The sequence below is a fragment of the Canis lupus genome, chromosome 14, assembly GCF_048164855.1.
Source record: "Canis lupus baileyi chromosome 14, mCanLup2.hap1, whole genome shotgun sequence".
In the NCBI taxonomy this organism is placed as follows: Eukaryota; Metazoa; Chordata; class Mammalia; order Carnivora; family Canidae; genus Canis; species Canis lupus.
In genome coordinates this window covers 22,583,513-22,727,691 of record NC_132851.1, presented here as the reverse complement: position 1 = coordinate 22,727,691, position 144,179 = coordinate 22,583,513, and the positions used below count along the sequence as shown (strand labels likewise).

The window sequence follows — 144,179 nt, the reverse complement described above, 5'->3', positions numbered from 1 at the left end:
TGAACGTCCTTTTAATTTTTTTTGCTTTTTAATATTATTCTTATTCCTCTAAGCTAGTCCCTCCACTTGTAGTTTTGATAGCATTGTTATTGCCAGTTAGATTTTACTCAGGAAAACAGAACCTAGGCAGAGTCGTTCAGTAGAAAGATTTTAATTTAGGGAAGGAGCTACCAAAGAATGGAAAGAGCTAAAATGTCCAATGGGATATTGAGGCAATCCAGAGATTGGCAATGAGAAACCCACTCTGGCTCTAGGGCTAGGTGGAGAGAGGAATGGGTTGATGTTATCAAAGAACAACAGATCAGACTCTCTTAGTTCTCTTCATGAAGGGGAAACAACTCCTTTTAGAGAAGCTGATCAAAGATGAAGATAAAACAATTAAATATTTACTTTGGTCCTTGAATCTCCCACTGGTACTACACACAGGGGAATCAGCTCAGAAGCCAGTTGTGAAGGGATATAGGGAAAGATTCTTTGCTCTCAGATTCATTCTCTACTCTTCTTCAAACAAGTAAATGATTAGGGTACCCCCACCCCCAGCATGCTTTATTGACCTCTCAAAAGTCCATGTCATGGTTAGTTCTTTAAAACATAAATAAAATTATTTTTATAATTGTGGGTAAATTGGGGCACCTGGGTGGCTTAGTCAATTAAGCATCTACCTTTGGTTCAGATTCATGATCCTGGGGTCCTGGGATACAGCCCCACATAGAGCTCCCTGCTCAGCATGGAGTCTGCTTCTCCCTCTGCCCTTATCCCACTTGTGCTCTCTCGTGTGCTCTCACTCTCTCTCTCAAATAAATAAATAAAATCTTTTTAAAAATTATGGGTAAATGTGGACACACTTGCTCAGTTTCAGTATATGAGTTCCACGAACAATATTTTTTTTTCTATGAGGTCACCCTAATGTCTCTCGACCACCACTGAGCTAATGCTTAATCTTGCCTCTGAGATTTAAACTTTTTATATTCTCCTTATTAGAACTTTTTTTTGGGGTGAGAGGGCTTGACACTGAAAGTACATGTAAAATATTTGAATCCCTTTCTATTAGCAAATAAATGTCTGAATATATAAAGAATAAACAATCACTTAAATCAGAGTAAAAGAATCTGAAAAATGCAACACAGTATGTAGTGAAAATGTTATCTTATTCCTCTATTTATAGTGCTTTAACTGTTGCTTCTGTTCATATTGTTTTCCCTTTCTGGAACACCATCATATATCACTTGAGATGCTTCTTTTCTCTACATTTCTCTTTCTTTATCTATGGTTTAGTTATGTTCTATTGATGCGTCTTCTATGTCTAGTCTGCATATTAACGCATCAAATCAGCTTCCAATATTAGATATTGGAATTTCACTCTGACATTTCCATTTGATTATATGTAAAAAAAAAAAAAAGAATTTCAACAGAAAAATGGGAATCCTTGTGAAATAAAGTCCAACTTTTCCTCTATTTTCTTGCTATATTAATCAGTCATTTTATATAAGTTCCAATTATCTGTTAATATTCTCCCTAATTTTATATAGGCCATCATCTTTTCTTCTACTTTTGAACATAATAATCATAGTTATTTTAAGTTCAATAACTGGGGTGCCTGGGTGCTTAGCTGGTTAAGCATCTGCCTTCAGCTCAGGTCAGGATGCCAGGATGCCCCAGGGATGGAGTTCTGCAATGGGCTCCCATGCCCTGCAGCTTTGATGAGAACCTCTCCCTCTCCCCTGTCCCTCTCCCTCTCCTTTCCCCTCTCCTCCTACCCCTGCTTGTGTTCTCTCTCTCACATTCTTTCTCTCAAATTAATAAAGTTCAATAACTGGATATAATGCAGATTTGTTTCTATTGTCTTGTTTTAATGTGGGGTTTTTTTGTTATTACTGTTGATTTTTATTAGGTATCTTGTCCTAGCTTTTTGGCTTGTCTAGTAATTTTTTAATTAATACAAATTATTTATAAAAAGATGGAGGAGCTCTTTGTATTACTTTGTTCCAATCTTCTAAGCTAGTTGAACAGTGGTTGCCCACTTTAACACTTCAAGGACTGTGTGATTCAAGATTCAGTTGAATCGGTGGTAAGGCATAGAATTGTTTTTAGTCCTTTGGTTCTTCAGGGTTTTCATTTGGAAGCCTCTGTATTCTTTATGATTGTTCACTTCTGGAAGATTGAAAACTCAAGTATTTTTCTTTCTAGTTGAAAGCTCCCACAGCAACTTCTTGCAAGATACATCTATGAAAGCAGGGGAAACAAAAACAAAAATGAACTATTGGGACTTCATCAAGATAAGAAGCTTCTGCACAGCAAAAGAAACAGTCAACAAAACTAAAAGACAACCCACAGAATGGGAGAAGATATTTGCAAATGACATATCAGATAAAGGGCTAGCATCCAAGATCTGTAAAGAACTTATCAAATTCAACACCCAAGAAACAAACAGTCCTGTCATGATGTGGGCAGAAGACATGAACATACATTTCTCCAAAAAAGACCTATACACATGGCCAACAAGCACAGAAAAAAATGCTCCACATTACTTGCCATCAGGGAAATACAAATCAAAACCACAATGAGATGCCACCTCACACCAGTGAGAATGGCTAAAATTAATAAGACAAGAAACAACAAGTGTTGGAGAGGATGTGGAGAAAGGGGAACTCTCTTGCACTGTGGGAATGTGCTTTGGTTTTTAATTAGCCATCTTGGGCACTCAAAAATTCAGCAAATGCTGATGAAAAGGGCTATATGATTGAGTCACCCTCTACCAAATCTTCCTGAAAAGTTCTGCTAATTTCCTTGTCCTCTTTGAGTATAAAATCTTCACTCTATTCAGCTTGTGTCCAGATTTATTAAATGCCTACAGAAAACAGCTAGAGAAATTAGCTCAGCAATTAACATTTCTCTCTTTTGAAATCATATTCCTTCCCCTGTATCAACAGCTCTTTTTGCTGGCAATGAGGTGTATTATTTTATCTGTCTTTTCTAGTTGTTGGCAAGATATTGACCTGCTTCTAGTTATTTCGTCCAAAACAGAAATAGAAAAACAGATTCCTTTTAACGTTGCATTTTCTGATAATTTGTTCCTGGCATATTGCTATCAGGTTGAGTTTTGTTGTTATTTGATATTATATTAACAGAGATTTTTCTGTGAAAAGATCTTGAGTTTTTTTTTCTATAGTCATCATTATCATATGGTTTTTCTTTTTAGTGTGATTTGTATTGACTGATTTTCTAAATAAAACAATCTTATAACCTTGGAAAAATCTTCATTGTTCAAAACACATAACACTTTTTAAAAAAAAGATTTTATCTACTTATTTAATTTATTTATTCATAAGAGACACAGAGAGAGGCTGAGACATAGGCAGAGGGAGAAGCAGGCTCCCTGCAGGGAGCCTGATGCAGGACTGGATCCCAGGACCCCAGGATGGCTACTTGAGCCAAAGGCAGATGCTCAACCACTGAGCCACCCAGGTGTCCCAACACATAACACTCTTTAACACTAGGTTTGTTTCTTAACATTTGATTTTTTATATATTCTAATTCTTTAGTGATTTCCCACTTTTTCATTTTTGGTCTTCCTTTTAACTATTTATTATGTATCACATTTATTATAATAGTTTCCAAGTTCTGGTGAGCTAACTTCAAAGTCTGAATCAAACCTAATTTAGTTTATGATATTTGGATTTCTCTTCATTTTCAGTGATGTGGGCCTATGTTTTTCAACATGCTTAGTAGATTTTAAAAAGTAAGGGCATTGTGCATAAGAATTGAACAGGCTCTCTGGACTTTGTGCATAACAATTGAATAGGCTTTATATACTGCCATCTTGAGAGGGTTTACACTTCCCTCTGCTGGACAGGTAGAGTGGTGACTGTTTACTATTAATGCAGGCAGGACCTGAGATGAATACAGTCTGCACTGCAGTTTTTTTATTTTTTTAAGCTTTCATTTATTTATTCATGAGAGACAGAGACAGAGACAGAGACAGAGACAGGGACAGAGACACAGGCAGAGGAGAGGGAGCCCATGCAGGGAGCCCGACATGGGACTTGATCCCAGGTCTCCAGGATCACACCCTGGGCTGAAGGTAGCGCTAAACTGCTGAGCCACTGGGGCTGCCCATGCCCTGCAGCTTTGATGATTCTCAGTGTACCTCTGATACATGCTGATGATTTACTGTTTTTATCGAGAGCAGCATGTATTCTGCATCACATCTCTTCCTGTGTGTCCTAATTTCTAATTTGGTTTCCAGAGACAGGTATACTCTACAAGTGCTTTTTTGATTTGCTTTTAGCTTCCCATGTCATGTGTCAAATGTCCTGGGGCTGAGGGGTGGGGTGGGGAATATGTATGATTAACATATTCCTGGTAAATATTAGGGCACTTTTCCTCTGGGTTCTTCCATATACCCAGAATTGGCAACTATCTGTAGATTTCCATCCAGAAGATGCAGAAGTTGACTCCCTTTCTGAAATCTTTTGTACTCTCAGGTCAAGGCTCTCTTTTCTCATCTTGTCAGTAGTTCTCTGCTTTCCCTAAGTACATTATGATCATATTTTTATACAACTTTTCTATTTCTTAGGTGTATTTGTTATTAGCTATGCCATACTTCTAGGAATTTACTTTGAGAAATGAATATACATCTTCACATTTTGAAACAGATTAATAAACACATCCATCCAATTTTAGTAGAAGAATTTATTTAAAATAGGGAGATAATGTCTTCAACTCTCGATTTTATGAAAAAAGTTTGATTTCACCTTGATTTCCTTCAGGAATGGTCACTGGGTTTAGAAAGGTTAGGATGACAGTGTTAAAAGGAACAACAACAAAAACAGCAATTAGGATGTTGGTTCATTGTCTTCCAACTTGCACAGTTCAGATGAGAAGTCTGTTTTCATACTGACCTTTGTCCTTATGTCAGTAATGAAGCTTTTTCTCTTGCTTCTTTTAAGATTTATTACTTAATAGTAGTATTCAACACTTGTTTTTGATGCATCTTTCTAGTTTTCTTGGAAGCCAAATGGAATAAATGCCATGAACTTCCTGGATATGGGGGTTTATAGATTTAGAAAACTTTTGTCATTGTTTTTTTCAATTCCCACCCCCACCCCCATCTTCCACTCTGTCTTTGGGCTCTAAATATCTATAGGTTAGAACCCTTGATTTTCCCACATGTCAGACTCTCTATTACAGGAAGAGTCTTATATTAGGTCATCTCAACACAAGGTTTTCCATATTCAAAAGTTACATTTGTACAATATACCTTTGTACATATACCTTTCAGTATACAGTGGTAAGTCCACGCATGCCTTATTATTGCTCTCTTAAGGCAGAGTTAGTCATATCTAACTACCCTTCCACAACACTCTGACATACAGATCTAGTACGTGTGTGGATATGAAGTTTGGTCTAATTCAGGACATTATCAGGTCATTGGGATAATCCTAATTGAAAAAGTTACCTCATGATATATAAAATAACTCTGGGCCAATTGTGGAAAGATAAATGAAAAAAATATTTCTTTTTATCAATTTCCGTTCAATCTCTTGAGTTTGTAAAATAATACCAAACTTCTTTCTGTTATTAAAGAGCAAATAGAGTACTTATCTAAATAAAAAGGTTTTATTCAGGTCATGGTGTACCTTTTGTAGAATCTTATAAATACTAGTTGTGTGCTATGGGATGTATTAAAATATAGGTTTGTAGATGTCAGTTATCAATCCGTGGTTTACAACTACCATCATGTCCATTTCAATGGTAGTCAGTTGTCATTTAGTATTATGGCATGTTCAAATCAGAGCAAAATTTTCCAATAAGCATAAATGTGAGAAAATATATGGTGGAAAATCTGAGAGAAACTTCAACTAAATGTTACTAGGGAGACATAGTTAGGACATTGATATTCTTTTCTCAGAAGGGCAAGCTATTCTGATATATAAAACGTAGAGGAGATGTACTACCTATGAATGTCTATGTGTATGTATGCCCTGTGCTCTGAGTTATTCTTGTCACTTATTATGGTATACAAAGTAAAAGAGGTTTCAAATCCTTTCCTAGTAAGATAAATTAATGAGAACGGCAACTGTCATTGGCAATATTTGTTTTGTTTAATGATGATGTGACACCATTGTAATTTTTGCTTTTGTAATGTTTTCCAGGGAGGGAAACAAGTCTCATGATAGAGCTACTATTTTTTTTTTCTCCCACACTTCAATATGTAGGTTCTCTGCAGCATCTTTTCTGCCATTAAGTTGAGCAAACTTCTTGCTTTTTTTTTCAATTCTTTCTCTATTTTGCCAGCTATAATCAGCCAGTGTGCAGATTCTGAAAAACACTTATATGAAGAGTGACAGACATGTCATCAGAGGCCAGTCCCATTCCCATATTTGAACAACTATCCTGTTTATGGCATTATTTAACTCTTATAAATTTATCCATACTACTTTATTATTTGAAAGTGTTTTTTCACAAAGCAACCTCTGATAGTAAAGTACATAGAATAGAATAAGAAACAGGAAATAAAAACCCTGAAAATCTATAGGTTTTCAAAAAGGACATTTAAACATGATAAATGATAGTTGGAAGTGCAAAGTTGCCTCTTTCCAATTTTGTTCTCTTCCTTACTGCAAATTATCTTTCTAGCCTTTAGCATGGAGAATAATGTTCATTCACAAGCCAATGTAGACTTTAAAAGGGATTGCTTATTCGTCACTTTTTAATCACTTGTTTAGAATGGGAGATGTGCCTGTTAGCAAAGTAACCACTTTGGTAAAGAATATGAAAACATAAGCTTGATGCCAGTTTAATAAATTAAACTGGTGAGGGGGGCAGCCCCGGTGGCTCAGCGGTTTAGCGCCACCTTCAGCCAAGGGCGTGATCCTGGAGACCTGGGATCGAGTCCCACGTCGGCTCCCTGCATGGAGCCTGCTTCTCCCTCTGCCTGTGTCTCTGCCCCGCCCCGTGTCTCTTATGAGTAAATAAAAATAAAATATTAAAAAAATAAACTGGTGAGCATAATTACTTAAAATAGTAGATATAAGGATACATCTTCAAATTTCTCTGAATCCAAATCCTAGTACTTAAGTATTAGTTAAGTCTTTTCACTTCATCTATTCATTAAGAATAGAATTCAGTGGAGTAAGCTTATAAGTTTGACAGATCAAAAATGGCTGCAGATTTCTGGGCACACCTGTTGAGAAATGAAGACTGTATCTCCTTCCCCTGAATCTGCATAGAATCTGATGGATTTGTCTAACATAATATGGAGGATGTTAGCTGTGTCAGTTTCTGAACCCAGACCTTATTAGACTGTCATGTTTTGCTTCCTGTCTCAGAATGCTCACCTTGGGGGAAGCCAACTGCCACGTAAGAAGTCTGAATAACTTGAGACTGTAACGCTGTGAGGAAGCCCAAGCCAGCTATCTGGAGAAGCCTTGAGATACTCAATCAGCCCCCACCCATTCCAGCTATCCCACCCCAGGGAGATATATAAATGAAAGGGCCTACACATAATGGTAGGAAAAAAATTATTATACTCTCCCACTTCTGTAGTTTGACTCAGCTGGGGCAATTCTTGCTTGGGGCCTCTAACATGATGCGGTTAGATGATGGCTGGGCTGCTATTAGGTTTTGGAGAGTTTGTTGGAAAGTAATAGCCAGAACATATGGCAAATCTTTAGCTATTATGTCCCATAAATTAACAAAACCATAAAAATAAAATTTAATATGCCACAGAAATAAGAAGGCAATATAAGGCACAGAGATGACTAATAGTAGAATGTGTCATTCTTGAAAGATACAAGCCAATGTAGACTTTAAAATCTGCCACTGCTCATAGACAAGAAAAGAACTGTCATGATTGTGGGCTGGGCTTTTGCTGGAATCCATTCTACACCTGAGAGGAGGAAAAAGAGTTTTAATAGGCAATAAAATGAAGAACATTTAAAATATTTCCTAAACTAGAGGTAGAGAACTAAAATTAATGAAGTATAATGTTATTGCCAAGTATTGTGCCCAGTGATATTGCCATAATGAATCTTAATATACAGTAAACTTGGCAAGTTGGAGCAAGTAATGAGCAAGTTCCCAGCAATCCAATAATCAGGGAAGAACATAGCTATATTGGTTTATGGCCAAATCTAGAGAATAACAAATTGATTTAATAAACATTAAGAAATATCATACACCAGTAGACAAATACAGAAATCTTATCTAGACCTCTTATATATGACCCTACAGTATCTGGCTCTTGCCTCAATTGTTGCATTAATTGTTGGAATTTGATGGGATTGATGGACTTGTTCTAAGAATAGCTCATATTTCTCATGAAAACTTAAAATACTTGCCATCAGAAATTATATTGGAAAAACAACATTCAGTACAATTCCTGGAAAATTTTAAGCACTGAATAATCATCTTTTGGCCTGAAATACTTAGAAAACAGACTTCAACTTAGATTTTCAAAATGGGATTATGGTTTTACTATAATTTTTCATGTTTCTTGACTTTTCTTATAAAGGGGGTTTAGTTAACTCAATTCTCTGTATTTGAATATTTTGTCAACTATTACAATTTTGCAATGCTGGAGGCATCTGGGTGAGACTTTCCTCTTTTATTTCTGTCCTGTTTGAAAGTATTCCAAGATGATGGAAATCAAGGCACATGAAATATATGCCATGATATATGAGTATCAGTAAATCATAAGGAAATAAGGAATACTTTGTTTTATATTACTATTCATACTAGAGTTCATGTGTATTTCCTATTTTTCTGTTAGACATCATGTTTGTGCATTTATAGGTGAGCATAAGCTCTCAAGTAAGGACAGAGCAAGTTTGTGCCAAATCAAGGACTTTCATCTGTTTGAAAATATATGATCCCATAGGCTATAGGCTAAATCACTGTTTTCTATGTTAGAAAAAGGAACATACTTTATGGGTGATAGATGCTCAGAGTTCCATTTTCTTATGTTACTTATTATTTGGGAATGATGTCTTATTATTGAGTGCATTGAGCAGATTTACTATAGAACTATGCCCTTAGAAAAGTTTTGTTATTACTTGTTTCCATGGTATTTGTATCACACCTTAGTCACAGTGGTGGAGGTGAAAATTCTTTGAACCTAAATCCAACCATTGAGGCACGATTGTCTCCAGCTCACTAGTATTTGTGGCTAATACATTGCAGTCTAAGAGTTGCCACTATGTCTGGTGGAATGGATGGCATTACTCTGGTTTGTAGTTTGGCCCATGGAAATGGAGAACCCTCAGGAGACCTTCAGTTGTTAAATTCATAGAATTGTTGGTGACAAACGTGGCATTGTGAAGGAGATGAGTGTAGCAATGGTGGCAGGGATGGCTGCTGAAAAATTCTCCACAAAGTTGTGGGTATTCATCAGAGTATTTATCAACAAGATCAAAATGCCTAAAAGAATCTTAAGTCTTTCAGTATCTCCCATGTGTTTTAAAAGTTCAGCAAAGATCATGATGCTTGAATCATGAGAACAGATGAAAGATAACTTTACCTGAAAGAGATCTCTGCTTTATAAACACATAGCTCTAATGTCAGTTTTTTCTTTCAATTAACCAGAGTTTGAAATATTTACTTCTCACATTAGAAGAAGAAACTTACAAAAGTTAAATATATCAACTTTGTCTAAAATGATACTAAAAAACACTATTGGAACAATGGATGTAGATTATTCCATTTCACATAGAAACTTTGAAACTCAAGACATCTAGGAATGGAAAAAATGAATTCTAACAAGTGGCAATTGTAATGTCAATACCCAAATTCTTTTTGAAGATTATATGTATCATTAAGTCACTTTTTTCATGTATTTATTCAATAATTCTGGTAAATAATCACTAAAGATGACTGCCATTTATTTCTTCCATCTCTGTACTTCCATCAGAAGATAGAGTTAAATTTTCCTTCCCTTGAATGAGGCTCAACTTTAATGACTTGCCTGGCTAATAGAATGTGACACAAATTATTTTATGGTACTTTCAAAGCTAGATAACTAAAAGTCTTGCAGTTTTCACCTGAGTCTCCTGGAAAACTTGTCTGTGGGTAGCTGGAAAACCACATACAAAACAAAGTTCTACTACCCTGTAACCTCCGAACTCTAAGTATATGTAAGCAGGTCATTGTAGAGAGATGCCTGGCCAACTCAAAGCTGTTTTAGTCATATGTATGTAAAGAAGTTATTCCTATGATTCCTACCCCACTTCCATATAAATGCAACCACATGAAAAATCTCAAATGAAAATTATCTTCTAGGGATGCCTGAGTGGCTCAGTGGTTGAGTGTCTGCCTTTAGTTCAGGGCATGATACACATAAACTTCTCTTTCTAAGCCAGAGATAATTTAAGAGATTCTTCTTGACTGTTATCTATGTTTTTGGATCAGTAGATTCAGTGTCATGTGCCCACACTAATACCTCATTTGCCATCAGGTGGGTTCTTTTGGCCTAAGCAGGATCCCATGTATAAACCAGACACTCTTACCTTCAGATCTATAACTAGAGCACTTGGACAGAAGAGATATATCTGTACTCTTGTGTTGCTTTTTGTGGAAGGGGTTCAATGTAATCCATCTATCGGAACTATTGGACAGAAGGCTTCAGTCTCTCACTGGCTGTTGGTTGGAAGCTATACCCAGATTTTGCCATGTGACCTTCCCAACATGGCACCTTGCTTTATCAAAGCCAGTCAAGTGTAAAAAAACAAAAACACAAAATAGTCTGTTAGCAAGTCAGAAGTCAATCCTTTAAGGAAGTGGCATTTCATCACTACGGCAGTAAACTATTGGTTAAAAGTATGTTTCTCATGACAGTTGATAGGATATCTGGCCTTATAAATTTATTTTAAAAAAGAAAATAAATTTATTCTACTGTGACTTCATTTTTTTTCTTTTAAAGATTTTATGTATTTGAGAGAGGGAGAGGGAGATAGAGAATATGCACACATGCACTTGAGCAGGGAGAGGGGCAGAGGGAGAAGGAGAGGCAGAGAATCTCAAGCAGACTTTGCGCTGAGCATGGAACCCATCATGGGGCTCCATCTCATGACACCGAGATTACGACTTGAGCCAAAACCAAGAGTCTGACACTCAACGGACTGAGCCACCCAGGTGTTCCAGTGACTAATTCTTTGATGCTTTTGATCCTTATTTCACATTCCAACTAAGCATATTTGGAAACTGTTTCATTACTTAATGTGAGCTTTTTTTTTTCCCTGAACTTCCAAAAATAATCTTAGTAATTATTCCTGAATCATGGAAGAGTAGTAGCTGCATGTTAACCAATTTTTCCTTAACTAGATTGATATTTTTGTATTGCGATATTATTGACATATAACATTATATTAGTTATATACATACACATATTGCAAAATGGTCACCACAATAAGTCTAATCAACATCCATCACCACACACAGTTAAAAAATTTCCTTCTTGTGATGTGAACCTTCCAGATCCACTTTTTTTTTAGCAATTTCAAATATACCATAGTATCATTAACTATAGTCATCATGCTGTACATTACATCCCCAGGACTGACTGACTGACTGACTGATTTATTTATTTATTTATTTATTTATTTATTTATTTATTTATTAAAAAGAGAGAGAGAGAGAAAGGCACAGACACAGGCAGAGGGAGAAGCAGGCTCCCTACAGGGAGCCCGACATGGGACTCGATCCCGGGTCTCCAGGATCACGCACTGGGCTAAAGGCGGTGCTAAACTGCTGAGCCACCCGGGCTGCCCGACTTATTTATTTTATAACTGGAAGTTTCATCTTTTGACCACCTTCACCCATTTCATCCAGCCCTGCATCTAGAAACTGCCAATTCGAGTTTTAAAATTTATTTTTAAATTTTAGATTTTAAGTTTTTAGGTTCCATATATAAATGAGATCATATAGTAGTTTTATTTCTCTTCTTGGCTTATTTCATTTAGCACAGTGGGTTCAAGGTCTACCATGGTATTGCAACCATATTAGTGTTCTAGTCCTCTTGATTCATGATCTCAAAACTTTTTGTCCAGGCAGGCCCACCTGTTCCTTCAGATCTGTTTCATCCAAGGTTTGCAATTCTTTTAGTGAAAGTTGTGCTTTCCTTTTTCAGTAGGTTCAACACTTTGGCATTTCAGTATGATAAGGCTGAGTGCTATTGGTTTGATGGAATGGAGTTGAACAGATATTAAGCATTGTTTTTCTTGACAACTTCTTTTGCATAGTATTCAAGTAATGGTGGGGAGGGTGTTGCTATAATCTAATAAAGGTGAATGGGTATATAGTGTGACTCTAGTTTTTTATGTTTGCTGACAGGTTTGAATTCCACACTCTTTCTTTCTGGTACATATCTTGGCCAGCTGATAAGAATGGCCAAGTTCTCCTCGATGGTGCTGGTGGAAAGTTCAAACCATTCTCAGGAAGCTTCATCCTAGCCCCACACTATAACTGTTGTGAATCCCCAAACCAGTCTCTTTTCTCTTCTTTCCAAAGCCATTTTTGGACTTCCTTTGGAACTGCCCTGCTTTTGCCAGAAAAATCTCAGTAGATGAATAGTCAACCTTCTGATATCTTCTTGATATGTAAGTGATGTCATGAGTCTTTCTATCCAAACTAAATTTTGGTTGAAGGTCCATATAACTCTGCATTATGGTTGTCACAGTGGGCTATATTTGCAGACTCAGAAGCTGTCATTCTGGGTATTCAAGCAAATTCACACATCTAATCACGTTCCAAGTCTCATGATCCCACTTCTCCATTAGGACACTAATTTTGTTATAAGAGACTTGACCAAGTTTGCAAATCAGCTTTCTTTAAATGTTTGCAAATTTCATCACTCTTAAGTTAAATTCTGTACCTAGTCTTAGCTGTGTATGCCCTCAGGGTATAAAATGATAAAAGTCCCTTATTTACTTTTTTTGATAAAGTTCTTTTAAATACTAGATGGCAATTGTCTGATGTTTCACACTTTACCCTTAAGTATCTGACCAACATTCATTAATCATTTTCTCTACTCAAAACATCAAAATCTTTTGATAATCATCTATTCCATAGACTTTATAGTCAAATCAGCATATTTTCCATTGGTATCACCACAGTTGAGAATTTTAACAATTTTAAGGCTAGAGTATGCTAAGGGCTGTTGATATTCCCCCTCCTACCAGTGATTGGCTCCTCATTTCCATCTCACCAGTGAGTGATCCAAACACACAGAATCTCATCATTAGGGTCTGCTGCTTGGGATCATTCTTGGTCTCAATCATTTTAGATGGCCTCTCCTAAAAGCATATTCTGAGCCATGAACTCATATAGAAATGATTATTTAGAAAACTTCTCTCAGAAAAAAATAGCAAGGCATTGAGAAGCATGATGGCGAAAGAAGCCAAGCAAGGGTTTAATTTCAGGTGAAATCTCAGATTCTATTCCAAATGGAGCTACAGATTGTAAAGACTTTATTTTTTTCAATTTTACAAAGGATTTGAGAGACAGTGCTCAAAAGGGCAGGGGCAAGTTGAGGAGGGGCAGAGGAAAAGGGAGAAGCACTTTGGGATCACAACCTGTGCCATAGGCAGACACTTAACCCACTGAGCCAACCAGCTGCCACCCCCTTTATATTTTTTTTAAAGATTTTATTTATTTGTTCATAAGAGACACAGAGAGACAGGCAGAGACATAGGCAGAAGGAGAAGCAGGCTCCCCACAGGGAGCCCAACGCAGAACTCAGTCCCCAGACCAGGGATCACGCCCTGAGCTGAAGGCACTAAGCCACTCCGGCATCCCATCATCTATCATAATGTAGGCATACAGTAAATGTTATTTATATTTTCTAGAAAAGAATTATAATAAAAATAAAATGTAGTTTTGAAAACTAACAAAATCCAGCCAAGTAAAACTACCAAAAGTCTTTTGGAATAAAAATGTAGCTATCAAAGAAGTTCAGCAAAGTGAAAGTTTGTTGCTCCACAACCTCAAGTACAGGTTGTACAGCCACTCTGGAAATCAGTGTGGAGATTCCTCCAAAAGTTAAGAATAGAGCTACCCGTGCAGCCTGGGTGGCTCAGCTGTTTAGTGCCGTCTTCAGCCCAGGGCCTGATCCTGGAGTCCAGGGATCGAGTCCCACATGGAGCTTGCTTCTCCCTCTGCCTGTGTCTCTGCCTCTCTCTCTCCCTCTCTTTCTTTCTCTCTCTCTCTCTCAATCTGTGTGTCCCTCATGAATAGATAAATAAAATCTTAAGAAAAATAATAGAGCTACCCTGTGACCCAGCAATTGCCCTACTAGGTATTTACCCAAAGGACACAAATGTTGTGATCCAAAGGGGCACCTGTACTACAATGTTTATAGTAGCAATGTCTACAATAGTCAGACTATGGAAAGAGCCCAGATGTTCATTAACCAATGATTGGATAAAGAAAATGTGGTATATATACACAATGGAATATTATTCAGCCATCAAAAAGAATGAAGTCTTACTGTTTACAATGATGTGGATGGCACTAGAGGGTATTATGCTAAGCAAAATAAGTCAGTCAGAGGAAGAAAATTATATGGTTTCACTCACATGTGGAATATAAGAAATGGCGCAGAGAATCATAGTGGATGGGAGGGAAAAATAAAATAAGACAAAGTCAGAGGGAGACAAACCATAAGAGACTCTTAACTATAGGAAACAAACTGAGGATTCCTGGGGGGAAGATGGGTGGGGGAATGGGGTAACTTGGTGATAGACATTAAGAAGGACATGTGATGTAATGAGTACTGGGTGTTCTATGCAACTGATGAATAACTGAACTCTACATCTGAAACTAATGATATATGTTAATTAATTGAATTTAAATAAAGTAAGAAAAAAAATCCAGACCAAATTTTTATGGTTTTTTGCATGCAAGATAAGAAAGTCTCAATTCTTTTTAGATGCTCTATCACCTTGCATGAAAGCTTTAGAGAAAAATGTCAAGTAAAAGATGTAGGAGTTAGCAATCATTAGCAGATCAAATCCAGAATTTATAGATGGCTGCCAATGAAAGCCTCTCCATTTTAATATAAGTTATCCATGCAAGGATGAGGAGTGTCACTACTGGAGTCAGTTTTCTACTAATATCTATCAATTGAAATCATTCAACAGAACACTATTTCACAAACATTTCTTCTTACAAGGTGATTGCTAATTAGTAAAGTGAAGATTATTGATAGAGATATTACAACTAAAATACCTGTGGTAGTCTTACTTGTATGTGACCCTTTTAACGGCTTTCTCTTTGAATACCCTTCAAATGGTATTTATTATTTATTTATTAGAAAATTACATCTTCACTGTGCTTTTTTAGCACATTTATAGGTATGGCCTTAAACTGACTAGCATAGTCATAAGTAACACATTAATTATACTAAATAATATAGTTATATTTTAAGTAGGCTACATTTATATCTATTCTCTCTATATGTATTTTTGAATATATTTTTTTTCACATTTAAAATCACATGCACATAGAAAAATCTGAGTCATATAAAATGTTATAAAGTAAAACAGTCTCCCTCTTATGCTGTCTCTAAATTGTCTTCTGCATTTTGGTTATATGTTGGTAGTTTGCATAAATTATCAGAGAAATTTGAATGTATACTTAATACATAATATATATATTATTTTGTATGTAGTGAAAAAACAAATATTAGCACAATGTAATGCTTCTGCACTGTGCCTATCATATTTGATATGAAATAGAAATTTAAAATTTAGTGTTTTTTAATGTGTATGTATCTTTTATAATTTTGTAAGTAAACTGTTGGAAATGTAGTCTGAATTTGTAGCTTCCTATGCTCTATTTTTCTTTTCAGTTAATACCTATTCACTTCCTACTTTGAGTGATACAAGCATGAAAACACTTCCAACTCCTCCTTGTACTTGAACTTCATCAAAGATTTCTGATTCCTTACATAGTATTGTTTTCTATGGATTATAATGGGCGTATCACAGAAGGGAAATGGGCATACTGAAAATTCTGTCTACTCAGAATTGTTTCTGACTAAAGCCTAAATCCCATCTCTATGTATAGAAGTAAATAAAAGCTCAGCTCAGTTAACATTAAATATAATACTTGGCATTATGAGTTAATGCCCTAAACTTCATGCTTTAGCGGGTGTGTATTATTATCATAGATATGGAAGATAGTACTTTCCAAAGTTATCTAACTAGTAAATGGCAGAGCCCGGATTCAAAGGCTGGCAGGCTCTGGGAAAAAGCATTAACCAGATATAGATGTTGGTATCTGTCCCCATTCACTCAAGTCTCTGCTCAAATATTATTTTGTATAAGAGACATTCTAGATCTGATTCCCATTGTCCCTTAATGCTCTCTAACTTCTTAAGACTTATATTTATCACAAACTGTATTACTATCAAACACACCAAATTTATGTATTTATCCACTACATCTTTTAGAATTTGAGTTGTTCAAAAGCTAGGACCTCAACTGTGTTATTGTCAACCATTTCCAGAAAGCCTAGAATAGGATCTGGCTAATTGTATGACTTATTTATGAGCATTGAATTAACTTCATAGAATGGCATACATACTGCTTGGCTGTTACCAAAATTAATGAGTGTTGACATGATTGTGGGCCGGAATTTATTTGGTTGTTGAACCTCTTTCTTTTTATTTAAGTACTAGAATGGACTATACTTCAATAGAAGGATGGAAACATTTATTGCATCTAGTTGTACAATTAGGTTGTACATAAGTAAGACTAAATTTACAGATTATAACAATTCTTGAAAACTGGTTTCGGAGATATTGGTGTAAGAAATCTTAAACTGGGAAGGTTGGGGCATCATAGATGCTCAACATTTCAAGGAGCAAATATAGAGCATCTGAGGCTCTAGCCAAATCTAGGGGAAAACAAGTGAGTACTAGTATATTCCAAAGAGACGACTGTAATAATTTCTATCATTGTTCAGTTTGGGAGTCTTCTCAGAGCTTCTGGGTTGCTGAGGTCTCTTTGCCACGTGCTTCTGAGTAACTTGTCTTTGTCTGTTGGAGTAGCTATAACAAAACACCATAGACTATTATAATACCATGAACTAATGTATTTATTTTATGCACTTCTGGAGGGTGAAAGCCCAAGAACAAGGTGCCAGCATGGTGAGTTGAGGACCCTCTTCTGGATTGAGACTATTTGTTGCAGGCTCATAAGGCAGAAGAGACTAGGCTTTCTGGAACTTCTTTTATAAGGACACTAATTCCATATGTAAGCTTTCTGCCCTCATGACTTAATCACCTCTCAAAGACTTTGCCTCCTAATATTACCTTGGGTGTTAGGTTTCAACATATGAATTTTGGAGGACACAATCATTCAGACCATAGCATTTGTCCACAGAGAAATGTAATGAAATGCATTATTTTATATAGAAATATTCTAATAAATGTGTATTTATTTCACATTTGTGAATCTATATATAGCCATGAACTTTATTATTCATCTTCCTATTTTCAGCATCTAATATCCCAATATCATGTATATCAAGAATATTGAAAAATATTTGCTGTACTAATTTACTGAAGAAAAATTCTTTAGTCTTACGTTATTGGAGATACAATTCTCAGCTTCATTCTATCCTGTTTTGATTCATCTTATATGTACCTGCACAATGCCTTCCCACTTTACATACATTTTTTTGTATAATCCTGTATACATTACACTCCGAATGCACTTACAACCTTCTCCTCCCCTAGGCTCAAAACTTCTCCCTCCTCTGTTCATTGTTATTTCCTGTATCCTCCCTCTAGTAATCCCAAAGCTCAGTGTAGTATATGGAGATTTCTAAGTCTCTCCTTTGTACAATTTGCACATTCAATCTGAGCTCTGTTATTTCATACACTGCCTATCTTTGTGCTTGCCTGAGCACATCACCATTCAAACACAGCTTACTTCATGCCGCACAGAAATGAGTAATTTTCTATTGTACATTTTCACCACTGAATTAAGTTCAATCCCCTTAGCCTAACATTCAAAATTTGTCAATACCTTGGCTTTTCAAAGTGAGCTTCTATCAAAAACTCATGCACTTCTGGTTCTAATTAAATCATTCTTTTTTTTCTACCTTGAGTGTACCAGCTTCTTTACTTTTATCAAAACTTGTCCTGCTGCTTAAGATTAAGTATACCCTTGACTTCTCTTATCTCTCATGTCCTTTGGAAAACTTTCCACATGAGTCTACTGCTTCTTCCTATGAAAAATATATTTGTCTCCACTTCCACTACTGACTTGATACAATCTACATTCTCACCTATTGGCAGATATGGAAACATTCTATTTTATTAATGTTTTTGTGCTTCCTTATTTTCCAATGGCAACTAACACAGTTAGGTATTTAGAAAATACCTCTTTTGTGTATTTTCTTTTCTGAACGTGAGTCTCACATGCCAGAAAAGTAGCCCAATATGAGTAACCAAACATCACCATTGATGTGAAAATGACTTTAGAATATAATTTGAGCAACTGAGAATCACATACTAAGTCATGCTATAAAGAAATAATAGTAAACAACGGTTACAGAACAGTTAACATATTAAAAATAGATCTTAAAAACTCAGCAATTAGGGAAGGGAGGGAAATATATTTGAATAAGAGTGGTTTTATTTAAATATTTTATTTATTTATTCACAAGAGACACACACAGAGAGGCAGAGACATAGGCAAAGGGAGAAGAAGCCTTCCCTCAGGGAACCTGATCCGGGGTTCGGTCCTAGGACCCAGGGATCACTACCTGAGCCAAAAGCAGATGCCCAACCACTGAGCCACCCAGGTACCCCTGGTTTTATTGTTTTAAAAATTATTCATAACATTTCCAAATTTTTATTATCTTCGATATTGCCAAATTTTGCATTCCTCAGAAAGAATCTGGCATAGAAGGTAGATACCATTTCTGCCCTCAGGTTGCTTAGCATTTGGCAGGGATGATGTGATACACAAGCACTGGGAAGCAGGTCCCAGGAGTGATTATGCTGTATTCTTGGCACATAGTACCAGGGAAAATAAACAGGATTTAAATTTTTTCCCTTTTTGGTAGACCCTGTTGTTTAGTCTGACAAGAGAGAGATGATTGGTGAGGAAATTGGGAAAAGTATTGATTATTGGCTGGGGGAAAGGATTATTGCCAGAGAGAGCAGCTTTTACATAGATGGAGAGGCAGGGAGGATAATGAAATTTTCAAGCAACGGGGAAAGAAAAAAGAATGTTGCAGCATGTAAAGAATAAGCTTGGAATATAAAAGCCAGATCATTCTGGGAATTTTAGAACTAGTTCCAGACTTTGGACTTTATTCAAATTGGTGTGAAAAACTCTGAAGAGTTCAAGTTCACATTTCCTATATGGAATTATCAGATACAACACAGTGAAATAAACTGGACTGCTAACAATGGATGATGGAGAACAGTTAGAAGACATTATTTAAGGTGAGGGAGTTGGAATATTTGACTATATGTAACACAATGGAGAACAAACATTTGTGGTTATCCATTTATTACAGTGCTAAATTACAGAATAATTTGAACCATATTGAGTTTTTAAAAAAGGAAAGCAACATTTATTATATTTTAAAAATACAAACTGCCTGCCAAGTTTTTGATGAATAGAGAATATAAAGTACCCAGCACTGAGCAGGAGATAACTTGAGAACCAAGATAAAAGAAAAAGATCGCATAAAAAAAACATTTTGAAGACATTCAAGTCCTAAATTGTGATGTGGAATAGGTATTTTAATATGCTTTTCTCCTTTATTTTTTTATTTTGGTTCTCTAATATTTAATATTATTGTCATGTATAACGTGTATGGGTGTAAATATGTGGCTATATGAATAGATGAATGCATGAACAGATAAATGAATTAATAATAAATGGACTGAAAATTAAATACAGTGTTATAGGTGCTCAATTCAAACAAGATGTTCTAAAAGGATATTTAAATAAGAGCTTCCTGGTTCTGGTTTAGTTAAACCTGTTTGTATGAAATGCAAACCTATTGTATTAAACTTAAAATAACACATTTTAACTGGAATATTAAATAGCTAGTATGTATCCAGATGAAGGAAATAATGGTGATCCAAAAAACTTCTAATTTGGATGACTAGAAGTGTTTTACTTTTTTTTTTTAAAGCATTACTCGTATTTATTCTTTCACTTTTCTTCAAATATAACATTTTATGGGAAGGTTTCTCCACTTCCCCTTAAAATATAAAAAGCATTGCTTCTGACTTAACAATACACACTGGATAATCTGCTAAGTCACAACTTTTCTTGAATTCATCAGAGAGTGGAGGTCAGAGTGAAAACAATGGACCTCAAATCAAAGCAAAGATAGGCACTGTTAAAAAAAAAAAAAAAAAAAAAAAAAAAAAAAAAGATAGGCACTGTTAAAGAGGATTGGACAGGAGGATTTGCTTATCTGGAGTGGTCATTGGTTTCTGGGGAGGGGGGGAATTCTAAAAAGTAGGAAGAATTGAGCTGCATTTTTAAACAAAACACTATAGTGGCTGATTGTGGACCACTGTGGCAGTTTAGACACCCTGAGCCTTAAAGGATTTTTCATAGACCTCACTAACTTCCCACAAGAAAAATTGAGGAAAGTTCAGAGAAAAGAAAGCCTCCCTTTGAGGTAGGCCTGGTGGAAGGTCTGGGACCCTTGTGTCTCCTATATCATCCTGAAGCAGCTCATCCTCTCACTCTCTGGAAAGGATGAAGAACCATTGCAACTGACAGAAGGGAAGCTGATAGAAGGAAAACCTTCTATGCCTAGATCAAGGGAAGGAATATATCCAGGGCCCAGATCATTTATGGAGAGGATCCCTGGGAAGACCTTGCATGGAGATCCAGTGTTTGAACCACTGATTCATTGCTTCTAAACTCCAAATCTGTCCTACCTTGTCCTAAGTGACACTCAAACATTTTGTTTCCTTGAAAGAACACTGGAGGAAGATGAGTCCTCTCTTCCTGATTCTGAATTTTTTGCTGCTTTTTGTACCAGTCAGGGGCTGGTATATTGGTATGATAGTGCCTTCTAGAGCTCACCGGGTGAGTTTCAGTGGCATTTTGAAATGTCTTCACTAAGAGGTTCCCCCATGGCCATCTTTTTCGATCCTTCTTGGGAGCCCCAGACAGCTCCCCAGAGAGTTTCATAGTACCCTCCCCTTAGCTGGCATCTTCCCAGTGACTTCCTGGTGAGTCCAGCTGGTACCCAGGCAGGTTCCCTGTAAGTTCAACAACATACCTGACAGCTTGACAGCTTCCTGGTGAATTTTCCGCCTGCCCACCTCAGTCTGTTGATAAGCTTTTTGGGAAAAAAAAATCACTGCCTTCCAGTTCTGGTCCACGGTTCTCTGTTCACCATCCTCCTATCACCAGTGTTCCAGAGGGAGGTTTCTGTCCTGCCAGCTGGTAGTCTTTAACCCACCTACTCAGTTCACAGGCTGTGGACCATAAGCAATTCAGCAGATATAGTGCTGGAGCCCTGTATCCTCCAACGAAATCTGAATCCCAGGCTTAAGGATTATCTCCTTCAAAATCTGTCTTCCTGGGGTACTTTCTCTCAGCTGTAGATGGTTCTTTAGGATTTTCTTTTATTCCCTTTTAGTAGTCATTGCCTTGGAAATAGTTCATTATTCTTCAATATTTTTGTGTGGTTTCCATCTCTGATGAAACTTACATAATACAGAATTTGTACCATAAGTGGTCTCAAGAGCTAGATTCACAAAGATGATGTTTGGGTTGATTTTATCCTCCTTTTAGGATTAGGCTCAAGGGATAGACTGGACCATTTATTAATTTCTTACCTCTCAGCTCCAAATTCAGCCAATTATGATAATGGAACTTTAAAAAAAAAGTTTAAACAGCAGAGGGCATTGGAGGGACACTCGGGGAAAGCAGAGCTTTTCATCTTGGTTCTAAAGTGCTTTGTTTCTTTCTGCTGCTGGGAAGCTGGACTAGTGTTCTGACATCCAGGAGAGTGAATTCTCAGTGAATTTCAGTGGCAGCTCTCATAGTTGATTGTCCAAGGTGTTCAGCAGCATCACTTACAGAGATACCCAGTAAGATCTGAAGTCCCAACTGGCTAGTTCAGAATTTCCTACTCCACACAATGGAGAGTGCTACATGTCTCACCTGACTTCCCTGAGGCAAATCCAATGGTTCTCCCCAAGAACAATATCTGGGCAAGTTCCAGGGGTTATCCATCTAATTTCTTCACAAGTTTAGAAGCCACCCATATGGGCAGATTCTCATTGAATTCCATGGGTGGCCCAGCTGGCTTCCCCATGTTCAGTGGTGTCTCACATGGTCAGTTACTCAGTTCTTCAGGTTCCATAGCCAGCTTTCCAGACAGTTGCATATACTTCCCTTTCTTCTCAGCTGTTTCTCAGTGGCTTTCTTTTGAATCTGGTTTGTACCCTGGCTAGCTTTCCAGCAAGTTCAAAAGCATCCCCATGACAGATTCACAGCATATTTTTTCAACACCTTAGAAAGTGATTTCCTGCCCACAATGTGGCCTTCTGGAACTCCAAGGGGGAATTTCTTACATGCTATTCTAAACTCATACTGCTTTGCACATCAATCTAATCCCACAAGCACCTATGCCAACTGTGGAAAATCTCTTGACCAGGAGGAATTCAGGAGCCTTCTCCACTATCCAATGGGCTGCAATTATAGCCTTTTCAACAATGACTGAAGTCCAGCCTCGGGAAGAGCCCAGGCTTCCATATTTGTTTCACACTTGGTTACTCCCCAACAACTCAATGATATTCTTTGAGGTCTCTTTCATTTCCTAGCAATATGTAACTCCTTGCTCATAGTTAATCACTCCTTATATTAAAAATCCCCATTTCAAATACTCTAAGCTCTCTTTCTACTGACTGGACTTGACTAACACATTTAAAAGGAGAGTGCCTACGGACACCTGGATAGCTCAGTTAGTTGAGCTTCTATCTCTTGACCCAAACTCAGGTCTTGATCTCGGGGTCATGAGTTCAAGTCCCATGTTGGGTTCCATGCTGGGTGTGGAGTCTACTTAAAAGAAAAATACCTGGCTAAGATTGATGTTGAATCAAGAAACCTAGCATGCCCTTCCCATCCCACTACTTCAGTTAGCATGTATCCAATAACAAAAAACAGCAGATGTACACAAATTAATAATGTTGGAATAAGGAATACAAAATAATCTTTTCTCCATTTAATTGCTCTTAATTATGACTCAAAAAATTGGAAAATCCGTCTGTTTATAGTATATGTCAAAGTAAAATGTAATACAAAATTCATATGATGGATAGGAGGAATGCATTTGGAATATGTTTAAAGTCCTTAGATTACAGCTACAGTGCCCTATATTATTTGAATATAGACCACAGCTAATTAAATACATATATTGTAGATTCAACATCTATTGAAGGGGACATGTTATTATAAAACAGTTCTAACTAGCAAGCTGATTATAGACATAAAATGAGACAATGGAAGGATATTCAATCCAAAAGAAGAAAAAAGTAAATGAAACAAAGAACAGATTAAATGAATAGAAAACAGCTGAGAAGATTTTAACTCAATCATATCAATAATCATATTAAATCTCAATGATCTAAATCAGGGGTCAGCAAACTGCAGACTGAGGCCAAATCCAACCATGCCCATTTGTTCACATATTAATTATAGCTGATTTTATACAGCACTGACAGAAGTGATTTGTTATGACAGAGACCTAATGGCCTGAGAACATGAAAATAGGTATGATCTGGCATTTTCTTTGAGAGAGAGTTCATGAGGGAGAGAGGCGGGGGGAGAGAGAGAGAGAATCTTAAGCAGGCTCCACATCTAGAGTCTGATGTGGCCTTGATCTCATGACCCTGAGATCATGACCTGAACCAAAATTAAGAGTCCAGTGCTTAAGCAACTGAGCCACGCAGCTACCCTTATGATCCGGCCTTTTACAGAAAAGTTTATCAACCTCTGATCTAAGCATATCAATAAAAAAAAGATAGTAAATTTGATAAAAAACAAATCCCAAGAACCAACTGCATGCTACATACAGAAAAAACACTTTAAATTTGAAAATATATATGTTAAAAGTAAAAGAATTGAAAAGATTCTAGAAAAACACAATAAAAATTTTAAAAAGAATTATTAGTGGTGGTGTTTCCATCAGAAAAAGTATTCCAGAATAAGGATATTATCAGGGATAAAGAAGGCTAAATAACGTCATAATATAATAATAAAACAGTTGACAGCTATGTAGCTAATAAAATAACTTCAAAATGTATGAATACTATTAGAACTTAAATAAAGAAAAGAATTAAATAAATCCATAGTTACAGGTGAATATTTCAATGTTTCAAGGTTAGCAGATATAGAAAATAAGTAAATATATAGAAAGCACAAACATCACTATCAGCCAGTTTGACTAAATATATGTATAATATATGCATACATATACACATATGTTATTTTTGACTGTTCATGGCAGAACAAAGAATATCCGAGGCCATAAAAATTGTCTCAATGAGTTAAAAGAACTGAAACAATACAAAGTATATTCTCTGACCAGAGTGAAAGTAAACTAGAAATCATGAGCTCAGAGATATGTGGAAAATGGCCAAATACCTGGGATTTTTTACTCTACACTTAAAAATAAACTGTGGATCAAATAGCTAATCACAGAAAGATACAAAGATCTTTTAAATTGAAGCAAAAGTGAAATGCAACATATCGAATTTATGGAATAATGCTAAAGTGGTGTTTTGAAAATTTTATAGCTTCAAAGTTATCAAATTAGTGATTTAAGCTTGCATTTTAAGAAACTAAGAGAAGAACAAAAATACATCCAAAAGAAGCAGAAAAAAATAGAATTAAGATCAATGCCCCCAAATAAATTGATTTTCAATATACTATCAATGAATAGTTGAAAATTACAGTATTAAGAACATAAGAATCATTTGTTTTAGAGAGAGTGCATGTGTGCAAGTGAGGGGAAGCGTAGAGGGAGAGAATCTCAAGTACTCACTCTCCCCACTGAATGTGGATCCTGACTGGGGCCTGATCTCATGACCCATGGGTCCATGCCCTGAGCCAAAACCAAGAGTCAGATGTTTAATTGACTGAGCCACCTATGGACCCCATGAATGTTTAAATTTCATTAAATGAGTGCATTACCTGAACTGTGAAAAACTGAAATATTAGATAAATATAAGAAGCCCCCACTAAATGGAGAAATGTACCACACTCATGGATCAGAGGAGTCAATTTATGTTTACTGTCCAAAATTCTTGCAGGTATTGAAAACTTCATGGATATGACAATCTAAATGAAGGGAAACAGGCCAAAAGATAAATAACTGATAGATGATAGATAATATACACATATATACTTTCAGATAATAAGTGTTTTGGGGAAAATACATAATGTTTTTCTGAAGAAATACCATATATATATCATTAAATACTTTTAAGAAATATTTTTATTTCTTTATTCAAGAGAGGGAGGGAGCAGAGGAAGAGAGACAAGCAGACTCCATGTTGAACTCAGAGCCCTACACAGGGTCCATCTCACCACCCTGAGATCAGGACTGAAGCCAATACTGAGAGTCAGATGCTTAAAAGCCTGAGCTACCCAGGTGCCTCTCGTTTTGCAATTTTTGTGACTTATGTAAGAATTGTGACCAGCTTGAAATGCCACTAAGGTAGGATGCTCTATAATCCTTTGTGAAACCCCTTATTCATGGGTGTACTAATTCTTATCAAAGGAGTTACAGAATAAATATATTTCCTGGAATAGAATTGGTCAATGTACTCTTCAATTTGATGTATACTTCCACAAATTTCTAAAGGAGTAAACAGAAATTCCTTATAGTTGTAAGGATGTGTCAACTTGTCAAAACCTATCTTAATATTTCACCTTTATTTTGCAATGACTTAAGGGAAAAAAGTTAAATATCTTTTAATCTGTGCTTATGGGAGTTTCTTAGAGATTCTTTTATAAGGAATGGAGCAAAACACAAATATATAAGATTTAATCATTTCTATGAAATGATATACATGAAAGATAGTTTATCTAGAGGTATACAGTGTGTGTGTGTGTGTGTGTGTGTGTGTGTGTGTGTGTGTTTACAGGGTCTTGGTACACAGATCAGAGAGATGGAAAAAGGAAGTGTGATGTGCCATTTATCCTGTCCTTGTCTTCTGGACAGGTTTTGAGTTTTTCATGAAAGAAAAGTTTGAGGTTCAAAGCACAAGCAAAAGTGAATCATGGGCTTGGTGCAAGGCCACTCTTCTCCATTCTACCACAATCTCCCATGCAATTATTGGGGCCCAGAAGATGAGGGTGGGGCCAGGGTGGGTAACAGCTAAGAACTTTTGGTTCCAATTAGCAAGCAGCATAAATACCTATGGCTCCCAGGTGAACTGTGCTTTAATGAATGACAGTGACAGGCTACCAGCCTAGAGTGAGCTTTAATCAACAGATATAAACTGCTCTAACCAGGATTACTTAAGGATTGAGTAATTGTGTGATTAGTCATTTAATATTATTCTTCTTTCAGTGTTCCATAAAGTAGACACCATGCTTGTCTTTTCATTTATTCTCAGAAATCAGCATAGAGCCTAGCCCATTGGTTAAGTGAGTGAACAGATGCTCTTCCTGAGTTTAGAGTTGGAGTTCCCAAGAAAGTAGTAGATATGTTCTCTATATAAAGATATTGACCCAGTGGTGGTGGAAAGATTGAGTTTGTAGAGATAATCTCAGAGTTACATGTAAAAAGGGAGAAAATCTGAGTATAAGCACAGATGAGCTTCAAACTTCTCATGTCAAATTTGCAAGTTTGGAGATGACATTGTTTGGCTGCAACTTCCAAGCATGGGGTCTGCCTTCCAGAGACTGCTGTTCAGTTCATCTGCCAAAGGGGATTCCTAAAGTGGTTTCTTCCACTTCTGTTATTACACAGGATTTCCCCTTCTTCTTTATGTACCTCCTTTGACTACTTCAGTTCCGGAAGCTTTATAGGAGCACTGTGGCTGTCTTTCAGCAACTCCAGTGATAACATTAGATTTTACCCTTCATTTCTAAGTTTCTTGACATTTATCTTCCCTCTGTTGGTCCTTTCAACCCCTGCTATCTTTCTTAGATGCCTGCTAATCTCTTCTGATAGTTACCATCCTGACAGACACCACAGCTCTACACACAGACTCTTATCTGCCCCAGTTCCTCCACCCCCATCTTTCACTACTGCATGTCTTAAAAAACCGTATGTTCCAGAATGTCAGAAGTTCTGTCAAATGTTATGAAATCTCATGAATAACATAATTGAATCCTTGTTGCCCATGTCCCTTTCCTCTTTAGATTTCCTTACATCCTTATCCCAGGTGTTCCTGTGGTTCATGGCCTCTTTTTATAGGAATAATTTACAGAATTTAAGCAATACTTTATACAAATGATCATGACTTGTTAATACCTATTATAAAAGACATTAACCTGGGCACTTTGAGTGCATTTCTGTAATTGTGAACAGTAGTCTGGCAAGGTAGGAATTACTATCCCATTTTCTAGATAAGGAACAACCAGACACTCTGAATTCCTTTTGACAGAGTTCACATCCTACACATCTCAGAAGACGAAATGTCCTTTCTGAGAGCACTTGGAAAGAAATGGTGATATTTCCTCATTCTCTGTGCCTCTCAGAAATATGGGAGTAACTGAACTCTCTACCCTTTTCACAAGGAGAGAATCAATAATTCCACAACACTACATTTAGGTAACCTGGAAGATACAGAAAGGGACTTATCAAACTAACTAGTAGATAAGGCAAAAATATACAATGGGAAAAAGACAATCTCTTCAGGAAATGGTGTTGGGAAAACTAGATAGCTACATGCAAAAGGATGAAACTGGGACACTTTTTTGGGACACTTTTTTACACCATACACAAAAATAGACTCAAAATGGGTTAACAACCTAAACATTTGTGACACACGAAATCACAAAATTCCTAGAAGAAAAGATAGAAAGTAATTTCTTTGACATCAGTCACAGAAACACTTTTCTGGATCTGTTTTCTTTGGCAAGGGAAACAAAGCAAAATTAAACTATTGGGACTATGCCAAAAAAAAAAAAAATCTGCACATCAAAGGAAACCAAATCAGCAAAATAAAAAGGCAAACTTTAAATAGAGAAAATATTTGCAATTGATATATATGACAAAGGGTTAATATACAAAATATATAAATAAATTCTACAACACAACACCAGAAAAAAAAATCCAGTTTTAAAAAATGAGCAGAGGACCTGAATTTTTTTTTAAGATTTTATTTATTTATTCATGAGAGACACACAGAGAGAGGCGGAGAAACAGGCAGAGGGAGAAGCAGGCTTCATGCAGGGAGCCTGATGTGGGGCTCGATCCCAGGTCTCCAGGATCACACCGTGGGTCGAAGATGGTGCTAAACCGCTGAGCCACCCAGGCTGCCTTTTTCCAAAGAAATCATATAGATGGGCAAAAAACACATGAAAAGATACTCAACATCACTAAATATCCCAGGGAAACAAACCAAAACAACAATGAGATATCACCTTATGCCTGTCAGAATAGCTAAAATCAAAACCACATGAAATAACAATTGTTGGTGAGAACATGGAGAAAAGGAACTCTTGAGCACTGTTAGTGGGAATGCAAATTAGTGAAGCCATAATGGGAAACAGTATGGAGTTTCCTAAAAAATTAAAAATAAGAATTAGCATATGATCCAGTAATACCACTACTGGGTATTTACAAAAACACTAAGTTGAAAGGATATATACACTCCTATGTTTTTTGCAGCATTATTTATAGTAGCCAAGATATGGAAGCAACTTAATAGATGAATGGATAAAGATTTGTGTGTGTGTGTGTGTGTTTGTGTGTATGTGTGTGTATATATATTTGGAATATTACTCGGTCATAAAAAGAATGGAATCTTGCCATTTACAATAATATGGTTGGATCTAGAGGATATAATGCTAAGTTAAATAAGTCAGAGAACAGTAAGTATTATATGGTTTTACTGATATGTGGTATTTAAGAAACAGAACAAATGAACAAAGAAAAAAAGGGACACATGGGTGACTCAGCAATTGGGCGTCTGTCTTTGGGTTGGGGCATGGTCCCAGAGTCCTGGTATCGAGTCCTGCATTGGGCTCCCGGCATGGAGCCTGCCTCTCCCTCTGTCTAGGTCTCTGCCTCTCTCTCTGTGTCTCTCATGAATAAATAAGTAAAATCTTAAAAAAGAGAGACAGAGAGAGAGAGAAGAGAGACCAAAAACACTGGCTTGTAAGTACAGAGAACAGACTGATGGTCACCAGAGGGGAGGTGGCTGGCAGCTGGGGGAGATAGGTGATGGGGATTAACGGTACACTTATCCTGATGAACACTGAAGAATGAATACAATTGTTGAATCATATTGCATACCTGAAAACTAATATAACACTGTATGTTAATTATACTTGAAGAGAAAACACCTGGTAGATAAGTCCCTAAATTTCCCTAGTTAACTGCAAAGTTGACTTTGGTCATGACTGAGAATACAATTGAGCTTGATGTCAGTGCTGTTGTCATCAGGAAGTAAAAGCAGCATTGAGTTTATATTAGTGCCATGCCTTTGAAACTATCCTGCAGCTTTGTCCATGTTCTAGCTGTAGCTGCCCTTCTTAAAAATGTTCTTTCTAATGCCACCTGATAGAAATTTCTAAATGGAAATGTATTATCTTTATGTAAAACTTTTTCTGTGGCTCTTACTTATCTTGGTTAAGCTCAAACTTTTTACCGTGACATATAAAATGCTTCAGAATTTGTATCCCACTAGGTCTCCACACAATTAATACTCCTTTCTTCATATCCTACCTTCTGCATTCCAACCATACGAGTCAGATTTAGTTGTCTCTATACCTTGTATGTTTGTGTGCAATGTTCTTTTTATGGCTTCTCTCCTATTTTTGAGTGCAGGAGCAACAGCAACTGTAACTAATGGAATTGTATCTTATCCTTCATGTGTTGGGGGGAGATAGGAGTTGAGAACCTCTGCATGTGATTTTCTACATAATTATGGTGCTACGAAATTCTACAGCAATTAAGTGTTTACCTGACTATCTCTCTTTGCTAGGTTAAAGCTTTCTTTATTATACATGCTTGTATCTCAGTGCCTGGCACATGGTTGATTATAAGTTAGTAATTGAAAGTGTGAGTGTTGGAATGCTTTCCAGAAAGATGCCTTGCACAATATACTTCTTTCTTTTTTAAGATATTCATCTTCAAGATTAATGAAAGCCCCAGTGTTTGAGTTTTTGTTTCCTTAAAGAAAGAACACTGTAGAAATACAAAATGGTCTTTATTAATACAGTGCTGCCAACTCAGTCTTGCTTCTATTAACTTGATTAATTTAACACTATTTTAAATGTCCCAACACAAACAGAGATATGAAAGAATAGAAGAACCAACCTGGTATGATTATATTCAGAAATAGCAAACCCAGGACATTTTTGAGAAATTAATGAATTTAATGGCATTTAGAACTTGATTTGTGAACAGTTGGGAAGAAAAATCTCTTGGGATCACTACAAGTATTACTTAGGGTTCTGTTTTTAGCAATTCATAAAATGCAGCTCCAAAAGAAAATCTCAAAGGGCACATTCTCAACCAAAGTTTGCAAATTGCACTGTCGTCTTTAAGGACTCCTCTTACTTGAGTAGGGAAGACTTTACCATGGGGATTTCTAGTTTCCAGTCATGCGCTCACCACCTCAGCCCTTCCATCTATATTAATGCCAAATCTGCTTGATGGTGACTGACATATTCTCTCTTTGAAATAGGTCATAGAAAAAAAGGCATTTCTTTTTTTTTTTTTTTAAAGATTTAATGTATTTATTCATGAGAGACACACACAGAGAGAGAGAGAGGCAGAGACACAGGCAGAGGGAGAAGCAGGCTCCATGCAGGGAGCCTGACATGGGACTCGATCCCGGGTCTCCAGGATCACGCCCTGGGCTGAAGGTGGCATTAAACTGCCCAAAAAAGGCATTTCTTAAAACAAGAGTTGTTCTAAAGCCACAGATGGGTCTATGGCACCCACAATCCTACCTCTGTTTTACAAACAGTACTTGGCAGCCTGTGTTAGTTGAGGATTGGGTAGTGTCAAGAAATCTTGAAGGGTCTCTATGGGCCTTCATGAAGACAGCCAGCATTGTCATCTGGTTGTTTCTATGAGGGGGAGGATAAACCAAAAATTTTGAATTCAATATTTGAATGAATTAAGAAATGAATAGCAAATGTTACAGTGAGACCAATTCCATCCCCAATTAGCCCATCAGGACTTTGTGTTTCCTAGTAGCAGAATTTATTGTGTCCTTAAATTTGAGCTTTACTTAAAATAGTTATTACAGCTTAATGGAGTAGAGTGTGGATTCTTTCTATTTTTTTAAGGTTTAATCTATTTATTCATGAGACACAGAGAGAGAGAGAGAGAGAGAGAGAGAGAGGCAGAGACACAGGCAGAGGGAGAAGCCGGTTCCATGCAGGGAGCCTGACATGGGACTAGATCCCGGGTCTCCAGGATCAGGCCCTGGGCTGAAGGCGGCGCTAAACCACTGAGCCACCTGGGCTGTCCTGGATTCTTTTTATTTTTTATTTTTTATTTTTATTTTTTTCCTGGATTCTTTTTAAAAAGGTAATAGGCTATTCAGTTATTTATAAGATTTTGAAAGATAATACCTTTTAGGGCCTCAATAATATAGGCAATATTTACTAAAAACCTACATATCAGGTAAAGTAAGAAAAACAGTAAATAGAAGTACGAATATCTTTTTTGACTGTACTTAAGGACCTCAAAGTTAAGCAAAGAGTGACATGGAGAGGCCCATTTGTAAACCAACAATTATATTTGAAAAGTACATAGTGTGTATGTAAGAAATACCAACCCCTATGTATACTAGACTATGTGTAAAGGCTATCACATAGTATGTACCTCTTTTTGACTGGCATCTTTCATTCAGGATAATTTTTTTGTGACTTATCCATTAGTACTATGTGCCATTAGTTCTATTTGTTATTGCAAGTATATTCCATTTTATAATTTTTTTCACAGTTCACTTATTCATTCACCTATTGAAGGTTGTTTCTAGTTTTGAGGTAATACAAATAAAGCTATAATAAATGTTCACATGTAGGTCTTTGGACATTCTTTTTCTCTCTTTTTAAAAATACTTTATTGGGCAGCCCAGGTGGCTCAGTGGTTTAGTGCTGCCTTCAGCCCAGGGCCTGATCCTGGAGACCCGGGATCAAGTACCACGTCGGGTTCTCTGCATGGAGCCTGCTTCTCTCTCTGCCTCTCTTTCTCTCTCTCTCTCTCCCCTTCTCTCTCTCTCTGTGTGTGTCTTATGAATAATTGAAATCTTAAAAAAACTTTATTTATATGAGAGAGATTGATGGAGCCTGAATGAGGTAGAGGGATAGAGGGAGAGGGAGAAGCAGACTCTCCGCTGAACAGGGAGCCTAATGCAGGACTCCATCCCAAGACCCCAACACCATGACCTGATCTGAAGGCAGACACTTAACTGATTGAGCCACCCAGGTGCCCCTCTCCTTTGTCTTCAGTAAATATCAGGAGCGGAATAGCTGGATTATATGGTAGGTGTATATTTGACATTTAAGAAACTACCAAGTTGTAAAACAAACAAACAAACAAAAAGTGAAAAAGAAACTACCAAATTGTTTTACAACAATGTTTGTAAAACATATATATATATATATATATATATATATATATATATATATATGTTATACATATGATTGTGTGTGTGTCTCTCTCTCTCTCTCTCTCTCTCTATATATATATATATATACATATACATAATGTATATACCTCTATCTATATATAAGTTTATGTACTCATGAGTATGTATACTTTTGTATACAGGCATTGAAAGAGAGCTTTTAAGAAATTGGCTCATGCTGTTATGGGCCCTGGCAAATCTGAAATCTGTAGGGTAGGTCAGCAGGCTGAAAACACACACACTACTGTTACCCTTCATTAAGGAGACAGTCTATAATCATATTCAGTATTTGCTTCCAGTTTAAAGTAAAGGATTTTGAAGTGATCTTCATGCCTTTGTTAGATCAAATGTGGCTCTGTTATTCTGTACCCTACAATTAAACATACAGCCACTGAAAAACCTTTCAAATTATAGAGGTCCAGGTAGAACCCCATTAAATCTCCAAGAACAGGAGCACCTGGGTGGCTCAGTGGTTGAGCATCTGCCTTTGGCTCAGGTTGTGATCTGGGGCTTTGCAGTGAGTCCCACATCAGGCTCCCCACAAGGAGCCTGCTTCTCCCTCTGCCTATGTCTCTGCCTCTCCCTGTGTGTCTCTCATGAATAAATAAATAAAATCTTAAAAAATAAATCTCCAAGAACAGATGTGTACACATGTACAATATGCACACACCTACAAACAATAAATAATAGGTAGTAAGTAAATAAGTAAACTGGTGTGTAGAAGATTTCACTTGCTTCTTGCTTAGGGTAAGGAATAATCTCTCTGATAATAGAATGAGTTCCTTGATTTGACAATCTGGCAGCATAGGGAAATGCTTCCTAGGATAACAGTATTTTTTCTCTGGCCACCAATGGCAAAACTCAGGGTATTTTAAATGAACATAATAAGGGACATGATGCCATTCATTTTAATTTTCTAGATTATGCAGTAAAAAAAAAAACCTCAGGTTTTTGTATAACATTGTTTGGAGTTTCTCAGGTAGAAATGTAGCACTGTATCAGGCAGCTAGTCAATTTTGTTATAATAAACAGCATGGAATAGAAATGAATGATAGAAATGTTGTAAATCCATAATTGTTGAATCTGGATCATGCACTTGTTTCTTTTTCTATGTGATAGTCTTCTATCATTATCCTTTCTTGAAGCCCTCAGAGAAATGACATCCTTGCATCCTTGTCTTTTCTATCTAGAGACTATGTAAAGTAATAGGCATGTGTGATGAAGCTTGGCTCCGTGTACCCCATCATATGGTGCTTCCATAAAATGGAAGCAATTATTACCTCTGCCATTGGAGTCAAGATCAGGAGATTATGGAGGAGTGGAGTAAGAAGAAACAACATCATACATTTTTATAAACACTCCTGGGTCCAAAAATCAGTCCATGCTCTACTTGTTGACTAATTGCTCATTGCAAAATGTTTTGTTTTCTTTGTTTTACTCTGCTAATAGAGGTATAAAATCTTACCTCTTTCTGTCTTAGTGGTGCCTTATAAAAACATTTAGAAGATAATGGACCTTTATCTGATTAACATGAGGGATGCTTCATCAATAAACAAGGACTGAAGTTTTGAGGTGGGCTTCTTCCCTTACCCAGTGAAAACTCCTTATTCTGGGTAAGTGGTGGAAATTAAATTGCCAGCAAAACTTGGAGGAAAGAACTCAATCATAATTTCTGTGAATTTGGGCCTATAGAGCAGTAGACACCTGTAGGGAAAAGGCTGAAGAAGCAAAAGTTGTAATGTAACCCATTGGATGGATGTTTTAAAAATCATTCACTTCCTTATTTTTAATTATTTGACTGCTTTGCATTGTTCACCACCATAATGAATGCTTTCATGCATATGTTTAAATACATATTTCAGACCACAGCTTTAAGTACTCCTTTGGAATAGATTCCTAAGCATGGATTTATAGTGCCGAAGTATATAAACATTTTTATGTTGAAATAGTAAAATTGATAAAGACCATAAATAGCATACACATACACAATTATATATGCATATATATTTGATACAGTATCATATATGTTATGTATTATATATATATATATAGTATTGGTTTTATTTGCATTTTATTGATAGATGATGATTGGATATCCATACCATCTTATGAATTTTGTGTGTTTGTGCATGTGTGTGCATGTGATCTATTTATATTCTTTACCAGTTTTACTTTTTTGGCGTTAAAATGTTCTCAATACTTTCTCAATATTCTCAAGCACTTTGCCAGTGTGGATCAAGAGCTCAAAATGTTATTTTTCATTCCAATTTGTAAGCTTTATTAAAAGGTAAAAGATATCTGCCTTTCATTGAACTTTTAATTATGTCGTAGGGAAATAAAAGATTGTTAAGTATGTGATTCCTACCCACATTTCCAAACTCCCGTCACGCTAACCTGAACTGCATGTACTTCTTGTAATGTATCACATATTTTCTCTCATTTCAAGTAGAAGAGAGAGGAAAAAGAAAAATACACTAAAATTTTTATAACAGTTATTTTTGGGTAGTGGATTTTAGATACATTAATTTTCCTCTTTATACTTTTTTCTCCTTTTCACAATGTTAATTTAATAATCAATAAAAGTCAAACTGACAAAAAAGTACTAAGGGTTCATAGAGGTGAAACTGGTGACTGGGCCTAGTCCAGCTGGGGCAGAAAGGCACAACAGGCTCCTCTGTATTGATGGGCTTCCAGGGGGTTGAGAAATGGTAGAAAAGATTGTGTATTTCTCTGCACCATTTGTTGAAGTCCTTGTAAGGGCCTCTTTCAGGAAAAAATCACATGTTGCAAAGGACCTACCTAGAATCCCAAGAATAACAGTCCAGCTGACTGCACATGAAGCCAACCGCACCTCATGGCTGAGAGGTGGAAGCCAAACATTATAAAGATGCTAGATGCTTACTGAAGCAGTTGCAAATCTAAAATGATAACATTTTAGTGGCTTTGGACAGTATAACAATTCTGACTAGAAGAGTCTATTTTGTGGTCAATATCCTTCCCTTTTAGGTTGGCTTTATCTTTATCCATTAAGAAAAACATAACAGAGCTCTGCTTTCTCCATGACACTCAAGTTTTTATAGGCAGTGATCTGGAAAAGCAGAGTCTGGGTTGGGTCCCAATAGCTCCCATGTGCTACTGCCTGATATTTACCAAGAAGTCCCTTGGGGTAGAGTAAATGGCGTGTTGTACCTCAGTCACTAATGTCTGAAACAGAGGACTGGTGAGCAAGCCTATAAAAAACTGAGTCACTGGGATGGGGTTCAATAAAGCAGGGCTAGGATTTCTGTTCTGGAAAAAGGAGAAAATAATCTTTCACTGTATTTAAAAGTAAAGATTTAATTTGACCATGCAGAGAACATTTTCTTTTTTTTTTTTTTTCACTATTTTGATGAGAGTGATAATACTGTGTGTGTTTAACTTGGATGCTGCAGTGGGCATCATGCAGAGCTTCTCAGCCTGAGCACTGTCTAGATATTATCTGATAACAAGGAGAGATTTAGAGACTTAGAGATAGGTCATGCCTGATTAAAATGTGTAATAAATTATGAGAGAGAAAAATTAATAAGGAAAAAAAGTGACCAAGAGATATGCTAAATGGAGCATAGTCTCCTAGCATTTTATTCAATTAGTTCCCTTAGAAACTCATGGCTGACTCAGGACACAAAAATTTAAATAGGGTAAGGAGGACTTGAAAAGAACTCAAAGAAAAATGACAAAATTATTAAAAATATGTAAAGCACCAAAAAAAAAAAGGGCTAAAGACTCTATTTCAGATTTCAGATTGCCTGCTAGTTGCTGTGCCTCTCTGGGTGTCCACTTTCTCACCTGTGAAGGAAAGAGTTAAGATGAATGATAAGATTTCCTTGTGTGTGGAAATCCACCTCATTCCAGAGAAAGACCTTTCCCTTCTCTTTTTTCAACTGTCAAAACTTTCATCTATCCTTTTTAGCTCAACACTAAGAATTTCCATTAAATATTGATTCTTTTTTGATTCTCTCTCTCCTCTCCCCTCCTTCCTCTCACATTTTATGTCTCTCAGATTTTCAATCTCTACTAGCTTTCTTCCTAGGAAATAAACATGCTCTCAATCTAAAAATATAATAATTAAGGAAAAGAAACTCCATTGAAACTTTATGTCTCTCTCCTCCTATTATATTATCTTTTTTTTTTTTTTTTGACTTTCAAGCTAGACACCATGAAAGTTTGACTTGCATTAGCTATGTTAACTCACTTCTCACAGGATAGCCATGATCTGGGAAGGCAGAATGGAGCACTTTTGAGGCAAAATTATTTCTAGCTCAATTTGGTATAAGGAGAGAACTAAGTTAATCAGAAGAGGCAGCCCGGGTGGCCCAGCAGTTTAGCGCTGCCTTCAGCCCAGGGTGTGGTTCCGAAGACCTGGGATTGAGTCCCATGTTGGGCTCCCTGCATGGAGCCTGCTTCTCCCTCTCCCTGTGTCTCTGCCTCTCTCTCTGTCTCTGTGTGTGTCTCTCATGCATAAATAAATTAAATCTTTAAAAAAAAAAAAAGAAAATTTCTCCAAATCTTCTCTCCAATATAAAATTTGGATATTATAGTAGTATTAGCCAAATATTATTATGTAATAGTATTAGTATTATTACTATTAGTATAGTAGTATTATCCAAATATTATTATGTAAGTCTGTGTCAGAGTATAGTGTGTATCATATATGTATGCATTATATACATAATTTATTGTTAGATATCAAATACATTATAATTATGCATATATGTATTACATATACATATATGTATGATGTTATATGATATATGTATTATGTGTATATATGTGTATATATATGATATATGTATTACATACTTATATGATATGTGTATTATATAAGTCTGCCAGAATGCAGTACAAACTAGCAAGATAAATCTGTCACAGTTCTCTAAGCTACAAATCAAATGCCACCACATCTTTGTATATTTAACTCAGTTTTTTCACTTAAACTTCATTCAGTCTGCAGCTCTCCTTATATATGCTTGGTCTATGTAATAATCATCTTATCTTCATTCTTCAAAAAAAATAGCTTTTTGTTTTTATGGTTCCATGCCCTACTTGATATTGACCAAGATACCTAATAATCACTTAATTGGCTAAACTAGTAGGTCCCTTTCAGTTCTCATTTTGTTTGGTTTCCCCATAGCATCCAGAATTTCTCAAAATTTCTTTTCTTTCAATTTACATGACCACAATTTTTTCCTACTTTGAATCTTCTTACTCTTGCCTTAGTTTGCTCTTTAGAGAATTTAGTTCTTTTATTTAATGTGTTCTTGATAATCTTCTCTTTTCACTCAATAGATGAGCTCATTAGCTCTACAGTTTTACTTCCAGTTATAAACATATACAAACACACGTACATATCTGTATATACTTATGTATATACATATATATTATATACAAGGCATATTTCCATACATATGACATATTACACATTTCTAAAGTGTTGTGTATAACTTCTTGGTCTTCTTAAATAACTGTCCATGAGCTTCCTGTTAGCTGGCAGCTTCAATTTTTCAGACAAGGTCCAAACCCTAAGGAGTCATGGAGCAACACAGATAGAATTAATTTGGAACTCTGGATGACTAAGCAGTGTTGCTTGACCACCATGGGTCCATCGCAATTTTGGACAGTTAGCATGAGTGATAAATAGAACCTCCATCTTTCCTGAGGAATTATTTAATATCTTTTTGTTGATAGCATCATATGCACATTGTATACTCTGCTCTCACTAGTTTAATGTCTCCCTGTAGAATATCACTAGACTACTAACTAAATTAGTACAACTCTAAAACAGTGAAATGGCTGGTTTTGGTAATGTAGGAGTGTGTGTGTGGAATTAAAGGTTTTTGGAATGGGATAAACCAAGACCCATCTAGACATACCTGGTAGTCACTGAAAAAACCACAACTACAGTTTGCTTGAGAGAAAGATCAACCCTGCTCAATTCACTGGATTTATCTGTTGAGAGCCTTTGGAATATCTTGGGATCTGCTGCAGAAGGAAAGAGTCTTTTTCAATTAGACATAATACATCCTGTTAACTTAGAGGGTTCACAGACCACTGACTTGCACTCCTAATCTTCTTCCCCTCTATTGGCATAACATAAGAAACCTTTTTGCAATTTCCAATATTGGAAGGATCTACTGGCTAGGATCTGCCTTTTCCTTATCAAGAGTAGGTGAGAAGCAAGAATAAAAATAAGTAATACAAGTAAGTGTGTGATATACACACTTACCTAAAAATCTATCTCTTCAAAGAGTATGATCACGTTTAGTACTCAGAGCTAACGTGCTAATAGTCTGAGACTATTCTTGTGGCCAGACTACTAACCAATACACCAAAGTGTATCCGAGAACTTTGTAATCAACATAGCCAAGTTGGAATTCCTTTCCTTGTGATATCAAACCATATTATAAGCCATCTTTGACCTCCTGAATTTCTTATCAGTCTGCATATGGCAGCATGAAAGCTATTGCATTAGCTCATCCCCGATGACTATTGCAATAGTGCATTAGGATCTGCCTAAAATCTTGCCTCAGCCCACTCCAGTCATCTACCATTGTTCCAAAAAGATTTCTTTTCCATCATTAAAGTGGTCTATTAGTTATCTCCCCCCCCAACCCCTTGCACATTTACTTATGATTCTTCCTAATTGGGTTACTGCCTTCCCTGTAGTCTGTGGTCTCACAGCATCATCCCTCGCACTCAGCCTTTCATCATACCGACTGTGTCTTATGTACTTCCTTTAACCTTGATGCACTTTCCTCTTGAGTTCACTTTTCCAACTTCATTGCAAAAATCATGTCAAAAGCTGCCTCTTTTTTAACACCATCCCACCCCTTTTAATTCTCATGTCACCAGCAAGAGTGGAATTAACCAATACCATTCTTTTTGTTCTTTCTGTATTCTATATACATATAACCTACAATATTGAATTTGCACCGTCTTAACAAAATGCATCTCATCACCCAAAATAATACTTGGCACATGATAGTTAGCAAATATTTGCTGAATGCGTAAGTGAGTTAATGAGGAAAGCGATGAAATTACTACTTTAGCAAATATGTCCTTAGAGGGATACTGATTTGAGTTGTAAAATTTTAAAGTCATGGCCTTTTATTTTATGATTAAAATGAATATTCTGACACTGATTTATTGAGATGTACATTGCCCATAGGATTATTTAGCCAAACAACTAGTTCACTTAATTCACCGAGTTTATCCAAACTTATATTTTAATCTACTTTTAAAGTCTACAGCAATTCAGCTGGGGTAAATTGGCAAGGCTAAAGTAAAAGTTCTGGAGCTTTGATTTGGGGATATAGGCATCTTTATACCCCCTCCTGCTGCTAGCCTCCCTTCCTTTTGCCCTGCTCTGCCCCAAAGCTTCTCTGGGGTTGGTGGGGTGGTGTTTTGCATTGAATCTCCTGCCTGTCTTTCTGCCAGCAGAGGGGCCTCTTGCTCTGCACCAGTTTTTAAGATTCAGTATCAGGGAGCTGGCAAAGATCAGTGAATGTTTCCTGATTAGCTGTCATGATATTAAAATAAAAACTAAGGCTTAATGACTCTTTGGGAAAATCTTCAAATGCAGTTAAAAACAACTAGATTAATATTAAGCATTACAAACTGTCTAAATAAAGTGAACAAGTTTTTATTTGTACATAAATATGAAAATATGGAAAAATTTTCAATCAAAAAAATTTGTAAAGAATCCCTAAAAAGAACTGAAGTGTTAGAAAAATTGGAAACAACTTTGAAAAGATTGAAGGAATCCATAAAGAATGGAATCACATATCAAATGAGGTTTAAGTTATCATTACAAAAAATGGAATTTAAGAGAAAAACTAAGTCATCCAATAATCTTCAGGTTTGAAAAGTTGAACAAACATCCCTTTAAAAATGTTTCTTACAAGTTGATACTGACTGAATAGATTCAAGAACACTCTTTTCAGAATAAGATTTTATATCTATGAGGATGTTAATCATCATCAAAGAAGATTTTGGTAGATTGATTAATTTGTCAAGTTAAATTTTCAAAAAAAATGATGCTTTGATGAATTAATTTGTGGAGGGTTGACCTTTTCCCAGTATGAGACAACTAGAGCCCACCTGCGACAGGATGAGCATACTGATGGCCAAGCTGGTGAATAATGTCTCCCTTACAAATCTTCCTCTTTTTCTACTACAATGCATTTTCTGTGTTGCTCCTCATAGCCACAAAATATAAAAAAAGATAACTTTTATTTATTTATTTAGATTTTATTTATTTGAAAGAGAGAGAGATATCACAAGCAGGGGGAAGGAGTAGAGGGAGAAGCAGACTCCGTGCTCTGCAGGGAGCCCAACACAGGGGCTGGATCCCAGGATCCCAAGATCAGGTCCTAAGCTGAAGGCAGACTCTTAACCAACTAAGCCACCTACATGCCCCAAAAGAAAATAATTTTCAGGTAAAAGGAATAATTTCTAAGTCATTGACACAGAAGAGACCTAAAATAAGGTGAAGTTGAGCAAAACAACAAAACAAACAACTCACAGATCATCTGTCAAATTTACTTTATAGACTAAAAATAAATTGATAAATTTTAATTCGTATTTCAAAAGGGTGACTTTCCCAAGGCTAGGCAAACACTAAATTTCTATTATTAATTTTCTCTCACTTCATCTCTTTCATTTTCTGCCTCTACTTTATCTAGGATATCAGTGTTTTCTTAGACTTGATTTGAGTGGTAGACCTTCAGTACTTAGCCTAAAGTCCATAGCGATTCTACTAATGACAAATTGGTTCTGGGTTCTTCATTTACTCTATTCCAATGAAGTTTTGGATCTTACCACACAAAACTGCTCCTCTCCCATCCTATTCTGTATTCACATTAAGTTTTCCTCACCTTGATATCAGGCCTAGGTATGCAGCAATGATACTTACATTCATTTGATCATTATGTACCAACTATTTGGTGAGGGCATGAAGTGTCCTACCAGGCAATGAGTCATATAGACTTCCCAAAAGAATCAGCAGGCAAAGGGCATCCTGAAGCCACATGAAAGCCTTGGTTTTCAAACCACAGGAATTTTCACCATATCTTAGAGCTGAATGATCTCTCTAGTTTCCAGTATTGGGCAACTATTCTTTGTGGAATCTCTAAAGGGCAGACTGATCTCTGAATCATGGCTGACAAAGGTTGATGCTTAAAATTAATTTTCAGCATAAGAAAAATTAGTCCAGGAAACACTCCAATCAAAGGGAGCTGAGTTCTGATAGCAAGTAATTCTGTGTGTTTTCGAATGTTGTTGAAATAATGATGGAGAAATGGAAATCCATGAAAAGTGCTGTATGCTGATTCTGCCCTGACTTCTTCCTTACCTAGATATTTAAAGAAACCAAAGCTTTGTCTAGTTTTTAGTATCAGTTTCTGCAGTACTTCCTGCCACTTACAGACACTGATAAAGTGCATGGGAACTTGATTTGTTCTGTGTCTCTCGTGATATTGGTGTGCTAAAGGAAGTAGCACATATGCCAGCAGTGTAGGCCAGGTACAAGAGCCCAAATTAGCTGTGGAGTTGACTAGCTGAAGGATTCTGAACTTCTTTGGATAGAGGAGTTAGTATAACATCTTCCTTTACATTTTCTGAAATTTAAACTGAGAAAATAGAAGTGACTGTTTCAAAGAGGAAAGGAAATGTTTTGTTTTTGCCTCACTATTGTGTATTAAACACTGAGCTGATCCCTTTTGACATTTGTCTAATATTAACATCATACTAGAAAGATAGGGTTTTCTTCATTTAAAAGAAAAAATAGAAAATTAGGAAGTTTAAATGACTTGTCAGAGGTCACATGGCTTACAAGAGGCAGAGCTGGGATTCAGATTTGGAATTTCCATCTATCCGAGCTTTCATATCACACAAAAGGCTAAACAAAATGAACATGCCTTTTTATCAGTCTATCATGTGCTTTAGAGAATTTGCTAACCTTTTATTCAAAGGGTATCACTTTTAACAGTTAATAAAACTATAACATTTTCCATAATTCTTTATTTCAAATATTTATATTAATGAAGTCAATGTTGTAAGATGATGGTTTTTAGTACATGCAAAATAGGGTTATACTAATAAAATGCCACTTTTACCTTGATTTTGGGCTTTTGTATATTATATTTAAAGGCTACTACCATAGGCTGAAAAAAAGAAGAAAAAAATGAAGGAAGGGGAGAAAAGGAAAGAAGAAAGAAAAAGTAATAAAGTCTTCCAAACTTTTTAGAATTTCTAGACAGACTTTGCTACTGTGTGACTGTATAATTAAGAATTAGGATTTGATTTCCTGATTCTCTGTCCTCTGATCATTCCTTTGTGATATATTGCTTCCTTCAATTATCAAATTCCACAATTCTGAATTGATAATCTTTTAAAAATTTGTTCTTTCTGTAATTTAATATGGTTGACAATTTTTTCTTTAAAATTAATGTATTAAAAATTATGAAATATAGCAGTTATTACTGTGCCATTGTTGTCATATCAAAAAAATGGGGGCACCTGGCGGGATGAGCACTGGATGTTATTCTGTATGTTGGCAAATTGAACACCAATAAAAAATAAATTTATTATTTAAAAAATGTAAAGGTTAAAAAACGTAGCAACAATATCAAGAGAAAACTAGGTTTTCAACAGGTGGAGAAAATCAAGTTCTATTTCTAAGGGGCAATTTTATATTTTGATAATGTAAGATTCAAATTGCAGAAACAAAGGACAACAATTTGAGGCTATTCAGGCATAAAATAGTAGTGGAAGACTTTGAGAAGATGTAAAATCCTTAAAATTAGAGTTATTCTCTTGGAATCTGAGAATCCAAGGAGTTTGTAGAAGGGTTTCAGGAAATTTGTCAGTGAAGTAGTTGTATCAAATGGGTATGTGTGTGTGTACATGTGTGTATGCATATGAGCGGTATGTGTGGTGTATGATGTGTGGTGTGTGTATGTGTGGTATGTGTGTAAAGTGTGTATGTGTGTGTAGTGTGTGTGTGATATATGTATGTGTATATATGTGTGTGATGTGTGTATGGAGTGTGTGTGTTCGTGTGTATCTACACACATCCACACCCAGACACGTGTGATTATTCAGAAAAGGGGGAGTCCATAGTTTTCTTCAGACTTTCAAAGCAATTCATGTTGACTTTTTTTTATGCACTTCAGATGCAGTACAAATGGCACTTAGGTCTATTCCTTATTGTAGATTCTGTGATTCTCAGATGACCACTTTCTATCAGAGAAAAACATGAACATTGATATTACTGAGGGTGAAGTGTATGTTATTGAAGAGCATAAGGGTTAGATATGCGTGCTAGAAACTTACAAAGAACATGAAAGCGGTGGATTAGATGGAAAAAACATATATCCTGAATATATTCTGAGTTAAACAGGTCTAAAATTCTTGAGGATGGAGTCTGACTAGGCTTAATCTCGTATTTGCCTGAAAGCAGCTCATTTAGCTCATAATTATATATCATCTTTTGCTCATCATTCATTCTTTCAAATATAAATCTGATCCTCATTTCAATGGATCTTATTAAATTCATGAATATATTCTTCAGACCCTAAAATTATCAGTATAATACATCTTTGCAAATCCCTTCTTTAAATATGTAAGTGATAAAAAAGAATTCTTCCTCTAAAATAGAAGCACTTTCACTCTACAAGTCTGACAGAAGGCTTATCTTCCTATTCTAAATGATTATACTGAAAGCAGATTTTTCAGTAGACATCTCTTCCTAGGCTTCTAGATTCTCAGGCTGAAATAAAATCCCGAGACCCCATTCTTCCCCACTGTTATTGTTAATACTCAATTTCCCAAAGTATATACAGAGAAAGATTTTATTTTAGGAAAGGAATATCATTATATCCCAATTTTAGATTTTTTCCCTTAGTGGATGCCCGAGCAAAGACCTTCTATTTCTAATATAAGAAATATAGCTATAGGTATGTTTTCAACTGATTTTCTTAATTTATTCGGTGGGATTAAGAATTCTTAGAATATCTCTAATTTTTTCCATTCCACCAATTAGATTTGTTTCTTCTTCTTTTTTTTTTTTAATCTTTTTTTTTTCATTTATTTATGATAGTCACACAGAGAGAGAGAGAGAGAGAGGCAGAGACACAGGCAAAGGGAGAAGCAGGCTCCATGCACCGGGAGCCCGACGTGGGATTCGATCCCGGGTGTCCAGGATCGCGCCCTGGGCCAAAGGCAGGCGCTAAACCGCTGCGCCACCCAGGGATCCCAGATTTGTTTCTTCTATCAATAAGAGATTGTATGTTATTGCTGGTGAAGGTTGAAAATAACAAACCCATATTTATTTGAATTTGAACAGTTGAGTATGCATTGTAAAAGCCATGGAATATGTATCAATAGTGGTGACATTTCAGTCACAGTGACAAAATGGGAAAGTACAAAGGGAATTTTAGGCAAGGGTTCCATTTTAGAGGTGTCCTTCATATCAAATCACAAAATCCATTACCTACATTATCTGAAGGTCAATTAGCCACTCCTGAAAAAAAATAAAATTGTAAAGAATCTCTAATGATTCCTGTCTCTAAACTTTCCTAATATATATTATTTTGTCCCTTGAATGATAAACCAGATAAAGATTAAAATTCTCATACTATTGGAAAAAGAATCAGAACAGACATTAAAGTAGGTAAGTAACAATGTCTCCCGTCAAATAGGGTCCAAAACTGGATGTCAGATACTGAAGAATGAATGAGAAGTGGGGGAGTGGAGAGAGTCCATATTGAGCAACCAATAGACTAAATATCCCATGAGGTTAGAGACTATCTCTCACACTGGTTCTGACTATTTGTATTACCCTCCTTTCTATAGATTCCTCTCAGTGCTTTGCTCAAAAATGTTCAAAATATATTGTCTTTGCATTTTTTTTTCTTAGAGTAGCAATTTACTTAATGATGGATGAATGTATACCCATCAGTGATTTCAAAGTATAGATATTTTTCTGATGACTTTTCTGTTGACTCTGCATAAACTCCAGTGGGAAAGTATGTTTCAAATGTATTGTCAGTCTTTGTCTATTTTTTCCAGAGGGACATTCAATACTTGGAGTTCATGCTGTGTATGGCTATATTGGGGTCCATGGAAGGCTGTACTGTGCCAAACTTCCTAGGGCAGGTGCTATTAATTATGTTATATAAACGTCAAATTGTATGCGGTCATTTTGTAATGAAGAATAAATAGTAGGAACTTAACTAAAACCATAAATTATTCAATACATTTTATTTCTGAATCTTATCAGAGATTTGATTTTCTCAGCAATCTTTGGCTTCCAACTAAAAGGATCAGGGCAAATGCACAATTTTGGCAAAAAGCAAAATTGCCATTAGCATCATAGCAAGTCATATTGGACACAGATATTGGTAAGCAGATCCAAGTTGTCCCTTGATGACATTTTCATAATCACTAAGTGTGTATTCTAGCCATAAAATTAAACAGTTACTTCCTTAACATCTAGAAGAAATGAATGTTCTAAATTGAAAACATTTAAATACATCTTTCTAATACTTGCTTGAATAATTTTTTTCACAGGCTGTATATATTTTTTTAAGTTTATTTATTTTTTATTTATTTTTTTGACAGAGTGAGCAAAAGAGAGAGAGTACAAGCAGGGGCAGAGGAAGAGGGAGAAGCAGACTCCCTGCTGAGCTGGGAGCCTGACGCAGTGTTCAATCCCAGGACCCTGGGATCGTGACCTGAGCTAAAGTCAGATGCTTAATTGACTGAGCCACCCAGGTGCCACACATAGGCTGTATATATATCTTTTAAAGATTTATTTATTTATTTGAGAGAGAGTGTGTGTGTGTCAGGGGAGGGACAGAAGGAGAGAGAGAATCTCAAGCAGAATCTCTACTGAGTGCAGAGCTTGATGCCATGGAATTCAGTTTCACCACCCTGAGATTATGATCTGAGCTGAAATCAAGAGTTGGACCCAACCTACTGGGCCGTCCAATTGGCTCCCCCCACCTCTACATGTTATTTGTTTGAGTCTGAAAATTCCTGAGTAAAAAACAGCCATGTAGCCCAAATACTGAATGGGTCAGGAAGTGATAATGCGTTAATATTTGGAATTATAAAAGACATAATCCTGCTCTAGTGGACTCTACAGTAAAGAAAGACATATAAATAAACATATGATAAATGTATAAGATGATGAGATCCATAAGCATAAATTCAGTGGTATCTTAGATGAAGGGTAAAAGAGACAAATCATAACATCCTTGAGATTAGATATGGAAAGGAAATGGGGGTAGAGAAGGCTTGGAAGATTATAGCATAACTGGGTAGGGATTATGATAACATGTTAAGAAATTGTGGCACTACCCTACAATCTAAGGATTCTTTTATTTGGACTGTAGAGTGGTTTAGAGGTAGGGGCTGAACACAGAGTTCATAGATTCACCAAGCATTATCCATCAACTATATTGTATATACATGTCTATTTTACTATTTCTCAAATGTATATAAGTGCTTCCAAGATTAATGCAAATTCATTACAGGATTTCATTTTTATTTTCTCAATACTCATTTTCTTGATGAATAGAAATGACCATAATCAGTGTAATATAGAGGGGTCTGGAAATTATTTGACGTAAAAAAAGGGTTGATATTTGTTGATATTTGTGCTAGTCATTGCACTAAGCTAGCACTTGTCATTTATCAACCTAAAATTTAAAAGTTTGCAAAAAACAATTCTAGGTAATGGTAACCTATCAAATTGTATGAAGAAACAGAATGAAGTAATGAGATGTGCACTTTAGAAAGATGGTTCATGAAAAACTTAGCAGTAGGGAATGTATAAGGATAACATCTAAACCCAAACAGAAGAATCTTAACCCATGAGATCAACAGCAGAATAGGATAAGGAAGGGCTGTCATGAGAATGTTATAGTGACTTGGTAAGTTGTTAGTTATGGTAAATACGTAAGAGGAAGCCATGGGTAGATGTAAACAAGTTTCAGTTTACATACTACAAGATGACAGTGACATGAAAGGGAGGTAGAAGTGGCTGAGAATTAGTGGTGTAAGACTAACCCTTGTGTCATGGGGAATACAAAATTGGCGTATCTGTGTGCAGGCTAAAGTCTCTTCCTACAGAGTTTATACTCTTTCAGCCTCTTCAGTTAATTAGCACCACTGAGTCTCAGAAAGAGATTAGAATTTACAGGGCTTCAGTTTTATTTTTAATGTTAATTTCTTGGCTTCATGAAGCAAATGGTGTAAGATCACACCTCCTTTATTTTCAAATTTAATTTATTTAAATGCGATTAATTCACATATAGTATATCATTAGTTTCAGAGGTAGAGTTCAGTTACTCATCAGTTACATATAATACCCAGTGCTCATTATATCATATTTCCTCCTTAATGTCCATCACCTAATTACCCCATCCCCCACCCACCTCACCTCCAGCAACCTTCAGTTGGCTTCCTATGGTTAACACACCTTTAAAGGAGAGGCTTCAAGAGTTTGGAGACCCATCCTGTTCAATCTTCTCTTCTTTATCTTAAGACTTCTCCTAACCCATCTCTCCTTTGAACTCATTTGATATCTAAAACACTACCTTAAAAGAAGTGGCTGATTATGTCTGGATATTGAGTTGTGCATTACTAAAGTTGATTATTGGAATGTGTTTGGTCTGAGGATAGGAATACTGAAGGCATCTTTCCCCCACTATACTATAAAGTCAATTTGCTTTTTCACTTTTAATTATTTTGGGGGATCCCTGGGTGGCGCAGCGTTTTAGCGCCTGCCTTTGGCCCAGGGCGCGATCCTGGAGACTCAGGATCGAATCCCACGTCGGGCTCCCGGTGCATGGAGCCTGCTTCTCCCTCTGCCTATGTCTCTGCCTCTCTCTCTCTCTCTCTCTCTCTCTCTCTCCTCTCTGTGTGTGTGACTATCATAAATTAAAAAAAAATAATTATTTTGGGACCTAAAATAAAATGCTCAGAAATCAAGCTCAGAAATCTTGTACATAAAAAATATAAATTATCTGTAATTACTCGCATTAAGAGATACTTTGTTATGTTTCCCTTAGAATCTTTTAACTGCATTTATGCCTATGTATAATTTCTTTCACAGTGGCTTCTGTGTACCTGAAATTCAGACACTGGATTTCTTTTTTATTTTAGCTTTACTGAGATGTTATTGACAAATAACATATGTAAGCTTGAGACTTACCATGAGATAATATGATACATATATATATATTGCAAAATGATCACCACAATAAGAATAGTTAACTTTACATTTCCTCACATAACTACCATTTGTTTGCGTGTGTGTGATAACATTTAAGATCTATTTTCTTAATGACTTTTTTATATTCTTTATTTGTAGTTTTATTTGGTGATTGCATGGTTCCCAATCTTTCACCTTTCCATCTTAGTAGAATATAAATGACCTGAATAGAGTTGTCCATTTGGGTTTTTGCTATATTCCCAGAGCCCAGAAGAGAGTGGAGCATATACACACTCTTTCCAAGATTAGGATAAATTATAATTTTCTATGTCATATTTATTTATATTAAGTGGAGAGAAATAATCAGTTGGTTAAGTATTATTAAAAACATATTTTTTTACAAGTTAACTATCTTTAAAATAAATGAACCATAATTTATATAGGTGTTTTTGATGATGAATATTTAGATGTTTTCAATAGCTTTCTAATAAAGTACCAATTAGAATGAACATCTTTCCAATTACAATGTTGATAGCCTCTGACTATTTCTTTAATGCCAACTTTTAAAAATGATCTTACTAGTATAAAAGGTATAGATGGTTATAAGTCTTGTAACATATATTACTAAGTTCATTTCTAGAAATAAAATACCAGTTTATAGTCAATTCTGTTAGCCTATTGTAGAATCTCCTACAACCACCACATAACTACTTCTTGAATCTCTTAAGAGAGATATGTAAGATGTCTATATATTGGAGTTCTTCCTGCAGATTCCTCCTTCCAGGAGACAGAAACACCAGTCTCTCAATTTTAATGGAAAAACACAGTGGAAGCTGCATCCAGGTAAGAATAAGCTGGACTCTTAAGCAATTCGAATTTAGGAAGGCAGAGAAAATATGGAAAATATGGATAAAAATTATATATTTGGAAACCTAGTAGATATTCACTTGATTAGAGTAAACATTGGGGAATTAATATTAGACACTGTTGCCTTGATTGTGAAAAAAGGGAAATTAATTTCTTCTGAACACTTGTATGATTTATTTTCTACCTGTCAAAAATGATTATAGATATAAAGGTATTCCACAAATTCTAAGCAAATTGCAATCAAATTGGATTTGATCTTTCCATTGTAATGATTGTATGCCTTCCTGGAGTAGTATTTTCCCATTTTCAATATAGCTATTTCTGCAATAGTCTTGCAATGTTAGAAATTCCTTACTATCCACATAGATGTACAGGAGCTACGGATAAGAGAACAGGTACTCAAAGACCAAGTCCTAATATGAATTTTAAAAGCCACAGGAAAATGAGAATTGTGTATCAGTAAAGCTTGTTAATCTCTATTTTGGCAGGATAGGAGGAGTTCTGGGTGGCAGGAGTCTGAAAGTCTAGAAAAGATTAGAGGATGGTGTTTTCTTCCCCTAATCTCCCTACTCAGCACCAGCTACTTTATGTAAGGGAACTGGGAGGCATCACTTCTCAGTATGAATCACACTACAGTGGTTTACTTAAAACCCTGCTCAGAAGTGTTGCCCTGTACTCAATAGTTCTTCTAACTCCCATGTGAACACAATAGGCAAATAAAAGAAAGATGTATCATAAACAGAACTGTGGCTTTTAAAGTCTGTTCTGGGATCACCTGATTCAGACCTTGAATAATGGTCTCCAAATTTTGGTTTGAATAAGAAACATGAGGCGGTTGTAACATAGACATCTTTCTAGACCTTGTTTCCAGACAATGAATCTGCATTTTTTACTATTCTACAACACTAATAGAGGTGTAATTTATAGTATCACATCTTAAGAAATACCCCCTAAAATTTTTTCGTATGTTTTGAGGAAAGAGAACAGTTCTCAACTACACTTTGGTTTTATAGGTTATATTTGTCTCCAAATTCTAACCACTCAGGAAATACACCCCTGACCTATCTTAACACACCTCTTGCATGAAGAATAAGTACTACTTTTTGATAAGGAACCCGTGTATTTTCACCTTAAACTTAGTATATGAGATACTGCATCAATTTCCATAAATTATAATCATGTTTATAATTACATTTATATTTAATTATATAATTAAAATTACCTTTATAATCATAATATTTAGAAGAAATACCATCTTCAAAGGCAGGGTAAAAGTTTATGTATAGACTTGACATTGATATCAATGTTTTAATGTAGCTCTGTGACTCTTAGTAATTTAAATGATCTGATCCCTGGTTTACTAGGACAAAATGAGATGTTTGGATATGATTTGTGAAAAACTCGTGTTTTTATTGTTTTCTGTTTATTTTTTGTTTTTCAAGCATATTTCTCAACGTGAATGCTTACAATTCACTCTATTAATTTATTGTTTTTCATTATGCATATTAAAATAATTTGACCAGTGACTCAAGACTAGCTGGTCATTAGAATCACACAAAGAATTTTTAAATACCTAAGCTTGGCCCCACATCAGACCAAGAGAATCAGAATCTCTAGAGATGGGATTAATGTATCACATTTCTTTTAAAGCTATCTAGGTAATTCCAGTCGACAGCATGAGTTGGGAATTAGTGGCATGGATTATTGGCAAGGCAAGTTTTGATTCTGAGATTAAAATTCATCTTCTCATTCACATGTTGCCTATGTTTCTATCTCAGTGGATGTGTGAATTTCAGCTTACATTTCTTCAGCTGCACAAATGCTTCTCTAGTTGTTGGATATTGACACAAATAAGAAGGAGATATCTAAATCATTATTTCATAAATGACAAGATCTATGACCAAATTTCCTATGGGAATAGAAAAAACTAGAATAAAATCGTCTATTTTTTCTGAAAGTCATTTTTTTCAGGTTAAAGATTTTTTTGTTTTTTCCTAGATAGGTATTGTTTTACTATTTTGGTGTTGAAATATTTTCTTGAAGAAACTGATGGTGAAATTACATTATTGATGTCTTAATGGCTTAATTCAGTGAAATAAATTTTGGTAAGTCTATGTCGGTATTTAGTTTTATGAAATTTTCTGATCAGTGGAAGTTTGGGAAGCATTGAATTAAATAACTGAGTCATACCCAATTGCTTTGACCTGTAGAGTTTAGGAAAGTAGCTATTTACCAATCATTATGGTTGTATTTCAATTCTAAAAAAATTAACCATACCACTGAGAATGACTAAATATAAACTGTGCTTATTTACATGTTGTTCTTGTATGTTGCATATACTGTACCTATGTATTATTCTATGACCTGATTTTCTATTTCATAATATATTAGGAAAATATTATTTTCATAATATGTAGCATGATTATATTATTATATTCTATAATTGATGGATTTAGGATATTCTCAAAATTTTGCAAACATAATGAAATTTTCAATCAACATGCTGTTACTATATATTATACACATGCAAATATTTCTATAAAGTACATTTTAAAAATATCTCTTTGGAGAGATACTATTTTTAAAAAGCCAGAATTATTTTTCATTCTCCATGAGAATTTATTAGAGTTCTTGTTCTCTTGTATCCCCACACAAGATATTACCAGTATCTATCATTTCTAACAACCTAAGAAAAAAAATGCATCTCTAAAAGAATGAATCTATTTCTAATTTATGTGTTGGAGAATTGGTAGTTTTTCTTCTGTGAACTGCATGTCTATAACTGTTTTCCGCTTTCTGCTTGTTTTTCTGGTTCAGATTATTTTTCTCTATTGTTCTTATGAGAAAATGGATTTTACAGAGATTCGGTGTTTGCCCAAATGTTAAACACAACACAACTATAATGTTGCAAAAGTCGGAACTCAACCCAAGCAGTTTGGCTCTATCTCTAGAACTCTCCACCACTTTACTGATACCATGAACAGAATGGGCTGGAAAGACCAAAGTTGAATAGTAGGGCTAAAACAACAAGGTAAACAGTCAAGGAAATAAAGATTAGATTTCAGAACCTGTTCTTGGAGAAGCCAGTTGGTCAGAAATCTACATAGGAAATAGCAAAAACAAAGATAATTTAGTGCAAAAATTCTTGGATGATTATATTAAATTAAAAGCCAGCAAGAACAAGAAAATAAACAAACTTGGGAAACTAGGCTTGAGTTTTAGCAGGTTTCTATGGAGTTTGTTTCTTTTTCTTCTTGCTTATGGAAGACACAAAAGTCGATGCAACCCAGCAGGGTACTTTATTCTGCTGTAAAGACATGGCTCATCATCACATTCAGGCAGTTGGTCCTTGCCAAATGGTCCCACCTGAAGATTTACTCTTTTCAGGGTGGTGCTACTGTCACCTCTTTGATATATTACTCACCTAATAAATCCAAGTGTCATTTCCCCATGGGCAATTTTATTAAAGTTTTTACAGTAAGACTCTCATGCTGTGGTTGGATCTTTATATTTCAAAAAAACATAGGTAAAAAGTTTCTACATTTCTAGGTTTCTCTGTATCCTGTACTTGGTGACACTCATGCCAAGTGATTTAAACATTAGTGATTTAAGCTTCATCTGAGAGCTGAACAGAGAATTGGAAGGAAACTCAAACTCATAAGAAAACTGGCTCCGAGGGTGGGGTCTGGCAGCCTCACCTTGTAGGCCACAATTTAGACTGAAAAGGCAAAGGAAATAGAGCAAAGCAAGAGACAGTTTGTCTGCCAGGGATGGAGCCCCACTGAAACACTGGAGAAAGACATGTATCTTTGTCCTATAATTAATGTTCATTTTCCTTAGATACAATATTTTTCTTTTCAATTTCATTATTTATTTCTCTTCATTAGCTTGAAGTTTATATCCTCTTTCCATACTGGTACTACCTATCCTTAAAATTTGGCTTAACAAAATTTATATATAGTTGAACAAAACAGGTTTTTGGTCTTCTAAACAATACAAGGATATTAGAATACTTTAAGTGTGGGCTGTATTTTCTTCTGAATGAAATGCTATTGCAACTGAGTGACTAAGTTCCATCTTGTAAACTGTAAGTCCAAAAATTAGATACTTATTGTATTTATGCTTGTTTTGTTTAATAATTTTTCTTATCATAGCCATATATATTTTTCTATTATTCTTCCATTTTTCATCTCCTCTATTCTGGTATTTTTCTTGAATATATTTTAATAATTCTTTAGTAAATCTTTCCAATTTTTAAGTCTGAATTCTTAATTTGCTCTTGAAATGTGTCCTGAGAATTATTTTCTTGTCTTACATTATAGATATTATTCTACTTTGCAAAGGTTTATCTTTTTATTGTTGCGAAATCATCTGTCTCATTCTTGGTAAGTAAACTATTTGTTTTTAAATGTTGGCTGCTTTTTTGGTTCATCTCTTTAATGTCATGTTATTTGATTTTACTCTAATATTTTAAATTTCCAATGTTAAGAGTATTAGAGATTCCTGAAAATGCTATTCCTATCTTTGTGCTAGAGTGGAAAATATTCAATTATATTTCAGGTATGTCCTTGATCTCATTATTCTAGTTCCTCTGGAATCCTAAGTAGACAGATGTTTTAAAAAACACTTATTATTTTATTATGTAGTTCAGTATTTCTTCCAGGGTTTATATCACTTAGTCCTTCTTGGCTTTTAACTTGCACCTATCTTCAAATTGCTTCACTCTCCTTTTGACTTTGTGTAACTCCATGTTTAAACTGCTATTAAATTTCTAAATTTAATTCTTTTGGGCTCTTAAACTTTCTTGAAATGTTTAATTTTTTCAAAAGACTATTATTAATAGCCTCTGGATTAGTTATACTTTATAAACATTTAAAAATATTAAAATCAATTATTTGTGCTTTGTCTCATAGTTCAATATCAGCAGTGCTTCTGTCTCTGATTCTGTTATTTAATATTAATGATTAATCTTGGTCCTTTCTGCTTGTTTCTTATGTATTCATTGTGAGTTAATAATCCTTGAAACTTGACCTTTAAATTCTGGGTTTAGTTTTATTTAGTTAGTTAGTTAGTTCATTTCCCCAGGGACAGTTTGTGTTTGTGTCTCTAGAGTCATAGAGGCATTCCTATCTGGGGTCTTTTTAATCTAAATTATCTCCTTGCCATATTTTTAGGTTGTGAAGGAAGAGTGAGTTCTCTCTCTACATAAGCATGAGATCAGACTTTCGGTTGGGAAACCCCAGGGGGATATTTTTCCCTTCTATTCCTTCTACTCTCCACATGCCTAGATACATTCACATCTTCTGAGAGTAAGCATTTGCTTTGTTTTTGTTTTTCCTTGTTCATTCACTGTGAGTTATCTTTCTCAGGGTTCAGGTTTTATGTAAGGGTCTCCTATCAGATAGACTTGTCATTTTGCATGGACTTTAAAAGACTTTATCTCTTAGCTCTGGAGTGGTAAACCAACTGTGCTAAACTACCAAGAACAATCCAACATCCCCAGGACAAAGGCAAGCTTTAACAATTGTTTGTCTGTCTGAACTTGTGCATTCTCACATTTTTTCAGAAAATATTCTTTTTCTTTACTAAGCTAACTATATATTTTTAAACTGTCCATTGAACAGTTTTAGCTATTTTATACCTAGAAAATTTCTCTGAACATCTAATCATCTGTATTGCTAGATAATAAAACCCCTGTTGTATTTGTTTTTGATTAGAAAAATGCAAGTTTGAAAAGATGTCAATTTAGACCATATTTATCCATTAATAAAAAGTAAAGTCACTGCAGCATGGAATTTTGAGATTTATTTGATAACCTTATTATTCTAAAGGATGTATATAAGAACAAATATGGAATTTTTAAAAATTAAGACTTGAAAATTGAGTAATGAAAGCAAAAGAATGCTGCCAGGTATCAAGATCTATTTCAGAATTTACTTAAATGTAAGGGGCAGGCACAAGGAGAATCATGTAAGATTAATAAGACAAAGTAGACTTAGCATGAGACCCAAATAGATATGAAAATTGAAAGCAGAATTCCAAATAATGTAGCAAAAATGAGTTATACGATACTAATGTTATAAAGGATTGGCTGGTCATTTGGAAACAATACATCTAAATTCCAGATATATATTCCAATATAACCATTGTTAATTACAATGATTTACATAAGATGATAATACTTGATAATCAGATTTTATCATAGAGTAGATTTTTCTAAGAATAACTTAAAACCCAGAATTCATATAGAAAAATATTGATAAATTTCATTTATCTATAGAACACAAGTGAGTGAAAGGTCAATAGGGAAAGATAATGGTAGCTAATGGAAATAAAAGAGGAAAGAGTTGGAGAAGGTTAGAGAGAATAAATGAAATAAGAGATGGAAGGAAGGGTTGAGGAAGAAGAGGAAAGAAATGACAGGAAAGAAGGAGGAGCAGGGGAGGAGTAAGGAGAGAGGGAGGATGAGAAGACAAGGGCAAGATATAAAATACACAAAAGACAACTTGAGAAAATTATTTACAACAAGCATATGATTGATACTGCTAATTTCCCAAATGTAGAAGTGTTATCACTGTTAGACTAAAAGCTCCATAAAATAATGAATCACATTTGTATGATACATCACTGTATCATTATTTATCATGTATGATGCCACAGTATGTAGACAAAAAGAAAAAAAAAACAGTTTGCCACAGTTTGTAGACAAAAAGAAAAAAAAACAAAAACAAAAACTAAGTAGATTTAAAATAAATTAAATAATTCTAAAGAAAAAGAATTGACCCAAGAGAAAAACAGGCAACTCTTAAAAGATAATAAAAGGAATTGATAAACACTGGAAATTTATTCAAAATTGTTAATAATTGAAGAAATAAAATAACACATGAAAAATATAGTTCATTTTTCATATGTAACATAGTTAAAGGTTAAAAGTTCTAAATATAGAGATTTGAAAAATAGAAGCATTTTAATTAGGAAAAAGATCAAATGCTTATTATCACCACATTAATTTTTCATTGCTTTAAAGTTCTGACATCTCAAACAGAAAAAAGATATAGATACATAAAATAAAGCAAAATAAAAGAAAGGGATTAGAAATGAAAAAATCAGACAGCTATTATTTATAAAGAGATGACTTTTTACTTATAAAAATTAAATAAATAAAGATAATTAGAACTTGTGAAAAATGATTACTTGTTATTAGTGCAATGTAAAAAGAAATCAAATTCCTATGAACCAAGAAAAAAATTAATAAATGTAAGTTTTTAAATGATGGCATTTCAAAGAAGAATAAAATATGTTTCAAAAATACCCTAAGACAACAACTGCTAAATCTATATAAATCTTCATAGAAAATTATATATAAAAGACTAAAGGAAGCTTATATCAAATGGAGGTACCCTATTTATTCAAGGAAAATACTACATTTGGACTTCATATAAATTGCATTATGTATTATTATTATAGATCTTTTGGGTCTTATATTTTGCTCACTATTTATATTTATACTTGTATTTATATTTTGAGATTAATCAGTGTTGTTACCTATAGTTCATTTATTTTCATTGCTAGGTATACACAATGACTTACTGATAGATTTTTTTTTTGATGGATATTTGGGCTTATTCCAGTTTTATGTATAATAAACAGTGCTGCTATGAACACTCCTATTCATGTAAGTACTGCAAATGAGAAGATGTTTTTGTAAGGAGTGGAATGTAATGGAAATGTAGATCAGAGAATATGTATATTAAATTTATTAGATAAAGCTGAACTTCAAAATGGTCTTATCAAATTACAAACCCATCAGGACTTCAAGTGTCTTTTTCTTGCTCTACATCTTTGTCAATATTTGTCTTGTTTTCAACTGGCCACCCATTTACTAGGTAGATAGTCCTATCTTATTGTGGCCTAAATTTACTTCCTCTTCTTAATAATAAAGAGATTAAACACTTTACATATATTTAATAACCACTCAAATTTAATCTTTGTAAATGCTGTTTTTTGTTCTGTTGTCAATCTTTTTCTAATTTGTTTTGCAGAAATTATTATTTTTTAAATATTTTATTTATTTATTCATGAGAGACACAGAGAGAGAGAGAGAGAGGCAGAGACACAGGCAGAGGGAGAAGTAGGCTCCATGCAGGGAGCCCAATGTGGGACTTGATCCCGGGACTCCAGGATCACGTCCTGGGCCAAAGGCTAAACCACTGAGCTACCCAGGGATCCCTGAAATTCTTTTTTATATTTTGAATATTAGTACTTGTTGGTTACAAATATTGTGTTGGGGAGGAAAAAATTTATTTTATCCTTCAAGATTCTTCTGGCTCTAAGAATTAAATTGACATGAGACAGATTGACAGAAAATTGGATTTAATTACATACGCATGGGGAATCCACATAAACATGAGAGATTCCAAAGACAGGTAAAACGAAGTTATTATATATTATATAATATATATTATATATTATTATATAACATATTATATATGTTATTGTAGATTGAGAAGAAGTGGGTAGGGATCTGGGGCTGCAAAGAGATGGAAGGCAATTCATAGAAAGAATGGAAAGAGTAAATGATAAACGAATATTTGCTGGGCCATTCAGAAAAAATGGGGCACAGAGGACGTTGATCAAACAGGCCTTGCTAAGTTCCCTTCTACCATACCTAGTTCATATTATATTATGGTTAATTATGGTTATAGCTTCCTTCCTGGGACAGGTTCTTCTCTAACTAAATCCTTTTAGACAGTTAGCATGAAGGCAAAAAAAAACTTTCTGAGTCTTCTGTTCTACAGAAGTCTACAGTTGCAACTATTTTCTCTCACTTTATGATATATCTTTTTTTTAAATGCTAGTTTAAAGGTGTCTCTAAGCATTCTTAAATTTAATATGATTTAGCAATAGGCTAAATGACTAGTGCTTTTAGTGTCATTCCAGAAGATATTGCCATTCTATAAGGTCATAAAAATATCCTTCTATATTGTTAAAAATAGGTGTATTCTTTTGTGTAAGGTATGAGTTAGCCTAATGTTATTTTTTTGCTAATTGTGTTACCAATCATTTCAGCTTCATTAATTGCAAACACCATCCTTGAACTTTCCTTTGAAGTGGCATGTGTAAAGTCCATATATGTGTGGGAATGTCCTGGGGATTTAAGAATTATATGAGCATTTTCTACTTTCATTTTTCCCATATGTAATTTGAATGAAGGAGTCAAGAATGGAAGGAAATTTGGTTTCCTAAATCAACACATGAAAAATAGCATTGGCTGAATAGGAATACTTACATTAATGTAAGTATTCCTATGGTAGCATGGTATAGATATCTTTTTTTTTTTTCCACATGTAACAGCTTATTTCAAAATAACCTATTTCAGATTTGTTGTATCTTTGTGGACAAAGAAAGGGTCGTGTTTTATCCTTCTGCATAGCCTTAACATTTAGGCCTGGGGTCATAAAGCATTTTCCGGTTTTGCAAAGCACTCTCAACTCTGCGGTTGTAACAAGGAAACAACCATAACACATAAACAAATGAGTGTGGTTGCATTCCAATAAAACACTATTTAGAAAAATGGGCTATGGGCCAAATTTGATCTGTGAGTCATACTTTGCAGACCCTTTATTTTGGCAAATGTCTAGCAAAAAGTAGGTGGATGTGAGGGCAGGTAATACCTAACCTTTCGTAACACACTGCCAAGATATTACTTTGTCCATGCTCTTGTAGCTTCTTCCTTTGGTAGAAATCAGATTCAAACTGGTTCAAGATGGTGAGGAAATGATCTGCCCTTGGGTTCCTCCCACATCTTTTCTCTCTAACACCATAACACATCTAGGCTCTCATTCTAGCAAGGGCTGGTGACAAAGGAACATTACCATGGCCTGTCAGAAGCTGGTTTTCTCTTGAACCAGGGCCGATTTCCTTTCTCCACCTTTGTACTTTCTTGTCTGTATATATCCAGGTTGCTTCTACATACAACTCAGGGCCCATAGAGTTGTGATTTTTTGGACCCACTCTAAGTGAACATGTGTGCAAAGACCTCAGAATGTACATTCAGAGGCTATCCCTGAGCAAAGCACATTGCAGAACTCTGCTAAGAAGCAGAGAGCATGGGGGCTCTGGGTTAATTTGGCACGTTTCTCAAATGTGATGCTCACAGAAAGAATTTCCCACATTCTGATGTCCTTTTATTTCAAGTTCTTCCTGACTTGGCCCTTCATCCTTTCTCTCTCCAAGCACGCATTTTGTCCTTCTCATTGCATTATGAAATGCAGTCGCGTTATGGCACTGAAATGCAGTGGCATTTCAGAAGTCTTGGAACATTTCAGACCCCATCATAATAATACCCCTGGGAAAGGGGCACTGATGGACTCAGGTGTCTCTTTTAAACACAATAATCTATTTCAATTAAAACAGTAGAGTTTGCCATCTTAGAAGCCTGTCTCCATGGCAGTTGCCAAGATGAATGAATCAAAATTTGGCAGCTCCTAGGTTTAAAGTCCCTCAAAGCCAAATTTCTGCAAGGGAGACGGTGGGAAGTGGGAACTTTGGTAATTTATCTCTACTGCTTTACTGAACAACCCTGAGAAAAAGTTGCTTTTTGTTTGTTTTTGTTCTTGCTTTGCTTTTGCTGTTTAAGAGAATGGGAGAAGAAACATTTTCTCAGCTTCCCTGAGTGGTTCTCATATCTTCCTTTCTAATTCATAGTCTTTGCTTTTCACTTGTTTTTTTTTTTTAATGGTACTGTATATTTGACCAATTTCATAAAACAGTGTGATCAAGTGTTCAATTAATATTAACCTTTTGCAGTTAAGGATCATTCAGTAATTTTAACTGAATATGTGAATTTTCACCAATTTTAGATGTCCTTCAAAGTGCCTAAAGACAGGCAGTTTATTTTATTCAACAGGTTAAATGGAAGCAAATTTCCATTTTTTATTAGGAGAAGCCTCAGCCCTGCATTTAAGACTTCCAATTGATTAAGTCAGACCCAGCCAGATTATCTAGGAAAATCTCCCTATGAAATTAATAAAGGGAAGCCTCACTGAAAATGGAATCAGGAATCCCTGAGGGGGAGCTCTCATGCATATACCACCTGTCCTGCTTATTATATATTCCTTGGCAGGAAGAGGCTTACTTTCCCCCTAGCAGGAGGAAGAAAGTTTTCCCTGCCTTAGCAATAGCCCAGGCAATGAGATGCTTTCATCTACTAACCAATGAGAAACTATACACTTCAGACCCCCAGTTTCCTCCAATGGATTGGACTTCTGTTCAAAACAACTCCTCCCAACACCACTTCCTCCACCCCCATACTTTTCTCTATAAAAGAACTCTTCTCTCTTTTGTTCTTGGAACCTGCCTGTGGTTTGCCATCGTTTGTAGGTCCCAAATTGCAATTCCTCTGCTATTTCTGAATAAACTATGCTGGTAAAATAACTGGCTATTTTTATTTTTAGGTCCATAGCCCTTGCTTAAAGTCAAGTGATTCAGGACTTTAATTACATTTAAAAAATCTCTTCTCGAGGTGCCTGGGTGGCTCAGTGGTTGAGCGCCTCCCTTCTGCTCAGGGCATGATCTTGGAGTCATCGGGCTCACTGCATGGAGCCTGCTTCTCCCTCTGCTTGTGTCTCTGGCTCTCTTTGTGTCTCTCATGAATAAATAAATAAAATATTAAAAATAAAATCTCTTCTCAGCAACACCTATATTAGTGTTTCATTGAATAATTGGAGACTATCTCAACCAAGTTGACCAGGTCCAAAGAGCTGACACAACTGTAATCCTTAGTTACTATGTTACTATTTTCACTTACATAGCTCTTTGCTTTGTTTTTCTTTCTTCTCTCTCTTCTTTTCTCTCTTCTTTCATTCTTCCTTTGGAGTCATTACCTGTATTCACAAATGTGTCTGCTTCTCCTCTCTGGACAGATAGTGGGTTTCCATTTCCTGGTCCTTTCATTGGATCCTGCATCTAGTTTTGTCAGTGATCTGTGAAGAATGTCACTCGTGAGAAATCACCTAACACAATGATGGACACAACCTATGGCTTGTGTAGGTACAATTAGGATGGGAAGATAAGCTATCAACCCATGAGCTATTGATCAACAAGTCTCATCAATTCATTGTAAGTTCTAGGGCACAGAGTTCAAAGAAAGAAGATATTCCAATGAGCCTAAATATAGGTGTAGATTAGCTGGGCAATGGAGTGTAACAAATAAAACAGTGAAGGCAGGGTGAGCCTGGGCATTGTGAAACACACCTGGTTTCAATTCCTTTTATTAATTTTTTCCATTTTTAAATGTGTTCATTTCTTCACATTTTTGTGTGCATATAGTTTGTTCTAAATATTATTCTAAGGTCCTTGCCCTCACAGATTGTAAAATAAAAAGAAAAATTATGTAATTGTATAATGTGATACTTATTAAGGAACAGGTTGCTGAGACCTCTTTTAGATGAGAAGTTCAGAGGAGGGCATGAACAACAACTGAGTAAGGAGAAATGTGCTGTATCAAGAGGCGAGGCAAGAGAACAGACACAAGGCCATAAGGCAGAGAAATCTCTGATATGTGGAAAGCCAATGCAATTAAAATATAGAAAGAAAGTAAAGACTGGTATGAGAGAGGTGGGAGACCTAAGCTACTACCAGATTTATTTAGAATCACATAGGCTCCAAAGCCAAGGTAGCGACATTTGCTTTTAGATACTAAAGGAATCTATGTCACTTATGGTAAGGTGGTTCTGTCCCTGAGCCTCAGTTTCCACATTGTAAAATAAAAATACTTCCCTCAAATCAATATAATAAATAAAGCAAGACATGTAAAAATGTAAAAATCTTAGCCTAGTTCTGGGCCATTCAAACAAAACTAAACACCAAGATCTCCTCACTTTCCTTAGTGAACATAATTTACACACACACACACACACACACACACACACGCACACATTTCTTTTTTTAATTTTTAAAATTCTTTAATTAAATTTAATTTAGTTAACATATACTGTATTATTAGTTTCACTGGTAGAATTTAGTGATTTATCAGTTGTATGTAACGCGCCATGTCCACAATAGCCAGAATAGGGAAAGGGCCCAGATGTCCATTGACAGAAGAATGGATAAAGAAGATATGGTATATATACACAATGGAATATTGCTCAACATATATATATTTCTAGGATAAAAGAGAAAGCTGGGGATCCCTGGGTGGCGCAGTGGTTTGGCGCCTGCCTTTGGCCCAGGGCGCGATCCTGGAGACCCGGGATCGAATCCCACATTGGGCTCCTGGTGCATGGAGCCTGCTTCTCCCTCTGCCTGTATCTCTGCCTCTCTCTGGCACCACATACAAGAACTCAAACAACCTGAGTTTTCCATATCCTTTCTCTCAACTGACATTCAGTGATTTATAAGATCCAATAGGCTCCACATTATTGTTTGTAGAGCAAGTTATTCTAAATTTTATGGGTGACTGAGGTTCACTGGTCAGAGATGGGAAAGATATGAAAGGATGTAGCATTAAAGCTGTATTCCAAATTACTTTGGACAACAAATAGAAAAAAAAGAACAAGAAGTGAATACATGACCATTTAGAACTGGTAAAGATGTTGTGGTTCACAGAAAAATATCAGATAATAGAAGCAGATATACTTGCAAATTTTGTTTCTCAGAGTTCATTTCTTATTGTATTTTACCACTACATCTCCATAGGATACGTTTATTATTTTTCAATAAGACTTTGCTGCAAATCCACTGTGGAATTTGGCAGCTGACATTAAACCCTCTCAGCACTAGTTTCATTATATGTAAAATGAGAAAGTTGGATGAAATGATCTCTAATGTCATAAAAAATTAGGTCTCTCATTTCTTTAGTTCCCAGAGAGATATGTTATGCTGCAGTTTAATTTGTGAAGTAATTTGACAGCCAATTTTCTTTGATGATATCTTATTGTTGGGGGAGTTAAAATAAAGATGGTAATTTTCAGTCATGGCTACAAAAGCCAAAATTCTCCACGATGAAATGCAATGATTTCTTCTTGTTGTCTTGTTATTCCTCCTCCTCATTTTTCTTCTTTTTCCTCTTTTTTTTTTCCTGCATTGTCTTCATTACAAAGGTCTCATAAAAAAATGTTCCACTATACAAACAAATCTCCAGCATTAAACCATAACCTTTGAAAATGTATCTTCTAAAACCACTAGCAGGATACACTTTACTGTCTTTAATTTATGGAGGCAGATGGAGATCGGGCCTTACTGAGGGTCCAGAAATATCTGACTGATCTACCAAGAAGTGAGTTCCATCCATTTCACTTTACTCACTATAGCTCAGCTCAGATATAACTTCCTACTAAAAGCCTGAGTTTTCTAAAGATTATGATGGTTTTATATCACAGCAAAACAAAAACACAAGTAACTGTCACTTGTACCTGATGCCTTAAAGGGCCTTCAACCAGCCTATCAGAGTAACATTTTCACAGATGGTTTCCAGAGTCTTCTTTTTCCTCCTCCTTTTTTCATCTTTTTTTTTTTTTATCATTTTTCTTTATAACATACCAATATACCCATAACACCATCACCAAAATCAAGGGGATAGACAAATCAAATACCTCTCAAAATTTTCTTGTAATCCTGACTTACTGATTATTTTTGTGGTAAGAACACTTAACATAAGATCTACTCCGTTAATACATTTTGAAGTACATGATACAGTATTGTTAACTGCAGGTGCTATGTTATATAGCAGGCTTCTAGAACTTATTCATCTTGCACGATTGAAACTATACCCATTGTACAACAACTGCCCATTCCCTCCCAGACACTGGCAACCACTTTTGCGTTCTCCTTCTTATATCCAAATCCAAGGTGTATACTAAAACAAAATGGCTTTTCTTTTACCAGGATCCACCTCCGTTAGAAAGTAATGGCATTTGTCAATTATTTGTTTCAGTTGTACTAAGTTCCAATTAACTCTCCTCTAAAATGAGGATGAGTACTTACTGCTTGTGCTTAGCATATATGCAATTGTGTTTGTATAAAACACTGAGGAGAGGAGCTAGATGTAAGCAACCCGGAAGTGCTTAAAGGATCCTGACTGTGGCTGAACCATCTTGGAGACTTTTCTCTTCAAATAGATTTCAGAACACTAAATTATAGTCCTCAGGCCTTAAATATAATTTCCAGGAGCTTTTGTTCCCCACATCAAACATGAGTAGTTATTTATAAGCCTTTCTCCATGATATTTCCTCTCCGGCTGCAAAGGATAGAGGGGACTTCTGTTGTCCAGGAATTTTCTGCATTTTTACTGATGGGTAGCTAGTGTTCACAGCTTCCCTGTAGTTTGAGCTATTGGTTCCCAAAGTCTTCTGGGTGCTATACAAATAGAGGATCCAAATCTACATTCTTCTCCTCAGTCTGTTAAAGTCTACAGTCTGTGGTCGCATCAGGTTACCTGCCCTCCAGTGAGGGTAAATAACAATCCGGATGTGCCCATATTCATGCAGACCGTGTATTTTCTAGTCAGCTAATTCATGCTCAGTGTAGCTGAAAGGATCCCAGCTCTAGACAGCTTCCTTCTCTCTGAGGCCCTCAGGCTGAGAAGCCAGCCTAACATTTTGTTTTCTTTGTCTACGCAAAATGAAAGCTTGCTAACTTAGATCAGACTGTGACAACTCTATTTCTGAAAGAATCTATTCATTACTCACTGAGCCAATGTTAATGTGGGAATTTCCCAGGAGGTAGAGCAAAAAGAAGCACTGATTCTCTTCTTTTCCTATACAGGCTGGGATCTGGCACTTCCTAGATATGTGATTGTGGTGGAGTCACTGAACTTTCGGGGGCCTCAATGTCCTCCTCCTCCTCATTTTTAAATAAGAGCAAAATCATCCATTGAACAAAGCTAACACAGCTGAAAACATGCTTTGTAACATATTAAAAGTATAGAAATGTAAAGAGTTTTGCCTACTAGAATTTCTAAAGTAACATATTAAAAGTATAGAAATGTAAAGAGTTTTGCCTGCTAGAATTTCTAAAATAGCAAAAATAAAATGTTTCCTATAGATTAAAACAGCAGATTTGAGAAAAACAGATATTTGAGAAAGAAGCTCTGGAATCTGAATAAAAAAAATCAATATTTAAATTCATGCTTCTACTCATATTAGTCACACAGTACGTACTACATTCATTACTTGATTCTTATTTTAATTCTCTTTTCCCCAAACTCCTTCTCATTATTTATAAACGCATGATTTATAATAACAATTAGATGATATATTTGCTTACCAAGTGGATAGATTTTAACAAGCCAAGATATTTAATGTTTTCCAAAAACTTAGAAACATGGCTGTTAGAATGAAAACTGATATAATCTGTCAGCAAGCAAATTTGGCCATATGGATTAATATTCTTATAAATTTCATACTCTGATGGAGAATTCAACTTCTAGCTACTGTTCAAAGGCCAAAACGAGATAATTTTAAAGATTTAGCTACTAGGAGAGTGATGATAGCATTGTTTAGAATAGGAGCAAGAGCAATACTCTCAAAATGTTGAGAACTTTACCATTGGTTAAATAATGCAGTGGCAACCAAATGATGATGACAAATATTTATGAAGGAGAAAATAACAAGTGAACTATAAATTTCTCAGATCATCAAAAAGAAACCTAGGAATTATGAAAAGTGATTCTAGTTAAATGAGGAAGTTTTATGAATTCACTATAAGTAGTATGTGTGGTAGGGTGAGGGTGGGGGAGGAATGGTGAAAATGTTTCCTTGGGTCAGAGTCATTACTTTGCCCTGCCCCCTCAAAAAAAAAAAAAAAAAGGATTAGATTGCATTAAGTATATGTGATGAATATCATGTTAGTTAGGAAGATTTCACAAAGCAATGATTCCTTTTTTTTTTTTTTTTTAAAGCAATGATTCCTAATGGTTGTAAGGTATAGAATTTCAGAAACCTTAGGAAAATGTGAAACACTTGCCAGAGTGGAAACTCCCTACTGACTCTCCCCAAGTAGGTAAAGACACTGGACATAGCATCACTTCACTCTATCCTAAAACCACACAGCAGAAACTGGGCAGAAGAAGAAGTCACTGACTTTCAGAGAATTCCAAATGTTCTTGAGATTCAAAACCTGAAAAACGGACAGTAAGTAGGAAATTATTTTTCTGGGAGAAGACGTGGCACATCCAGAAGAGGATATAGTGCAAAAATCTCAAATGGGAAAGAAAATATTAGTAGAAGACCATGGGGCATGAGAAGTGAAGGGAGAGAGTTAGAGACCAAGAGAATACCCCAGGGGCCTTCTCTAAAGATTTAGGCAATAAACCTTTTTACTTTTTGAGGTATAAGATAATAAGATCAATGGATGAGAGGTTTAATTTCTAATTTTCTTCCTCTAACCTCCTGTAATTAATTGTACCCTCAATAAAAGATTACTTAAACCATCATCAGAATCTCATGTGTATTTGATTCAAAAGAGAAGGAAACAATATTCCTTGATAGGTGGTAACCAGAACCTTTTCCATAATCCCACGATGGAAACCAGTAACAGTCCGTTTGTCAACCAAAGTATACGTGGTATCTCTTGTTGATAATATGGGTGATTTTATTATGGCTTGTTTTGATTTCCTTTCCTTATTATTTTTTTTACCTAATTTTCTCTAATTACCATGTATAATCTCATAATAAGGAAAATTTAAAAATCTACGCTGATGACCAATTTTACTTTAGGCTAATGTTCCCAGTCAAGGCCATGAGATAGAATGACAGTGTAAACAAGAAGTCACTTTACTGAGTGATAAAATGAAGAGTGAGGCAGGGAACATGGAAAGAACAAAAAAAAAAAAAAAAAAAAAAAGAAAGAACAGTGGGACCCTCTGGGATACTGATGATATTGGTGGTGACAGGATTTTTAAAATAGTTATATCAGTAAGATGTATGAGTGAGGGATCCCTGGGTGGCGCAGCGGTTTAGCGCCTGCCTTTGGCCTGGGGTGTGATCCTGGAGACCCACGTCGAATCGAATCCCACGTCGGGCTCCCGGTGCATGGAGCCTGCTTCTCCCCCTGCCTGTGTCTCTGCTTCTCTCTCTCTCTCTCCCCGTGTGACTATCATAAATAAATAAAAATTAAAAAAAAATTAAAAGAAAAAAAGATGTATGAGTGAGCTAGAGTTTTAGAATGGAACCCATATTCCTCAAGTTCAAAAAGTTTGTTTTTTTAATAAAATCTGTAATTTATCTGAGGAACTGGCTGATTCACCCAGATGACTTCCCAGGGTAAGGTTCTAGCTTTATTTACCCCAAACACCTGGCTTCCATTTGGACAAAAGCTACCTTTTCCACTCCACCATGGGGTGAGCAGGGGCAGAGTGGTAGAGGGGAGGGTGGGTTACTTGGGAGTGTTCAATTCCAGGCCTGTCACAATCTTTTCTTCTTTTTTATCCCCACATAAGAAGCCTGCCCTGATGAAGACACTAACATTTAGGTAGACTCTGCTTTTTTCCCCAGGGTTTGTGTTGTAAGAGATGGGGTGAGGTGGGCTGCTGGCATGAGGAAAAGAGAAAATTCTTAGGAAGGTAGTAACAAGACTATGGCTGTGTGTTTAATGTAAGAAGGAAATTACCCATCCTACTGGAATACTCATATATAAGGCAATATAGCACAGACCAATATACTGGATTTTCTAATATTATTTTTGGAAGGGCACTTTCATGTTTGAGTTTTGGATATTTGATTTTGAAAATAATTTTCAGATTCACCATATGTGTTTTTACCTTTCTAAGCCTCTTAATTTATTTTCTACTATGTGGATATATTAAAAAAAAACTGACAAGATTATTTTAAGGAAGGAATAAAAGAATCTTTATGAGGTGTTATAAAGAAGTTGATGATTGTAGCTTCATTACAGTTCTTATTATTTGTTTCTGGGGAACTTTCTCCTGATTCCCAGATGGGGTCTTTTCTAGAAAGGACCATGATTCTTAACGTTCTATCAAAAATGCATGATATGCGCCATGTTGTGTCTCTTTTTTCCTGGTAGTTTAGAGGTTCTTTGAGAACAGTGATATTTTTCTGTTTTCATCCTGACACATAGTAGACACACAATTAATATTCGTTTAATGAATGAATAAAAAATACATTTGGATGCAGTGTGATAAATACAATATAACAGATGTGAGTAGAAAGTGCTCTAGGAACCCAAGGGAAGAATAATTAACCCAGCATATGACAATCGGAGAGTGCATGCATCTCTTTTTGGGGTGTGTTTTGGACTAGGACTCAATCAACTTGTGATTACAAAGAAAGCACCCTCCTTTCCCAGAGGACTTGTAGGAAGAAATGTGGCAGGTGGCTAAGTTGGCAGAGCATTTAGAGTAGACGTGATCGCATGTCATACTGGGCTGTTTTCAGTATCCAGGAAACAGCATGAGCTCACCTACTTGGAAAAAGCAGCCTCACTGATAAGAGAGGTGCTGTGATTCCAGATAAATGTGAGGGGAAAGTCCATGAAAAAGGAAGGAAACACAGAAACTAAAATGCAATGGAAAGTAGAAAAGAAGACAGTAGTAAGGGGCATATATTTTGTTGTTAGAATGAAAATTTTGAATCACACACACACACACACACACACACACACACACACACACACACCAACAAGGTCAACAAGAAGAAAATTCTCTTGAACATGTCAGTCTAATAGGTCTATGAAGTACAATTTTCCTAGTGGAGATGTGTCAGGGAATCTTTAGGAATTCTTGGCTAGAAAAGATTCCCCTGGATAGGGCATGATACTTAGAAGAAAAGTTCCTATTTTGCTAGTGATTGGCTTTGAAAGCTTAGACAATTTGCTTAGACTAAACCCCAGACCAAGGATTGTGGGAGAATAAAATGAGATAGCAGATATTAATGTTATATTTTTAAAAACACTAAAAACCACACTATTATTGCTTTCCAAACTGAGTGCCATATAAAGGAAGCATAATATAGGGTAGATATAAATGGGCACATTATTTTTAATATTGCACTTATAGGAAACTGCCTCCAAAAAATAAATCCAAATATTAGGGACTCATGCCAGAATTAGAGTACAGAGAACACATGGATCCAGCAGAATTAGTGAATAACAGGAGATTGTTGCTTTGGAAACCATTAACAGATGGAAATATAAGATACAGGTTGAATTCCCATGACATTATAAGCAGGGATGGTACAAATGCCTGCATATTCTTTTGTTATTTCCTGTTTTGTTGTTTTGGTTGCAATATATTTAGCCAAGAAGCCTTATCATATTGCAGTCGTATTTGCTGAAATAACCAAACTCCTGAATCAGTAGATTTTTTTTTTTTGACAGACTTAATTTTAGGAGGAAAAGAAATGTGTAAATGTATTATCAAATGAGCTGTCAGGAAATTATTTAATGAGGATGAAATTTGCCTAATAAATCCATATAACCTTCATCTGAAGCCAGAGTCTTGTATATTAAGGTTTACTGATTAGAAAAGAGCCATGACCACCTCAAGATCCTAAACTGAGGAATGACTGGAATGATTCAGTTTTCTCTAGAGCTAAAAAAAAAAAAAAAAAAAAAAAAAAAGAAAGAAAAAAAAAAAGAAAGAAAAAGAAAACGGCTGAAACAGAAACTAGATTCTGACAAACACTGAATTCAAAATGTAAATTTTGAATTAAACTCTTTATTATTTCAAATGTTTTATTTGTTATGCATATAAATTTATTTTTAAAAATTTTAATTCCAGTGTAATTAACATACAATGTTTTTTTTTAATTTTTTTAATTTATTTATGATAGGCACACAGTGAGAGAGAGAGAGGCAGAGACACAGGCAGAGGGAGAAGCAGGCTCCATGCACCGGGAGCCCGACGTGGGATTCGATCCCAGGTCTCCAGGGTCGCGCCCTGGGCCAAAGGCAGGCGCCAAACCGCTGCGCCACCCAGGGATCCCCCATATAGTGTTATATTAATTTCAGGTGTACAATATAGTGATTCAAGAATTCTATACTCATGATAAGTACTCCTTCCTTTTACCTATTTTGCCCACCTCCCCCTAGTCACCACCAGCTTGTTCTCTATATTTAAGACAGTATTTGTATAAATTGATTTTTAAATTCTTTTCATATAAAAGAATTTTTCCTAGCTATACTTGTATTTCTTAAGCTTTGGAAATGTGATAAAGAAGATCTTAGTGAAGGGAGATTTATTATTTGTTATAAAAGGCCTACCTAAGCAGGTGACTTTGCTGAGAATAGTACTAAATTTGAAAATAAACATTACCAATCATGAAATGGGCAAAAGACATGAAGAGAAATCTCACAGAGGAAGACATAGATATGGCCAACATGCACATTAGAAAATGCTCTGCATCACTTGCCATCAGGGAAATACAAATCCAAACCACAATGAGATACCACCTCACACCAGTGAGAATGGGGAAAATTAACAAGGCAGGAAACCACAAATGTTGGAGAGGATGCGGAGAAAAGGGAACCCTCTTACACTGTTGGTGGGAATGTGAACTGGTGCAGCCACTCTGGAAAACTGTGTGGAGGTTCCTCAAAGAGTGAAAAATAGACCTGCCCTACGACCCAGCAATTGCACTGTTGGGGATTTACCCCAAAGATACAGATGCAATGAAACGCCGGGACACCTGCACCCTGATGTTTCTAGCAGCAATGGCCACAATAGCCAAACTGTGGAAGGAGCCTCGGTGTCCATCGAAAGATGAATGGATAAAGAAGCTGTGGTCTATGTATACAATGGAATATTCCTCAGCCATTAGAAATGACAAATACCCACCATTTGCTTCAACGTGGATGGAACTGGAGGGTATTATGCTGAGTGAAGTAAGTCAATCGGAGAAGGACAAACATTATATGTTCTCATTCATTTGGGGAATATAAATAATAGTGAAAGGGAATATAAGGGAAGGGAGAAGAAATGTGTGGGAAATATCAGAAAGGGAGACAGAACGTAAAGACTGCTAACTCTGGGAAACGAACTAGGGGTAGTGGAAGGGGAGGAGGGGGGTGGGTAGGTGGGTGGGGGTGAATGGGTGACGGGCACTGAGGGGGGCACTTGACGGGATGAGCACTGGGTGTTATTCTGTATGTTGGCAAATTGAACACCAATAAAAAATAAATTATTAAAAAAAAGAAAATAAATATTACTGAAATAGGACTCTATAATGCATTTTAATTTAGGAGCTAAGGATAACATAATATTCTAAGCTTACTTCTTAAGGCCAAAAAAAAAATCATACAATTTTAGATGAAAATCTCCTAAGAAATGATCTAGACCAAAAATGAGAAAAACTGAAAAATATATGTGGCAGAGAAATTCATTCATGTAGAAGACAAGTCAAAAACCAGGAAGTTAGTCAGAGGCTTTATTGCCCAAATATAATATTGTTTTAAGATGACTGACACCCTGATGCATTTAGAATATCAGCAATCCAAGAGAATCTGCCTAAATCCATGACTGAGTCAGTCATTGAAATCTGTACTGGACTGTATGTCTAAGATGCTTCCTTCAGGTCTGGCATCTCAGTTGGAATGATCTGGAGCCTAGTCATTCATCTTTCTCTTAAGATGGCCTCTGCATGTGGCCAAGTTGGGTTTCTTCAGAATATGGTAGTCTCCGAGTAGTCAGACTTCTTACATGGTTATAATTTTCCCTACAGCATGTGTTCCAAGACATCCATTTTAAGTTGCAGGGCATCATAGAACCTGGCCCCAGATATCTCATGCCTTATCCATTCCAGTTATCAACAGAGAATCAAAGGGCCAGTCTAAATTCTAGGGGAGGAGATTACAGAGGGATGGAAATACAGCAGGACACACTGGGGACCACCACACTGCCCTTTATACTTCATTAAACTGCTTTCTATGGATCACTGAAACACCTTTCCTTTCATTTCACTTATAATATTGTTTTCAGTTTAATTCAGAGACTTTTCAAACGTCTATGGCTATAATGCCTCATGTTAGAGGTATTTAACTGTTCTTGGTTTCCTTTTTATTTTGGCAATCACCCTCCTATTCATGAATTAATACATTTATTAATACAACAAACACTTTATGGGTATACCTGTTCTGGGTTGGGGTTACAGAGATAAATATGTGAAGATCTCCGCTACCAGAGTGTGCCCAGTATAACACAGAGAATCAATATGCTAATAAGTAATTATAGCTATTGTAAGATAAAAAAAAACAATTTTTGTTGACCATATTGTCAGTACTATGTGAGAAGCAATTTGAAGAAAGAGATGAAATTTGAATAGAGTAAAAGGGATAAGTTTTGAAAAGGATGCTTGAATGAACAATGTGAAAACTAGGTTTCAGGAGCTTGGGTTTTGAAAAAGGGTAAATTGAGGCCCAGCAAAATGTTGAGGAACTGTTCATATGATCTATACCCTGGTAATCCTGAAATACCCAGTAATGTTGCTGAACTAGTAAAAGCCAGTCTGTTTTCTAATGGCTGGAAACAAGGGGGCCATGTCTGCCTACCACTGACTTAGGACTCAACGAAGACAGAGAAAGTAGGGGTGCAAGAACACAGAAGATGAAAGAAGCACAAAGAATTGTGGGAATTCATGAAAAGACATTTTAACTGCCTCAGGATCTGAATTGTGGGCCACTTTTACCAGGTCTTCAAGCATTGGTGGGGTTCTCAGCCCATTATTGCAGTACAGTATGGTGGAGGATATTCAAAGTATGAGGGCACAAAGGAGAGTGCCTGAGGCTATTTTGTCACGTCACACCAGGCACACATCTTAATAGTCCACAAAACAATTCCAGTTTACATTTGTTTGTCAATAAAAACTTCTCTGTCTTGTTATGAAACCAAATAAACCAAGTTGCTTCCAAGTAAGTATGCCTATCCAAGTGCTCCTGGGACCATGAGTAATTGATGTATCTAAGATCAGGTGGTGCAAGAACACAACCACCTGAGGAATGTTTGAAGAGAATAGGAAGAAAAAGAAGAAAGGAGAGCAGGAGAAATGCTGAAGAGAACTTTGAAAGAAACAGTATCTCTGACTCCACAAAAAAATTACAAATGCAGGACACACTGATACACTCGATTCTCCTGGTTTTGGATTCTTGATTAACACATTTCAGGAAGATGCCAGGCAAAATGTGTAAGCATTATATGGTCAGTGTGACATTATTCTTTCAACCCCCTAGAGTCAATGAATTTACTTTGCTAGAATGAGAACTCCAGGAAAGTCAAAATTATGCCATTTTTCTCACTTGAAAAAAATGTCTTTGGTGTGTGAGTGGGGAAAGGGGAGGATACACAGGTGCACAAGGTCCACCATGCTTCTGGAAGTTTTGGTCTATACAAGGACACCTTTTTGTTTTAATTTGATCTGCTTTAGTTTGATTTTCCTACTTTATTACTAATCCTTAGCACCATTTCTTCCTAAGAGATAACTACTCAAATGTTTTACATATTTACATGCATGTATGTATTATGTACATATAACATGTGTGCATGCATATGTATGTATACATGTACATGTATAATAATTTTTGGTATTTTATATTTGTATAACCTTTAATATGCATGGATATTATTGTGGTATACATTTCTCACTTGTTTTTTACTCAGCACTATAATTTTTAGATTTATCACTGTATATACAGCTGGTATCTCCAGCCACTGCCCATTTGCCTACTAATACAATTCTAGTTTACCTATAAGACCACACTACACAACTAATGCCATGGTGAACTTGTGTCTTTGAGGCAAGAGTATTATCATGGGGCTTCAGGGCTTGTGAATATCAAATGATGCTAACTTTGGCCACATTGTTTACCAATTTTGTTGACAAAATTTATACTGTACCAGCAGTGCAAGAGATTGCTTATGATCCCAAGGGAAAAATTTAGCATCTAAATTTTTGTCCTTTGGATGTGGAAAAATGATATTTTACTCTCATTTTTTTTTCACTGCTGCACCCCCTCCTCCCAGCACAGTACCTAGAATTTAGTGGAGGCCCATAAATGTATTTGAAAGGGCGCTGTGATTCAAAGGTAAAACACTTAAACCTAAAATATATATAGATGATAGATAGATAGATGATAGATAGATAGATAGATAGATAGATAGATAGATACATAGATTTTTTTTTTTAGTTAGAATTTAGTATGGTTGAAAGATGTCAATACTCTGGGAAAGTTATGTCTTTTTGAGCCAACACTTTGGAGTACTCTGGCAAAAAAGGTCAAATTGAACAGAATTCTATTGCCATTTGGACCCAATATTTTATATGATGTTGATTTCTTAGCATCTCAACATTTCTGCTAGGGATTTATTTTCAATACATGAAAGAGCAATGATTTAGTAACAAATTTGTGTTTGTAGTAGACACACCTTTTTTGTTTGTTTTCCTCATTCATGCCTCAGTTTTCTGAGAAGTGACTTCTGTACTCACAGAAGCCCAGCCATCCAGAAGTGTTGTTGTGCGCAGTAATTGATGTTGTCCCTCTGGCAATTACTAATCAGGTGAGGTATGGATGCATAATCTAAGCAAAATATCTCAATGATTACCAAAAGTCTATACTCAGACTTTATACTTTGGACATTAAGGAGTACTCACTAGCAAGAGGCAAGCCCCAGAAATGCCACTTGTCTTAATAGCTGACACTGATGAACAGAAGGGAAAGAATGTAATATACTTCAGCAGTATATGGGTCTCTTGAGGAACTCTTTTCATCTTCTTCCAGGTAGGAAAGAGAAACACTTCTGAGCATGTGCAGCAGTATCAATATAGGAAAAGCAAGTGTTTCTGCTGCAGAGTTGTCCCAGAGAGTAAAGAGTGCTTTTTTCTTATAAGGCTACCTTAGTGTAGCTGTATTCCTAACAACTGCTACTTATAGAGCGTAAATTTCACATTTCTATTCATGGTAAATATTAAAAATTCATACCTATGACATTGTTAAAAGGGTATGCTGATCAGCTTCTAATATAGCCAGTAGTCAGAGGATTATCTACGAGAAGAGCCATTGATGGTTGTATGTAAGCTTGGGAGAGTTGGTTTGAAAGGATTTTAGTTCACAGTTTCCTCAGGATGAATTAAATTAATTAGATTCTGCCCTAGGAGTATACAATCAAGACATACTAGTTTTAATTAGTTTTTATCAACAGTGTGACTTTGGAGGAAAACCTGTAAGTTAGGGAGATGTAGGATGTCAAGTTCGGCAAAGAACGTGCAAAAGAGAAAACTGGATTTGTAGAAAGGGAGCCAAATACAAAGAGAAGTTATAACAGAGAGCACATGAGATGGGGAGGAAACAAAAGAAAGACATAGCCAATGACTGAGAGTGTGCATCTTTTCTTAATACAGAGGCAGACATACAAACATACACATATACACACTTTTTCAAACTAACCTAGTTTGAGTGAATATTATCATTGCAAAAATTTATAATTAAGAGCTCTTTCTGACAATCATGTGGATAAATTAATTGTTTAGTTGGTTTAATTTAAAACCTGAAGAATAGATAGAACAGTAATAAGAGTTATGGCCATTCCTCCTAAGATGTGTTGATTCACACCATGTGTAAACATACATGATGTGTACAAATAAGTTCAGGATTATTATACAATCCTTTTGAGAAATATGGATTGATATATTTTTGGAAGTTTTTTTAAAAAAGACAATTTTGTTTCTAATAAATGTACCTTCTTTGACTTTTTTTTGAGGTTTTCTTAAATATGGTTCTTTGTAATCTCATATGTAATTTACATAAATTAAGGATAATGATATCTTTTTTATATGCCATATTCATTCCAAAAGATGTTTAAAAACTAGGAAGGAAGAGTTAATTAATGGTGAATTTCTTGAGAAAGCAAACAGTGAGCGGAAACAAACATTTAAAAAGGAGAATAAACTTTAGGAAAAGTAAAGCAAATGGCAGAGTACTCAGTAACATAAAGGAGAGATTAGGGAAAGCAAATAACAGATCTATATAAGAGGATTATGTTGGAAATTAGCTGTAAGAATATTAGCTGATTTTAATATAGGTAAGAATAACTAATAGCAGAATGTATAAGTGTGCAAAAGAGATGAAACAATATACGCTAACCCAAAAATATATGCAAAGAAAATTCAACTCTGTTGGAACAAAATGGTTAAGAATTTTTTCACAAAAAAATTTTTTTTTCACAAAAAAATTTCTCTAGAGCACCTCCCCATTTGGGGCTGTAGAATTCATTAACAGAGATTCTTCCTGGAATACCAAATTTCTATCTTACAAGAAAGGACTCATTATCTCTTAGCCCGAGGCTTTCCCTGGAAAGTGTAAATTTCAGAGCAAAATAAGACTCAAAAACCAAGAGAAAGACCCGAGTCTCACTATAACCAACTGTCAGAATTGTAACTGAAGCCCAGCTGATCTTATTTGCAAATTTGATGCCAGAGGCAAATAGGGAAGATAGGCAGGCACAGACACCTGTGCTTTCAGGAACATACAAAGAAATAACATGCTATGTGTGAGAAATGACAGATTTTACATTTATATTCACCAGATTAAAAGTTTTAGTTGAGATCTAAATGAGATATGTATCCTCCCAAACAAAACAAAAACCTAAAACTTTTGATTGGCAAATCCTAAAGTTTGTTCTTTCCTATATCTAAATAGTGCTTTAGCTATGAGATATTGATCAATAGATAGATAGTTGGATAGACAAATAGATGATAGATAGATATAGATAGATGATGATGATAGATAGATAATACACTTTTTCAATTAAAGTGAAAGACTCAGTATCATGAAGGAAAATAGAATCTAGATATCTGCCTATCCTGCCCCAGACACAGTGAACAAATAGAAGGAAACACATTCAACAGTATCAGATGGAAGACTCAACCAATCAAGGAATTTAGTTTCGGTTCCCTTCTTGTCTGTTTCTGAAAGCCACAACTGCAGTATAGCCAGAGAAAACTGATAAATCTGAAAATACACTAATAGAATGATCCTGAAAGTCTGAAAACTGCTTAGATATGCAGGTGGTAGGTGACATATCAGAATTTAAGTACCGCAAAGAGCATTCCATGACATTGTTAAATACCAACTTTCTGCTGATTTTTGCTCTTTCAATACACCATAGATATTTTTCTGAAGGTATGTTTCTAGAAAGAAGTAATGTATCTTATGCAACAATTAAATAAGAAAGATATATGGCCATGTACCTTGAGTTATACACTCTTAAACAGGTAACATGTGTAATATTCCCAGCACTCCATTAAAAAAAGCTAAGATTTGAACCAGAGTCTTCCAACTCAACATCTGTCTCTTCTGAAGGTAGATTATTGACAATAATAGCTGATATCCTATTGTATTTAATACATCACACTGCATACTCCCTTCAATGAAAGAAACAGCTATTTCACATTTTTACAAGTAGCCGGTTCTATATTGCTAATTTCTTAATAGTTCTGTTTTAAATTCAGTGGCAAATCAAGAATGGCCAGATAATCTTTACTCATTAGAATAGCACAAAGCATAAAATTCTATAGGAAATCAACTAAAACATACAAAATAAAAGAAAGAGTACATGGGATGGCCATGGTGCATTTTTCTTTAGATTTGTGTGATTTTACTATTCTAACTCGCAAAATTATAAACATATTTAGGCTTTGAGGCACAATCTCCCTCAGCAGTGGCTTATTATGCTTACAAATTAATGGACCTGTGTGTGTCTATGTTTATGGGAGATATTGGGCTGTGGTTTTCATTTCTTGTGATGCCTTTGGCTTTATGCGATGAGTGAAAACCTTTGTTTTCTGAAAGACTTTTAGTAGGACTTGGTACTCTTCCTTTATTTCTTAAATACTGTCTGTGGGAAAACATGGTCTGCCCCTTCCTGTTCGAGAAAATCACTCCTGATTTTTGCATGAAGATGATGCAAGAACCACTTTTTTTGCAATATAATACGAGCCATCTCTCTAGGAGACCCCCCTCTCATTTCTGGCTACTAGACTAAGATAACCTGCCCAGAAAGTGCTGATACTACAAAGGATATAAAGAAGCATATTAAAGGATCCTTAGGAACTAGCCATACTGTACTTTGGGAACTTAGAGAGTACATACAGATCTGGATTTTGAGGATACGAGATGAAGAGGGGCAGAACATAAAACTTGACAAGATAAGAAGAATGTAATGATTGAGAGCAATACTATTTAATTCCTAGCAAAACTTTTTGAGATGGGGTTTGCACATTGTTAGGTTGGGCCTTAAAAGTTTGGAGAAAAGAATAACTTATGGTAAACTAAGTCAGAATTGCCATGAGAAATGATGGAATAAATGACTAAATGGTCCTGAGTAGACATGCTGGAGTGCATATCCTATGTAAGGATTATTAAACTTCCAGATTACTAAAATCTGCAGGAGCACCTATGGAATATCCTGTTTACCAAAGCAACCAAGTAATTTACTTGTAAGAGGGGCACTTCCCTCACTGAAAAATTCAGTGTTGGCTCTGCTCTGCAGGAGAAGGGTGATAGTAATTGATACCAATACAGAACCGGCCTCACTCATAACAATGAGAAGGATGGGATCCTCAGAATAAAGAAAGTATTTGTTAGTACTTTAACATTAGAAAGAAGATACAATTATTGTAATGAACAGCCAGGTCAACATTTCAGTCATAAATTCTTGACCCACAGAATGATGGGATCTTTAGGGACAAGATGAATTTGCACTTAACATGGCCGATGCTTGATCTAAATAACTAAAAGATATCATGGATGGATGAATAAGAAATTGAAATCTGCCTCCAGCAAAATGTGATGATCCCTTTTTATTTTTCTGACATGAACGAATTTTCAGATTTGAAATCCACTGTTGAATAGGCTGGCTCCCCAGGAGGCAGGACCCTGAAACACCTTGAAAGTGTATATGGTTAATTACTTTCAAAGATTAAATGGGATCCAGAGAAGAAAAAGGGGTCAGTATTATGTGCAAGATAGAGTGCCGTCATTCTAGCAAATACAATAGTATCAAATATGTCTGTACTGGCAAAAACAAACAAACAAACAAACAAAAACACCCTAATAATAGAATCACAATGTAGATCCCTATTTTTCTGGAGCAAAGCTTTCTGTGTTCCAGGATTATACAAGTTCTATAAAATATCCCTTAGGGTGTATTATCCCTGATATTAACCTTAATGCCTGAATAAGTGCCAGAATGGCCCATCAAGAGCTGAGTCTGTCAAAACCACCAAATTATACATTCAAACCAGTCCAGAATCAATAAAAATTAAAGTTGAAGTGGTAAATCAGGGATTGGACACAAACAAGTCTGGAAGGTAGAGGTTGTATGAACTGATGGCCCAGATCCCCCATGGCATCCAACACTATTATACCAGTACCTATACCTCAACTGTTATCTGTGGATAGATGGGGATGATCCTTATGACCAGGTGACAGAGGAGAAAAACAGCCATATTGATTTATTAATACATTGGCTTTGTATGTGTGGGCAAACTAAAAGTAAATTGCACATACTGCAGCCCCCAGTAACCAGTGATCTTTAAAAAATTAACCTAGTGAGCCTAAATCAGGTGCAGAGCTTTGAGAGGTATACTTGGTTATCCATTTTCTGTGGATAGAGAAATGACCATGATTAGTATATATGTGTGCTTCTGGGTGATGGCAGATGACTTGGCTAGTTTGTCAACGCATTTAGGAAGAGAATAATTGGAAGATGAGGGAAAAGGAGGTTTGGGGTAGAGACATTTGGATGTTAATATGGGAGTACAGTGTGTGGAGGTCTTTGTATCACAAGAAAATGCCAGTAGAAAGCAAGTACTATTAAACAGAAACAACCAACTAGATAAATGACTGAACCTGCTGATAATTAAAACTGCTGTTTTCTGTCATTGACCACCCTGGCGCTGGCACAATGGGTATATGAAAGGAGTAGCTATTTTGGCAGAAATGGAGGCTCTCATGTGCCCCAAAATCTGAGTTCCCATTCACAAAAAGTTGATCTAGCTGTTGCTCTTGGCAAATATCCAAACTGTCAGTAGCAGAGACCAGTGCAAAGTCTCCAATATTGTGTCATTTCTTCAAGATACAAATCTCCTATTTGAAGACAAGTTGACTACAGTGGGTCTCTTCCACTATAGAAGGAAGAAGACTTTATTCCATTGTCTGGAATAGGTACATATTCCAGATATTGTGTTGCCTTTTCTACCCTTAGTTTACCTTTGCTACCCTCAGAGCTTCAATTAACATTAGAGCTTGCAAAGTATTTGAACCACTAATGTAGGATTCCAGCAAGCTATTGTAACAGACCATAGAATCCATTTTGTAATAAAAAGAAGAGGTAATGAGCATATAATGATGGGATCCAATGTTCCTCTCTATATCACTAAGTTTTTGGCCTGATAGAACGGTGGAATGGCCTGTTGAAGGCACAGATGAGGCACCATCTCAAAATAATGACTTGTGAGGATTAAGAGCCACCCTCGTGTATTCAATAAATACACTAAATTTTATATGGCACTATGCCCTCAACATGTACAGTGCAAAGACCCAGGAACCAAGGTGTGAAAGTAGGAATGCACTCACTTATCACCATTCTTATGACTTGCTTAAGGAATAATTTGTGTTTCCTATTTTCACAAATGTGGGCTTTCCAGGCTTTCTGGGTTTAGAGCTCTTAGTTCCTTGCTCTTGGTTCCTTGGCTCTACTGGGTTAAATAGCAAAAGTCTTGTTTATATTTAAGCTATAGCTACTTCCTGTGTGTTTTTTGGGTTCCTTACCATGTGTGACTTGCCCACAAGAAGAGAAGCCAGCACCCTAGCAAGGAGACAGATGTTTGGCATAGAAATTCCCCATTTCAATGTCTCTTATTATACCCCTGGCCATTTTATATGACAAATGAAGGAGGGAAGTAGTGATAGCCTGACCATGGCATGAGGACTAGAGGCTGATACCTTTCAGGGATAAGGATCTATGTTATACCACCAGGTAAGCCACCTAGGCCTATACAAGTGCCTGTTGAGGGGAAAATGAATTTAGAATTGATAGAAGAAGGAGAGAATGAGCACCATGATGTCCGTATCAGTGGGACAAGGAAGTTTACTGGGAGAGGAGAGCACTACTAAATGTTGTTTTTTTGTACATTTCCTCCATCAGGAGATCAGCCAGGATCTTGGAGGAGCTACTCTAGAAAACATTTTTTGAAGAGGGGGAGCTGCATGGTACAAAAAGTAAACTATAGTGGACCATGAGCCATGTGTCCCAGATCAGCTTGCAAGATTGAAGGAACCATTCCCCTAGATGCTGAGAGAGTAACTGAATGACAACCCTAATCTAATAACTCTTCTCTGGAAGTTGTCCTGGCTTAAAAAGGGCCATCTCATCGAGGTCCCATCTGCTTCCAGAGGCAGCCTGTATATCATGATGGTTGATGTAGGTATATAAAACACTACTCTCTTTACTTAATTCAGTAGTATTAACAATAAAATTCCATCCTAAGAGCCCCTTATGGCCTTGACAGAGGTCGTCAATGTGACTGCATCATTACCAACCTCCTTCACTACCCAGTTCGCTACCTTTCCCTTCCTAGCCCGAATCCTGTGAGCTTTCCCTGATAAACTTTCTGCATGCCAATCTCCATCTTGGAATCTGCTTCTCTAGGAACCAGGTCTGCAATAGTAGTCATCAATCAATCAATCAATTAATCAATCAATGTTTAGGTGCTTTTTAAAAACACGTCAAGATCCCCAGCCTGCTGGAGAATGCCAACTTTGAAATAACCATAGTAAAATAGATGCTATTTCAAAACACCCATATGAAAATGTTACAGACTTTTCCTTTATAGAACTACCTCAAAAAGTCCTGTTGTGTTGTTCTCTTTTTTTTATTTTATATTGTTTTTTTTATTTTTTTAATTTTTAATTTTTATTTTTACTTGAATGTTTATTTATTTATTTATTTATTTATTTATTTATTAAATTTATTTTTTATTGGTGTTCAATTTACCAACATACAGAATAACCCCCAGTGCCCATCACCCATTCACTCCCACCCCCCGCCCTCCTCCCCTTCTACCACCCCTAGTTCGTTTCCCAGAGTTAGCAGTCTTTACGTTCTGTCTCCCTTTCTGATATTTCCCACACATTTCTTCTCCCTTCCCTTATATTCCCTTTCACTATTTTTTATATTCCCCAAATGAATGAGAACATATAATGTTTGTCCTCCTCCGACTGACTTCCTTCACTCAGCATAATACCCTCCAGTTCCATCCACGTTGAAGCAAATGGTGGGTATTTGTCATTTCTAATGGCTGAGGAATATTCCATTGTATACATAAACCACATCTTCTTTATCCATTCATCTTTCGATGGACACCGAGGCTCCTTCCACAGTTTGGCTATTGTGGCCATTGCTGCTAGAAACATCGGGGTGCAGGTGTCCCGGCGTTTCATTGCATCTGTATCTGTGGGGTAAATCCCCAACAGTGCAATTGCTGGGTCATAGGGCAGGTCTATTTTTCACTCTTTGAGGAACCTCCACACAGTTTTCCAGAGTGGCTGCACCAGTTCACATTCCCACCAACAGTGTAAGAGGGTTCCCTTTTCTCTGCATCCTCTCTTTTGAAATCAATTCTTGATAACTATGTAAAATAGAAATGAAAATTCATTGAAATGTGTACTAATTATACTGTAGGCGATATATTTTTACATACAATCTTTGTAAGAGTTATAGAGTAGATACTAAACTTATATATTGCTTCCTCCATTCAATAGATTATCTCAGAGGTAGATATTATAAAGGCAAAGAAGTCTGTAACTGCATGGGCTCTTTCCAAGGCTCTTGCAGGGGTCATAGCACTGTAGGCTTGGTTGTAAATTTCACAAAGTATGGTATTTAAAGTTAATTTTCTAAAGGAGGAACTCACAAAGTATATAAGTGTCAGGCCACACAAAATCTGGATGTGCTTCTGGTATTATTCATTGCTTTGGATATTTTCCTTCTTTTAAAAAACTTTATTTATTCATGTGAGACACACACACACAGAGGCAGAGACACAGGCAGAGGGAGAAGCAGGCTCCATGAAGGGAGCCCAGGTGGGACTCCGCGTGAGACTCCACGGGGGACTCGACGTGGGACTCGACGTGAGACTCGACGTGAGACTCGACGTGAGACTCGATCCCGGGTCTCCAGGATCACGCCCTGGGCTGAAGGCGGCGCTAAACCACTGAGCCACCCGGGCTGCCCACTCTGGATTTTTTCATCTTGGCTCTATACTCAGTGCAAATTGGGTATTTGCTCTAAGTGAGAGCTAGCACTACTTTTATTCCATTGATTTTTTTTCCCCTGTGATTTGATCAAAGTTTTGGGTGGAAGCTTAGTTTCTTTCATTGGATTTGGATGGCTATTTCTCCAGGACTTTCATATTTTCCAAGACAGAAATACCGGGGTTCCTCATTATCAAGATTTCTAGGTTTTCAGCCTCAAGATTTTCTAACCTCATCACCATGCTAGAGCACGTTGATAGGATGTGAGGAAAATTGGCCTGTACACCAAAGAAATGCTTCCAATAACTTTCCTCTGACCTTAAGGGTGTGAGAGCAAGACTTGAAAATGGTTCTCTGAGCATTGGCTTATCCCATATAAGACACCATAGGTTTCAGCCAAATCGCTCTTTCAATGCTGCTTGCTCCTGGAAGCTCTATTTTCTGGCCCAACAATTTCCCCTGTCACTTATCACTAGGGCATGTCACATTTTCAAGTAAAACTGTAGTATTGATTGTAACAGTAGCATTGAAAGTTGATCTGAAATCTCTGCATAAAATAGATGGATTTTTTTAATGTTAACAAAATTAATAATTTATATCATATACTTTTAAAGTAGCTATATGTTGAGACCAACTTCTATTTGAGTAATATATGATGATGAATATAATGAAAAATATTGTTGAATTTACAGAATAAAATCTTGATTATTTTTAGTTAAAATTAGCATTGAACACATGATATAAAGTAGCTAGTTTGACAAAAATTCTTCTTATTTAATGTTTTATAAGTCATTTTCAAAGCATATAAATAAGACAATAGTTTGTTTAAAATTTTTTTCTTTCTTCATTTTGGAGGGTAGAGTTTGGGAGAATGCTCTCTTTTGAGTTCTTAAATATAGGTATTGTTCCTCTCTAGACCCTCTCTGGTTTTCAACAAATGCTGCGATCATCTACACTGAGATTGGTCTTATCTCTACCATATGTACCTGCAAGCTAATACTTTTAAAGGTAATCTTGAATAAGATAGATCATAGTTTCCTGACCTGCATCTATTGACCCTTGGTCCAAGAACATACATTTACCTCAAACTGAATCCAAAACCACATATATCTCTTTTTCTTAATTTGTCTATGAACAGTTAATAATCTCCTGTAAGAATATATATGTTAATTCAATACTTAAGCAATAGGGAGATGACCCATTAACTTTTTTTCTAGAGACCATACTGCATTGGTGGTGTTGTCTAAATTCAGACATAGTTTATTGGTTCCAAAAATATGATCTCTTAAGCAATGTGAGTTGAAATTTAAAAATTGATTATAATCATGATTTTCCACAGAAATTGCTAGTCTCAAAGGTTATGCCCCTGTGAGATGGGTAGAAACATGTTCTCTCAGTAGGGAATACATTTCCCAACATGAATTCATCTCTTTAATCCACTCTAAATCAAGGAGTCTTAGCTTTTTGTTTTCACACTTTAGAAGGCATAGTGTATATAGAAAGATGAGTGTGGCAAAGGTTAAGAAAACACACAACAAGACTGAATCTCACTGGAAAATACATTTTCTGTCTTGAGGCTACATAGTCTTTATTACACTCACCCCAGAGGCAGACATTATTTTTGGACAGGGTCATTCTATGATCTTATCCCACACTCCAAGCCCAATAATATTTTAATGACAAGAAATCCAAATACTTACCAAGACAAAACAAACTGCATGATGGAACAATGGAAATGGATATTACATGAAGAAAAAACAGTCCAACACACTCCTCTTGGTCAAATAGAGAAAAATGTGGGTTAATTCAGTGAGATAAGCCTGTAGCCTAAGACTAAATATTTGTGAGATATCCATTCTCTCCAAGTTAATTTATAAATGTAACACAATCCCATTTAAAATTCCAATAGGGTGTTTTAGCTGAATGGATTCTAATTACTTTTAATTCAATAAAGGTAAAATAACATGACACACAATTGTCTTCCTTGAGATGGGAAAGCTTCAAACTGTTTTCCAATTTTTTTTAATACTCCATCTTTGTTTTACCATGTACTATTTATAGATTGCACATCTTCTATAAGCTTTAGGTAATTTCTCCCAAATGGAAATAATTGTCCTGCCACTCTTTGATCCCATGAGCAATTTATCTGTACCTTTCTTTTCACATGTACTACTTTCTACCAGGGTTGTATTTTTGTGATTTTACCTTCCTGCTTTACTGTAGACTCCATAATGGTGGTTGTCTGTGTTCCCACCATAGCCTTCATCATCTGTCTCAAGTGGGCTACCATCTCTTGAGAACCCTGGAATTTCTTTAAGAATGTCTTCTTGCAGTTTACTTCTTAAGCTCTAGCTCTGCGACAGAACTTCTGTTAGAACTTGTGCTTTCCTTGACGGGACGAGCACTGGGTGTTGTTCTGTATGTTGGTAAATTGAACACCAATAAAAAATAAATTTATTAAAAAAAAAAAAGAACTTGTGCTTTCATCATGAACAAAAGTTTTCCAAAACCCAGTCCCCAAAGAATATTTTCAGTTGATTTAAATGCCAAAAGGTGTGGCTTTCAGTGCATTCCCTCAGCTCCCTTGCCTTGCAAAACTCTGCTCCCTCCCCGTTAAAGAGCTGTCTGTGCCAAGCAGGCAGAGCTTCCCCACCGACACCCCCTGTCACAGTGGAGAGAACATGTTTGACTCTTTTGGTTATTATGTTTTGGGCCTTGAAGGGAGACAAGCCCAATGATACCAGTTTTCAGCAAAGTCTCTTGCTGCCATGAGGAAGCAGAGACTGTGAACTTGTTGCTTCTCCTAGATGAAGCCAGAAATATGTCTACGGTGGGATGTCACAGGGTGTGCTCTGTGCACTGATGTGCTCAGCATGGTGAAGAACAACATGTGCTCATTCCTTGGTGACGACTTCCTCCTCTCTATGATGTTCTCATTTCTTCAACTCTGTTCTTTTGTGGCCTCTCAAGTTTGTTTGGCAACTGTATGCTGTGGGTACATCTAGGAGCTGAAAGAAAAATGGTTCTAAAATCTGTTTAGACAGGGAAAAAAATTGTCCACATTTCACAAAGTTTAGTTATTTGATATCTAATGTAAAAAAAATAAAGTTTTTTTTAAATTTTGGAAATGAAATTGGAAGAGGAAAGTGTAATGGAAAATTAAGTTAAAATTCATTAAGTAGTTAATTAATAAATGAATTCCTTCATGTATTGAAATTTTTTTTTTTTTATTAAGCCAGCTTCATGTATAGAGTTTCAGGGAACTCCTTATCTTATCAGTTGCAATATGTTTGTAAGACTGTTTCTGACCCAAAGTGCATAATTCCTGGTGATTTCTAATAAAATGTTATAGCAGGGTTTCAGTCTTATTTCAGCATACAATCAAAAAGCCACTATTGAAATGGAGAAATAGAAGCATAAGTGAGTATTTAATTTAGTATTGTAAGACTTTTCTTACATTGTTCAGCTTAATGTATTTGCAGTGTGTAGCAAAGTTAAAAAAAGAAAAAAAAAAAAAAAAAAAAGCAACTCAGGACAGCCCGGGTGGCTCAGCGGTTTAGTGCTGCCTTAGGCCCAGGGCCTGATCGTGGGGAACCAGGATCAAGTCTCATGTCGGGCTCCCTGTGTGTAGCCTGCTTCTCCCTCTGCCTGTGTCTCTGCCTCTCTCTCTTTCTCTGTGTCTCTCATGAATAAATAAATAAAATCTTTAAAAAAAAAAAAAGCAACTCACATTTTATTAGGAAATATCAACATAGTATATCATTATGTGTAGTAGAAAAGAACAATTTTTACTAATGACTCAGGCTAATGGTTTTCAAATTTTGGTTAGCACCTAAATCTCCCCCACCACAAACAAAGGTAATCACTTTAAATACCAATATTTATAAATTGATTGTGAAGACTTGAACCAGCCCTACGTTTCGTATAATCTTCAATCTATGCAACATAGTGCATCTGCTACCTACATGAAACCCTAGGATTTGACACTAAATTATGCTCCAGGTCCCTGCGTGATTCTAATCAGTTTTATAGCTGTGAATCTACAAAGTTTAATAATGAATATCAAATTATACCAATTGCAGCATAACCCTAAAACATATTCAAAAGAAGGGAAGATGGCATCAATATCAGCAATGATAACATTAACTAAACTCAACACCCCAAAAATAAATAACCCAGTTAAGAAATGGGCAGAAGACACGAACAGGCACTTTTCCAAAGAAGACATACAAATGGCTTAGAGGCACATGAAAAGATGCTCAACATCATTCATCATCGGGGAAATACAAATCAAAACCATGATGAGATACCACCTCACACCTCTCAGAATGGCTACAATTAATAACACAAAAAACAGCAGATGTGGGCAAGGATGTGGAGAAAGGAGAACTGAACCCTCTTACACTGTGGCTGGGAATGCAAACTGGTGCAACCAATCTGGACAACGGTATGGAGTTTCCTCAAAAAGTTAAAAATAGAGCTACCCTACAATGCAGCAACTGCACTACTAGATATCTACCCTAAGGATACAAAAATACTGATTCAAAGGGGTGCATCCACCCCAATGTTTATAGCAGTATTATCAACAATAGTCAAGTATGGAAAGAGCCTAAATGTTCATCAACTGATGAATGATTAAAGAAGATGCGGTATATGTACACAATAGAATATTGGCCATCAAAAAGAGTGAAATCTTGCCATTGCAATGATGTGGATGGAGCTAGCATGTATTATGCAAAGCAAAATAAGTCAGAGAAGGACAAATATGTGGAATTTAAGAAACAAAATAGATCGACGTGGGGAAGGAGAAATAAAAAGAGGGAAGCAAACCATAAGAGGACATCCATAAGAGAGACTTTTGACTATGGAGGACAAACTGAGGGTTGTTGGAGGGGTGGTGGGCGGGATACAGGCTACATAGATGATGGGCATTAAGGAGGGTACTTGTGATGAGTTCTGGGTGTTGTATGTGAGTGATGAATCACTAAATTCTATTCCTGAAACCAGTATTACCCTATATGTTGACTAAGTAGAATTTATTTATTTATTTTTAAAGATTTTATTTACTTATTCATGAGAGACAGAGAGAGAGAGAGAGGCAGACACAGGCAGAGGGAGAAGCAGGCTCCATGCAGGGAGCCTGAGGTGGGACAAGATCCCGGGTCTCCAGGGTCACACCCTGGGCTGAAAGCAGCGCTAAACCGCTGAGCCACCCGGGCTGCCCCTAAGTAGAATTTAAATAAAAACAACACATTGAAACAAACAAAAAAGTTAATCAAAATTTATTGTTTGTTTTGAGACTACTACTACTGCCATATTTAAGCATTTTATTTTTAATTTATTTTTTAATTTAAATTCAATTAGCCAACATATAGTACATAATTAATTCCAGATATAGAGTTCAATAATTCAGCAGTTGCATATAATACTCAGTGTTCATCACATCACATGCCCTATTTAATGCCCATCACCCAATTACCCCATCCTCCCACCCACCTCACCTCCAGCAACTCTCAGAGTTAAGAGTCTCTCATGATTTATCTCCCTCTCTAATTATTTCCCATTCACTTTTCCCTCCCTTCCCTATGATCCTCTGTGCTGTTTCTTATATTCCACGTATGAATGAAGCCATATAATTGTCTTTCTCTGATTGACTTATTTTGCTCACTTAATGCCCTCTAGTTCCATCCACGTCGATGTAAATGGTAGGTATTCATCCTTCTGACAGCATCACATCTTCTTTATCTTTTCATCTGTCGATGAACATCTGGGCCCTTTCTATAATGTGGCTATAGAAGACATTGCTACTATAAACATTGGGGTGCAGGTGCCCCTTCAGATCATTACATTTGCATCTTTGGGTAAATACCTAGTAGCACAATTGCTGGGTCATAGGGTAGTTCTATTTTTTACTTCTTAAGGAACCTCATACTGTTTTCCAGAGTGGCTATACCAGTTTGTACTCCCACTAACAGTGTAAGAGAGTTCCCTTTTCTCTGCATCCTCACCAATATTTGTTGTTTCCTGACTTGTTAATTTTAGCCACTCTGACAGATGTGAGGTGCTATCTCATCATGGTTTTGATTTGTATTTCCTTGATACTGAGTGATGTTGAGCATTTTTTTCATGGGTCTGTTGGCCATTTGTATGTCTCCTTTGGATAAAGTCTGTTCATGTCTTCCTGATTGACTTATTTGTTTTTTGGGTATTGAGTTTGATAAGTTCTTTATAGATCTTGGATATTAGCCCTTCATTTGATATGTAATTTGCAAATATCTTCTCCCATTCTGTAGGCTGCCTTCAGTTTGTTGACTGTTTTCTTCACTGTGCAGAAGCTTTTTATCTTGATGAAGTCCCAATAGTTCATTTTTGCTTTTGTTTCCCTTGCCTTTGGAGACATATCTAGAAGTTGCTGCAGCCAAGGTTGAAGAGGTTGCTGCCTGTATTTTCTATAATTTTGATGGATTCCTGTCTCACATTTAGGTCTTTCATCCATTTTGAGTTTATCTTTGTGTATGGTATAAGACAATCCAGTTTCAGTTTCTACACATGGCTGTCCAATTTTCCCGGCACCATTTGCTGTAGAGACTATCCTTTTTCTGTTGGATATTCTTTCCTGCTTTGTTGAAGATTAGTTGACCATAGAGTTGAGCGCCCACTTCTGGGTTCTCTATTCTGTTCCAAAGATCTATGTGTCTGTTTTTGTGCCAGTGCCATACTATCTTGATGATTATAGCTTTGTAATATATAAGCACTTTATTGTAGCATTATCACATTTAATCTTTGTGATGACCTCTCTATGATGTGGGTACCAATTTTACCTTTAAGTAAACCTGGGATTAATTATATGAAGCAGCTTCCCTAAGGTCAAACATCTAGTAAGCATCAAAAATAAAAATTTTTATCTGTCTGATTTTATCTAATTCCTAGTCAGTAATGTTATATCATATGCTGTAACAATTTCTGCATTGAGTAGGTCTCTTTGTTAGATTCCCCAGTTTTCATAGTGGGATGTCAACATTCCCAATTATATGTGGTTAAATATAAAAATCCACTGCAATTCAGAGCTAAAGAAATTCACTGTAATATCATGCTGCGATAATAAATGTAAATTCTGTTACTGACCATTTCTAAGAAAAGCCAAAATAAGAGATTTGATATGTATGAAGATCCTTTCATGGGAAACCAGTCTTTTTATTCTTTTAGAATTCCTATCATTTAACTAGGTATAAACAAGAGTAGGTGAAATATGAGGTATGATAAACAGATTTTGTACCTGAGCACTAGGGAGAAAAATATATCACAAATTAAAATCATACAAAAAGTTGGATTGACAGAGAAGGACAAACATTATATGGTCTCATTCATTTGGGGAGTATAAAAAGTAGTGAAAGGGAATAAAGGGGAAAGGAGAAAAAATGAGTGGGAAATATCAGAAAGGGAGATAGAACATGAGAGACTCCTAACACTGGGAAATGAACTAGGGGTGGTGGAAGGGGAGGTGGGCGGGGGTGGAGGTGACTGGGTGACGGGCACTGAGCGGGGCACTTGATGGGATGAGCACTAGGTGTTATTCTATATGCTGGCAAATTGAACACCAATGAAAAATAAATTTATTAAAAAAATACAAATTTGTATTTGCTTTTGGTTTTGGTTTTATTATGCTACACATATACTGAGTTTGAGGCTATGGTATAATATACATGTGGAAATTTCCAATATTTCTTGGAGTTACAGATTCAAGATTAGAGAAAGGAGGTCAGAGCTGTGAGTAGAGGTTTGGTAGTTAGCTCTGCAGAAGTGACAGTGAAATTAGGAGAACAAAAGTTTCAGGACAAAATAAAAGAAAAAAAGAAGCTAAAAACTACATGCCCCAAACTCCTTTGCTTAAAATTTAAAGGAGATCTCTTTCCTGCTACAATTTCTGTTAACAAGCAATAGGGTGAAATGTGACATGTTAGAACAGTTTAGTCATAGGATTCGGATCCTAGTAGCTAGACCCCAGCTTCATGAGCAGAAGGGCATGTGCAGTGATAGAAGTGGTAGGGCAGAAGCAGCTTCCTGACCTCTGAGTCATATGAATGACAACGTGCTCTTGGATTCAGTAGTACAGTGGTGTCCTTTCTGACTTCTACTCCTCCAATCCATCAAATAATTTTGTAAGCAACTCATTCCCAGTATTCAATCCCATAGTGCTTGAAATATATACTTTGTTTCTACACTGGACTCTTATTGACACAAATGGTCAACAGGGCCACATTTTGTGAATGTAAATCAGGAAGAAAAAAGATTGATGAAAATCTACTGGTTTTAAAAGTTAAGAGTCACCTAAATGATTTTTAAAAATATTTTATTTATTTATTCACAAAAGACAGAGAGAGGGGCAGAGACATAGGGAGAGGGAGAAATAGGCTCCCTGAGAGAGGCCTGATGTGGGACTCGATTCCAGGACCCCAGGATCACGACCTGAGCCAAAGGCAGATGCTCAACCACTGAACCACTTAGGCACATCAAGAGTTACCTAAATGTTACTGACAATGTAACTTCAGTAGAATTGGGAGAATGGTTATAATAATAATAATGGTGATGATAATGATGAAGATATTAATAACTCTTGAGTGCCTATTGTGTGACAAGCACACTTCTAATTGTGTTATCTGCTTTAACTCAATTAATTCCATAACTACTTTTTGAGGTGTGTGCATTAAATCCCTGTTTTACAGATGCAAAAACTGAAACATTAAGATTTTATATCCGGTGCCCAATATCATTCAACTATAAAGAACTGAGGCTGTAATTGGAAACCCAGCAATCTGGCACCAGAATTGATGCTTCTAATCACTAGGCTATTTTGTCACGAAATTTGAGTAGAGAGTTTAAAGGGGCAAAATAAATGTTGAAAAAGCAAACGATGAGATTGACATAAGAGTTTGTGTAAAATGGTGGTGAAAGAAAGCAAAACCCAAGCCTTCCTTTAAAAAAATCAGGAGAGCAGTAAGTTTTTTTCTGATGGTTGTCATTGCTTCAGCACAAGAGGTATATGTGCATATTTCAAAGTGGAGTGGAATTAGCACAACGGGAGTCATAGAAGTGAGGGTAATACTGGGTGCAGAGGAGAAAAGAGGCAGTGTGTGGGAATCACAGTCAAGAAGAGGGAACAACTAGGAAGAGAAATCACGGTGAGGAGAAATACATATCAAATTGCTGAAGACCAGAGATAAACTAATTCACAGTTGGTGGACCCAATACCTGGAGGTAAGGAACTACCAAATACTCATTTTTTTTTTTTTTTACTTTATGAGAAATCTTCTAACATATACCAGCATTTTCTAGCCTTTGTAGGCAGAGTATGGTGACTAGAAATGATCCTATATTAAATGATTGTAGAGACATGACAGTGATTTGTGGGAGGATGGGTTACAATTTTGAACTCAGAGTTCTTCATACTGAAGAACTGCCACTGGGTTTGAAGTCACAGGAAAATGAATTAAAGGTGTATAGAAGTCATGGCAAAACATCACAGTTTCTTTTCAAATATATGTGTCTGCTTTTTATATTGCCATTCTCCTTTGGTGAGTTAAATGGATAACAGGACATTTCCAATTAGTCAGACTTCTGTTGGAAATTTTACAATAAGTAAAATCACAGACAACTGAAATGATTTCCTAAGCTCACCCAGCCAGATTGTGATCAGATATTAGTGTACAGCCCTCAAATCACACTCATTTCCAGATGCCTAAGCAACAGAGTATGAGTAGACAGCAGAAAAAACAAAACAAAACAAAACAAAACACCAACATTTTGGTGAACATGAACATTCTTCATTTTCTAGATTCCTTCATTGTGTGTTCAGTGTCTGCACATTTTGGTTCACTCAACATATGGAAATACCTACTATGTGCCAGATCTGCACTAAGCTGTTGGAATATCCTGGATGTTCTAAGTTCGAAACTCGGGTATGGCTTGCTCTAGGAAGTTACCAGTGCCCATGTGGTGGTGATGACAGTAGTTACACATAAAGGCAATGATTACGTAACACGATGACTCAAGAATTTCAGCATTGGATCCAGCCAACACAGTTTCTCAGGATCTGTAAATTTGCTTCCTTCTTTCAATCTAAATGTCTCAATCAGAAACCTGAAACTGATGTAATCATGTCTGGCAGATAAGACTGCTTTGAAATTCATATTTCATAAGAATTCCAGTAGCTGATTCTAGTGTCTTGCAAACAGTGCCTTTCCTAGAGTTTAAATAAAACATGGGAGAGCACCAAGAGGACAGGTTACTGATTAGAGTTGAGGGTGTCTTGAACCCAGAGCACCAACCTGAGGTAACAGCTAAATCAAGGCAAACCATGATGGTATACAGTGAAGATGTACGCGAGGAAGAGAAAAATCTGACAATACCATAAGGATTACAAAGCAATATGTTTTGCTGTGTACAGTTTGCCATGTAGGTGTGCACACAAATTTACATGGTGCGGCAAATGAATGACATCTTAAATTTATTGATCTCCTCTTTTTCTGATCAAGAATATCTGTTTCCAGTTTATTGAGGTATAATTGACATATAATACGGTGCAAGTTTAAAGTATACAATATAATATTCATCTTTGTATATGCTATGAAAGGATTAACCACAATAAGTTTAGTTAACCTCCATCGCCTCAAAATAAACAAACAAGAAAACATCCATCATCTCATACAGTTCTAATTCTTTTTCCTTGTGATGAGAATTTTTAAGATCTACTCTCTTGGCAACTTTCAAATATATAAACAGTATTATTAGCTACAGTCATCATGCTGTACATTTTATCCCCAGAAATTATCTAATAACCAGAATACTTTCAAAGACTGTGTCATCATTTCTGTTTCAGCTATCAGATGATTTTTCTAGTAACATTTCTCACAATGGTGTGAAAGTTATGAATACTGGGAACATGTACGTGTTTTAAAAAAGACAAAACAACAACCAGCAATTCCTGAAGTGTACTCTAGATCTCTTTAATCTAAGTTTCTGTGGTGGGGATTGTGCAAATGCATTTTAACCACAACATCTGAAAACTCATAAGAAATTTTAACTTGGGCTTACAAAATATACGGTGTCTTCAAGAAGAGTTTTATACAATTATTTATTTATTTACTTACTTACTTATTTTTAAAAATTTTATTTATTTATTCATGGGAGACAGAAAGAGAGAGGCAGAGACACAGGCAGAGGGAGAAGGAGGCTCCATGCAGGGAGCCTGATGTGGGACTCGATCCGGGGTCTCCAAGATCACACCCTGGGCCAAAGCCAGCCACTAAACTGCTGAGCCACCCAGGGATCCCCATTATTTAAATTCAATTTGCCTACAGATAGTATAATAGTATTATGCAAATTTTCACCTCTTTGGCTATTTCTGCTTTTCTAGGAAGAAGGTCTATAGGTTTTTTTTTCCCCAAAAAACTGTTCCATGAGACCAAAACCAATACATCAAATTTAAGCTCTGGACAGAGTTCTTCTAGCCATCCACTTCTAGTTTTGTTATTGTTGTCATGTTGTTATTTACTCTGATTCATTCTAGAGATAACCTGAGTTGATCTAGGTACTTGAGAAGAGTTTCCTTAGGGAGTGGTCCTAGACCAAAGCAAGCAATGATTGCAGTTAGTTATAAAAAAGCACGGGGATTCCGAGGGGAAAGCCTCCCAAGCAAAGGCAGCAGTGTGTTCAGTTTTTATGTGGGCAGGGACTCCACTCATCTTCCCTGAGGAAATCAAAGGCCAGGGAGAATGAAGCCTGTAAAGGCAGGAGGACTGAGGTGTGAGCTGAGTCTGGAAACAAAGGCTTAGCCAGATTGTGTGGCTTCATAGACATGTCGAAGTTTCCTCTGGGAAGCCACTCAAGTGTTTTCAGCAGAGATATTTCAGAGTTAAATTAGTTTAACTTTCAAAAAGAAAAAACAACCCTTACACCTGTTGACACACTGAAACATTCTAGAGGAAGGCAAGTATGAATATAGGAGGGACAGCTGGAAGGAATTGCAGGATTCTGTGCAAGCTCTGGTTGTAACTTGAATTAGGAAGCATGAATGGAAGAAAGAAACTGAAGCACAGTAGCAAACCAGTCATACCTAGAGAATACCGGAGAGAAAACTATTAACTTCCACTCCTGGACTTTTGGCTTTTTCAACTAGAGTGGAGGTTCTCCTTCAACGCAAGGAACCCCTGGGAAACACGGAGTTTCATGATGTGGAAAGGAGAAAGAGTTGTTAACTCCCAAACATGTTGAGTTTTAGTTTCCTTTGAAAAAATGAAGTATCTATGTCTTATAGGCAGCTGAATGCATAAGTCTAAAAATTGAAGACATTAAAACTAGCAGTGAACACTTGGGAAACATTTGGATTCTTAACTTAGTCTTAATCTTATCTTGTTAATGACACTGAGCCCAGAAGTGTCTCGTCGTTCCCACTCTGATATACTGCAAGAGTGCCTCACAATATTTTTTATCCAATTTGCTGAAGAAAAATCCATATACTTTCAAGACACAGCTGGCAAGGCATCACTTTTTTAAGTTTTCCAATTTAATATCATCCCAGAGCACCTTCAAATTTACTCTGAATCCCAATAATCTCCAGTTCCAAAATCCAGGCTATTAATTTGTGTGTGCATATACACAAATAATTTTCCCTTATGGGTTAGATATTTATGTTCTGCTTCTCCAATGAGATTTCCAAACGCTTGAAGGGGAAAATCAGCTTCTTTTCCTTTTAAAGCATCTTCCATAAAAATAATTTCAGAGCCAGTGATTCTACTTTCATAGCAGACGTCGGGGACATTTAATTTTTAAAAAATGTAGTCGGCATGTAAAATGTAATTAGAATCACAAGGAAAATAGGAACATTTGGGAAGACAGAGTATAAACAATAGGCCATAAATCTCTGCAGTGGGGATCACATGTAGCAAGTATGAAGGCACTTTGGAGAGTCTGAAACGAATTCAATATGATGGAGCAGAAAGAACAGATTTTTTTATATTCAAACTGTTCTAGATTTGAAGGGATCTTCTATTCCTTATCATCCATATGACCTTGGGCCTGTGAATGAATTCTCTGAGACTGTTGAGAGTGTACCATGTGTACTAGACATCTCCACCAGTCCTTCCTGAGTATTGCCAAACGAAAAGGCCTAACTGTCCTCTGACCTTGAAATGTGCCTTTCTTTTAGTTTGCTGTGTAGGCAATTCTAAGAGGTAGGGGAAAGCAATCACAGTATTGTACTAATACTTCCTCCTATCATCTGTGAAATGGGTACAAAAATTCTACCTCATGGTATGACAATAATGATACAATGACTGACATTTCAATAGGCTCTTAGGAAATGTTAGTTCTAACGTTCCCACATAATTGTAGCAGAGGTGTCCTTCAATTAAGTTCAAACATGGTCTGCTGGAAAAGTTGAGGAATTGATTTTTGTTTCAAAGAAAAGATTAGTAGTAGAGTGTTGAGCCCTGGAGGCTACTGAGCAGAGGAAGGAAAGATGTTTTTGGAAAACACAGCTTTCAAAAAGAAATGCTTTTGCAAAGGTAGAGAGGATCCTAGTGACTCATATTATAATTGTTCACACATTACATCACTCTTGGATACTGTATACACACAGGGCTTTTTGTGATCTTAGCCTAAAGATGCCTTCCGAGAATAGATCCTTTAAATTTATCCTTGGTGAATGATATGTCAGTCTTAATTTACAGGGTATAATCTAACAAGGCTTTAGATTTTGTTGCCAGAGTCAAGGAAGGAAGTTTACATGGTTTTAGGAGGACATAATTTTCCTTTGCTTTTCCAGTGCAGTCTTGCAGTCTTCTGACTATATCGGGAAGGAAAGACAAATAATTTTAGGAAATGAGAGCATGGTATGAGGAATCACTGAGATTTTGTAAAGGACAAAGCATCCACACCAGGACAATGCTGTCATCAAACAAACACCACCTTGAAACCTGTACCTACCTGATTGCAAATCTTTTTCTCTTCTAACCACTGACCTCATTTAAGCTTTTAGATACTAAAGACTTCACCATTTTTGGTCTTATAAGAATATAATTTACTTCAACAAAATCACTTAAATCTATACTTTCCACAAACCATTTGACTCTCTCACTTCTGACTCCCAACCCTCTCATTTACTTTAGTTTCAAAGTTTAAAACACATATGCCTTCCAGGTGTCTTATATATTTACCTAAATTGGAAACTGCAACTTGAAACCATTTTTCCTTCCATTTAAAGGCTCGATGAGTCATGTTCTATATCTGACTATTATTAAATTTCCCTGAAATATCATATGCCATCCTTTATCCTCAAAGATGATTCCGCCTATGGCAATAAGTAAAAAAAAAAAGTGTCATATAATTGCTTTTCAAAAAAAGGTGATAGATTTCTGTACATCTCTCCACACCTTCTCATCTTGAGATTTGCACTCAATACTACTTTCTAGGCAAGCCAGGGAAACTGTCCTATTTTTAAAAGAGGTTTTTTTTTTTTTTTTTGTCTACTATCATTATAAAAATTTAACCTAGTTGTAAGTTGAGGTTGCTTAGATAAAATTAATCTACGTATCCACAATGATTTATACAATGCTTCCTATATTCCTAGCTCTATTCAATGTATTGATAATAAAATTAATTTCACAACCTTGTTCTTAAGAAATGTATCAGATAATAGAGGAGATACACATCAAAACAGATAATTTTATTCCTTTACATTAAGGATAATGATAGAGATAGAAGGTTATTGTAAATGTATTAAGAATAGAAGGGTATATAACCTGGAGTTAAGGTTAGATTTTTTTTTACCAAGGTTGACAATCCATAAATTGCATCATAAAAGATAAAAAGGAATTAGCTAATAGGAAAGGTCTCTTCCGGGATCCCTGGGTGGCGCAGCGGTTTGGCGCCTGCCTTTGGCCCAGGGCGCGATCCTGGAGACCCGGGATCGAATCCCACGTCGGGCTCCCGGTGCATGGAGCCTGCTTCTCCCTCTGCCTGTCTCTGCCTCTCTCTCTCTCTGTGACTATCATTAAAAAAAAAAAAAAAAAAAAGGTCTCTTCCAAGCAAAGATTCATGTGCACTTAGGTCAGAAACACATGGAGGGTAGGAGTAGACACTGAAAAAGTTATGAACTATTGAATGCTGTTGGAGTGACTTAAAAATCTGGAGAGGGAGGCAAAAGCTGTATCTTAGAGAACCCCATATGCTACTTAAGGAGCTTACTTTGTATATGGTAAATAATAGAATGTTATTTAGCGAAGATGGCACATTTACATCTGCATTTTAGTTTGAAGGCAGTCAGTTGTGAGGAAGCAAACTGATACAACTTAGATGGATAAGGTTGAAGCTAATCCATAAAATAAAGGATGACAACAGTCTTTTTAAACATCTTTTTCAGTTTTAATCTTCTAATTTGAGTGTTGTTGACATACAATGTTATATTAGTTTCAGGTTTACAGCGTTTAATCTTTAATGTTGGTGTGCATACTGAATATAGCATAAGCCTAATATAGTAGCTCATTCTTATTCAAGATTCAAGTTAAGGGACGCCTGGGTGGCTCAGCGGTTGAGCATCAGCCTTTGACTCAGGGCGTGATCTGATCCCAGAGTCCGGGACCAAGTCCCACATCAGGCTCCTGCAGAGAGCCTGCTTCTCCCTTTGCCTATGTCTCTGCCTCTCTCTCTCTCTCTCTCATGAATAAATAAATAAAATCTTTAAAAAAAGAAGATTCGAGTTAAGAACGTATATTCAATGGGAAAAAAATAACAATTGAATTTGGGCAATCAGCCACTTCTCTGATTTTGGGATGATAATACATACCTTAGTTCATTTATGAGGATAAAGAAAGCAAGCTATAGACGGCACCTATTCAGGCAGTGGTCACTGACTGGATAGTTGGAAGCTAAGGCAGAGTCAAGGGGGTAAGTGTTCTAAGAATGTAAATAATCATCCTAAGATACAGAGCATTTAAAAAGCATGATTAATATAGTCAGTCTTAGGACCACACCAGTCAAAGAGAGCAACCCCTCTCTCAGACATTTACACCTTAGCCTTCAACATAAAATTTTACATGTTGGATTTGATGGAAAAGTAAATAGACATTTACTTTTATTTTATTTTATTTTATTTTATTTTATTTTTTGACATTACTTTTAATAGGTAGATATTGACTTTTGTGGTTTTGTTGGCATGGCCATAGGAAGAAATGAAAATGGGCCTTGGAGGGAAGAAGTTCCTTTTACTCACCTGTCCCAGGAGGGACCCACGTCATGCTGGGCCACCAGGGAAAGTGCCAGGTGTGGGTCAGGTGGCAGAAAACAGGAGTGAGGGTAAATTCCGAGTCACAGCCTTTACTGGGGATTCCACGGGAAAAGGCAAGCCAGGGCAGAGGATACAGTTTGGGATTTACTCATTTGAATAATCCCAGCAGGCTCTGGGCTATAGGGGTGATCTCTGGTTGCTGGATACGGATATGTAGAACAGAGGATAAAAGGGCACTGGCTTAGTGTGTGAAATTAACCAAGGAGGTGGTTGGGGCGAAGTATTCAGATTGGTTGGCTTGTCTATGAACTAAGTGTTCTCAGTCAAGCCCTTTACTTAGAAAAGGTTTAGCTGAGGGAGGATGTCAAAACATCATTTAAGATGTCAAAACATCATCAAATACAGAAAATAAAAATCATAATAAGTGCATTTTAAGGAGTGTAGCTCATCTGTTTGACTTCTACACTTGGACATTCATGTCCGGTTTTACACATTGGATTTCCATGTAAAGTGCTTGTTGAATAAGGGTTTACCCATGAAAGCAAAGAAGGAAAAAAGGGAGGGAGACAGAAGAGAAGGAAGAAAGGAAGGAAAGGAGGGAGGGACAGAGACTGAATATAAAACAAGCTAAAACTCTAAAGCCTCTTCATCAATAATCATCATTATATAAAATCAGTTTTGTTAAATTTACACCCTTCATTATTATCCCCTTTCTCCTTTCCAGAACATTAGACAATGTCTGGAGACATTTTTTACTATTGCAACTTGGGAGACACTACTAGCATCTCATGGGAAGAGGCCAGGGATGTTAAACATCCTGAGATACGCAGGACAGCCTCTCACAAACACACATTTCTGATGTGCAAAATGTCAGTAGGACCAAGATCGAGAAACCCTCATCTAGGTGACTATTACTTTAGAAAGGGGTGGCATTTTGTAAAATGCCTCTTATATTGCAACTGAGAAACTAAGGCCAAAGTAATACATTATAAAAGCATTTTTATATATTAGGAAAAGCTTTGCCTAAAAAATGTATTGAGTCAAACCCTTATTTTTTAGTTTAAATTATTTCACACAATTTTTTTTAAAACCAGTGCTACGTGATTTGCAGTGTTTTAATCAAATGAGCCATAGGGTTAGCTGCTTCTCTTGCCTTTATTAGAAGTATTTTTTTTAAAGAAGAGAAACACCCCAAGTCTGCTTTCTATGTGAAATTGTATAGTTCTGAGAACCCAGCCCACCAACAGTGCACCTAACAGCTTCGCCTTTTATAAATGAACCTCAAGCTCATAAAGAGAGGTGGACAGAGGAAGAATTAGGAAGTTGACAGCTTTATTGCTCTTTATAGATTGAAACAAGAAGATGGAAGGATTATAACAGGGCAACATTGCTTTGATTCTGCGATCATGGGAAACGATATGCTAAGGCTAAAAAAAAAAAAAAAGAAAAAGAAAAGTGGGAAAGTTGAAGACTTAAAAAAGATTCGGGCCATCATTCAACAAATACAGCCATTCTTGACATGTTGTAATGTGAAAAGTGGCCTGAAGGAAGCCAAGATGCTACTTTTAAATAACCTCTAAAGTAGTGCATTTAGATAAGGAATAAAATATTCTAAATGAATTTTGTAAAAATTGAAAAATGTGTAAAAATATTACTTGGGTCGCTTGGCTATGTAAATGTAATGACAAGGCACTAAATAATTTATGGTCATAGAAATGTATTCAAAATACAGTTAAATGAAGGGGTGCCTGGGTGGCACAGTTGGTTAGGTGTCTGACTCTTGGTTTCAGATCTCAGGGTCCTCAGATCAAGCCCTAACTCGGGCTCCGCACTCAGCACAGAATCCGTCTGGGATTCTCTCTGCCCTTCCCCCCCCCCCCCCCCCCCCCCCCCCGCCTCCCCCGCTGCACACTCTCGGTCCTTCTCTCTCTCAAATAAGTAAAAACTCTTAAAAAATACAGTTAAATACAGTATATTTTGTATATTCATTCAATGAATATACTTTTTTTTTTGCTGAGTAATATAGAAGGTTGGGGTTGGTTTCCCTCTTTACTTTTTGACTCTATTACTTTGCTCAAATTCTACATTTATCCTGATAAATAGTGAGAACTAGGGGAAAATAAGTTAATTGAATTGAATGGCACTACTCCATTGTCCTCTGGTTATTTTTAACTTCCTTGAATAACCCATAGATTTCTCTTTTTTTTTTCTACTCCCATAGTTTCGACTATTATCTATATGCTAATGATTCTCAAAATTGCATTTCTTTCCGGCCCAAATCACTATTTCTAACTTCTTCCTATGGTCCCAACATCTCCTCCATTATTTCATTTTGGTGAATACCTTCCAAACTCCCAAGACAGTGATTTGCACATCATCTGTGATTATCTCTGGTTTATTGAAATAGTTGAAACTTCCCATATAAAGATGATAGAAGGATGACTGTAGGGTCTTGAGAATTGGGTCTATCCAGTCTATCTAGGTATGTATTAACATGTTCAAAATTGGCCAAGAGAATGAGTAAGATAGAGACTCTCCAGCCTACATACCATTTAAGTGCTTACCAATGATCTTGGCAGTGGCTACTTCAACGGTGTGTTGAAGAAGATAACCAGGCATGAGAGCAGTGAAAATAATGGGAGATAATGCCAGTAGGCTTTTTTTTTTTTTTTTGTCCTACTACCTTACAAGGAATATGGTGTATAGTAAACACTTACTAAAAATTTGTTGAATACATGAGTAGGCTGGAACTTAGAAGCTCCAAACTCTAGATAACTTTTCCTAAAAAGGATCATGCAGTAAATATTTTAGGCTTTTGGGGTCATCGGGTCTCTGCCACAACTATTGAACTCTGCCTTTTGTAGGGCAAAAGTGGGCATAAAACACCATTGCCTTTCATAGAATCATTCAGAATAGAATTTCTATAAAGTCCTATAGATATGAAAATATCTATCCATTTTGCCATATTGCTATCTACATATTCTTTCGCCTATTTTAAAGTCAGTGAGCTGCCCATGCCCCTAGTTAAAGCTAACCCCTTCCTCTGAGTTAGGTTATATTCTCTTTTACATACTAAGAATGCTACTCTATCAATTGCCCTCTTTCCCTTGTATCATCATCTTTTCTTACCTTCTGAATTAATCTTATCAGCACCAACACTGATATTTCTCTCTTTTTTTTTTTTTTTTTTTTTACAAAATAACTTCTTTTGATTTTACTTCCCCTGGCTGGTTATCACCCCCAACTCCCTCATCTCCTTAAAGCAAAGTTCCTTGCTTAGAACTTTGAAAAGATTATCTGGACTAGCTGTCTCCAGTTCCTCATCTTCTATTGTCTCCTAAATCCACCACTCCAAATGGAATTTTGCCTTTATCACTCCATAAAAAAAAAAAAAAAGATGCACATTATTGCTACCAAAGGCCTCCACATTGCTGAACTCAACGCTCAATTCTCACTCCTCAGTATATTTGACTTACCAAATCACTTAACATAGTTGACTACCTCTTTCTCCCTGAAACATTCTTTCCATGGTGTTCAGGACATCACACTCTCCTTTGTTTCCTTCCTATAATATCAGGCTCCTTTCTCAGTCTCTGTGCTTTTCTCTTCTCGTCTCCTAAAATGCTTAACAGCTGAGTGCTCCAAGACATTTCATTATACTTCTTAAATTCTTTATCTTTGCTCACTTTCTCTATGAACTCATCAAATGTTATATCTTTAATTATCTACTTATTGATACCTTCCAAATGTGTATTTCCATCCAGGACCTCTCTCTTACACTTAGGATTTATATACTCAATATATGTTTAATATCTCCACTTGTACGTCTCATAGAATCTTGTACTAAACTGAACTTCTGATTTCCTCTTAGTCCTACCCCACCATTAAGTACCTTCCCACTCTTTTCCTCATTGTAATTTGTAATAAATCCATCCTTCCACAAAGACTTGGAGTCATATTGTCATGTTTGCCAACATTTCACAATCAATCTATTATTATTATTACCTCTTCAGTCTGCATTCAAAAGAAATACATCATCTAGCCACTTTCTACCACTACAAACACTTCTACTCTGGTCACATCATCATTCTACCTCACCTAAATTACTGCAAACACTGCCTAAGATGCTTATTTGTTTTTGTCCCTTCCCCTTGACCCAGCCACAGTCTAATCTCAGGAGAGTAGCTTAAATGATCCCTCTAAAACTTAGCTAAATTTTCCAATGATTCTCCTTGTTGCTTAGGATAAAATTGAAAGCCCTTACAGCATATTGCAAACCTTATATGATCTGGCCCCTGTTAACAAGCATATTTCTTACTACTCTAGTACTTGTGCAATCCATTCTGACCACATTTGATCTTAGTACCCTTCCTCAAACCATACAATCGTACTTCACACTCAGAGTCTCTATACTTGCTGCTTTCCCTGCCTGCAGTGCTCCCCTGACTTCATCACACACACACACACACACACACCATACAATCGTACTTCACACTCAGAGTCTCTATACTTGCTGCTTTCCCTGCCTGCAGTGCTCCCCTGACTTCACCACACACACACACACACACACACACACACACACACACACACACGTATCTGCATGACTCTCTTCTTTACTTCTAGATACTTTCTCAAATATCACTCTCTGATTGACACCTGCCCTTATCACTCTATTTGAAATCGCATCCCAGGCCCTGGGACTCTGCTGGGAACATAGCAAGTGCTTGTTAATATTCACTTAAAAAGTGAAATAAAGCATCCATGAATCAAAGGAATTCCATGCATCAAATGGAACATTATAATGATCACAGATATGATTTGATGTGCTTTCTTCTGAAAGAGACTATTCCCCTTGATTTTTCTATAGTCTTAAATACTTTAAAAACTTTAGTTGTGTCCAAAAAAGTCTAAAAAGAAACCAAGAACAAAACATGTATGGCACTGTACTACTACTCTGGCTGTTCTATGGAGATCACTGCTAGTTACAGAGTTCATAATTAAATTTCTATGCATCTTATGTGTAATGTGTTTGCTAATTGTACAACTACAAAATCACAAAAAGGCAAAGTACATTTTTGTGTTCAATAACAGATTTAGTATAAACACTGGATTTTACAGGTTTCCAAATGTTAAAGAATCTTTTTAATCCAATAGTGCTTATCCCCTAGAACCTCAGGCCTCTCCCCTGTGCCAATTGGCCATGTTCCAGCAATCAAGAAAAATCTTCAGGCAGAAAAATGCAGGTGCTTGAGGTAAAAATCCACCTGAGTGTACAGGAACTGCCCATCAAATTTACAGATGACCTAGAACATTTACTGGCCTCTGGGATAAGGACTGGACTTGGACAACAAGGCCGATAATAGTTATGCCTATGTTATTTGAATAATTTGTATTTAATCATAGCACAATATGTATCACATTTTCCTGCAATGACTTCTTAGAATCCACATTCTCCCCAGTAGCTGAACCTCTGTGACATTAGACCACTTCTGTTTTATTCACTAGTCTATCACCAGTATCTTACATAGTTCATAGCAAATGGTAGTTGCTTAGTAAATATCTGTTGATTTAATGGGAAAAATAATTGACACTTCTTTTTTTTAAACACCCTTTTTATTGTATAATTGACATACAGTAAGTTGCACATATTTGAAGTGAATAATTTGTTATGTTGACATATATGTATATATATATATATATTTGTGTGAAACCATCATAATCAAAACAAAGAGTGTAACCATCACATATACCCCCAATTTATGCCTCTTTGTAATGTTTTCCGCTGGCCTCTCCTCACGGCTCTATCTCCACTTGCCATTCCTAGACAAACAGCAATCTGCTTTTGGTCCTTATATATTATTTCACATTATCTAGAATTTTTATAAATATAATCATACAGTATGAACTCTTTTTAACCCATCTGTCATCCTTGAGCATAACTGGAGATCTTGCAATGTGTTTATATGTATCAATAGTTCATTCCTTATTACTGCTGAGTAGTATTCCATTGTGTGGATACACCACTTTGTTTATCCATTCTACTGTTGATGAGTATTGGAGTTTCCAGTTTCTGGCTATTAAAAATAAATATTTATATACAAGTTGTATGGGCATTTGGTTTCATTTCTCTTGAATAGATATGTGAGATGAATGACTATACTATATGATAAGTACACATTTAAATTTTAAGAAACTACCAGACTGGAGCACTCAGGGAGCCCAGTTGGTTAAGCATTTGCTTTCTGCTCAGGTCATGATCCTGGAGTTCTGGGATGAAGCTCTGCATTATGCTCTGCACTCAGCAGGGAGGGGGGGGGTGTCCTGCTTCTCTCTTTTCTTTCCCTCTCACTCACTCCTCCCCACCATTCATGCACTCTGTCTCTCAAATAAATGAATAAAATCTAAAAAAAACCCAACCCTACCAAGCTGATTTCAAAAATAGTTTACATTTCACATTTCCACCAGTATTTATGCAATTTCATTTCCTTCACATTCTTGCCCACACTTTGTATTTTCAGTCTTATTACATTTTTGTCATGCTAAAATGGGGGTGGTGGTAAGATTTTATTTATTTATTTGAGAGAGAAAGAGGAAGAGAGCTGAAACAGGGTTGGGGCAAGGAGAGAGCAAGAGGGAGAAGCAGGTTCCCACTGAGCAGAGAGCCAGATGTGGGGCTTTATTCCAGGATCCTGAGATCATGACCTAAGTTGAAGGCAGAGGCCTAAGACTGATCCACCCAGGCACCCTCATGCTAATACATGTTTAAGGATAACCCAGTGTGGTTTTAATGTGCTTCTCTCTAATGATCCTACCCTTGACAATATCTTTTCACATGCTAAATTGCTATCTTTGGTGAATTGCTATCTGTTCATATCTTTTGCTCATTTTTTATTGGTTTGTTTCCTTATTGAGTTTTAGGAGTTCTTGATACAAGCTATATATCAGGTATTTGAATTGTGCATATTTTTTTCCTTGTTTGTGGTTAGCCTCTTCATTCTTTTAACAGTGTCTTTTGAAGAGCAGGCATTTTTAATTTTAATGAATTTCCAATTTATCTTTTTTTAAATAGATAACAATCTCTATAGTTATCTTTATTTAATCCCAGGTCATAGAGAATTTCTATGTTTTCTTCTAAAAGTTTTGTCATTTTGAATTTTAAAATTAGTATTGTAATTTATTTTGAGTTCATTATTGTATGTGTTGCAACATATGGATCAAAGTCACTGATTTGGCTTATGGTTACCTAGTCATTTGTGAAACATTTATTGAAAAGACTAATCTCTTAATGAAGCCTTTGTACTTTTCAAAATTAGTTGTTCAAATGTGTTAAGTCTATTTCTACGCTCCCTCTTCTGTTTCATTAGTCTATATCACCAATGCCATAGAATCTCCAGGGTTTTCTATGCAGCAATCACCCCTCTAGTACCCCGCTCCACAAATTCTAGAACATTGTTCTTCCTGGACTCAGAACCATCTCTTCAACTGAGGTAGTTTTCTGGATTCTGCCTGGGTTTCTGCTCCCTGCACTGAAGCCTGAAGATTCTCTCAAGGTAGTAGGCTGGGGCAGTCACTGGGCTCAGCTACTTTGGTTCTCATCTCTCAGGGATCACCATCCTTCATTTTTTGATTTCCAATGTTTTCCAAACTTTTATTTCCTCTATTTGTTGAGAATGTTTTCTTGTCTCACATTGCAGAGTAAATCCACTGCTTGCTATTCCATCTTAACCAGAAGCCTAATTTCATTTCTGAGCCACATTTTCCCAAACAATCATAGGCAATGAATAATACTAATTGAAAAAAAATTCCAAACTGTATAGATTATAGAAAGATAAAATATGAATTGCTTAATGGATGCACACATTTAAGAATGGCATATAAAGCTATAGAGAATCATAAGATTAATGGAATAAATTTAAAATATGTATACCTTGGCTTCGTATAGCATATAATAATTTAGGGCATTGTCTTTCTGCCATTTGGGCTATTGGAAGAGAACATATTATTTAGGCTGAATTAAGTTCAAGCTAATGGGTTTTGACTGCTTTAAGAATTAAATTATCTTAGCAGTTGATGGGTCTATTCATTGTGAAATGTATTATGCAACTGTCCCTAAATCCTAGCATGGTGGCATGCTGATACATCTTACTCTCACTTGAGAACTTGGATGGGCACCATGATATTTCTTTGGTTACAGGATTGTTTTGAGTTGTATTTCTCTCCGGTGGAGTAGGAACTATGCTATTAAGCTGGAGAAGGCATCCAAGGCAGAAGAAAGTTGACTTCTCAAATGGCCCATCTGCCAAGTGCCTAAAAGCCCCCCAAAAGAACTTCTGGACCAGCTCAGAGACAGTTGTCTCTCATTCAGTTATATCATCTTACAGCAGTTACAGTACTATGGAATCTTAACTGGTTAAATAACTATTTGTTAAGTTCAACAATTTTTTGGTTGTCTGTATCCAAGCTATACATTCAAGAGTATATATTCAGCTCAGGTCATGATCTCAGGGTCCTGGGATGGAGCCCCATGTCAGGCTCCCTGCTCAGCGGAGAGCCTGCTTCTCCCTCCACCTTTGCTGCTCCCTTTCTTGCTCTGTCAAATAAATTAATTAATTAAATTTTTAAAACAAATAATATGGTCCTAGCATTTTAAGAACTTATGAAAAGGTTTATAGCACCTAAAATCAAAATATACACTTTGTTCAAATACTTTTCTTTCCAATACAGTCAAGAACAAATAAAAACAAATCACACAATAATAGTATGGTTTTAATTTTCTTACAGCTTTTATGAAAACCAATCTCAAATATTTTTCAGGGATAGAAGGGGTTGCTTTCAGTATATACAATGAAATCTAGTTGAATTCCCCAGGATCCATTGAGAATGGCATTACATGAGGGGACAGTACCTAAATTGGGATCAGAAGGCATTGCTTTTGTCACAGATAAAGCCACTTATCAGTTAAGTGAGTTTAAGGAAGTCTCTCAGTCTGAGAGCCTCATTTCCTACAGCTAGACATTGAGGATGATAAAGACATGAATGACATATACCTCAACACTGGCAGGATAAAATAATGTATGCCAAAGGTTTTATAAAATGTGTGTTTTAAAAAAATACAAGAACTACATAGTATAGGTATACTATCATCTACTACTACTCCAAATCCTTCCATGGCATAAAGTTGTTCATGGGAAGTGGCTATTTATGCAGGGACTACATTTCCTTGTCCCCATTACCTGCAATTGTGGGTCTTCATCAATGAGAAGTGAGCAAAAATGATATCACTTTCAGGTCCAGATAGTTAAGAAATATATCCTCTTTGTGCTCACTTTTCCTGCCTACCAATGAATACAAAATACTCCTGGGACTTAGGTCATGCTAGAACCATTCTCTGGAAAGATCCTGGATCCATAAATTACCACATCAAGAAGTACCATCTACTTGGCAGACAAGAACTACGCTGGATTGTGTACAAAAGAAATAATTCTTAATTTTTAGAAAAGACATTGGGGTTTGTTGTAATTAATTACCTAACATAGTCAATAGACTTTCTGCTTCCAGATAAAAGGAAGCAACAGGAAACAGATTAACCCCTCCAGAAAACAACAAAATATTTATAAAATGTTCATGAGACATCTGAATCACTGAAGAGTGATCTCAGAGAGAAAAAAAAGTGGAGTGAACCCTAAGATTACCACAGCATAGCCTTGAGAGAATTTCCAAGTTGCAGTAGGCAAACCCAGGCAGAACATATTGGACTCCTTGGGATGAGTCTGGGAAGACTGAGGCAACTGGAGTTCCTATAGCAGGGTTTCAGACAGGAGGGAGGTGTGTGGGAAGAGAACTCAGAAGAACTTAAGAGGACGTCCTTTCCTAAATAAAGCCACATTTCAGGTGAATACTATTCTGAACATGCACAAGGAAACAACCTGAACAGAGGGAGAGATCCACGTGAAAGAATTAGAGGTAAAGGTAACCAAAGGTCAGAAAAAGCCAAGAAGAGTGCTTCCATCAACTAGACTAGAAAAACATCATGATTCACAGGATATCAAAAAAGGTTGACAGAAGGATCATGCCTCAATAATGAGGAATAATTAGCCCTGTTCTGAACACTGCTTTTAAAAATCTTTTGCCCCAACAAATCTTAAAAGCAAGATTTGAAATCTGTGGTATTATTTCCAAGTAATTTAACTGCATCTCAGAACAAAGCTGAAAACTACAAAATACAACAAGGAGTGAAAAGAAAAATTCAACACCAAACAAGATAAAATTCATAATATCTGACATACATTTAAAAATAAAAAGAAACCTGCAAAAAAGTAGGAAAGTATACCAAAAAATGAGAATAAAAGCAATCAAATGAAATGACCCAGTACAGACACATATGTTAGAATTAACAGATAAGGACATTAAAATGTTAGTACAATCCTATTCCATATGTTCAAATAGTAAGTAGATGTGTGGAAGATGAAAAAAATTGAAATTCTGCTGGTGAAAATTAAAATTTATGTGATAAAAACTACACTAGCTGGGAATAAGGATGGACTAGACATTGCAGCAGTAGACGAGTGAACTTGAGGACACAATGGAAACTATCCATAATAAATAACAGACAGAAAAAATAATTATTAAAAAATGAATAAATCATCAGCAAGTAGTGGGACAATTTCAAATGGTTTAATATACATAAAACTGGATCCCTTGAAGGAGAGAGGAGAAAATGTATTTGAAGGAATAATGCCTGCAAATTTTCCAAATTTGATGGAAATTATTAACTCACAGATATAAGAAACTCAATGAACCTCAAGCACAAGAAACAAGAAAACTAAACGATAGCATACTGCCTTACTTATTGCTCAGAAATAAAGTTAGATTGGAAGATTCAACATTATGTCACTTCTCCCCCAAATTGATCTAAATATTCAAAGAAACGACAACCAAAACTCCACCAGAATTCTCTTCCTCCTCCTCCTGTTGTTGAATTAACAAACAGATTTAAAACACTTAGGGAAAGATAATCTAGGATAGCCATACTCACTTTGAAAGAAAGGAATATGTTGGAGGACTGATACTACCGATTTCTAGACTTATTTTAAGGCTATAGTAATAAAAATGTGGTATTTGTGTAAAGATAGAGAAATAGGTCAATGAACAGAATAGAGTCCAGAAATAGATTCAACAGTCTACAAAGAGAAGGAAAAGATACGTCACAGACTGGGGAAAATATTTGAAAAGCATTTAACTGATAATAGACTTGTACTCAAAATAAGGAATTTTCAAAGTCCAATGATGTGAAGATAAAACAAACCAACAAAAAGGTAAAAATTTAAAGTCATTTCACCACAGAAGATTTACATAGTTGGCAAATAAGCACATCAAATAATGCTAAATATTATTAGTCATTAATGAAATGTAAATCAAACCATAGTGATATCCCTACATGCCTATTAGAATGGTTAAGACAAAAAAACACTGGCCATACCAAGTATTGGAGAAATATGGAGGAATTGGAACTCCAATGAACTGCTGGTGGTCAAGCAAAATGGTGTAACCACTTTGGAAAACAGTTCTTACAAAATTAAAAATATACTTGACATATAATTCAGCTATCTTGCTCCTGGATAGTTACCTGATAAATGAAAGCAAGTGTCTATAGAAAGAGTTGTATGCTTGTGTTCATAGAAGCTTTATTCATAAAAGTTAAACAATGGCATCATCCAAACATCCATCAACATGTAGAAGAACAAACTGATAGTCATACAATGGAATACTATTCAGCAATAAAAAGGAATTAACTTCATACATAGTATAACCTGGATCAACCTCAAAATAACTGTGCAGAGTGAAAGGAACCAGATTTGGGTGCCTGGGTGGCTCAGTTGGTTAAATGTCTGCCTTCAGCTCAGGTCATGGTCTCCAGGTCCTAGGATTGAGCCCTCCCATCAAGCTTCCTGCTCAGTGGGGAGTCTGCTTCTCCCTCTCCCTTGGCTCCTCTCTCCACTTGTGCACTCTCTTTCTCTCTCTCAAATAAATAAAATCTTTTTTAAAAAGGAACCAGATTTTTTAAAGAATATATATCATATGATTCTATTTTCATAAAATGCTAAGAAATTCAAAGTACTACGGAATGATGGACGTAGGCCATGGAAGGGAAAATGGGAGGAACCAGAGGGATGACATTTGCAGTAGGCAGAGGGTTGAGGGTTTTGTTCATTTTCTTGACTGTGGTAATGGTTTCATGGGCATCTACATAGGCCCCAATTCATCACATTGTCCACTTAAATACAAGCAATTATTTATGTCAATTATACCTCAGTAATTTAAAAAATACATACTGGTTATAATTATCAGTGCAATATATCTTTAATGTCTGCTATTTACAAGGCTTACCCTGGACAATTGGAAAGAGACTCTTGTTCTTTTCTACCTCTCTCTAACATATTCTCTAGTTTCTAGGTTGGTTTTTTTTCCCCATTTACTCTTTTCAAGTCTTCTAGGACTCATGTTTTTATGTTTTGCTGCCCTAGTCAGAGCTGCTGAAAAGACACATGTAAAAGTTGCTCAGGTGCCAGGTATTTAACAGAAAGTCCTTGAGACCTATGCACTCTGAGCTGTGACTTTAATTATTACTCTTTAGGAGGTATTGCCATTTTAAAAGGAAATCTGAGAGGGCTTACTTAACATAAAGCAATGCAGTGCACATGGTGAAATGACAGGTAGTATTACATCTTAGTAGAGTGTTCCTTGACTAGGGGAAGGAGGTCTCCAGGGGTCATTTTCATTGATCAACAAATAACATATTCTTTCTAGAGTTGGCTTTGAATCATCGTAATAACAATGACTTTTATTTGTATAGGATGTTAGTGATTACAAAGTGCTTTCACATTTATTATCTCATTCGTGCATGCAAAGGCCTTTTGAGGTGAATTAGCTCCTATTTATGGATAATAAAGTTGGCAGTTAAGGCAGTTCAACAACTTGCTTTTTATTCAAAGGCAGAGTGGAATTTGAACCAAACTAATTTGACTCCCAGTTCAACAATCTATTCTGCAAACATTTTTGCATTCATTTTAAATAACAAATTCCTTGAAAGCAATGTATTTCTGCTCCTCTTAACTTCATAAAACCCTTCCCAAAGCAATCAACAATTTTGTTTGGCTTATACTTTGGAATTTGGGCAATTTTAAAGAAACGGTTAATTTTAGGTTATGAGAATGGAGACCCTGCAAAATAATGAAGCAATTTATAGTGAATAAAATGCTATTGATCTTTGGTCTAAATCAGTAGGATTTATGTTGAATTTCATGTCCTATTGAACAGAGAGAGGATAAAACAAAGCAGTATGTACATGATTAAGGAGCATAGAGATAGCCCAACATTCTTGATCTCCTCTGAACTTTGATTAATTTAATAATTTGCTTACACAGCCAGTGGTCATGGTCTTCATCATCTTCTTTGAGAATTCAAACCACCCTCAGTATCTTATCCTCCATAGGACACAATATCTACCCTGAAGATTGTGGCTGTAATTGTAGAATTAGAAAAAAACAAAACAAAACAAAACAGTCCCTGACTTAAGAGACTACTCATCTAACTAGAAAGGGAAGATTTGAAAATTGTTAAAAACAAGTAAACACAAATACCACTTTTGAGTACTGCCTGGACACTAAAAATTTAATATGTCTTGCTTATTTTACAGTTATTAAACCTCAAAAATTTTATATTTTAATTATTTTTTCAGATTAAGGAACTGATTCATAATAAATGGCCTTAGAAAACATAGAAAATGATAGAGACAGGATTTAAATGTTAGTATAACCCCAAAATCATGATCTTTTCACTAATCCATAATGAAAGGTATACATCCATACGTATATATTCTGTTGATTTACAAAAAACTTCCCAGGTAATTTGAAGGGAAAAGTAGTCTTTTCAGCAAAGAGTGCTGAAACAATGGCACATCTACATGCAAAATATGAGCCTCAGCCCTTACCTTACACCTTATAGAAGAAATTAAATGTATCACAGACTTAAAAATATAAAAATTAAAACTGTACAACTTCCAGGAGAAAAAACAGGAGGACTTTGTCAACTTTGTGACTTTTGATTAGACAAAGATATTTTAAATAGGACACAAAGGAAACCTAGAAAAAAATAACTGGACTTAATCAACATTAAAATCTGCTTCACAGGGGGATCCCTGGGTAGCTCAGCAGTTTAGCGCCTGCCTTCGGCCCAGGGCATGATCCCAGAGACCCGGGATTGAGGCCCACATCAGGCTCCTGGCATGAAGCCTGCTTCTCTCCCTCTGCCTGTCTCTGCCTCTCCCTCTGTGTGTCTCTCATGAAAATTTAAAAAAATAATAAATAAATAAATAAATAAATAAATAAATAAATAAATAAATAAAATCTGCTTCACAAAGGGACTGTTAGAGAATGTAAAGACAAGCTACAGATGAAGAGAAAATATGGTCAAAATACCTGTTTGATAGAGGCATATTTAGAACATATGAATACTCATAGGAATCAAGAAGAAGAAAAAATAACCCAGTTTTTTCAATGGGCAAAAGATTTACACAGACACTCCACCAAAGGAGATACATAGCTGGCTGGAAGCAATGCTCAACATCATTAGTCATTAGTAAAATCCGAATTAAGACCACACCGACGTGTTACTATATAGCAAGTAGGTATCTAAAGTTAAAAAAATATTTACCCAGTTTAATTAGTTTGTGATTAAACAGAAACACAGTTTTTTATAACTCAAAACAGTACAAATATGTACAAAAAGAAGTTGGAATTTTCAAGTAATGTTAAACAATTATACCTCATAATCCAGCAGTTTCCCTCAGCATTATTAATGGGAAAAAATTGAAACATTTTCCACACAAAGATCTGTATATTAATATTTACATAAACTTATTCATAATAGTTAAATATTGAAATCAAGCCAGAGGCCCATCAACGTAGTAAATATATAAACAAATTGTGGTATATCCATGTAATGGAATACTACTTAGCCATTAGAAGGAATGACCTATTGATACATGAAACAATGAATGGACCTCAAAAGCATTATGCCAGAAAACACATATTGTATGACTCTGTTTAAATGAAATTCTGGGAAAGGCAAAACTGTGAAGACAGAAACTCCGCTAGTGGTCACCAGGTATGGGGGGTGGAGGAGGATGGGACTGACCACAAATAGTTATGAGGAAACTTTTCATGGTAGTTGAAATGTTCTACAACTTAATGGTAGTTTGGTTGAATGACAGTTTGCCATTTGGCAAACTCAAAAGGTGAATTTTACTGTATTTAAATTAATCTCCAAAATCCTGATTTATAAAAGAGTAATACATATTAATAAGTGCAAGACTTCGGAGGAGGTAAAGAAGTCTAAAAAACAAAGTAATCCTTCCATAAGGAAGCCTTATGTAAGTGGGAGAGAGGACATTTAAGATGTGATTTTATAGAGAGGAGGGACAGTTCACTTTCTGGAAGAAAATAGAGTAGAACATCATGAGACAAGGTAACGGGAGGAAGTTGATATGACACGCACAGGACTGAAAAGATTAACAATGCAGTTGAAGAGATGTAGATGAGGGAGTAAAAGAGGAGTCATAAATTCAAAATCAGTTATCAAGATTAAGACCAGATTACTTAATAATGAATGTGGTCACTATGGGATCTTATAGAGTTGCTAAAGCCATAAAGGTCATTTCATAGTTAATTTATGACTTACTCACACCTGCCTCCAAGCTAGATTCAGGCAACTTCAATTCAGCGAGCAGTGACCACATGATAAGCATTACACTAAGTACTTGGCATATATTAATATATTAAATCTATCATTAAAAAGTTAACATTTTCTCCAAGTATGCTTTTGAGAAAACCAACACTCATATAACTAGTCCTTATGGCTGCTCCATTCCCTCCCCCCCCCATTTTTTATTTTATTTATTTTAAGATTTTATTTATTTATTCATGAGAGACACAGAAGGAGAAGCAGAGACATAAGCAGAGGGAGAGGCAGGCTCCCTGCAGGGAGTCTGTTGTAGGACTCGATCCCAGGACCCCAGAATCACAACCTGAGCCACCCAGGTGCCCCAAGGCCTCATTTTCACTTGCATTGGAGTTCAATTTTTTCTGTCGAATCCTTTGTTTTTCACACTAGCACTGGTGCTATTGCCTAGTTTATTTCCCTATTAGCCGCCTGCATCCAAACCTCCATGTCAAAGTCAATTTCCCAAGCACCTGGGCACAGACCTATGCCATAGATCAAATCAAGAATTAATTGTACATAAGTACTATTTAAATTATTGAACATTTAGAAAATAATAATAATTACACAAGAATGGTGGAGCTGATCTGAATTTATCAACCTTTCTAGATATGCAACTAACAAAATATTTCACAAGGTAATAAGTCATAAGAAGCCAATATTAAGAATAATTGGTCAAAAACAGCTAAACATTTAAATATTCATTTGTATACCATTCTGTGGTTTACTTGTGTGCAAAGCACTCTGCAAGTACAGTGAGAGATACCAAGAATTATATAATATAGCTCCCCTAGAGCTCTCAAAAATAATCACAGTCATTAACAGAGTTAATATAACATATTTATACCTTAAAAGATTATTCAAATATGAGGCAGGAGGAGATAAGGGGAAAATGAGAGGCATATCAAGGTATGCTTGAGATGTTCAGTTACAAATTGGTTAGTATAGCTTCCTGAGTTGATGGCTGAGATAGTCTGGAACTGTCAGTAAGAACTGGACAAATGAAATATGCAAACAAAGAGGTTTTAAATGGGGAAAGAGGGTGAGGAAAAGGACACAGATCACTGTTTACAGAAGGAGATGATTCTGTTTGAACATTCATTCCTCTTGGGGAAGCAAAAGGGTCCTGGGCCTTTGTTGGTTGAAGTTTGAGCTTCTAAAGGACCAGAGATGGGCACCACGATAAAAGTAGAGCTATGCTAATTCTCAAGCTGGAAATCAAGTCAGGCAAATCTTTAAGGCAATATCCAAGGTTGGCACAGAGTCAAGAACAGATAGTCTGCACAGTGCTTCAAAGGTTTCTGGTCTGAAGGACCGAAGTTAGAGGCCAAGAAACTGGGCAGAAATCAAAGAAATAAAATGGCAGTGAAGTTGACAAAGGTGAGTGGGAGGTTAGATCTGGGGTGATTCCCTCAGTTTCTGTGGGAACCTGAAAGTTAGGTATTTTTATAAGACCTTACAGTGCTCCCTTATTGGAAGAAAGCAACTATTGAGAACATTACACTGGTTTGGGTAATGGAGATGCATAGGAGACACAATCAGGGCTGTAATTTGACAAATCTACTTGTCTTTGTTCTACTGAATTCAAATAATGCTAACGTGGAGTTTTATGGTGGTAACTCATGCCTTGACATTGTCATCTTTTATTAATAATCAAAACAATTTTCCAAAAAGTTTCTGTCTTTTGTATCCTATAATAATAATTGATTTCACATATTCAGCAAAGTGAGAGATTTAGTGAGGCAATCAGTGGCCTGGGGAATGCAAAAGTAGTTGGCTTGAGCTATGCTTACTTGGCCCTTAATTTTATTTCTTAAGCTTCAAGGCTGATGTTAAGTTGATTGAATGGTGGGTGCCAAAGGGTGTTTCTCAGTTGCTTCCTGGAAGTACTGCTGGCTGCTTCATTCCCCTGCTTTTCAGGGCAATTGCATGAGTCAATTATTTTATTAAATTATTCATTTAGTAAACATTTATTATATATCAACTATATACCTATGACTCTTATAAATGTTCAGAGGGCCAGAGTAGCAGTGGTGCAATGTGATGGGACTTGAACCTTTAAAGCACAAAGATGAACAGGATGACATTTCTGCCTTCAAATACTCACAATAAACTATATATAGGAGGTATATAACTGTGGAGTGTACTGGGCCTCTACCTGTGCTCCAAGGAGGAATTAGATCATGAGCCATCTACTAATGACATGATAAAAGTCCAGCTGTAAAATTCATGACTCAAAGATAGGATCCACATAACACTTCCTAGGTAATGGTATAATATTTTCCATTCTTCCACCAGTGAAACTTGGTTTAGACTCCAAAGCAATCAAAGTAGGTGAGAATCAACGTGTGAAAGTTATCTCATTCATTCAATTTGTAAAAGCATACTGAGAAAATACTTGGTGCTAAGAGTTCAAAGGGATAAAAATATGAATAAAGTAGAAGTTATGAAAACAAATGAGACAGTCTCAGGGACTGGCAATTCATTTTTTCAACCAGCATTCACTTGTTGATCTCCTGCCATGCGTCAAGTTTTGCACTGGAAGATATTTCCATCATAATCTTATGGAATCTGGGTCATGCATTTTTCAAGCAAAATATTATGAAAGTATTTGTTACTTTCAGAGCCCTAATAGCATTATCTACTGAAGATGGATTAAAAAAAAGAATAGGTAACAGTATTCCAAAATGAGAAGGAGTTACTTCTGATTTTAAACATTTTACATTTAAGTGTTTTTATATTTATTTCTATTTAACCAACAATTATTGCACATTTACTGTATGCAAATTTTATGCAAGGATTGTCAGACACTCAAGTGGGATTAAGGTATTCAAAAAGTTCATTATTTATCGGGAAAGAAAGAAGAAAAGATAAACATCCCTTAAAAGGCAGGATGTGTTACATGTTTCTATAACTAATATGTAGATATGCCAAAAGTGGTTAAATAAACACCAGGCAGAGACAATGATTTAATAATGCAAAAGGAAAAGTAGAAAAAATTGTTTTGCTGTATTTTTGTAGTGTGCGTGTGTATGACTCTGTGCAAGTGTGACGAATCAAGATTCATTGGAAGTACATCTTTTCTTTACAAAAGCCAAAAGCCAAGGAGGTTAATAAAGGCCACCCTTTTAGCAGAGATCTAAAAGCCACTCTTGAATTCTTGAGCATTTGCTGACAGCTGTAGCTAACAATTTTGTAGGGAATGCTATGGAAGTTAAGAGTTGTATTTTCCACATTAAATATATTTGAACTCAAAATAAAATTGACATCTACTATGGAAAAATGAATATACAAAGTCTGCATTTTAACCTTTTTGTAAGACAGCCTGAAAAATCTTGGCAAATGTGTGCTAGAAATGGTATAAAAATGTCATAACCCCAATAATGGAAGAGCATGGGATATGGCAACAAATGAACAAACAAATGAGTAATAAATGAGCAAAAGCAATCCTAATAAGTGAGGAAAACCTAAGAAAATAGTCAAGAAGAGAGGAATATAAAGAATAACGAAAACCAAAGAGAGTGTCATGGAAAAGAAGTCAAGGCTGGATCATAGGGAAAATACTTGTTTTTGGACTATCATTATCTTGTCTTTATTCAGTTCAAATTCAGCTGGAAGATCCTCAGCTAGAAGTAGATGAAAAAGTATACTAATCTGGGATTGATCAAGAAAACATGGTTCATACCAAGTAGTTCAATGGAGGACATTGCGTACAGCAAAATAGGCATAAAAGTTTTGGTGGCTGAAAAGCCAATCAGACGACAAATGAAACAAACCAGAGATTAACAAAGCAGAGGGCTAGTAACACCCCTGGGCAGGAGAGTTAAAGGAGATAGAAAGAACAGGGGTCAGGAGTCAGCAGCACATCCAGTAAAATCTAGAATCCTGGGGGAGACACGGCCACCCCAGAGGCTGGCACCCAAATCCAAGTGAAGGGAAAAAATACCCTAGATTGTCCCTTCCTCCTCGTACTGCTAACACTTCCCATTTGCTAATTAGCACCATCCAGAATTGCAGTGTGCGGCAATCGGACTTCCATGACAGAGCAAAGCAGGGAGAGTGGGGAATGGATCTCAGAGTAGAGAAGCAAAGGAGCAGCCTGGAGACTAAAGAAATGCATGACCCCCCACCCCCAGAAAGATCAGCAATGCAAAGTGTAATTCAGCCTAGCTGAAGTGAGGGCGAAATGCCAATTTATCAAATGTAACTAGGTAAGGGGAATCAGAACAAGACCTTTGAGTGTCCAACTGAACAAACCAGATGAGGAAATAGCATGAGAATATAGAACTTAAATTTTGAAAAGGCCATTCAAATAGAATTACCTTAAGAATGAAATGTGGATAGGAAATCACAGGAGTTCACCGAAGCTCTTTTGAAACCTTGTTCACTATTAGAGAATAAACTTTTCATATCCCACCAGGTCAGGCTGTTTCTGGATCAGGGTTCAGGGGCACTGGGAGCAGGTGGCTGGCTTTCCCTTCTATGTGCTTCTCAGAAAAGAGGGACTGAAATACACTGAGCTTAGCTGCCAATGAGTTGTAGATTCCTTTGGGCACCTGTGCATATATGTATTTATGTTTACATTTCACTGTGCCATTCATTATTTGGGGTTATGTAGTGTAACCTAATATAAACTAAAAAAGAGACTTCAGTACACAGCATCTAGTGTCATGCTAGACATAGAGTAATCATTAATAAATGTGAATTAATCATGCTGTTTCAAGAAATTGTATACATGATTTGGCTCCATTCTTGGACTTCTAGGTAAATGATGGTCCTTTATTTTATGTCTTTGAGGTAAAGTGGGGACTACTGTTGAGTTTCTAAGTGGATTACATGGCACAAAAAGCAAGTGATTTCGAACAGTGTCTTGTTCATCATAAGTACCTATGTATATTTAATTTTTAGGCTTTATACCACCTTTTTCATCGCTTTAGTAAAATTAAACTTACCCACTTTGGATAAAGAATCGTTTTATATATTTGACCCCAAATTGGTGCCCCAAGTAGAGAAGATAGATAAAATAAACAGCACCCTTTTTAACATCCTGCATATAACACACAACCATATGTGTAATCATTCAACAGCTGCTCCATTTATACAGATGACACCTAAGTGTATATCTTTCTTGACCCTCAGTCATGTACATTAAACTGTCCTGGAGACATTCCCATCTGGATGTACCCAATCATTCCAGGCTCATCATTTCCAAGTTAGAACCTAACTCTTGTTGTTCGCTATTGAGGAAAAATCACCATTAAAAACCAGTGCTTGGGATCCCTGGGTGGTGCAGCGGTTTGGCGCCTGCCTTTGGCCCGGGGCACGATCCTGGAGACCCGGGATCGAATCCCACATCAGGCTCCTGGCATGGAGCCTGCTTCTCCCTCTGCCTGTGTCTCTGCCTCTCTCTCTCTCTCTCTCTCTCTCTGTGACTATCATAAATAAATAAAAATATTAAAAAAAAACCAGTGCTTAAGTTAGAGTTTATGAATTATTTTTGATTTTTTAATAGGTTACTTCTCATGTGTTTTAAGTCTATTTCCTCTATATTTTTAAAGCAACTTACCTTTACTCACCCCATTGCCAGCACTTTAGTACAGAATACCATAATCACTTGGCCTGATTACTGACAGGCTTCCAAATTAATTACCTCCCATCCCAAACTGTACAGTCTCCCAATGGACTAATTTATTTTCTTCATTTTACAGCATGAGTGTGGTTGATTTTGTAAGCATCTACATTTGATTATGCAATTTTCAGACCTAAAGCTCTTAAAACGTCCTTGCTTTCAGCATAAGCATTCCTTGAAATGGAATGTAAAAGCCGATATAAAACTTGCTCCTCACTTTATCTTATGGTCTCATCTTACACAACCCTTTACATTTCTATGACAATCTCCAGGGAAGCTAAACATTTTGTAGTTCCTCAGGAACACTCCAGGCTGATGTTCCCTTTCTTTGGAACATTCTTGTGTTTTTTTTACTGAGCCAAACTTTTATAACTATATCAATTCTGAACACAACCTAAAAGGAGAAGAGAACATAGGTAGGGAGAAATCTAGAAAGTTATGGAAGTAATCTAGGCATGTGGGAAGAAATTGTGGTCTAGAATGTTAATGCCAGAAATGGAGGGGAAAGAATAAATCCTAGTAATAGCTCAATCGATTCTATTAAAAAGTAATGAACAGGTAAACTTCCAAGAGAATATTGGTGACATTAGGAGAAATAAGGAAATTAACAATGATTGCTGCATGTTCGTCTCCCCATCTATAAGCTGGGAATATTTTTCCACTTTACCCTTATGCTATAGCGCTAATGTGAAAATAATAATAAAATAAGGTAACTGTGGAAGTGCTTTGAAGTAATGAGTTTCCATATGGTTTGAAAAGCTTTAGTTCATGGCCAGACCACATGGTACTATTAGGATTTTGGAGCTACTCCCTTTTCCATGGGAATCTACATCCAGCACACAGCATCGCAGTACATTTGTTAAGGGTAACTGCTGCCAGAAAAATTCTGCATGGTTCTCAAATGATTCCAACTGTCACTTTTATCAGAAATGATAGTATTTAGGTGTGTTCCTTAATAAATGTAATTTTTCTGTGCAAAAGAGTTTTTCTTTTAGGCAACTAAGTAGCACATGGTGCTCAGGTACAGTTCTGCAGAGAGAGCTTGAAGTTAGAGTGAAGGAGAGATTTAAATGAGCTGGACTGCTAATACCAGGCTTCAGAAAAGGGACCAGAAGACTGACGCCAGATTATTCATCTGACTAATTTTCAGCCAGTTGGGAGAATACAAAAGAAAACAAATATGTCACAACTGGGCTCTACATTAAAAAACACACATAAACACACGCAAACTGTGTGGCAAAAGAGGACAGGGAATAAATTTTTTTTTCTGAGGTAAAGATTTTTCAATAGCTAACTGTGCTTCTGGTACCTCAGTCTTAGAGGCTTAAAAACAGGAAGCTTAAAAACAAATCTGTAATTTTCAAGCTATATGTCTATGGGTTGATTTGTTTAAATATTGATTTCAAAGAAGAAGACATGCAGTATATGTTTCTCTGTAGTGCTGTTTTCTTTCTTTCCAAATTTCAAAAATTTCTTTCAAAATTTCTTTCTCTTATTCATATGAAAGAAAATGAAGATCACAACTAATTATAATTAAATAAAGAGAAAAATTAAAACTTTGAAGAAAAATAATCAGGAATTGTTTTTATTTATGGCCATTAATGAAAGGTACCACAAAAATATCTAAACAAAGGCAAAATCTTTTTGAAATTTAGTTTCTTCTTCTCTTCCCCCTCTTCCCCCCTCCTTTTTTTTTTTTTGAGAAGCAGCCACAGCTTTTAATTATTGTATAGGAGAAAAATATTATAAATTTAATAGTTCAGTTAGTTTTAATAAAGTATGATCTTCGAGGATAATTTGAAGTAACTATTATTTCTCAATTTCCTAAGGAGGAATACATCATCTTGCAAAATACGTAAATTGTATAGCTGCCGTATGGATTTACATTTCACCCCCTTCCTGTAACATCTCTGCCAGGTCAGTATATCTGTATATGTAAGAATGTTTGGCTGCAATTCCAAATCCCTAATATTGGAAGTAATTTTGCCAAAGAACATACTTTTAGGGTGTTAGGATATGACCAGATGCAGGTAGTTCCAACTGAAACCGGTCCTCCACAGGTCATTAATGGATGTTTCTTTGGCTATAGTTTAAGTATTTCCCATTCTGAAGAAGCTTCTGGCTCAGAAAAGCAGATGAATATGGCTATCCTATCCATCTCCGTGAAGTGTCCTGAGTCTAAAGTAAGCCCACATATGAAAGTGCTTTGGGGGCAGGGGGGAGTCAAGAGAATTGCATAAATCCAATAAATGTTATGAAATGTGGACACTGAACAGAAATTACTCCCAGGAAACCTTCTTTGTGTGCTTCAGAATATGAAAGGATCAACCAAATTGGTTTGAACAGAAGTTTTGGGATTTTTTTTCACATCATTCACAAGTATTCTTTTAGTAGCTAGTCAGTTTGTGTGGCGGATCCACTGAGGTGCCTTTAAGTAGACACTGTAGGGCAGCCATCAGAGCAAGCAAGCACTCTGAACAGCATCTGTGGAGTGATTCGTTGGTTTCTTGATAGAGATGTCCCACAAGTCACGTGGTGTCCCTTTGCGACATGACAACTGCACATGAAATGTTGTGCACTAACTATTCAAACTGACGAAAGGCCTGGACCAACACGGAGACAATTCCTCTTCTAATGCCATTGACTTTATTACATGAGCAATTCACTGGAGACTCTTCTATCACAGTCACTGGAAAAATGCTTTCAACTTTGCTTTTCGTGTGTTTACATACACACTTCACACATTTTTTATTCTACTTTTGTGGGTTTCACTGTGGTTGACCACCTTTGTGTCCTCATCGTTAGTTCTATGCTACAGATTTCAGGAAGAGCCTGTCTGCAGTTGTGAATCTTTGCCCACATTTCTAGACTTGTGGACTCCTTTTCTTTTATTAATGGTTGATGGTTAGGACCATTTCAAGCACACAGTTCTTTTTCACTTTTGTGCCCTGCTACAGTGGTTTGAATGGTTTAATCTAAAAAATCTCTCCTGAGCTGCATAGTCATAAATGCATACCCTCTATTTTGTGCTTGCTTTTGGGAGTACTATACGCACATCAAAATTATATTGGCAAGAGCAGAGCTACTTTCCTCCCTATGCCCCCAAATGACTCTTCCTACAAGCTTTCACTAATCTCAGTAAATGACACTCTTTTTCACTCGGTTGTTTTGTCTCTTGAATTCTTCTACTTCCTTCATAGAGTACATCTAATAAATAGAAGATCCAGGAGGATATACCTTCAAAATATATCTTGAATCTAATTATTACCACTTCTACAATCTGAGCCATTTCTATTTCCCACCTATATTGGTCTCCCTGCCTCTAATATTGTATTCTTTTATTCTATCTTCTACAGGGAAGCTATGGTTATCTTTTTAAAAAGCATTCCTTAGAGATCCCTGGGTGGCTCAGCAGTTTGGCGCCTGCCTTTGACCCAAGGCATGATCCTGGAGACCCGGGATTGAGTCCCACATGGGGCTCCCTGAATGGAGCCTGCTTCTCCCTCTGCCTGTGTCTCGGCCTCTCTCTCTCTCTCCCTCTGTGTCTCTCATAAATAAATAAAAATCTTAAAAAGTAAAGTAAAATAAACATTATCTCTAAAAAAAAAGCATTCCTTAAATCATAAACCCCACTGATTAAAATATCAACCAATGGTGTTCCACTATACTTTACCCAAATATAGGCCCCTAATTGTAGGCAGGGTTTGCCTGAGTTGGCTCAGATGACTACTCTTTACTCTATGAATTGATTTTTAGCCACACTCACTTAAATTTGTTTTCACACACAAAATCCAACCCCCTTTTCCTGGATAAAACTTTTGTTTGAATGTCCTACTTCCTAATAATCTGGTCTTCCTCTGCCTCAGAAAGATCTTCCCTAACCATTGTTACCCCCCACTCTCCCTGGCAACCATAAATCCCTTTCTTCAATTTAACCTACTTCTGTCTTCTTCCTGGATTTATCAATTCTTGAATCTATTGATTTACACTCAGTTTCCCTATTAGAAAGTGAGCTCTGTGAATAGAGACTCTGTACTATTCTAACTTGTCTCCAAAGCCAAGGCTACCTGATATCTGTAAGAGCTCAATAAATTTTTCTGAAATTGTCTTAATTTTCATGGTGATACAATGAAAGATATTGCTACCATACAACTGAAAATCCTGAGTACAGTTTTTTGTTTTTTTGGGTTTTGTTGCTATTGTTGTTATTTTTGGTTTTATAATGCCTCTTTTGGCAGGCTTATTATCTATTAGGCAGTCTGTAGAGCACTTTATTTCCTTTAGGTATTTCATTTACAATGCCTAGGGATTTTTAGGATCTCCCCAGCCTCCCTTTTATCCAAGGATAGCTTTTTAACACAGCACTAGACAAATGAAACATAAGCAGAGGCTTTTTGAAGAGCGTTTGCTTTAGAGAGTACCCCGAAGCTACTGCTCTTTCCTTCTGCCTTAAAATCCATGGGTATGATGCCTAAGTTTGCAATTCACCTTGTATATATGTAAGTAAAAGCTGAGAAGATCTGACAGTCACCGTGATGCAGCTGAGCTGTTGAACCACTGCCAGTAGCTAGCTCTCTCCAGATGCCTTGTAATTTGAAGAGACAGGCACAAAAAAGCAATCCCTTATTTGTTTCAGCCACTGTTGGATGGATTTACTTGAAATTAAAAGCATTCTAACATCAAACCGTTGTCAAGTTTTAAAAAAATTACTTGTAATGGATAGTCTTTATTTAAAGGAATAAGTTTGCATTATTCCAACTTTCAGGTAGCAAGGCATGATCTATTACACATATTTAATAAGCATCTATCTTTCGAAGTGATTTAACATACACTAATGTGTCCCATCCTTCAATTTTTGTTATTCCACAATAGAAATATCAATGCAGATTAATATCCTTTTGGGCAATGTTTCTCAATCTTAAGTGTTCCTCATAATTTCCTGTGGATTTTTTTCAAATGTAAACATTTAGAAATACTCATTGTATTAAGATTCAGGAAGACATATATCTAGTTATCTATATCTATATGTAACATTTCTTTATATGTCATATATTATATATAATATAGTTTATATATAATTTTTACTATATGGGCAATTTAGAAATCACTGCCTAAATCTTATACTATACGATTATGTATAAATAGTCCAGTTTCATAACATTACACCAAGAGTATTTTATTTATTTATTTTTAAAAGATTTTATTGGGATGCCTGGGTGGCTCAGCGGGTAAGCACCTGCCTTCAGCTCAGGGCATGATCCTGGAGTCCCAGGATCAAGTGCCACATCAGGCTCCCTGCATGGAGCCTGCTTCTCCCTCTGCCTATGTCTCTGCCCCTCTCTCTGTGTCTCTCATGAATAAATAAATAAAACCTTTAAAAAATATATTTTATTTATGAGAGACACAGAGAGAGGGGCAGAGACATAGGCAGAGGGAGAAACCTGCTCCTCACAGAGAGCCCAAACTGGGACTCGATCCCCAGACCTGATGATCATACCCTGAGCCAAAGGCAGATACTCAACTGCTGAGTCACCCAGGTATCCTGAGAGTATTTTATTTAATTAATCAGTTAGCTTCAACTTGAGTGGAGGACTATAAGGGAACTAAACAGGGTTAGGTAAAATTCAAATAAATATTGTAGAATGAGCATAGGGTTTGCAGATCATTCATGGAGATGGGAACCTTGCTTAACAGCACTGATCAGCAGGTACAGAGGGGCATTCGCTGAATGTAAGAAGAGATAGGGAGGATGGTTCACCACCCCAGGGACCCATTATTTCAAAGTTTCCCTTGCTTTTGCTACAAATTCCATATTTCTCAGCTTTTCAAACATATCCTGGGTAAGTCATTATTTAATAGTTTAATTTAATACTTAATCTTTCCTCAACTACTTTGTTTGGCTGAAAGATTTAGCATAGACAGCTGGTTTCTATCAGCTAGCTACAATTAGTTGTGCCATGTAACAAACCACACAAAAACTTAGTGACTTAAAACAACATCTCTTTATGATTTCTCCTGTCTATGAATCAGCAGAGTGGTTCTGCCCATCTGAGCCAGGCGTGGCTGATCTCAGCTGAGCTTGCTCACGCATTTATGTCAGTTGAAGAAAGGTTAACTCTTCTAGGATATCTTTAACTGGGATGACAAGACTTTGTACCACATGGTCTCTCTTTTTCCAAGAGATCTTCCTGGGATTGTTCTCATGGTATGACAGGGATTCAAATGAGGAATAGACACACACAAGTATTTTTTATGCCTCTACTTATGGCAAGTCTGTAATTATCCTAATGGCCAAAGCAATTCACATGGTTCAACCTAGAATCACTGTGGGAAACAAAATAGAAGGCATGAATAAAGGAAGGCTGGAAAACTAGAAGCAATTGATAGAATGGCTATTTGTTTCAACACTTTAGATTTACAGTAATTGTTGAAAAGACTGCTAGTTTCCCGTCATGACATCTAAACTGTTCTTTCTCCTGAGTAATGGAAGTTTATTTTCGGTGGGAATATGCCCACCTAGGATTAAAAACTGTATTTCCTTCCTCCTTTGGAACTATGTGTAACCATGTGACCAAGCACGAAAGTAGTGTAAGTAATGGTGATCAGTGGTAATTCTAGAAAGATCTCTTCAAAAGGATTTTATCTTGGCTTTTTCATCTTGTGCTTTCTTTTTCTTCTGGGATCTAGCACTGATTTAGGCATCAGAGAACCATCAGTCAATTTTTACAATGCCACGACCGTAACGAGGAAAATCACATGTTATAATGGTGGAGTAGAAAAATAGGAGCTTATGTCCCCAACAGCCTTATGGAGCCATCATAATACCTATGTAATACCTACTTTTGGACTTGTTTTCTCATGAAAAAGAAATAAACCTCAGTCTTTTCCAAACACTATGATAGTCTTATCATATCTATCTAAGTCTAATTTGTTATAAATCTGCAGATCTCAAACATCTTATAAATGCTAATAAATTATCTATTTTTTTTAAAAGATGGGAGCCATACAAAGCAAAAGTAAAACCCTGGCTATGAAAACATTTTAATAGGTTTCTTTTAAGTAGGACTTCTCCGAATCTTAACTGCTAATGAATATATTGAATTTCTAAGAAGGACATATCATTCCGCGTTTGCTGTTAGATCGTACAGTCAGGATGAGTGTTTTCCAGAATAGAGTTTTGCAAAACCTATTTTATGGTTTATATAAGCTATACCAACATAGTACAATGGCTATAGTTTCAACCATTTTTTTTTCTAATTATCATGCTAAATGCTATTTATATCACCAACTACTAATCTGTAAGAAATTATGACCATGGGACACCAACTGATATTGTTGTGTAAGAAAGTTAGGGGGGAGAGAGGTGTTCTAGTTTTGATTGAGATTAAGAATGAAGAGAGAAAGATTTTCTGTAGCAAAGTGTTTGTAATAAATGATCTAACTACAGTGTCTGCAACATAAGGAAAATGGACATCTATAGAGAATGAGCTATATAATTTGTGCCTATATTTCCTAACAAGAGACACCAAACTAGAGGAAAGGAAAAATATCAATGTTATAAAAATAAACTCACAAAGATAAAGAAAAAGGTATTTTCTGTTTGTTATTTCCTAGTTCGCTTTGGAATATTTCTGTTTTCATGGAATTTATTTTAGCTTGGCATCAGCCTGTGAAAAAGGTGATCTCTCAGACTAGAACATTTTCTCAAGGCTTCCCCAGCTGTAAAAATAATGAGTGATTCTTAGAAAAGAACTGAGTAGTTCCTAATTGTGACTTCTAAGGATGGATACTCTGGCTGTAGAATTTTCTCTGGTGGTTTTCTGATTACTTAATGGCTATTTCACAATTCCCAACTTCTTTTCAACTAAGCTCAATGTAATCAGCAAGAATACATTTTATTTTTATTTTTTAATTGAAGTAGAGCTGACATACAATGTTACATTAGATTCAGGTGTATGACATAGTGATTGGACAACTCTAAACCTTGTGCTCTGCCCACCAAGGAGTGTTTACATTTTAAATGCAGCTCAACATTAATTTATCTAACATCTAATATTCCCAGAGTTCTGTATAAGATGCTGTCAAGAGTGTACTATATAAGGTAATGAGTCCTTGTCTATATGGTATTTATATTATAATTGGATTGGCTAATACAATACAAAGTAGAATGTGTTTTGGGCTACCCAAGACCAAGAGTAAAAGCAAACATGCATAAATATGAGAGAGAGAGAGAGAGAGAGAGCAGGAGAGAATGATAATGAGCATCTGGAGAGAAATGAACTCAGGGCAGGATTTAGAGAGGAGGAATTATAAAGAAAAATTCAAGGATAGGAAGGATTCATAAATCAGAGATTCAGGAAAAACACATCAAACAAAGAGGATCACATAGACAAATACATAGAAACCAGACAACCAAAGATATATTTGGGTGATATAAACTAATGTATTTTATGAGATCACATATTTGGTGACTACTAACTACTCCTGTTCCTACAAGGGATTTTGTGGAAATAAAATAACCAAGAAAGAACTAGTAAAGATTTTCAAGCATGCTTAGCTCTATGGAACAGGATGACTGCACTTTTGGTTACTGATGGAGTGGAAACTTTTGGGGAAAACAGTAAGCAGAATCTGGAAGTGGATAGAGATTCTTGCAGTTGAAAAGTTAGAGAATTGCATATTGAACTGAGAAGTTAGCAAGGGGATATAAAAAACAGTTGAAGGCAAGAAACCATAAAGGCGTAGAGTTACAGTATTTGATTCCTAGCTTTGTGTGATGAATTGCTAGTTGTTGGGGTTGGGGAAGGTGTAGCAATACTGGCAGAAGAATTAAAGTTTTACTTGGTTATCTGAGAGATTTAGTCAAGGTAGTGTACAAAACAATATATTTTTGAAACAGCACAAAAACCTCCAAAAAACTATACCCATGACACATCCTAAAATGATTATCTTTGGGAGGACAGAAAAATGCAGAAGGATATCATGATAAAAGGAAAAAATAAATGAATAAAATATGGAGAAAATTCTGTATCGTGATGAGACAGCAAAGGGAAATCCAAGAGATTAAAACACAAGGATCTTTCAAACCCCAAATACTTTTTGGAGGGCCATAAACCATACTAAATATGCTCTTGGCCATGAGTCCCCCTATGATGTGATTATATACTTCCATAGAATATCGAGTAAGAGTGTACTGTATAAGCCATGAGAGCTGTTCTGTGTCATCTGCAAAATGAACAGATTCAGTATTCATGCTCAGCAAATTCTAGACACAGAACTATTAAAGGTAAAGGAATAGAGTTGAAGGGAAACAACAGTGACAATTAAAAGAAGAAAATAAAGTAGAGAAAACAGGAAAGAAGGGAATTTGGTATGCACAGTGTTTGACCACTGAGACCCTCCTTCAGGAAAGGGCTTGCCTCAGCTGTGGAGAGAGGCAATGTTTATTCAGAAACACATGAGTACAGAGGTAAAAGCCCACTTTTCCAGCCCACTGCAAGATGTACCTGAAGAATCCTTCCAGTTTTGGAGGGCTCCACTGGGTTGTCTGAGGCCATTTTGAGACCTGCTTCATTGCTCAACTTCTTCTGTTTCCTTTCCTTCTCTTCCTCAGAGATGCATTTCAACTCTTGAATGAATACCTACACATTAAACTCCATCTCAGAGCCTGCTTGCCCATGCTGTTGCAACAATATTGCTCATGTATTTTGTTGGCATTATGAGCTATCTAAAGAGAGTAAATCATTCAGTCTGCCTCTCCCTTTGAGTGACACTACTCATTCTCATAGGCCATACAGGGAATTAATCAGGAGAAATAATTCTTAACCATGGATCTATTCTGGAAAATAAGGATCAAGTAGGGCATTCAGTTGGCAGAACTAAGAAAAGAAGAAAAGACACAAATAGCATAGCAAGATGAACCCTGGAAACAGTTAGATGGGGGGTGGTAAAGAAGGTTCATTGGAGGATTGAGAGGCTGTATGCTTGTGGTAGGCAGAATAATGTCCTAGGGTGTCCAAATCCTGATCATTGGAACCTATCACTATGTCCCCTTCCATGGCAGAAAGAATTTTGCTGATATGATTCAGTGGAGGACCTTGAGATGGGGAGATTATCCCGGATTATTCAGGTGAGCCTAATGTAATCGTAATTATTCTTAGAAGTGGTTGCAGGAGGCAGGGAAGTAGAGGCAGAGGTAAATGTGATGAAAAACTAAAGGTCAGAGAGGTTCAATATTGCTGGCTTTGAAGATGGAGGAAGGTGGCCAAAAGCCAAGGAGTATGGGTGGCCAATACTCCTTGGCCACTGAAGATGAAAACAAAAAATAAAACACAAGGAAATTTTTTATTCCTTAGAGTCTCCATAAAGAAAAGACAACATGATCATCACTTTAATTTTAGGCCGTAGAGACCCATATCAGACTTTAATGTAGAGAACGCAAAGACAGTGCATACATGCTATTTTAAACCACTAAGTTTATGATAATTTTTTTCAGCAGGTGTTTGAAACTAACACAGTGCTGATACCAGCTACATGGCAAATATGGAGAAGAAGAGTAAGACTTTTTTTTGTGTGTGTGTAAGACATTTTGGTTGTCATACTTGGAAGCTGGGGAGAGAATCTTCATCTGCCATTTAGCACTATGAACTTCATTAGAACACACAGTGTCTCTGCACTCGTGTTTTCTCATCTAGAACCCAAATAAATGTAACCACCACATAGAGTCTCTCCAAGTTTATTGATTGAACCCAAGTGCTTCTGTTAATTATGTATAGTTTCCTCCTTTATCTAACTTTCTTCCTTCCCTCTGGGGCTTTTAAGCCATGCTCCACTCCTGGTAAAGACCCCCAGGGAAGCAAAATCATAGGGATATTAGGCCTTCTTTACTACAGTGTTTAAATGTTTAAAGCTCTGGCAAGTTGGAGTCATTGTGAATGCTGATCCTGTCTATTTATATGTATTTTTTCCACAATAAAAATGAGGGACAGGGTAAGAAAATGCAGTTTCATAATCATCCTTTGTCACAATTGGCACCGGCCTTTCCAATGAAGAGCATCTCTTTCTTTATTAAATTAAGTTGGTATCTGTGCTCTTTAACCTCATCTGGCAGCCCAGTGCCTGCATTTATTATTCTCAAAGTGGAAACTTGCCATCCAACATCTGGTCTGCATTTGTTTTCCTTTAATTTCCTTTACCCATTCTATCATATATGCTTTTCTAAAAACAGTAATCTGAATGGATTGTTAATATCTCTTAGCATTTTATACTCAACTCTCTAGCCTACATTCTGTAAAGAGATCAGAGATACACCTGATTAACCCAAAAATGTGCCAGGAAAAAAAAAAAGAAGCCTCATTTACACGTAAAAAGTATTTATCATAAATACATTAGAATTATTCTTTCAGTCTGAGAAGGAAGACACTCTGTAAAACAAAATCTACAGTAAGTGAGTATCTAAGAGAATGCATTTTCCTCTAAGGGAAAAGAATGGTGCATAGGTCAGGAATAATGAAAATAAGAAAGTAGACTTGTTTTCAAAAATGTGTCTCAATTGGTACTTCGTTAGCTACAGGAGAGTATCTAGTATTTGCAAGGATGTCCCCTTGAGTCCCTGGGTTCTCCATGGACAAAGAACAAGGCAGATATGTGACTCTTTTTCTCAGAGACCAGGTCAACCTTTGGCCATAGTTGGAATTAGTCACAGCAGGAAAAGAAAACAATGGGTAAATCTGCAACATTCAGTTTTTAAAAATCACAACTGGAACAACATCTGCGTTGAAGAAAAGGGAGCTCTTGGGAAATGTGGCCACTCTGTCAGCACTGCATAATGCAAGAGAAGGAATGAGCAACCGGATGGGATTAGAATTGTTCTACACGTATGTGTCAGAATTCTATTGAAGTCCAACGGTCTCAGCATTTTAAAAGCTGGATTTCATATGGGGCATTTGCAAATCTTGGCTTCTGCATGCCAAGATCCAAAAGGAAAGTAACTCTTTTCCATCACACTATTCCTCCATTTGGTCAAATGGAATTAACTTCAAATCCTAAAGAGTTTATATCCATTAACTCTTTGAATTTATATTTAACTGAGAAATAGACAAACCTGATATAACTGTCACATAAGCATGCATCAGTTTCTTGCCACTTAAAATGTTCTTCTGCTTTTGTAGTATGTCCTCCTCGTACATGGTCCGTTTCACCCTCAGTCCTGTTCTTTCATCCATGGCTACTCTCCTAAGCTGGAGAACTCCATGCCAACCTGGCTTGTTTGGCCTCAGAGATTTCCATGGGGGAGAGTACCCAGGTTGACCCTTCCAGCTTGGCTTTGGGTTAAGAAGGACAGCAGTATGTTCCTCTCTTCCATTTACACCTTATACTTTAATGAAGACATCCAAGCAATCTCTCCTGGGCCTCTTCCTCTACCAACTTACGAACTTTAATTCTCTGTAACTACACCCATTTTTTGTCTTTCTTTTTTGACTCAGAGAAATATGTATCTCTACTCCTTTTGAAACTTCATTCCTCAATTAGCCTCAAAATTCACTTCCTTCCTATCCCTTTAGAGACTTTCAATGATCTCATCTTGGTCAATTAGCTCATCTTTCGTTTGTATCCTCCCTCATCTCCACCCCTTCTCCAAAGGCTTGTCTAGACTTTGCTTTGTCTCAAAACAACAACAACAACAACAAACAAGGGGTGCCCGGTGGCTCAGTCAGAGTCTGCCTCTCCCTCTGCCCCGCTCCCCTGTTCTATGGTGGTTGCTCACTCTCAAAAAAATAAATAAAATTTTAAAAGTAATATAAAAGCAAAACCATAAGATTTTCATGCTTTGACACTCCTGCAATCTGCTGTCTAATATTTTCTATTTACAGTCATTGGTGAAAAGCTCTATATTTACTACTTCTGTTTCCCTACATTTTCTTCAATGATGTTTTCAGATCTTTAGTAAACTTGCACTTCTATCAGTCTTCTTCCAATTATTCAATTTATCAGCTTTAATTTTTCTTGAAACTTTTGCCTCCATGAGACTCAAATATCACCACATTATCGTAATCCCATTTCTGCTGTCCAGTAACTCCTTCTACAATTTGTCTTTGGTTTTCCTTTATCTTACTCTCGGATTCTTCCACAAGGATGATTATCTGGCTTATTACATTCTCTTTCCCACAATATCCTCAGAAATATTTCATATTCTATCACATTGTTGACAATTACAGATTGTGCTATATTCTAAAAGAGAAAGACATAGTAATTTAATTATAAAAAGGAACAGAAGAACATTATGTGTGAGCCCCACCACACTCATTGTACTTTAGCTCTCCTATTTGTATTAATTTTCCAAGAATCTCTAGTCCAAATTCTTGCATCAAACTTTGGCTTTTCTTACTCTCTTGGAAATGTATCAATTCTTCCTTCTCATTATATTATTTTAACCTATTCCACAGATGTACTGTTATGGCCACTTTATTTAAGCTCTAAACATAGATAACTTGATGCAGAGTCCACTCTTAAGAATACCCAATTTACTGGAAGAGACAGGAATGCAAACACTTAAGAATATTACAAAGCAAAAGAGAAATTATATCAAATAACAATATAACCAACTAACTCTGGGAATGCGTGTGGTTGGCTTGGCACATTTTAGCTATGCCTAAGTTGTTGAATTTCATTTCATTATACTCAGTTACTTCTTATTCAGCTACTATAAAGAGCTAAGAAGTAGCCCATTCTCTGAAGGAAGTATAAAGAGAAGAAGCTGTGTGTCTGTGATTTGATTATACCAGCTGGTTGCATTAATAAGGTAGATGATAAGGAATTTCTTCAAGTAATAAATCGGGCATTCTCAGCTGGGTAGAATTTAGAAATTTCACTTGGCTCTAACTGAAACTTCATGTTTCTTTGCATTATGAATGTAGAAAACACACACATACACACACACACAGTGGTTTTAGCAACACTTATGACTTGTCACTGGATTTCTAGTTTTTCATATCACACCTCAGTGCTGCATATATTTCAAAATATTATTTAAGTTACCACACTATTGAAATTATAGTAACTGCTAGTACTTATTTTTAAATGCATTAATAATTATACATCACAAATCTGTTTAGTATTTTGATAACTGTACTTCCATACATTGGTTTCTATCGTAATCCTATGTATGTTATTTTATGAACTTAAAAAACATATTACATTCTTTCTAGAATTTCATAAATTATACGCTGGAATGTGACGTGTCTATAGCACAAAAAGGCAAATAGCTTCTATATGAAATCTTGTGTTTTAGAAGTTCAGGAGAGTGACAGATGACAAAACTAGAGTAGATGTAGCTTTCCAAGGAAAACAACACTCCAGGAACAGATGAGCTTTTGCAAAATCATGAAATATGGAATACCAGGAAGCATAATCAAGATGGACAGGGTGAAGTATCATAAATGCACAAATGAGAATGACTCTTTTAATTGAGAGTTAGATGAGTTATTTGTAGGTCACAAGCCACATCTGATGGCATAAAAGAATTGGCAGTGCATGTCACAGTAAACAAAATACCTTCTCCAAAAAGCAGCATCTACTCTGGAAGAATCTGATTCAGTGAGTTTTAGGGTTGAATCCTTGTCTTAGTGCTATTTTTTTGGACTCATGTCACATATGATTTTTTTTACAAAGGAGTTTCACATCATCCCTAGTTGGTTTCTTTGTGGTCTCAATTATGTAGTACGAAATGTGAGCAGAATGGTTTAAGAGCATAAAAGAGCAGAATAGCGCTTGGAGGGAAGGGGACCTGAGAATGGATAACCCACAGAAAAAGATCAAATCAAGACATGATGCAAAGTGACAGGCCCACAGGCCATTTGTTAAATTTCCTGCTCTTTCACACTCCTGTTCTAATCCCCAGTGGTTTCTAACCACTAAGATCAGCCTTTAACTTTTCTTTGGTAAACCTATGCCCCGATGCATTCTTTAACTCCATTTAAGTAACATAAAGTCACTGATAGAGCAGAGTATATGGTAGGCAAGTAGAGGAACTTGGCTCCAGGCTAAATGACAATTGCCTTTGAATACCCACCAGACTAGTGTTTTTTCTAACCTAATCCTTGACGTCATAAATTTGCTTAAGAGAGAATCTCTAAAGTTTTCTCTCCTGCAATTCTGGTTTTTGTTTGATTCTTGACATATGTTCATTTGTTATTTTTGAGCAGGTTGTATATACTTTTGCCTAAAATCTACACTAAAGTTGATTAACCACATGTCAACCTTGTTACAGAGCAGACCTGAATTTTTATTTTGTGTGTTTGTTACTTTACATGGAGTAATCTGTGAGTAGGGGTAGCAGAGACCCCCTTCTGTCTTGGCCTGGAGTCTAGATGAAAAACAGCAGATATGGAAGTAATGAAAGCTTCTGGAGCAGCATGTTCACCATGGATTAGTTTGCTCTACAGTTTCATAGATTTTAATTGTTTGTTCAACTCTGAATCCATTTATTTTTGCCCCACTCACTTCTGTAGCTTATTCCAGCCCAAACTTCCCCCAATAGAAAAAAAGCTCGTAAAATAAATGTTAATTGCTACCAAAGGGAATTTTGACGGGCACGCTGGATGCACTGGTATTGCAGTTATGAAATTCAGACCTTTACCACTGGAGCTGAGAGAGAGAAAGTAAACATTTGAGACAACACTGCTTAAAAAAAAAAATGAAAAATAAAAAAAAAACTTTTGGGAACTGATTCTAGAGATGATATGTGTACCTAGCTCATTGTGACTCCTAGCTCTTTGCTCTTCATCTCTGGCCTGCCTATCCTTCATGTTAGATGGATATGGGAAAAGATACAGACTCTCCAAAAATACTGTTTTTCTTTTCTATTGCCTCTCATGTAAATTTGTGTCACATTGTTTTAGGTGGCATTTGATCACATCAAAGTACACTCTTCACTTGGATATGCCTCCGTCAACTCACAGAGTTGTGGCAATCCACTTTTGTGCCTATAGTTGCCCCCATGGAGACTTGCACGCACAGATGATGAAGTTTTAGTGGGTATAAACCATCAGGCTGCTATTTGATAAAGGAACCCAGGATCCAGCATTCTTACAATTACATTCTGGGAATCCACCACTTGTTAACTCCATACTGAGTGTTGAAAGTGGGTTTGGCACTGAGCTTGGTGCTATAGTATGGAGGAAGGAAGGCTATATTTCCAGAGAGGTAAGCCTACCAAATGAACCTGTTAGTAGAACATATATAAACAATACATTAAATTAAGCACAGTATAGTTCAGAAGATTTAAGATAATGTGAAAACCTATATGGATGAGACATTAGAGCAGTCTCCTTAGCAGTAGATGGCAAAAGAGAGGCAGAGAGATGTCCTGACTCTTCTTGTCAGGGAAACAAGAATGAAACTAGGGAGAGAGGAATGATAACGGTACATTTCAGAAGTGGAATGGTTTGCCTCTGGATGCATCGGGATGCTAGTTTAGTGCGAAAAACTGGAGTCAGCCTTTGGGGCTTGAGGGAGATCAAGTTCTACCACTTGCTAAGCTGGGTAACTATAGCTGGACATATTTCTCTAAAACTCAGTTTCCCCACCCATAAAATGAGGATAACGACATTACCTAGCTCACAAGAACGCTGTGAGCAATAAGTGAGATAGTGAAAGTAAATCTCTTAAAACAGTGCAGCAATCAATAAACATTAGCTGTTAGGTTGTTATGTTAACACGGTTGCGTGCAGTAGAATCTGACTGTGCAGATGACGGAAAAACTGTACGAGTAAGTCTGCGGTTAGAGGACATGGTGGGGGGAGGAGCTTTGAGACGTTTACGAGGGCTTTGCAGCAAAAGATGAAAATGCAGTCTGTATATGACATCAACCAACTGGTGATTTCCCATTCTAGAGCTTTGCCACTGCGGGTTGCTCAGCATGTATTTGCTGAACACCTGCTTTAGGCTCACAACGGGGCCAGGTATTGTGAACATAGAGAAGCAGAGGAGAGAATTTGCCCATGAGGAATTTTGACATTGTTTGGAAACAAACAAATGGGTAACATCTGATTAAGGGTGTCAGACCATATATGAGGAGGTGCCAAAAGTAGTGGTCACAATTAACATGTCCAAATGTTTGGCCCTAAACCTTTGGTTGCTCCAGGCTTGGCTGCAGTCTGAGAGGTACAAAGGTGAAGGACATGGATAATAAAACCTCAATCACTTACTGTCAAGCACTGGGAATTGCCCATGCCACCGGCAAGATGTGACATTCTTTTTTTTTTTTTTTTAAGATTTATTTATGTATTCATGAAAGACACAGAGAAAGAGGCAGAGACACAGGCAGAAGGAGAAGCAGGCTCCTTGTAGGGGGGCTAATGTGGGACTCAATCCCAGGACCCCAGGATCACAACCTGAGCCAAAGGCAGACGCTCTACCACTGAGACACCCAGACATCCCAAGATCTGACATTCTTAAGTCAGTTAGGATGCATTTATCTGGACGTTTCCTTCCTCTCAAGAGAGTTTGTTTGAAAGAGAGATATTAGGGAGAAGCAAAAGAACGATAACTACTTTAAGAGAGGTTGAAACGGAGGCAGAAAAAAAAAAGCATTTTTAAATTCCCCTTATAATAATAACAAAAATTTAGGTAATACGGAGTATGTGCCAGGCTGTGTTCTGAACACTTCACACATATTAACTCATTTATCTTCCCAACAACCCTATAAAGAACATGCTTTTCTTATTCCCACCATATACACAAGGAGCTGAGGCACAGGGATATTGAGGACGTTGTTCAGATCACAGGAAAAGAGCAGCAAGCCAGGAGCTTAACCCAGACCCCATGGCTCCAGGTTCCCCGATCTTTGCTGTGACACCACACTGCCCCTTGATGGCACACCTGGACCTTTTTTTTTTATGAGAAGAATTGTGCTAAGTGAATAATGCACATGAGACATTGGAGCTCTTTCGTTTTGTTTTTAGTGTTATTTTGAGGGCCTGAAAGAGAAGATACTGAGAAAATGTGACAGGTTATTTGGCACTCTATAAACTTTTTTTTTTTAATTAAAGATTTTTATTTAGTTAGTTGAAAGAAAGAGAGCATGAGCTGGGTGAGGAGCAGGGGGAGAAGTGGACCCCTCCCACTGAGCAGGAGCCTGATGTGGGGATTGATCCGGAACTCCAGGATTACGACCTGAGCCTAAGGCAGACGCTTAGCCCACTGAGCCACCCAGGTGTCCCTACATAAACTTTTCAATACATAAACTTCCTTTGATATATATCATTAAACTAGGAGCTGAGATTTCCATTTGCAGCCAAGAGAGTCACATACTGTAAAGTCCTATCTTCCTGTGGCTTTATGCAAAGACACAGACTTTTCCAAATATCTTCTGCCCTGAATTCCCTTTTAAAGAGTCCTCACACTGCAAATCTCCCCCTGCCTCTCTCTTTGTCTCTTCCTGGCGTCCAGTGGCCTAAAAAAGTTTCAACCAGAATGCCTTGGTAAAATACGGAAACCCTTCAATCCCTCCAAATTTTGCTCAAAGTAATTTTCCTTGTCTTGTTCTTTTACCTGCTTCCTTCCCCAACCTGCTCTCAAAGCAAACCTATTTTGTTTTTGCTACTGAATTGTTTTTTACCATTATTCATTTACGATGTTTCATGATCCTCTGGCTTTGCACATACTGTATCCTTTGCTGAAATTTCCTTTCCCAATCTCCATCTGGCCAAAGCTACTTATTATTGAAAACCCAAATGAAACAGCACCTCCTATATTGAGATATTTTTGGCCCCTATGGGGAGAGATGCCCCCAAAGCACTTTGCTTTTTTCTCAGTCACTGTACCTGGCATGTTAGACTCTTCCATGTGTCACTGCTTCCCATACCTCTTATCACTGACACCTGTTACTCCATGATTTTTTGAAGAAAAGAATAATATTTACTGTTTTATCACTGGGCTTTTGCACATAAAAGGCTTCTATAGATGCTGCTTGTTTTGGGATCTGTCCATTTTGAGGATTATATGTGGCAACTGTTAAGCCTAGACAAGGTGATTTTTACAAAGCTAGGTTCTCTATTTAATACCACTTCTCCTCCCTGGCACTGGATGCATTTGAGGAACTCAGCATGGTTGTAGTGTTAGTTTAATACAAATATAATCTTGAATAGAAGTCTGGTGCCAAAATGTAATTACTTAATCCACTTTGTCACACACATACACATGCACACACACGCACCCTGATGTTGCTTTCTCAGTTTGAAGTACCCATATGCCCCAAATCTACTAAATTTCTTTGAAGCCATGCTCAAATTCTGCCTCTTTTCTGAATTTACCTCTTTTCTGAATTTTTATCATTTACTAGTCATACTTTTTTGTGTGTCAAACTTCCAAATTGTGTTACTTATTTTTGTTCATTAATTTACTTCTCAAGTCGACTCAAATTGCTTATTGCAGGCAGCATGCCAGGGATATAAAGGTAAGGAAGATGAAATCTTGTCCCCATAATGCTCAAAACCTTTTGCAGGAGACTTACGACAACAACACAATTGTATAATATAATATGATACAATCAAAGTAGAAGTTTGCATGGAGCACCAACGAAGCAAAGAAAAGGGACAACAAAATCTGCTTTTGTTGGTCTTCTTTTTTATAATGCAGTTAGCTGCTTATCATTCTATCTCCTTCACCTCATTAAGTAAGCAGAGGGCACAGTAAGTATCCATCAGTTGTAGTCCAAACCAAGCATCACCATTCAGTACCAAGAGGAGTAGTTTTCTCAAATCAGATTCCTTGGGAAACAACTCTGAGATGGAGATTAATAAGCAGAATATTATTAGGCAGTATTCTTGGCAACAAGACCTCTAAAGGTGTAGAAAAACAAGACTATACAAGAGGGGAAAAATGAGCTATGACAAACAATTGTCATGGAGACCTCACTCATACCGCAGGGAGATCTGGAAACGAGCAGACTCTTCAGCATTTTTCCACTTGCAAACAAATGGAACATGCCATTGTACCCTTGGACCATCCATTGGATATGGGCTGGCATGTTGGAAGGCTACACACTTGAGCAAGAAAGCTTCTTTTAATTGAGGCAATTCCCAGAGAAGTCAGCTGAGGATTATTAGTTGCCAATGTTCATGGAAGCTAGGCAATGAGTACTCCATGCTAAGGGTGGGTCTGGGTGTCATGTCACAGCATCTACCACAGCACCCTGCAAATGATAACCACTCAGTAACTATTGGTAAAAGTTCAGTTTTATATGTTAGGTTTCACTATTCTAAAATTTTTTTTTCAGTGCCATTGTGCATATCTTACCTGAGCACTGAATTCTTTATTATTTGAAATTTATTTTAATTTATTATTTAATTCTTCATTATCTGAACTTTGTTTTTTTGTATATTTTTTATTGGAGTTCGATTTGCCAACATATAGTATATCACCCAGTGCTCATCCCATCAAGTGCCTCCCTCAGTGCCCATCACCCAGTCACCCCATTCCCCCCACCCACCTTCCCCTTCCACTACCCGTTGTTCGTTTCTCAGAGTTAGGAGTCTCTCATGTTCTGTTACCCTATCTGATATTTCCCACTCATTTTATTTTCTGAACTTTGGTTCTGAGTTCATTTGATATTTATAATCATTCTGTTGAGAACTAAGCTTCCCAGGTTTAGGAAAGATTCATAACCACATCATGCATCTTGCTAGTCAATGGACAAGTCCTCCCTTCCTGTATCACTCATCAATTAGAATTTCAATCAACTCATGGCCCCAAAGAAATCCATCATGATCAAGACATCCATAGTAAACTGACAACAAAGATATCGGTTAAGGGGAAGTGGCATCATATGCTAATGAGTTGGGAGTTCCTTGGAGTTAGATCCAAGTTAGAGAGAATAAAAACTCATGCCAAAAATCTAAATCAGAGAGATTTTTCTCTTGTAAGAAAAGCAGCCAATAAATTGACTAAGAAAAAATATAATATTTGATAATGTATGTCAAATGAGCCAGCTTAATTCATTTTATTGAAATAGTCTAGACCCTCTTCTGTTGGAAGAGGATCCCAAAACTCTGACTAAAAGTTGACCTTGATCAGCATAAGCAGGTAGATGTTACACATTTTGGCAAAAGAGTAGTAAAGTGAGCGCTGATTCTCAGTTGTTCAAATGGTTGTCTTATTGAATATAACCTCAACCCTATTTGAGAAACTTTGCTGACAGTTCACTTGGTTTCTAAACTCTGAAACTTCCAGAGAACTCTACCAGGAGAACACTCTTTTACATGACGATGGGGCAATCTGGCCCTGAGAGGTTAGAAGTCTTTGTGCTGATTTTCATTGAATTACATGTGGCAATACGGAGAGGGGGATTTGTAGAGAAGCTAATTATGACCCATTTGAGGGAGGGATCCCAGGAGGCTTGGTCATTTCCATCATTGCCTCAACCTTTTCTGTAGATTAGGAATATATCCCCTGCTACCTCCCTTTAAGGTAGGATGACCTTACCAAACAAGTTTTGAGCAGATCTATAAGAAGTTAGGCTATTAAATACCAGCTACTAGAAATAATTGAACATTAGGTTCTATAATTCTCAATTCTTTCTTCCTGCCCTCCCTACCCCACTGCCTCTTTCCCTTCCTCTCTTGGCCCCCCTTTCCTTCCCTTCCCTCTAATTTTTTTCCTAAAATATCTAGATTATTATTCATTCATAAACAATTAGATCACAGACTTGGAAAGCAGAAGTCACTTAATCTAATCTTATGAAACAAGGCCTACCTCCTCAATACCTGCCTAAAGATTTTGTACAGCTTCAATTGAAAGAATTGAGAGTGATTCATCTCAGTGTGTCTGGAGGCAACCTGCCCCCATGTCATTAATCTTTTATTGAGTACCTACAATGCATGATGCTACAAAAAGAACCTAGTCTGGATAGTTCTAGTCTTTGGAAATATCTTTCTTTCTTTGAAGTGGAAGCCTTTCTTCTTTGGTTTTCAGGCACTCACCCTACTTCTACATTAGCACCACACAGAACAAGCTTTAGCTCTCCTGTCACCAAACTTAAGGGTAGGCAGTATGGCATAGTACTTAGGAGCTTTCATTATAATGTTAGAAAATTGAAAGTGTTCCAATTCCGACCTGCTTTTTGCTATGCAATGGGAAAGCTACTTAAATACTCAAAGCTTCTATTTTGTTTGTATTTAAAATAGGGATTATAATAGTACTTATCTCATAAGTTTGAGATGAGAATTACAGGAAGTTGTCCATGTAAGTGCTGAGTGTTTCAGCAGGCATCATG

General features: G+C 36.4%; 1 long non-coding RNA gene across 1 annotated transcript; it reads left to right on the top strand.

Moving 5' to 3' along the window:
- The first annotated feature begins 53,712 nt into the window (after positions 1 to 53,712).
- On the top strand, positions 53,713 to 123,824 carry LOC140603391 (uncharacterized). Its single transcript, XR_012006369.1, has 3 exons — positions 53,713 to 54,042; positions 54,278 to 54,340; positions 123,736 to 123,824. It is a non-coding gene; the product is annotated as an uncharacterized lncRNA (long non-coding RNA).
- The last annotated feature ends 20,355 nt before the right edge of the window (positions 123,825 to 144,179 follow it).